We start from the raw sequence: 133,266 nt of genomic DNA, 5'->3' as shown, positions 1-133,266 counted from the left end.
TGGAAAATGAATGGGGATGGGAAGGAAAACGCTGAGCTGTTGTGTCCAAGTGAGATGGGAGACGGGATGCAGCAGGGTTGGACCATGCCATGGGCTGCGAAGCCGGCGCTGGGATGGGCTGGGCTCCAAGCCCTGCCGATGCTGGCCTTTTAAGCTTGCACAAAGCTTATGTGAGTCTTGCCTCAAGCCACTTGGAACATTTGTGTTTGTGCAAATGGCAGCTCCTGATCTCCCTCTGTTCTCAAAGGCATTTCCAACACTGTTATTAAAACACTCTGGGTGTTGTCATGCCAGGGGACTGGTGCTTGGTGAGTGAATGTGTCTGCTGCAGCCCGAGCTGATTGTTTGGGATGGGGCACGGGCCTTTCCCAGCCTTGGGAAGGGCAGCCTGGAGGGAGGAGGATGGGGATGCTCACAGCTGAAGCACTCAGCTCACACATAAAGGGCTGCTGGAGGGAGAGGGCTCTGGTGTGAGGGTCGCTCAGCTGGAGCCAATCCTCTGCCTGATGAGAGCTGCTGAAGAGAGCTCTGATGGGATAGCTGTAGGCTCCTGTGTGTGGTCAGGCTTTGTATCCCTATGGATCTGCTGCCCTTCAGAAGGCCTTTCCCACCGGAGAGCTGGGACAATCACAGTGTGGGGCCGGGAAGAGGATTTTCCCAGAGCAGTGAGTTCACTGAATGTGTATGAAGGATGCTTCTGGTCACCCCAGGCCAGCTCTGGAGGCACAAGGTGGGTCTGGGTTTGGGTTTTCCTGGCTGGGGAGCACTGGTTTGAAGGTCTGGTGGCTTTAATTGCTAACACTGAGCTCTGAAGACTTGGGGGGTTCTTGCCCCCCAGGAAAGAAATGGAGTGAAGAGGAAGGCAGGGCTGCATCCCACGGCTGCTGTGATGCTGCTCTGGGATTCAGGCAGTGCTGAGCTGGTTTATGTGCTGGAAACTGAAGGGATTTGTTCTGTTGGGGACTTTTAAGTGCAGAGGAAAGAGGGATAAATCTCCGTTCTCAGCATCCTTGTGCCATGCTGGCTGGCAGCAAAGTGATGCACATCCACCTAATTAGGAGCAGTGCTTCTGCAGTCAGTTCCTTCCTTGAAGGGATCAGTGGGATTTCTTCCACCGGCGCCTCTTGAGAGCATCTTAAACGCTGCCTGCAAAGGGAGCCCTGGATGCTCCCATGGTGGCTCATGGATGAGGAGCTGGTATACCATCCAAGCTGCTGCTATGCAGGGGTCGGTGTGTTTTTCCATGCCATTCCAGCCAGCCAAGGCCTGGGTCATCCCTGCTCCCACCAGCCAGCAGATCTGGTATTGCCTCTGGTGTCAGGCAAGGAGGAACTTGGCTCTGTGCTCTCCAGTTGTGTTTTAGCTGGGAGAGGGAAGAGCCGTCTAAAGCCAGGCAGCTGCATGACATTTTGCAGCCAGTTTAAGTTCAACATCATTAGACATTCCTCCTACACATCCCGAGGCACAGGAACACGCAGCAAGGTCTTTTCCCTGGCAGGGATGGTTCTGGGAGCTGCTCCCCACCTCCCTCCTGCTCTGCCACCTGCAGCCGCTCAGGTTTGCAATGGGAGTTAGTCAATCCTAAGAACCGAGGTGGTTTTCCTTGCCCCGTGGCCGCTGGCAGCGCGTTCCCAAGCGGATCTGTGCATGTCATTAGATGCAAAGCTTCTGTCGGAGGGAAGTCAATGGTGGCCTGAATCTTGAAGGCAAAAATCAATTGTGACTGTGCTTTCCAAGTGGGGGCTTGTATGGGGACATCGATTGAAGAGGCTCAGGCAGCCCCTAGGTCCAAAGGAACCCTGATGGACGGTGGTGTTGTCATGTTAGGTATGTGCAAGAATAGATGTGAATGCAGAGAAAGCACAGGCTCCTCTCCAGGGTGCAGCTTGTTTAAGGAGCTGCTCCTTGTCAGTGCGGAAGGTACGGTGATGTAGTGTGAAATGCATCAGCTGTGAGGGTTTCCATGGAGAGCTCTGTGGGCATCAAAACCTACCCCGTGCCGATGCGTCCTCAGTGTACCTGTTCAAGTACAGGTACACACCAGAGAGGATGTACCTTTCGGTGTGCTGAATATTTAGTACTTTTAAACTGTGGCTTTGCTTCTGTGCGAGGGAAAATCAATGTCAATAGGATTTTAAGTAAAAAAGTTTCATGTCATTTTGTTGACACCAAAGGGCCGTTTTGCCTTGAGTGCTTCACCCAAACAGGGATACCCATGGCCAGGGTAGAGGGGCCCTCCCCAGCCTCGTGAGGGAGCAGGCGATGCTCTGAGGATAGAGCCATATGTTGTCAAGTTAATAAAAGCCCTTGAAATGCATCAATCCTCAGTGTGCTGGCTGCTTGCCCAGGTGCATCATTTCCTTGCTGTTGGAGGGGAGCAGACAGCAGCTGTACAGCTCCTGTGTTGAGGCTCATTGAAAAGCCCACAGTGAAAGGTTCCATCCCTGGGCACCACAAGGATGCTCCACACTCTCCTTCAGAGCCAGGATTAGTGTTGGAGGGGGTGCTCCACAAAGGCTTCCTCTGCTCCTTATGGAGCACCCAGGGGTACTGGGAGGCTGGGATGGTGAGGGCAGCTCCACAGCGCATCCCTCTGGATGTGTGCTGTGAAACTGATGCTGTCAGTAAAACAAGCTCCCAATAACCAGCCTGAGGCCTGGAAGGAGCACGGAAGCTGCTGCTTGTATGACTCAATGCAAAGTTATTTTCCTCTTCCTTTGCCAACCTGCACATTCAGACATACACAAATTAATGAGTATTATTATGAGCCTCATTAAAAGAGCTGTTCTTTAGGGGAGCCGGCTTCCCCCATACAAGCACCATGTTCTGTTTGCTCGCCTATTAATTGATGGCAAACTGTGAAAGTCTGGGTTGCATTACTTCACTTGTGCTGTCTGGGGCTGCTGCCTGGTCCCATTCCCAGTGTGAGCAATGATGGAGCAGGATGCAGCACATGGCTCTGGAGGCAGAGCTGATCCTGCTCCTCACCAGGACCTGCTGGGATGAATCCCATGTAGCCAAGGCTCCTGCTTTGCTCCTTGTGGTGCTGCTCCAAGCACAGCCCCACATTGCCAAGCAAATTCACTTCACTTCCCACCCCCTGGTGAAGATGCTGGACTTTTGGGGGAATAAACCCCACGCTGATGTTTTTCTTCTCATCCTCGTGTGGATTGATCCAAGACAAGTGTTCCTCCTGCCTTAAGCAGGGAACTGCGGCCGCATCTCAAAGCCTCATTTTGCCTTTTGCCATTAAATTATATTAAAAGGGCTTTCATGTTATCTCTTAAGTAGGTGCTTATCATTCCAGCCACATTCCCTCCCTCACTGCCAGTCCCCTCAAAGCAAGAGCTTTCCTTGTGCCTATAGAAGCAGAAAGCATCACTGCTATTTCTTCCGTGCAGTTTTTTGGGCACCTTCACCATGATGGGGTGTCAGGATGAGTGACAGCCTCTTCCCCATGGGCATGTGAATAGGTGTGATCTGCTCATAGCCCCTTGCTGGGAACTGAAGTGCTGACCCAGCACCTCTGCAGTCCTACTCACTTGCTGAGGTTGAGATGTGTGCTTTCCCTGCGCACCCGTGTCTAATAGAGGTGCTGGACATGGATAATTCTAATTACAAGTAGTCTGTGATTATCCTCCTGGGAAAGGCAGTGCTTCCCTTCCAGGCATGCACAGTGGGATGTGGGGAAGCAGATGTGCTGCAGGAGGGTCTCCTGCCTGCCCACTGCCATGGTTTCCTTCCAATGCATCCATCTCAGATGCCAGCTTCCCCAGAATGCTTCCCACAGCTGATGCCATGCTGCAAGCCTGAACTACATCCCTGTTTCCTGCTGCTCCAAGAGGCCTGTGTCAGCTATGGGAGCAGAAACACCGCAACCATCACTGATGAAGTGGACAATTGAACTGGAGGAGGCATGGCCAGCCCATGAGCTGACAGCAGCGGAACCCTCACATCCATCCATCCCTTGGATATCAGGAACACTGCTGACTAATTAGGAGCGATGCTTGGCCCGAGCCCCATTTGAAGCCTCGAGCAGGTTTTTCTTTTACAATAGAGGAAAAAACTCAATTTTCAAGGAGTGCATCAAGTCCTTAATTGGGATTTTAATTCCTAAATGGCAGCGGGTGCAGCAGACCTGGCTCCCCAGGCTAATGCATCGTGGTTATTAGAGAGCAGGTACCCCTGGAACCAGGCAAGCAGCAGCATTTGCATAGCAATGAGGTGTTCTGGCAGCCCCCAGAGCCGGAGTTGATTTCCTTTTGCATCTAAAAGCAGACCTGAGTGGTACTTAGGAATCTGAGTCCACCTCTGAATGCACTTAACGATTCAAGTCCAATTAGTTTTCAGAGTGCCCAGGTAGGAAGTAATCATTAAAAACATGTAAATTAAGTTACTGGGGAGCTTAATAGATTAGTCATTGACTTTCTAGCTTATGTTGGCTCTTAACCTTCAGCTTGAATTAATCACCACCAATCTCTCTGAACTGGTTACAGTAGGTTAGAGCCTGGGGCTGTGGCACTGCCGGAAGGAGAACCGATGGTGCCAGGGAGCAGAGCTCTCCCTTGGTGTCTCCCCCCTGGACAAGGAGCCATACATGGGGCTGGAGACACCCTCTTGCTGCCACTGCACCCCAACCATTCACTGTGTGAGAAGTGATCCTTTGATTAATTACAGGGGTCCTGGAAATCAGTGCTTTGGGATGAGCTGCTCACAGGACAGGCCTTGGACTAATTCTCTCTTGCTGAGCTGCTTTCCCTCCCTGTATTCCCCATCCTGCAGAATCTCAGTTGCAACTGGGATAACAGCTGATCTGAAATGGTTAGGGATCTCCTAATAGATACCCTAATAGAGCCCTTGTGGTGGCACAAACCTCTCTGTCTGTGATGGGGAGCCCCTCACCAGCCCCCTCCTGCCCTGGACATGCACCACCATAGGCAGCAGCTTTATCATGGGGAAGGAAATGAAGGAAATATCATCTGAACAGATATCAGGCTGTGAGCATTTGCAAAAAAAGCTATTTCTAAACTTGCAATTACCAGGAAAGAGAACAAATTAGCACTTCAGGGACCGTCGCACTCGGAGAATCAGAGCTTTGGGATATAATCAGAAGAATATATTCACAGAAGTGCATTATTTATATTGAAACATTTTAAAGTAAAGGTCACAAGGAGAAGATTAGTAAATAGGAAAACGCAGGGATCACTTTACTGCTGCAATGATTATGGTCCATTCTCATTATGTCTGCATTAGTCGCATAGAGGATGATGGAGGTGATGCATAGGGGATGATGGATCCTCATGTACCCCTCAACAGCAACGTTGCTTGTCCTGCTCCAGACCAACACTTGGCCATTGGCCTCCACATTGTGTCCTTTGGGAAGCTTCACCTTCAAGAAAGGGACTTCCCTGGGGCTCCCATGGTTTATGTACTTGTGGGTAACACACACATGGTAACACCTCACACTGCATCAAGGACTTGGCATTTACTGATAGCACCCAGGCATGGAGAGTTGTTCTCCCCCAGACCCAACAGCCCATACAGGTCTGTGAATCATGTTTCCTCCCATGCCTTTTAGAGGTCACTTCTTGTAAGACAGAGGTCTCTTTTTCTTCCCCTTTTAACATCATCAATCATATTTAATACTGTACCAACCTGTCAAGCTTCCCCTGGCTCCATCTAAGCTATTGCAAAGGACTTCAAACATATAACCTGCATGGGGCAAAAGCCTGTGCAAGGCAGGGGGTAAAGTACTGTGGTGCTGAGCAATGCAGGCAAAATCAGGGGCTTGCAGCCACTGCCTCCCTTCTGCATCCCCCATGGGATGGAAGAGCCAACTGAGCTGGACCACGAGGCTGACCCAGCCCCATCCCTCCTCCTTCCATACTGAAGTAGCCCTGAGAAAATATATCCCTTTTATAAGCAGAGAAAATAGGATTGATTTACTGTAGTGACATCTCCGAGCATGAAGTGGCTTTTTTACACTCACATCACCCATTAGACATCTGAAGGCATCAGCGCAGCCCATTTCATTTTTAAAGACATACAAAATGCTCAGAGGAAACCATTTGACATCCCCATTCTGGAGCTATGATAGCGCGCTGCAAATGATACAAGTGCATCAGGAGTCTTACATCGAGTCATTTCATTCCCTGCTTTCCCTTTGAGTTGTGTCAATGCGCTGCTAAAGAGCGGGATGTGTTGATCTGTAACTTCCCTACGTGCCACAACTGATGAGAAGCTGCCTGTGGATGGTGCATTTAAATCAATGGGGTTGTGGCCACATCTGGTGGGTGCTCCAGCCCCATGCATGGTGCAGCAGCCACATCCTATGGGAGATGCTGGAGCAACTTCTGTGCTTTCTGCCTTTCCTGGGAGCCTTCCTGCTCTTCCCAGCCTCCGCAATCACTGCCCTGCATGGGGTATCCCATCTGTGTTCAAGCATGGGGTGCAGCACCTGAGGGTACCCTAACAGTGTGAGGCCATTTCTCACCCTCCTGCTCCAGGGCTTTTCCCTCTGGACCCAGCAGCTCCATACTGGAAATACTCCCAGCTTTTAATGGCACTAACCTGTCCCTGTGTGCCTGAGGGGAAAGAGCCTGAGTGGGTTTGTGAACTGTAATAGCTGTGTAATGAATAGCACCAGCCCTGATTTATTAACGAGGAGACTTCCCAGGTCCTGGCTATGACAGCCTTTAATAACAGCTTTGTCCTCTCCCATCAATACCTGTTAATCAAATCCAATTGCAAATCCAAATTAAGTGTCCAGAATAACCCCAAAAGTGCCAGGGGTGCCAGTCTGAGCCCAAGCCACACTAATGATGCTGTTCCCCTGGTGTCCAGCTTGGCCCAAGCAAATCCAAGGGGCCACATCCTCCAGCTGTGACACGGAAAGGGACCTCCTGCCTGCTCCCACATGTTTCCTCCCTCCCCACTGAGACCCAGTGCCACTTACAAGAACAATGTTGGAACAGTTTTTGTCGCTGCTCTCGCGCTTCCATCGTGTCTGTGCACTTCCCTCATTGTTCCTTGGGGTCTGCTCTATTTAGCTGCTCACGCTTCCCCTAAGTTCTGGAGCTATTTCTGCGTATGAATTATTCTCTGACATAATTTTGCAGCACTGGTTATATTTAGAGAGCTCGTTCATTGGGTGAGGCTGCCTCATTTTCCGTGCGGTTGGGCGAGCGGCGCTGATTCCTGTATTCCATCTTTCAGGCTCCAGTTGATGCGCGCTAACTAATTACATTGTGGGATGCCAGATGAGGCCGAGCTCGTGCTTCCTCTGTGGGGTTTTTTGCAGTGATATTTATTTGTGATAAGGCAGGATCCAGCCGTGCAGAGACGCATCCCCCCTGCGTGCGTATTACAACTGTATCAGCTCGCGCTAGAGCGGCTGTGAAAGGCATCTTCACCATGGAAAGAGAAAAGCTGCTGCAGTGGGACCCAGATTACTTTATTATGCCTTCTGACTGCTAAGGGCCTGGCTTTCCATTGCTCTGTGTGTGTTCTGTGGCCTCAGCCAAGTGTGGCTCTATGTAGGGCTGTCCCAATGGCTTTGCGGCACAGCCAGAGCCTCCCAGTGGAGTTTGTCCATTCATCCTCACCTGGATGGATGCTTTCCCTTCATCCTACCCTGCTTCTTATCCACCGCTCCTCACACAGGCTCTCATTTCCCCAGTCTCCTCTCTCACCCTGTTACCTTGATCTATTTTTAATGCTGCTCTAAGTTTTCCTCCTCATCCTTCTGCCTTCCATAAAGCACTTGACTTTTCACAGTGTAATTGGCATTTTATGGCTACTTCTTGCACATGCTCTCCCACCATCCACCCATCTGCTCTCAGGAGCATCCCAGCATCCCCATTCCCACCTCCCCATCTCTGGCCACTGCCAATATGCCCCATGGAGCTGTGAAACTGCTCCTGCCCCTGTCCCCTGGTGATGGCTGCAGTGAGCATCCCCTCTCCTGGAGCTCTGCTGTTGCTCCTCATCTGGGCCCAGCATCCCAGCCCATCCCAGAGAGGTGGCTGGAGCCTTGCCAGCCGCACCAGCTGGAGCCTGGCAGATTTAAAGTCTTAATTGCCAGTGATAATTAAAAGTCTGAGGAAGTTTCCCCATAGCACGAAGCTGTGTCCTGGTCCCAGCCATGTGCGCAGATACAGGCAGCGAAGGGTGCCTTGTTTGTGTCTGCAGGTCAGTTTGGGGGTGATTTGGGATGGGTTGGGGATGGTTTGTGTGGAGTTTCTAGACTCCTGCAGCTGACTGAGGTGAAGCTTCCAGAGCCCTTTTCCCTGGGATTTGGTCCAACCTGGACCAGTGATGCCACCGAAGCTTGTGCAAACTGCGTCAGCATCCGGTCCAGTGGGAGGAGCCAGTGATGTTCATCATGAGGGTGCCAGCCTGTGGCTAATTAACATCTCTGTTAATTAACCTGTCTCTGTGGGGGCACAGGTATCCTGGCTGCCCCAGCGGGATCCAGCCCTTTGCCAGCAGTCTGGGATCCACATGCAGTAGGTCCCATGTGCCACAGGGAAGATGCCATCAGGAATGAGTTTAACTGAGGGCTGAGATGGTGCCAGACATCCCAGTGCCGCCTGTGCACACCAGGACAGCTCTTGGCCACCAGCACAGGAGATGATGCAGGGAAGACTTTAATAACCATCTTCATTCCTGTGCATGCAGTTAACCGCAGCTGCAGATTTACGATTCCAATTAATTGTGCGAGTAAATTAGAGGCACCCAGGTGAAACTATAGACAGAAGACAGCTCCTACGTGCTGCTCCTGCCTTGGCGCTTGCACATCCTTACTCGCTCCTTAGAAGGAAGGGCAGGTGGCTGCAGAGTCCTGTTCCACCGAGGAAGGTGTCAGGGATGCTGCAGGATGGCCCCTGTGCTGCAAGCCTTTGCCCACGGCCATACTGGGGGCTTAGGGATCAGACCAGTATGCACAGCACCCTGCAACCTCACAGCTCTCTTCTCTCCATCAATACAAGGCAGAGCATTCCTGCTGCAGAGGATGACCTTGCAGTGCGCACTCCTCCGCTCCCTGTCCTTGCCAGCCCTCAAAGCCACTGCTTCCCGGGAGAGAGTTCCATCATCCCTGTTGACAGAGCATCCCAACTCCCAGTCATCAAGCAAATCTCATCACGCTCCCTCCTAACCTTTGTGCAAAGGTTGTGAGAAATGCCAGGGTTGTATTTCACAAGAAATATGAGTCCAAGAGATCCCAGGCTCATAAAGTCTCCAGCAGGAGATTCAGTGGGACCAGCCCTGCTGTTTGCATTGGGAATCACCAGCCCTGCTACCCAACTGCCACAGCATCCACATGGAGATGGCTCATTTGGAAGAGGCTGACTCTCTGCATCAGGCTGCACCGGATTAGGAGGGCCAGGCTTGCCTGCACTGCTTTATCTGCCCAGTAATTGAAGGGAATAAGCTCTCTTATCTCCCTTGTCCGGCTTTTCCCTGGCAGGGCCCTTATCTCACAGCCCTTGGAGATTGTGAGCAGCCACCGAGCCTCTCACAAGGATGCTGTATCCATCCACTCCTGCTGGGCTTGAGCATCAGTGGGGACACTGCTCCTCCTCTGCTCCTCATCCTGCAGTGGAGATGTACATCCTGCCTAGGGACTATCCGGAAGGATGCTCCAGCAGGAATGAGGATGTTGTGAAGGGAAAGCCAAGGGTGTTGTGGTGCTGGGGACTGCCCAGTGGGGCTGGAGGCCTCTCCACTTGGACAAAGGAGGAATTGGACTCTTGGAAGCACATCCAGAGAAATGGAGCATCCTTTTTGTTACCGAGCACCTTCTTGGATTGTCTTTGATCAGCACTGTTTGGTGCAGGCACCCCTGGTCTGCCAAGCAGCTTCATGCAAAGACTTGGAGGGGGGTGAAATACTGAATACATGGGTCATATATCTTCAGTTAGTATCGATTGCATTAGAAAATAGAGGATAAAAGGCAGCAGTGAGTGATTGCCACTAGATGGCAATGGAAATGTCAGTGTGTGTGGCTCATAGCCCTGGACTATCCCTAGTGACATCCCCTCTGGGCTGGGGTACCCCAGTGCCCTGCAGCCTCATGCACATCCCAAGCCCCTCCAGGAGCAGGACAGCAGCCATCCTCCTCTTGGTTTTCCCACCCAAAGCCTTGAATTGATTCCCATTCCATACATGACGCCAGGGAAGAGCTTTGCCTTGGAAGCAGTCAGTGCAGGGGGTTATTTGCAATGTTCAGAGTCAGCCGCTCGGAGGAGAGCAGTAATTGGGTCTCTCAGGTAAACTGCACCAGCTTGAAGGCGGCTGCAGCTATCGGAGCTGATGGACCACTGAGGAGACATTAGCATTGGAAATGATGACCATTAACTTGATTAAAGGAAGGACACAACACGCATTTTGTTCTTGTATCGGAGCTGCTTCTTCCCATGAATCGTTGGTTGGGGATTTTGATTTCCTTATGCCAGGAGATAAAACACCTCAGAAACGATGGGTAATTGCTTATGGGCTGAGTTTTTCTAGGCTAACCTAATCTTGCCGGGGATTTGCTTTTAGCTTCAATGTGAGGATGGATTTTCTTTAAGATCAGGCTGTCGTGTATTGGAAGCAGAATAAATGACTTCTGAGCACTGGATTTACACAGGCTTTCCTTAAGTGATGGCTAACCTGAAAAAGCCAGCACCAGTCCTACCATGGAATCCTGACCATGACAGGGACCGGCAGTAATGGTTGGGCATCCCATCTGGGGTTACAACACCAGCCAGGGCTCACTGTGTCCCCACATCCCTGGATGTGGGCATGGAGCATCCCTCCCTCCTGGGTCAGCAGGGATGCCATGGGATGTGCTGGTAATGAGGCTGCATCAAATCAGTTAAGCTGAAGACAAAGAAAATTAGAGGAAACGAAGAGGAAATGGAATGACTGATGCAGGAGGAGTATTTTAGTCCTAAATCCACCTTGTGTTGTGTTGTGTTTGAAGAGTCCGCGCTGCATCCTCCTGGGGAATTGCTTCCTTTCAGCTGAGGATGCCGTCCCCCAGCACTGCAATGAGATGTGTCCAACAGCTTCTGTTTAGTGCAACCAAAGCACTTAATTTTCATTAAAAAGACGACTTTGTGAGCAGTTGTGAAGGACAAAGCAGCCGTCGGTGCCTGCGCTCCTGAGGATGGACCCGGAGACAGGGATGTGTAAACTAGCAGGCTCCTTTTCCATGTGTTTTCTGCTGCTGCTCTGCAAAGATTGACTCTACTGCAGGTGCCTCTCCTGAGAGCTCCTTTTAAATCCTATTTACACTTGTGTTTAATAATTCACTATATCCATAGTGTTGAACATCAGTTGGTTTATGGAAGTGCTGTATACACTCCCCGCTCCGTGTGCCTTCACAGCCCATCCCAAGGTCTCCAAGTAACATCCCTGGGCAAACACTGCTGAAAACAACCCCAAAACCCCTCTAAAACGTTCTATTCCTGGCAGTATCTCACACAATCTATGGCTGTGCCCAGAGTGATGCTCGGTGACCCCATGTGTCACTTCCTGCCCTGCACTACAAAGCAGGAGAGCACAAAGCAGCTCTCCACAGGAGGCTGTTGTGGGAACATGTGTCTTTCAAGAGCTAAGTGAAGGAACAGGAACTCATCTTGATGGAGCTGCTGTCTTATTAGCCAGGGCACTGGGTCACCGCATAGAGCTGTAATGGGGACTCCTCTGCTCCCCTCTTGCACCCCTGGCAGGTTGTGCTGTTGGATGTAGTGCTGCAGATGGAAGTGCTGAGCTTCCAGAGTGGGATGCTCCCCCCAGCAGGTCAGGATGAAGGCCCCAGTCCATGCCTCCCAGCTGGACCGCTGCTGGCTCCAGTAGGAGCACAGGGAATGGAGGGGATGAAAAGCTCCTGTGCTGCCCAAACAGAAAACGAATGCTGGTTGCCCTCTCCTCAGCATTAATCTCTGTCCCTCCTGGGAAATTACGCCACAATAAATCTTTATTTCTCATGATGACTTGCCAGCTTTAATAATGGTTTCGCTGGGGATGGGAGAAGCTGGTGAGCCAGAGCTGGAGCATGGGCTGGAGGATGCTCTGCTACCCCTGCAAACACTGATGGGTCAGCACTGATTTATCCTCCTTCCCCAAGCCCTGTTGGTCCATCTGTCGTGTAGGGCCAAGTGAGTTACTGCTTCCCCAATAAATTCAGCCTCTTCTTAATCTTCAGGCATCAGTGCTTCCCTGGAATTTATTTGCTACCCAAGTGGAGCTGGAGAGGGAGGGATGCAGGACTTCAAACCCCCCTTTCCATCAGTGTCCACCTCACTTGCACCCATGACTGTGGGCAGAAGAGCTGGTCCCTGATGGGGTTACTCCTGAGCCCATCCCACCAGCGGCAATGGGATGCTCTGTGCCCAGTGCAGCAGTAACACCCCATTGTGCTGCATGGGGATAGAGGATGCGTCGCACTGCAGCACCTCGAAAGGGCAGCTCGGTTGTGTTCACATGGGAACGTTGAGGTGTTGAGGGTTTGTATTGTTTTCTAACTCAATACAAACCATTTGCAGAACTGCGCTGGAGAGAAATGGAATTTGTTCTGAGTTCCCCCATATCCGATCGGTGAATGTGAATAATTGTGTTTTCCCTTATTTGTGGAAGTAACTGAATGGCCAAATCCAATTACTCCTGGAAACTCTGCTGTGAGCAGAGAGTGGTGTGAGCCCTGAATCAGTTCTCCCTGACCCAGCGTGGCCGGTGCTCGTGCTGAGCCTCCTTTCCCACCTTCCCAATGGCATTTCTCAGGGAAATGCTGCCAAGTGAGCCCCAAAATGATGCTGCTGCCTCTGCAATCGGTTCCCTCCTGCAGCCACCCATATGGTGCTGGTAATGGCTTCAAGTGGGTGCTGTAATGGATGGAGACCATGAGCGCAGGTGCCTCATCCAGCTCTCCAGCCCAAGCTGCCCAGTTCATCCCAGCAATCCAGTGGCAGAACCACTTTAGCCGGGACGAGTGTCAAATGTTTCTGCAGGGAGTTACTATAGAAACTGCCTCAACTCTTGGTTCTGTGCAGCCTTGTTGCTGCTAATAAATAGCCTCATTATGTTGCAAGAAGTGCGTTGGAACCAGCAGCACCACAGCTCGGGCCGGTGCGCAATTAATGGTCGAAAATAGCAGGGCCATTCTTTCCCCCATAGCACAGGGAGCGGGGAGGCCGGGGCTTCCATTAGGGAGAGTTATGGCTCATTTCTCCACTCTTTGCTGTATTGATGGTTTATGTATTCGGAAGTGATTTCAGCCGCGATCACAAATTGCTGATTCCCACATTACATTAAATGTCTGTGAGTGGGAATGACTCCTGCCTATCAAAGTGAACCAGTGATGGTGCTGGCAGGGACCTGGCTCCTCCTCCTGTGCAGCTCCTTTGGGTGATGCTCCTGGTGCTGACGTCCCAGCTGATGCCTGGTACCCAAGGCAATGGCAACCCTAATTCCCAAGATGGATTTCTCCCTTCACCACCATCCCAGCGCTCACAGCCTCCTCCTGGCCACTCAGACCTTGCAGTTTTCATCTCATTTCAGGCATTTTCAATGCTCTTCCCTTTGCCCCAAGCAGCCCAGGAGAGGAGAGTTTAATGACAGAGATCACACAACCCTCCAAAGAGAAGCTAAACCAAGCGTTGCTCTTTGCTAACAGGTCCCATGGTTGATCACTTTTATTGCAGTTCCTCTCCCAACCTGTGCTAGGGATCATATGGACTTCCAGCATTGGTGTTGGGGTCTCAGATGTTTGTGGATATCAGTTTGATGGGTTGTATGTACCCAGGTTTTAGCAAGGCAGGTCCTTGCTGGTCCTTCCAGTGCTGGAGGCTCCCTTTGCTGGAGATTGAAGCTCCTGTGTTCCTCAAGCTCCAAGATCAGCTCCGAAGCTGGATATCAAAAGCTGGAGCATTTTGCCAGGGTTTACTGCGTTGCAAACACCACCAGCTTGCCCTGACCCCATGCACATGCGTGCCCATGTTTCCTCTGATGGATAACCTGTCCTCTGTGCTGCAGGAACACAGCCATTCCAATGGGAAGAGCGGCTTCTGGCTCTTTGCATTCTGCACTGCCCTGCCTGTACCTGAATAAAGCGAATACTCCCATTCCTGCATCCAAGAGGCGAATGTGGCCCAGGAGAAGATGAGTTCAATATTTACCTCAGGGGGAGGATGGAAGCTGATGTTCCCCATAAGGAGCCCTCAGCACTAGCAGCAGGTTGCAGTGTCTGCAGCATCACATCCACGCTGCCAGTTTGCAAACGCTTTCCCAGCCACCGAGGGCTCCTTCCTTCCAGAGGACGTCATTGTTTGCGTTCTCCTGCCGGCTCTCTGTGTGCAGGCATGTTTGTAAAGGTCTGAAAGGAAACCAGAATTGATCGCACTGGTTTGCCCCTGGCACAAATCACCCGTCATACAAATAGGAACTGCTGCTCTTCTTGGAGCTCACGTTAATGACTTTCCGTGGCGCAGACCCAGCATCGCGATGGGAGGCAGCGAGGCATCAGAGAAAATGATGGGGAATATAATGAATCATTTGTCTTCCCTCTAGAAGGAAGAGTGGCAGTGGGAAAACAGACCCTTAACCCTTCACTGCTGCTGATGCCGCTGTTCCCAGGGCAAGCAAAAAGGAAGAGCACAGCATAGAGATGAAAGAGGACTTCACCCTGCTGGCAGGTTTTCCGTGTTCAGAATGGATGCAGCCTTGCTCTCCAGCACAGCCTGCATGTCAGCAATTGCTTTTTTGCTGTTAACAATGTAGGAAAGGATTTTACTTCCTCGATAACGGGAATAAAGTGGATTTGGCTTCTTGTGCAGGCAGCATCCTTTGTGCGAAGGCAGGGATGGGTGAGGGCTGTGATGCTCGGCCCCTCGGATGCAGGCCCTGGGAGGGCACCTGAACTGCTGATGGATGGGAATGATTTGCCAGCTCCCATTTAATCAACTCTGCTCATAGCTTCCCGTTGAGTGCATTAAAAATCCCTCAGCAGCGCACACAGACAGCGGCCCAGGCTCGAGATTGATAAATGTTCCTTTTGAACTGCAGCACAATACGGGACCTGATTAAACTTTAACTTTTTTAATCATATAAATTGTTTAAAATGTATTAACTGAAGGAAAAGGCAGTGGAAGAGTCTTTTCCTCCTCGTGATTTGCTTAAGGGGAGTCAATGTTAGAGATAGATGACAGTGCTGGGAGCTCACCTCTGATGTTACCATTCAGAGTTCCACAATTCGGGCTGAAAACACCAAATTCCAGTGAAATCTGGGGTTTTACCAGGGATTTTCCTGGCAAAGTTTGGCAGCATGTAAGCATTATCCCATGTTTAAATGGACAGGGACCCATGGGGCAGGGCTTGGAACAGAGCATCGATGGCAACGCTGTGCCTTGCAAGGGGAAATGCAACCAGCAGCTCCCCCGTCTCTGTTGATTAAGGGATTAGAGTTGTTTCCCTGATAAACCACTCGAAAGAGACATAATCGATCTAAATCAATTTCATTAATACAGACATGATCATCCTTTTTCCTTCCAATGAAACCTGTCTGCTTGCAAGCCAGTTCTGTGTGTTAACTGGGCTCATGCTGGGGTGAATAAGCCCCAGTCACCCTCCAAGCCTGGCAGCATAACTAATGTTTGCAATTTAAATGGGGTAAGTGCTTGTGGGGCATGGAAGGAGCACTACACAAGGAATTACTGCCCAGCCCCACTCCCAAGCATAAACCCACCATCCCACAGAGCATTCCCGGCCCTATGGATGGGTCTCATTAACCACTACACATCCCAAAGGGAATTTGCCTGTAACAACACAGCCTATGCACGCATCGCAGCACAGTGAGCTTTCTGTGATTATCGTTATTGCCATAATTACCAAAAGCATTAGTAATGATAAATGGTGGGGAGTTAACACACTGGAGGCTAAGGAGCCATCTGACACATTGGGATGCTGGGAAGCACTTTCCTAGTTAAAAGCCATAAAATATTTACCTGGATGACAATTGAGAAGGTGGTGGCTGCACAGGGCACTTGGCATGGGAGTTATTGGTAGGACTCTTGGGTCAGAGGCTCTGGGTTGCTGTTGCACCGGTGGGTGTAAGGGATGTATAGGGCATCTCAATCTGGTTGACAATTTCATCTTTATCTGCTGCTGACAACAGTATTTGGGATTGCATCCTTGGCAGATCAGATGGAAAGAGCATTCCAGACACTGCGTGGAATAAAGGGGACTGCCTGGTTCAAGCCCAGTCACATGCAGGAGGATGATGCTCCTGCTGCAGGCAGACCCTGAGCTGAACATTCCCAGCCACAGATCATTGGCTTTAAATCCAGTGGTCGCACTGGATCCCTGCACATCCCATTAGTTCCGACACAGACTGGCACTCCTGGGGCTTCCATGCCCTTCCATTTTCAGGAATGAGGCCTGGATGTGTGGCAGGATGCTGAGCAATCGCCGCCTCCTGCAGCCTTGTTGCCATCTCATAATCAATACCCCTGCCAACAACAATGCCAATAACTTTAATTCTTGATAAATAGCAGGTGTAAAACTGAGCTATTGTGTTGCTAGAGGAAATTTAATTAAGGGTGAACAGGAGGGATTCATCACTTGGCAGCGGAGCTGTTGGAGCCGCTGCTTGTCCAGCCCCCATTGGTGGCCTTTCAGCTCCTGCTGCAGCTCAAGCAGGTAACAGCAGTCCCTGGGTGCTCCCTGTGTCCATCCCCACTCCTGAAACCAGCCTGTCCCCATCACACAGTCAATGCCTCTCATTGCTGCACAGCCAAGTAGTCTCTAAGACCCCCAGCATCCCCCTGCATCCCTCAGCATCCTCCCTCCTTCACCCCCCTTTTACCTCCTCTTCCCCCCTTCATAAGGACACAGCCAAACACTGGGACTCAGCATCATCCACAGTCACCTGAATCCGCAGGAAGGAATCTTGTCTGTATTAAGGTTTAATCTCAGCCTTTTCCTTGGAATGGCCCCTCAGTTATGTCTGATCATTCTCCTCAACGCATCCTGTGACACGAGCAGGGTTTCCTCTGCACGCACAGGAAGACTTCCTTCATTAGTTATTAGATTTCAGCCCCCGAAGAGCAAATTAGGGGACATGAATATGCAAATCTAATGCTTCTAAACTGATAGCACAGAGCTTCCTCCGGAGGGGATCAAAGCTGTGGTGACATTTGGCTTCCAACTCGGCGCATTTGGAGGGGGCCGGGTGGGTGTTGTGCTTTCTGTAATATGGTTTTTTGCACTGGAAAGAGCTAAGAATAAATCTGCCACCAAAGTTGTTCTTTTTTGCTTGCTTGGATGTGTTTGGATTGGGTTTGCTATGGTAATGCTTGCACCGTGCAGACAGAGCTGGCCAGGGGCTGAGGCTCTGCAGCTGGGTGATGCTGGTCCTCATTTAAAGCCACAGCAGGCACCGTGAGGTGACACAAGGGATGCGGTGACACAAGGGATGCCTTGGGGCTGTGCTGGATGGTGAACCTGGCAGCACCACAGATGGCTTCGGTTTGGGCTGTGGCTTCCCCAAACAAACCAGTTCCCCCCTGCTTTGAGCTTTTCCAGGCGCTCCTATGGGAATGCTGCACCAAAGAGCTGCCGGCTCCACTCTGCCTCCACAGCCACACTGGGTCAGGCACTGTGGGATGCCAGCACTGAACACAGGAGGGTTCACTTTACAGCCAAAGGAACTCTGCCGACTCAAGCTTCCAGACCAAGGTGTTCAACATGGTGCCAGTCAGTGAGGGTTCCATGTCCAGGACATTCCCCCATTGCCCTCCATAGGGTCACAAACCAGGGAACGCTGTCAATGGGGACAGAAAGAGGCAGAACATCACATTCTGCACATGGGGATCGGGTTATTTTTAACAGACCCCATTAACTGCCAGCAGGATTTCATATTTCCTTTCTGTAGCATGCAAACCGCTCGGGGAGCTTCAAATGGTGCTGGCAGCAGCTCGGCTCCTCCATCCCATCTGTGCACGGCTGTGTCCGGATTAACAGCTACACCAAGCATCCCTGGCCCCAGTGGATCTCCCATGTCTTCCCTGAACATCCTGCATCCTCCCACTGCTGGGATGAGGAGCAGTTTCCACCTCCATTTTAGTGCATTGTAAGAGGAAAATCACCCTTTTTGTGTCTCCATAAGAGAAAACCAACCCTCTGCCTCCTGGGAATTTGCATCTTCTCCTAATGAGGACTCAAAAGGGAGCACAAGAAGTGAAATGAATCCCATTGCAATTAATGACCACCATACTGTGCTCATTGGATGAGGAAAGAGGGGAGCTGCACTGGACATCTCACCCTCAACAGCAGAGCAAGACCTGGGAATTGCATTGGGAACTGGTGGCCAGCAGGAACAGTTCCACAGGAGCCCCCAGGTTATCAATCTCCAGGAGGAAAAAGGAGCTCACAGGAGCTGGGGGGGACTTACCAGGATAACTCATTAATAAACATTGGGAAACGCAGCAATAATAAGGAATTCCAAGGAATTCCCTGCCGGAAGCCACTGTTGGTTCAGGTACCACTGCCCAAGGCTGTGAATGCCCTTGGCTGGCTCTAACCCAGAGCTAAGAAGTAATTAGGAGATAATTACCATTTGTAGCATACAGTGGGAAACATGTGGGGCTGATAACGTGTGAGGAGCCTTCCAATGGTGACTGATGGGGTCTGGAGGAAGGAGAGCAGCAGGAGGCTCCGAAGCATTGTGATGATGAGGATAGGCCGGCTCAACCCAGATGGGGATGCCTTGTCCCACCCTCATCCCAAGCAAGGCTGGGAAAGTGACATCATTCCCTCGGGAAGAGGGTTTCTCAGTCAGACCCAGAGGAAAAGCTGGGATTTACTTTGTATGACTCCCAGTTAATCAAGAACTTCATTTGCATAACCTGGTGCAGTAACTCACTCCTGTCACCATGAAACGCAGCCATGTGCAAACAGTTAGCAAAAACAACACACATAACTCAGACTTATGTTGGGTGCAAAATTGGCCTTACATGACGTGGTTAAACGGGCCTGATGTGCAGCTCAGCACCATCCTTCCTTCCCCTTTAAAGAGGGAATAAATCTGCACTGATTTGGGGGGTAGTTACTATAGACTGTGCTCAGCTCCATCACCTCCTCGTCTGATTCCTCTTGCTGATGCTCTGCTGTGAAGCTCTGCCATGGGGGGGGGGAGCTTTTGGGGTCCCCACAACCACTCACACCTTTATTTCCCTGTAAATTAGCTAAACACCAGGCTGAGGAACCCTTAAGGCCTCGTGTAACCTCATTAAACCTTTCCCTTCCTCTTAGATGTGCCCCATAGCCCCAGCAGCACGCGTGTCAAGCAATGAAGCAGCCAAAGCCACACGTGTGCGCACAGGGACCTGTATTCCGAGGGCTGCACTGACCTTCTGCAGCCTGGTGCTGTCCTCCCGTGTGCCAGCAGGAGACAGATCCCTGCTGACACTGCCTGCGAGGGAGCAGCACTGCTGTGGGATGTGCAGCAGACCCAGATGACATTCCCCACTAAGAGAGGTGGGATGGAGCCATGGAGGATGCTCCAGAGGTCCCGCAGGAGGAGACGGAGCTTCCCTGAGGATGGGGGCTCTGGGTCCATCACATCCTGCCTTGGTGCTTTCCTCTCTCACCCGTGATGAAGCCACATCAGCAGCACCCACCATCACATGGGTCAGAAGCTGTGCTCCAGCCTGGCATCTCTAAGGCATCCACTGAGCAGGACTCATTAAGCAGAACCCCCTTCCCCAAGCCCTCATCACCAGGGGTACCCACACTCATTGCTTACGGCAGAGAAGGAAACATGTCTGTATATTGCAAGTGTCTATAAATACCCAGAAGGTAAATGCATTAACCTCATCTTGATCCTGGAGTGTAATTACATAAAGCCAGGCTCCCGAGTAAATTAACACATTAATAACAATTTTGTTCCTGTAATTACTATCATTTCTTACATCTCGCAGCTATTTGCTCATTGAGACACGTGTGAGTGAGGGCATTTCCCATGCTCAACCCCTGTGACAGCCTGGCCTTGGCCAAACAGCTCAGTAAAACTATTACCAGCCCACAATGGATGGAGATGCTGTGAGGAACCAGCCTCATTCAGCACAAGGGCTGATGCTTGTGCTGGATGGAGCCACCGGCTCCTACAGGACCCCATGGCCGATCCCCACGAGGGTCCCTCTCCATCAGCTCGCAGAAGAAGGAGCATCCGCTCGGATCTCCATGGAAACCCACCCCGAGCAGGGGGAAGGCTTTAATTGGAAGTGCTGATTTGGCTGTGGCCCTGGGAGCCATCGGCAGGAGATGAGCTGCATTAGGAAGCAGCAGGGGGGGAATGCTGCTTCGAAAATGGGTGCCAAAAGGGTATCTGATACCATTAGGCTTGAAAACCTGCTTCTGAAAGGCAGGGGGCCGGGCCAGGCTCTGGCAGCACAGGATTGATTTAGTTCATTTGGCTTCTTTGCTGTGAGCAAATTATCCCTGGGAGGACTTTGATTGGGTTTTTTCCCCCTGAATTTGTTCACTAATCCCACATGAGGGGCAGATGGGTCAGAGCATCCCACCAGCATGTACCCTAACCTAAACCAGCCAGAGCCCAGGACCACTGGTGATGCTCAAGCACCCACCACCCAACAGCCCCTCAAGGCTTAGCAGCGGTTCCCTGCTTCAGACATCAGGGTCCTGAGGCAGCCCTGGGGGTGTAGGTGCCCCTATAGCAGTAGAGGAGTACCAGGGCAGAGAGCCCTCACCTGCAGCCGGATGAGGCCTGGCAGCAGCTAATCCTGGCTTTATCCCTCAGGAGCAGCTGTAAATGTCAGCTCCATCCCAAGGGGAGCCTAAACCTGTGCTGACGGCAGAGAACAGCTTTTGTGAGCAGTTCTCATGAACACATTCACAGCCCTTCTCCCCTTGTAGGGCAGGGCTGGTGACACCGCATCCCAAGCACGAGGTGACTCAGTGGACACTGTAAGAGACTTCCAGCCATAAAACCAAATCCCAGCCCACCAGGATGACCTGGTGGAGAACCTGGTGCCCCAGGGATGTGCACAGGGTTGGTGCACAGCAGACTCAGCTCTGGCCTTGAATGAGAAAGGACTCCCCTTCCTGTAGCCCAAAACCAGCAGGCACAGAGGTATAAGGATGCTCCAGACCTATTCTCCCCCACTGGCATCTCCCATCCCCACCTCCTGCTCCATTAATGTTTTGGAGATAAACAGAAGGCCACAGCCTCTGAGGCTTCTACTGCAGGACTTCCATTTACTTCAATCATCGAAGTGTGTTTCCCCCAGATAAGATCAGCGTGACATTTGATAAGCTGTACCTCCGGCATCGTTCATCCTCCTCACGCACCAGCTAGCAAACACCCTTCCAGAGGCAAACAAATGGGTCTCAGCGCAGGAGGCAAAGCCAATGTCCTTGGGAAAGGACAGTCAAAAGAACCATGGAATCATGGAATGGTTTGTGTTGGAACTTAAAGCTCATCCAGTTCCTACCCTTGCCATGGGCAGGGATACCTTCCACTACAGCAGCTTGCTGCAAGGGGCCATGGACCTGCTTTAGAGACCTCCACATGGGACTCCCAACGATGAGCTGAGTGAGTTGGTCCAGCTCCCACTTCATTGGGGTCTGCTGCAGGAACAGGACCCTCCCCAGAGGCACCTTCCATTGCCCACAGAACCCATATGGGTCATTGAAGAGCATCAATGGTATTTGAATTCATGGAAAGCCCTCCCTGCTGCTGACCTTCACTAGGGTGGATGCTGCTTCCCACCTCTGTACCATAAATCAGTTGGTAAACAACACAAAGCCTCAATCCCTCATCAAAGGTCAAGCCTGGACCAGGAAGAAGGGAAATGATTTAACAGCAGTTTACAAACGCTGCAGATTTCTCACCATGTAGCTGTGAATTATTGTTAAGCCCTGCTCTGCACTGAAGCACTGCTCTGCTGGCCCAGAGGCCCCACTCCTTCACCCCAAAGACCCCAAAACCCCTCCGAGCAATGTAAAACCCATTGGACACTAAACCCAGGAGGGAGATGAGCTCCATAGGAAGCCTCCAACCTTCCTCATGGTGGATTCTGGAATGTATTGGTCAGCGTAGACCCCAGGTGAGCATCCTGCAGCACCCTCTGCCCAGGCTGGGGAGTGGGTCCCATTCCCCTCTTCCACCAGGCCCCCACCAGGCATCGAGGACATGTGTTGTAATGCCTTTCACATCCCATCCATTGTGGCTGAATGGGAGCACGGTGAGGATGCTTTTCATCTGCTGCATCCTCCGGAGATGCCGATGAACCGCGCTTCCGACAGCCATTGTTTCACTTACGGAACCTTCAGCCTGGTTTTGATTGAGTGCACTTAATACAGTTGCTCTTGTTGTAGGAAGGATTTTGAGCCTGGTATTTGACAGCCCTGATCTTCAAGCAATCCATTAAGAACAGCCTTATCTCCGGGTTGTGTAGCCGTTAAATCGTTCTTTATCAAGTCGGTGCTGAGCTTTCAGGAAGACGCATGGCAAAAACAGGGAATAAACCCTCCAGCACTGGGATTGCTGCAGTATTTGGGCTACACACTAATAACCAAAAGGGTTTTGTTCTCTGCAGAACAACATCTGACACCACCTCAGAGAAAGAGGGGACAGAGGGGACTGTAACCGGCCATAGGAGCCTGGCTCCTCAATGCACCATCACCTCTGGAGCCATTTGCTGGTCTTAAAGCTGATGTATCATCACTCCTGCTGTACATCTTCAGCATGAAGCCCCATAGCTCCCTGGAGCAAACTGCTCTGAGCTTTCCAACACACTTTAATGAGGAGCAAGCATTTCAAGCCGTGCTGCAGGAAAGGCTGCAAGCACAGCACCCAGAGCTCAATCACTGAATTCAGCTCAGGTGCATTAAAGCGTTTCCTTTGGATTTTGACCTTTTGGAACAAAATGCAAAATGCATTTCAAAATAAAAACCTCATTTCAGGCTCCGGAATTAAAACGCTTCCAGCTGGGAATGGCAGGGTGATGCATTACAGCACCACTGCAGTGGGAGCAGGGCTGGTCCCTAATGAGAGCTGCATCACCCCAACAGGCTCCTTGAGGATAGCCCGGAGGTTTTCCTAATGGCAGACCCCAGCACAGGTTGGTGTGGTTGGCACAGGGTTTGCCCCAGCCCTAAGGCACGGTGATAGGCTTGTCATGCCCATTTGCTCATGTAGGAGCAATTAGGCACTGCAGAAGTTAATCAACTTCAGCAATAGCCAGAGCCTGATCCGCCTCTCCCAGCTGTGATCATCCCATCACTTGGCCAACGCCTGCCCAAAGGTGATGTGTGCTCCATCCATGGAATGCTGTGTCTGCCATCACAAGGTGCTGCATCACACTGGGTGCCAACACTGGGCCCCTTCCCGGCCATATCTGCCACAGCCAAGGCTCATGGGCAGGTTGTAGAAGCCTTTGCTCTACCCTGCAAGTGCCACTTCCAAATGCATCCATCGCCTTTCAATTTGGCAGAGGCTCCATGTACTCATTTCAGCTAATAAAGATACCGGTAATGTCATGTTACAAGGCTGGCTGGCTCCCAGCAAATATTATGTGAGCCTTTGTTTAATTAGAGGCTGCTCAGGCAGTTGCAATTTCATTCTCTTAATAGGAAAAATCAGCTGAGGATAAAGGTTTGGGCTGGAGCCCTCAGCCCCTGCACCTCAGGAGCCTGCAGCCCAGCTGGGGCAGGAGCTCCTGCACCCACCTCCCTTTATCCCCCATCTATTTCCTCATGTCTGGTTGCCATTTACCAGTGGCCCCAGCCTCCTGCTGCCTCCCCAGTGCCAACCACGGCCCCAGAGCTTGTTTGTTCTGAGCATCAGTAAAGTTCAGCTCCTGCAGTAAAGTTCAGCGCAACAACAACAGCTCCTGCCTGGGTAAGTGAATGAATGCTGATGGGTTTCCCATGCCCTGCTCAGGATGGGAAGTGCCAGTGCTGGTTGGTGATGTTCATGGAGAGGAAGTCAGCTGGGGAAGGAGCAGGAGCCATCCCAGTGCATCCACCTCCTCACAACACAGTGGCAGAGCTGCCCGCATCCCTCAAGGTCCCCAGCATCCCAAGACACAGATGCAGGGTGAGGCAAAGCAGGAATGGAAGCATGGAAAGGGTTCCAAGGGTACCTGAAGCACTTGCATGATGCAGAGAGCTCCAATTCAGCAACCCACTCTGACCTCCCCAAGGAGCTCAGTTAAAGAGCCACTTCCCTCTCTTTTCTTCCCTAGGCTGGTGAGGAGATGGGAGCTGAGATGTTCAGGCTGAATTAATTGTATCATTCCAAGAATCCACATGTATTCCTGACATGAATGAAATGGGAAGAGAACAAGGAAGAGCCAGGGCACACCAGCACATCATTTACTGGGGCTGAGGCAGCACCAGCTCCTTCACAAGCCTCAAGCAATATCATTGTATGAAAACAGAATGAGGATTATCCAGTTAATCTACTGCCACAACCCCACTCGGGGCCTCTCCGTGCTGCAGACAGAGCAATCACTTGTAAAAGATCAGCTGTCATTTGCCATCAGGCAGAGGAGCTCTGCAATGACTTCATCAGGGCTCCTCCTGCACCAGCCTTACACCTATGAAGCCCTAATGCGTTCCTAAGGGGCTTAGCCAGGGTGTGATGATAGGGGCACAACAAGGGCCACGGACCCCCCCTCTTTTGGCCTTGGTTCCTTGTTTTTGCACCTCTTGGTGTTTCCTCCACAGCCTGGACTTTATTCCCCCCATCCACCACCATTCCCATCCAACATCCCTGCACTGACCCCCAGGATGCTCCAGGGGATCCCCACCATGGGACTGGTGCCACTGCAGCAGTTGCCTCTGCAGGATGGGGACTCCAAAGGCTTCCACTTCCCACGGAACAAGAGCTGCCACGCTCTGCCGTGCTGCACAGCAAGTTTAATTGAGGAAGGATGAGTAAAATATACCCAAAACTCCCCAAAACAGCCTCAGTGAGTACAAAACCCAGTGCAGAATATAAAATACTTTAAAAATACCTCACAGAATCAGATCTGCAACTTTTTACGTTAAAAAAAGATTCCAAAAATGCCTAAAAATCGTAGTAACACTTGACAAAAATAAAGCCATCCTGTGTGGTAACAAACACATTCACTCTCCCTGCTTTGTGCCGATGGAGCCATGTGGCACCACCAGCGCTCACGGCAATGCCTGGGGATGGCGGTGCCCTGTTGGCTTGAAGAGGGGACCAGGCTCAAACCCCTGCAGAGATCCAAGGCACAGACCCTGCTCACTGGTACAGGACCTTCACACAGAAGGTCTCCTCGTTCTTGTCCTCGTGGTCATTGATGTGAATCAGGATCTCCTCCTCACCCGTGCTCTGGCTGGGGGCGAAGCGCAAGCCGATGGTGTACACCTCCCCACCGGCGACCTGCGGGACACAGGGACCTGCACCACACCATGCACTGGGTGCAGGCAGGGGTCGGGCAAGGGGGATGTACCTCAAAGGAGTCCTCCTTGAACTGCAGCAGGTCAGGCCGGTTGGTGCACAGGAAGTACAGCCTACGCGAGGGGTAGGGGTTGGTGTAGGTGATGCGCTTGTTGCAGCCTCTGCCACCTCCTGCAGGCAGCAAGATCTCAAATGCCTGCGGGACAAGGACAAGTCATGGCAGAAGCAGCATAGGGGGAAGCCCAACACAACCACAGGAGTTGCCTCAGTGCCAACACACCATGGAGAGTGTTGTGGAGCAACATCCCCTCCTCTCCCCTTCCACACCTCACATCTGTCTGCCAGCAGGTACCAAACCACCTCCAAGCAGGAGCATCCTCCTCACGCTGCTACTGGCACCACTGTACTCACAGGAGTAATTACAAGCCCGACTGACCAAGGGCCAGGGAGCAGCTGGGGCCAGGCAGCTCATTCCCTAGCTCATTAATGGGTGTCCATGAGCAGAGCAGTGGAGCTCCTCAGATAACCCCGCAGCACTTGGCCTATGCAGGGGCATCAGTTCAAACTGATCTGAGCTCCCCCTGGTCCCGAGGGCTCCATGAGGTTTTAAAGGAACACATTAGCAGGAATCTGATTTTCCACCATTACAGAAAGCAGCAGGCTGCAGCCTTCATTCACAACCAGAGATACTGACAAGCTGATGGGACTGCCTTCAGAACAGCCCATAACACACTGAACCAGGGATTTGGGGGAGATTATACAGGCATAACGGGGCTAAACACGTCCTCAGGGTGGCAAGCACCAAAACACCCATAATGGAACAAGAGGAAGGAGCCTGTTCTGGTTTACCAGCCAGACTGCAACTGCTGGTCCAGCGCTAGCCCCGTGTTTCCCCATCATGAGACTGGCTGTACCTTGGAGATGAGGGGCTGCCTGCAGGCCAGGCACAGCAGCCAGGAGGACACCAGCTGGTGGGACTCCACATCCACCAGGTTGAGGTAGATGAACCTGCTGCCGGCCCTCCGAGGCCTCACACCAACATACAGGTCCTGGATGCCGTTGGCAGGGAGAAGGAAGGCACCATCCGGATCCACCTGCAGACACCAACATGGAACAAGCATGTTGCACTACATCCAGCTTGGATCATAATGAGATCCCATTGCTCTTAGCCTGCCCGGTGCACTGAATCCCACCTATGTGACTACACCACAACTGGCTCTGTGCTGGGAAGGATGGGAGATGGTCAAGGAAAACCAGCTCCATCCCAGCCTGGGGACTCCCTCCCCTCCCAGGCTTCCCCAGGGAGACTTTCCCTTTTGTTTACAGGGGGGTTTGTGCCTGTTATTATTCCCATCTGCAATTAGGGCCGGAGGAATCCTATGGAAATGGTTAGTCCTGACAGTCTCATTAACACAGATAATGTGCCCTCTGGGGTTTGTGCCGATGATCCTACACATGACAGCCCTAATCAAGAGACAATTATCACACACACTTTGCCGCAGTAGGTTATTCATCATTCTGAGCGGGCTGGCTCCCCCAGCTCCCATAGGGAACCCCATGGCCTGGCTCCAGGGTTACCTCCAGCTCCTGCGGGTGGGAGGTGAAGGCCTGCACCCTGCGCGGTGCTGCCGTGCCCCGGAGCAGCAGCGAGAGGCGGCTGAGCTGCCCCGTGCTGCAGCTGACATCCAGGCGCTGCAGTGAGTGCAGGTAGAACTGCCAGGTCTGGATGGGTGCTGCCAGCCAGGGGTCCCTGTGAGAGACAAACAGAGGCTTGGAGCGAGCAGGGAGCTTCCCATAAGGAAACCAGTTCAGTGCCACCCGCTCCTGAAGCATCACCCAAGGCTGGTGCAAAAGGCACCTGGCTGCATGCTGAGGATGTACTGGCCAGAGTGGTTAGGGGAAAAGAGAACCTGAGCTGCAAACATCCCATCAAACATGCCTCCGGCCCAGGCTCTGCGATCATAGGATCATAGAATCAGGTTGAAGGGACCTTAAAACTTATTCAGTTCCAACCCCTTCCACTGGAGCAGCTGCTCCAAGCCCCTGTGTCCAACCTGGCCTTGAGCACTGCCAGGGATGGGAGGGCAGTGGGAGCATCACGTTCCTCACTGGTTTGGGGTTCTGGTACTTACGTGTAAATAGCAACAAAGAACTTTTTGATCTGTGGGCTTGGTCCTCCAGCTACTTTTAAGAAGATGTCCTGTGGCTCCCCAGGCCCCTGCATGCAGAACACAGAGCATCACCCCAACCTCACCATCACCCCACTAACCAGAGCTCTGGGTTCCTCCCAACAGAGGAACCCGCCACTGAACGCAGATGCTGTCTGCATCTCGTTGAACTAAGTTATCAAGTTATAATGGAGCTTGGCTGAGCTCTTCCAGTGTTTTTAATTACCAAAGAGGACACAAACAACTATCGCATTCCAGGTCTGCATCTGTCATCAAATGTTGGCAACACTTCCCCAAGTTTTCTAACAAGCCATAATCCAATTCCCACCCTAACGCATGTCAGGCAATCAGCACCCCCCCTCCATCACCAGCTGCAAAGCATGTGCCCACATTCAGTTTCCCTTCCTAACCCCCCGATGCAAACCAAGCCCAAGAAGCCCATGCTGCGTGCTCCAAAGCAGGGGCTGCACATCAATGTCACTGCATGGGTGCAAGGCATTCCTCTGCCAACAAAACCAACCCACAGCAGGAGGACACAAAGCACAGGACCAACGCCAAAGCAGAACCAGTACCATGGTTTTGGTTTCACAGATGATGTCTGGGTCGCTGCAGCGAACATACATCTCAGGCTCCCCACTTTGCATCCCCACTGGTGTGCCTGGGGAGAGACCCAGAGATGAAGCCATATTCAGCACTTTGTGCTTGCTACCCTGCCCCTCATGCAGCCATAGACCTGGATCCCTTACACTGTAACCCTACCAGTGCATGGCTGTACTGGTACAGGGAACTGGGTATAAAATGAATGCTGGCAGATGGATAAAGAGCAAGCAAGGAGCCTAAAGAAGCACCCAAGTGCTCTCTGGATGCTCACACACCTCAAAGCCACATCCCCATGAACCACGGGTGGTGGATTAACACCATAAGAGCCACAGGCTCACCGGGGAGAGTGTGCCAGGGTGGCAGCCGAATGGTCTTCTTCAGGAAGGTGAGCTCAGGGTGGTAGAAGCGGAAGGTCTGGTCCACCACATGGGGCTGCGGCTCCACCTTCACCCGCAGCAGTGCAATGGGCTTCCCCCCACTCACCTGGAAGGAAACCTGTCCCAGAGGGCAGGAGAAGGATGGAGCTCTGCAGGAGGGATGCTCCTCCTCCTGCACAGCCCCTCTCCCCCAGCTCCCTCACCTGGATGTGCTTTGTCCGCCCGGCCCCGCTTTTCCCTATGGAATGGATGGCTGTGCCAGCACCAGCACCCAGCCCTGCTGGTCCCTGTGGGGTACAGGAGTGGATTGCCTCAGGATGCAGCACTGCTATGGCTGCACCGTGTTCCCAAAGGCAGAACCACTGCACAGGGAAACACAGCCAAGGGAAACGCTTCCTACCGGGAACAGCTCAAAAGGGGGCTCAGCACCAACCTGTGCTGCCACAACAGCAGGGTCTGCACAGAAGGTCTGGTATTTAAAGGGGATGCGAACAGTCTCGTTGGGGCGCAGGTAGACCTGAGGCCTGAGGTCATCACGGAGGTGGAACATCTCCTCCTCCACCGGTGTAACACTCTTGGTCAGCTCCTTGAAGTGCCGCCATTCCCTTGGGTCCAGTATGACACTGGGGCAGCGAGCGGCAGAGGTGCTGGTGAGGACTGGTGGGGAGCCAGCGTCACCCTGGCATCACCCCACACACACAGAGCAGACCCCACTTCAGCCCCCACCTGAGCTCGGGGTGGTCAACCTCGATGGTCACAGTGTGCTGGATGCCATAGGGGTTCTTCAGGGTGAACTCAAAGAACTCAGCCTTCCCCAGCACGGCGTGCACGGTGCGGGTGACGGTGATGGCCTGGCTGAGCATCTGAGAGATGCTCTCCCCCTTGGTGTGCTCCCGGTAGGCATCGATGATCTGCAGGTCCCGGATGTGCCGGGCGCGCTGCTCTGGCCAACCCTGCTGGGGATAGAGGGAACCATAACCCTGGTGCCACCACAGCATCCCCAGCCCCTGGGGTCCCTCTCACCGTCAGCTGCGGTGTCCTCCCAGCACCAGCACCCTCCTGCTGCCGCACCAGTGCCATGCGCCGCAGCTTGCGCCGGCGAGCGGCCTCGGCCTCGCTGGGTGCCACCGGAGGTGCCAGCCTCGCCTCCGGCCAGCGGCTGCGCAGTGCAGCCGCCAGCTCCCCATCCACATCCACCAGCCTCCGAGCCCGTGACACCCGCGTGCCTGCGGGCAGAGAGCACCATGGCACTGCCAGGGACACCCACGTGCCTGCGGCAGAGAGCACCGTGGCACTGCCAGGGACACCCGCGTGCCTGCAGCAGAGAGCACCGTGGCACTGCCAGGGACACCCGCGTGCCTGCGGCAGAGAGCACCGTGGCACTGCCAGGGACACCCACGTGCCTGCAGGCAGAGAGCACCGTGGCACTGCCAGGGACACCCACGTGCCTGCAGGCAGAGAGCACCGTGGCACTGCCAGGGACACCCATGTGCCTGCGGGCAGAGAGCACCGTGGCACTGCCAGGGACCCCCATGGTGCTGCAGGGGCAGGAAGGGGAGCAAGAGTGGGGCAAAGCGCTGGCACCGACTGTGCCATCCCAAACCCAACCGGGACTCACCGGTGGCAGCGTTGAAGGAGACCCAGCTGCCAGCTGGGACGTTGCCGGCGCCATCCGGCATGGGCACGATGCGGGAGCGGGATAGCAATGGGGATGGCAGCTGTGCTGGGGTGTCCTCGCATGGGTGACCTGGCACAAGCAGAGATGAGGTGAGCAGAAAACCATCCGGTTCTCACTGTAACAGTTTAAAGCAGGAGCAAACCCTGCCTGCCAGCGATGCTCTGTGAGCCCAGCAGTGCTCCCTCCAGAGCAGGTACCACCATGCAGCCCAGAGGCAGCAGCATCAGCACAGTGCCATCCACAAAGGCCATGCCAAGCAGAGCTGGACAAAGCTCTGACAGGTGTTTCCCCAGCCAACAAACCCCATCCCCATCCTTCAGGTGCTTTTCAATGCTGCTTTTAACAACAGCATTTTGAAATGAAAAGAAGATGCAGGGAAAAACAACCAATCACCTAGTGCCCTAGTGCAGCATCTTTGCTTCCTCCCTTTCTTTCACCCGGTGTGAGTTAAACCTCTCCCTGGGTTTGGATCTCAGATTCTCCTTCCCAGGAGCTTATCATCCCTTTGCAGGCAAGTATGGAAATGATGATTTCAGATATCTCCTAATGGAGCTAATCTTTCTTCAGAAGATAAGATTTTAGTCACTGCACATTTACAGGACAGGGAATTAAATATATAAAATAGAAGCAGCCGGCAGGTTCCAGGAAGACTAACACCCTTACAAGCGTGGTTTTCCATCAGGTACAGCCGTGTGCACTGCACACTTCTCCCTCAGCCCCATGCTGTTTGCTAGCACCTGAACACATGGTGTTGTGCCCACACCATCAGCCTCCCACAGCCTTGAGCTGGCACTTGCAGGGACCACAGGCACAACCAGGAGCCTTATGCCCCTGCCTATAGCACCCAGTCAAGCAGCTGATGCTGGGACAGGAGTTACCCAGCAAGGAACACAAGCCACCAGTGCAGCATTCAAGCCTGTGTGAGCAGCAGGCTCTTACCAACATTGGCCAGGCAGAGGTGGAGGTGGCCCCGCACCACCACATGCACACCGAGGGGCCGCAGGGCACCGTGCCGTAGAGCCTCCTGGCCCATCACAGTGGCATCTGGCTCGTACTCGGTCGTGGCCACCTGCAGCTCATGGTGTGTCCTGACTGCTGCTCGGCCCTGGCGCAGGAGGGGCTGAGGACAAGGGGTAATGAGTTACTGGGGGTCTGTGGGGTTGAGGGGTCGGGGTAGGGATGTCTCCATGCCCTAGGTCTGGGGTTTCAGCCCTAGGATACTGCAGGAGTTCCAGAGGAGTCAGAAAATGAATGTTCTGCCATCACTTCCAAGGAAAAGATGACAAATCCTGCAGTCAGGAGCTTGTCAGGCTGACATCAGTCTCAGTTACACAGAGGAGCTGACAGCAACTCCATTACTTAGAGATGTGAGGGAAATGCAAGAGCATCTCAACACAGGACCAAAGGAAAAGTCAGGCTCTTCCTTAACACCCCTGCATGCTAAGGAGAGGGTCTCCATCAGCAGCATCCCTGTAGGCTTATGGGGCAAGAGCTCCAGTTTAACCAATACCTGCAGTTTAACAGCAGCAGAGCCAACGAGGAGCAGGGAGTCTCCATCCCAGATGTCGATCTGGAGGCTGTGCTCAGCCAGGTACCGCAGGAACCAGGGCTGCTCCCCAGCACGCAGGAACGCAGGATCCACCATGTACTTCAGCTGCAAGCCTGGCAGTCCTGTGAGACACAGCATCACCATGGACATGGAGCTTCCTTGGGCCCAGCAGCTGGGACAGAGTTCTTCTGCTCCGGGGAACCTGTGTGTCACACAGCCCATCTCCTCTGCTTGGTCCATCAGCAAGGTCCAAGGGCCCCTGGGATTGGCATCCTCCACTAACACTTGGGCTGTACAGACTCCATTAGCCCCACATGGAGGAGCTTCACCAGCCACAAGTGCTTGTGGTGTCCCTTAGGACCAGGGTTGAACAAGACACAAAGAAAAGCCTTCAGCCAGGAGGATGAGAGCTACTCACTGAGCAGAGCAGAGCTCATGTGGTGCCTTTCTTATCCAAGGCACTCAGTTGCCAGAGCTGGCAGCATCAGGATGCTGACTGTACCCCCAGCACCCACCAGTGCTTTACTTCCAACACAGGACATTGGGAATGCTGGTGTCTCAGCAGAGTTGTGCTGTTAAAGCACGCACCAGCCCATTCCTCAGCCCAGGGGCAAGCCCAAACCTGACTGATGAAGAGGAGCATCCACATGTTCCAACCAGAGCTTACCAGTGCTGGGGGTGCCATCCGTGTTCACCCGCACAAGGAGCTGTGCCGGCACAGCCAGCCTGGAGCCTGGCCCCCCTTCCATGCTGACCAGCTGCAGCCGTGGTGTGGTGACCGGTGGGAAGCGGTAGAACTGGAATGTGAGGAAGATGGTCCTTGGCCACAGCCACTCCACACTGCCCTGAGCATCCCTTGAGGAGAGAATGGGGTTAGGTTAGCTCATGGCATGGCACTGCCTCCCCATCATGTGTTTGGCACACACACAGAGGTAAAGAACAAGAGATGATTGGCAGCATCACAAGTATTTGGACTCCTCTGAAGACAGCGGGCATACGGTTTGCCTTGGCTTCCCAAAAAGCTTTGTAATTCCAGCTGTCTCCTGCCATATGCTATGACAGAGGAGCCCAGCAAAGACAACGCTTTACCTTCACACAGCATGCTGCCATGCACAGGAAAACCACAAGTGCAGCTTTATCCAGCCACAGCCACCCCATCGGTGCCAACTTTCTCAGCTCCATCTGCATGTATGGAGCAGCCCTGCATTAAGCAGCTTTTACATCACATTGTGGCTAACGGACACAATGGAAGGAACTGAGTATGATTTAAGAGAGTCCAGGAAGGACAAGAGCATCGTCAAGGACAAGAGCTCTCCAGGGCTCTGCCTCCATGGCAGCTGCTGGAGGATGCAGCTCCTTTGCAAGGATTCCTCCTGTTCAAGGAGGTAAATGGACTGGGGGGGTTTGGGACAGGACACTTCCCGCTGGGATCTGCCCACCCCACCTGCCAAAGGCCAGGAACTGCAGGGTTATCTCATTCCCTTGCAGAGGGTCAGCTTCCTCTAGCTGCAGGCTGAAGCTCCCCGGCTCCACCGGCTCCGAGATGTCCACGGGCTCCTGGTTGCGGTCCAGGATGTCCGGGAAGCCAGCAGCGTGCAGGCGTGCCAGGGAGGCACGGGACAGCACCGTATGGGAGCTGATGGAGAGACAAGGGTGAGCCGTGCAGCACAGACACAGAGACCCCAATGGGCTGGCAATGGGGGTACAGGAGCACAGGGGACAGCGAGCATCACCTGCCTGCTTGCAGCCCCACGGCAGCCATGGGCACCTGCAGTGGGGTGAAGGGCAGTGCCTGCAGCTGGTCACCAGCACAGTGCTCCGGGTCTGGCAGGCTCAGGTCAGCCTCCAGGTGAGTGATGCCACCATCCTGCCCAGAGCCACGGTCCGGTGGTACCAGGGACCGGCCCCCAGCCCGTGGTGGGGACACCGAGAGCTGGGACACTGAGAGCTGGGGAGGAGAGCAGAGAGAATGAGAGCCCTGCACTGGTAAAGCCCAGCTCAGCTGCCAGAGGGTTTGCACCTCTGCTTCCCCTTCAGCTGCTGCGCTTTCCCTGGTAAATAGATGGGAAAATGCATGAGGAAGGTCAAACTGCTTAAAACAGACTCACGAAGCATTTTATTTCATCAAAAATATTTGTGTGCATTGATCCCTGCATCAAGATACAAGAGAAAAAAGGCCTAAAGAGGGATCTCTGTATTCACAGCTCTCCTTAAATCCCAGCAGCTCCACAAGAAGAAGTCATGCATCACTGTCAGCATGGACCGGGGAGTAAGAATACCCAGCAAATGTGGGCTGACACAAACCAGAACTGCCCTTACAGGTACATCTGGGGTGTGAAAGGAGCTCAGGGATCTTGCCCAGCATGTTATATGTGGGATCTGTTTTGCTGCCCTGGAGGAGGTGGATTTGAGCAGGACGTTTAGTGTCTGTTGGCTACAGGAGGCAGGAAAGAGGATGGGACCGGGAGCACATCCCCTGGGAATGCCATGACCCACTGCCTGTGCCCATGGCACTTACCCCTGGTCCCCGTGGGGAGGTCACCACCGTCGGCAGAGCCACCAGACCTGCAGAGAGGAACAGGATTGATGCTGGAATGAACCCTCTGTCACTGCTGTCCCCTCCACCACCGAGCACCCCCAATCTCCCACCAGCCCATCTGAGTGTTGGGGTGAAGCCAGCTCAGCAAGGCAGCCAGCACCGCTCAGCCACTGCTTTGACTTATCTCTCCAATAACCCCATTACCTGGGGGGGTAAGTAGTGTATTTCCAGATCCATCCATTATTTTGCTGGGAATGAGGCTAACTCTGCTGCAAGAGGCAGGCAGCTGCAGCATCCCCAGACGGTGCCGCAGCTCCCTGCGGCCACACAGCACTGCCTAAGCGGGATGCTTAATGAGACGTGAAACTTTGAGGATCCTTTAAGGTTTTCATCGCTCCTCTGTTATTTCTTGTCACTCTCTTCAGCCTTTTGTGCCCCAGAATGGAACAGGCACCATCGTGTCTGGATTTGCTCAGCTCCTGTGCCAGCACAAGAGCTCGCTCTGCCGCGGGCCCTTCAGAGTGGAGCAGGGGCACAGATGTTCCATCTCTGCATCCATGTGATGCAGAGACCTCATTTTGCTTCCACTACTGTGTGTATTCAAGCTATCTCATGCTGACTGCTGTGCAAAGGAAACCACCCTGATTTCCTTGCATCTACAACAGTGGTTTCCCCCATGAGGATGGCTTGGGTCAGTGTTCAGAGGTGACTGACGCATCCATCATCCAGCACCTGAGCTGATGGATGATGTGCTTGCCCTCCCCTTGTTTCCCAACCATGTTAACCAAACGCTCCTCCAGCAGCTCGGGATGCAGGCTGGCTCTCACGTGTGGCCACTCACCCCATGGGATCGCCACTGCACTTCCCAGTGCCACCAGAGACAGGGAAACACCTCTACAATCACCTCATCAGAGCATCATCCCTCACTGGGCACCCCATCCATGCTCCAACTGGGCTGGAAGCTGGGCTGGAAGCACACTTGTTCCTCACACTGAACTCCCCATCCTGGCTGGAAGGTGTCTTAAACAACCTTTCAAGCAGCACCAGGAAGGCACCAGCAGCATTGCCATAGGGAGCCTAAAGCACAGCCCCAAACCCCTTCTCTTCACCTGAAGCTTTCTGCTCTAAAGCCCCTTACACAGCATACCCGGCTCCTCACCCGTGTGCAGCCAGCACGGGCTGCAGCAATGCTGTGGTACCACTCTGCCACCTCGTGGAAGGCACAGCAGCACCAGGGCTGGCATGGGAACAGACATCCATGTGCCAGCATCACCCTGACCCGCGGGCTGGCACCGACTGCTCACCAGGAGCTGGATAAGCCCATAAACGTGTTGAAACACTGCCAGGTATCTGGAGCATCACAGCAAGACCTGCGTGGGAAGCGGAGCAGGAGCAATGCTGCAGATAGGGAAGCTGCTTTCCCACCGATCACAACAGGCAGGATTACATGGAAACAAGCCAGAGAGGATTTCCAGCAGCCCAGACTCAGCTCCATGCCCAAGCCCACACCAACAGCAGTTTTCTCTCCAGCACAGCCAGTGACCTGGCAACCCTGCACCATGGATAGATGCATTCCTGCACACAAACCCCATCCACTCTTCCCTGGTAAAGCACCAGCAGCACCATGAAAAGGTTTCCTCCCTTCACCCTATAACTGACATTTCTCCTGTCCTCATGCCTGAGGGGACTCAGAGTCCAGAAGGATGAGCAGCAGAAAGCAGTGTGCTACTGCTGCACCCATCCGGCTCTTCCGGGTGCTGGGCACATGAGCCATCGGAGTGACCCAGAACGGGAGCAGGCTGGAAATCCCTGAGGATCCTGCACTTGGAGCAGTGCTACTACCACAGGGACATGTGCAAGTTAAAGTGAGAGCTGAATGTAACTCAATGGGAACTTGGTTCCTCCTGGTACTTCACAAGCTGCTCACTGCACCTCCCTGGAGCCGTGTTCCCCCCCCACCAGCAGACACCAGCACCACACTGTGTTTTAAATGTCAGCAATTGGAAAACACTCACTCGGTGATGGTGTGGGAGGCTTCTCCTGCTCGTCCCTGGCTTTACAAAGGCTCTGTGCAGCAGTTACAGCGTGTTCTTCCGCATCCCTGGAAACATGGAACCGGACAGTCCCGGACTCCATGTGCTTCCCCTGGAACCGGGAGTTAAACACTGTGTGTCTGCAGTGACTGAAATCAAGCAGCACTGGGCACCAAGTGCTCTCTTCCAGTGCAGTGCTCACTGGCAAGGTGGGGGGGACAAGGGTGGCAATCCTCCTTCCATCCCTCTCCATCCATGCCCGGATATGCAGGGAGCCGCCTGGGTGCTTACCGAGGTCTTGGCAAAGAGCCCCCTCACACCAAACCTGCCCAATCCCCATCAGCATCCCCAGCACCATGGCTCACCTTGCGGGAGCTCCTGCCCGGCGGGGTCCGGTACACCAGGGTTTGGCAGGGGCCTCGGTGGGCACCACCACGCAGGGGCAGCACCACATCCGCCTCACCAGCATCCGGGCTCCACAGAGCCCAGCGCACGGAGCGCATGTCGGCTGCCTCGCTGCCAGCCAGCGCCTGCGGAACACAGGGAGAGCAATGGGCATCCCGAATGGCCTGTGGGATGGAGGAAGCAGGGCCTCACCTCCTGCACATCCTCCCATCCCGCAGGACCTGTGTCCCTTCAACCCATCCTGGGGACGTTCTGCTTTCCAGCACCTTATTTCTCTTCTTGCACCCATTTCCACCCCCCACCCCAACCCTAATGCTGCTCCCATCCCTTTCAGGCTCCCAGGAGGACCAGGACTGCTTCTCTGATGGAAAGGGATGTGGATCCAATCCAGGTTTGGTTCTCTCCCCTCTGCCAGCAGAACTGGTGCCCTCCTGTGTGATTTCACCTCTGACACCTGACCACAGACTCAGGGCACACAGGTATGAATCCCAGTTTCTCCCTAAGCCCTATGCCACCCTTCCCACACCAGTGCTCTGGTTTTCCTTGCACTTACCCCCTTTACCAGCCCGCTGCTGATGTTATTCCTTCCCTGCAGAAACCCACAGCCCAAGTAATTCCTATCTCATCCCTGCACCCACCTACACAAGGGACTACACCTCTAGGTTACAGATCACCATCACTCTACTACAAGGTAAAAGCACAATATGATGCTTGTCAAAACGAGCAGGGTTTTCACCCTTGCAGCTATTTAGCACACATAAGCTGAGACAGAGCCACCAGCACCAAAGGGCTCTAATCCCCCACCTCAAGCACACTGCATTAAGGGATATATCTGACCCCCCCATTCCTGGCAGATGGGAAAGGCAGTGTAAAAGCTTCCACTTACCACAGCCTCCCCCCAAAGCAAAGGAGAGGTGGAGAAGAGAACCCAGAGCCTCTGCCAGCGCCTGCAATCGCCCTCACAGCCTGCTAATTATAGCACTGAGGACAAGGGGATCAGCTCCACACCAGCCTTGGGATTAACTGCTCTGCCTACAGCACAGAACTGCAGCTCCAAGTCTCTGTGGGCCTCGGCTCTCAGCATCCTAAAGCAGTTGAGCCCAACACAACTTCCAACAGCAAACCTCGACACCAATCCCTCTGGCCTGATATGTTTCCCACTATAAACACCCATTCCTCCCCAAGGAGAGGTCACTTCCTGCAGGGAGCATATCTGCAGGGACATTAGAGCCTCCTCATGAACCAATGGATTCAGTGGCACCAAGGAGGTGGTGGCTCCAACAGCAAAGGGGCTCTGGTGGGCACACCTAAACAGCTCTTTAAGCCGGGTTTAGCCTCCAGCAAGGTTAAACTGAAATACATGTTAACGATCGCTAAGTAGGCATTAACGAGCCTGGCATCTGCAGTCAATACAAAGGCTTTGTCTGGCTTTAACAACCAGAGAACCTCAGGCTGAAGCTCAGGGGTTAACTTCTCAGCAGAAATGCTACATTCTAAAGAAAAGCCTTTTTTAAATGAAAAAAAGGCTGAAATGTTCTGAATTGGCTTCCCAGAACACGCTGGGACTGCTGCAGGCCACATTTCTCCATGTACACGGTGGAGAAATGGCTCCACAGGTAATTAAAATGATTCAATAGCCCATTTGCAGGATATCTGCTGCAGAAAGCACCTGGACACTCTGCAGGGCAGTTTGTCAGGCAGCAGGAGCTGCAGCATCCTGGGGGTGCAGGATGGCAGAGGCAGAGGATGGGGTTCCTCAACAGGGATCAGTCCCCAGCAGCACATCTCCATGGTTTAATACAGGGTGAAGTGCACACACTCGGCCCTACCTTCCCACCGGTTCTCCCTGCGCTGCACAAGACATATTCCAGCTGGAAGCAGATCCCAAACGCCGGGTGAGGCACCATCTCACTGAGGTGGATGCGGCTCCTCAGCACCAGGGCCTGACCTGCATCCCTGCGCCAGGATGGAGAGGAACTGCAGGCAATGCACAAGGCAGGAGGGAAGCACCACAAGCAGTGCAGGGCTTCCCCCTTACCTGGCTCCGGAGCTGGGCACCCCTATGGAGCCATCCTGCGCTGCCTTGGGCACCAGCACAGCCACCTGTGGTGCCTGGACGAAGCACAGCCCGTTGTGGACACCGACGTGCAGCCGCCGCTCCCGCACCACCATCCCATCACCATCCGGAGCAGCGTTAGCCTGCGACAGGCAGGTTCTCAGCTTGGGTAGTGAGGAGGCACAGCATCCCTTCCCCAGCCCACCCACAGCCAGGAAATACAGGCAATCCAAAGGGAACTCGGAGCAGGATCCACCCCCGTGGTGGCTGATGAATATGGAAATCGTTCATCTTTAGGGCAGAGCTGGTGCAAATCTGGCAAATAAAGGATCTGGCCAATAGTCCTGTTCCTAAAGAGATCTCCTCAGAGTGCTCTGCATCTTGTCTTTGCATTGTCCCAAACTCAGGCTCTGCTTATTAGTGTCTGGATGCTCAAAACAAAGCCTACAGAGAGCACCTATGGCTCAGCCAGCAGTAAAGCAAGGAGAAGGCTTGTACAGCAAAGAAAATCAGGGACTCCATGCAAAACAACTACCATCTGAACCCTTCCACTCCACCCATAACCGAAGCACCAACATCACTGCTCATGCATCAGACCTTCCCCTGCTTAACTGCACCAGCAGTACCTGCAGCAAGCGATCGCTGTTGAGCAAGTCCAGCAGCTCCTCCTCGAACTCCTCCAGGGAAGGGTACAGACAGACAGACAGCCTCTCCAGATAGCAGGTCACCAGCTCCATCAGCTGGGGCTTCTGCAAGCAGCCACCTGAAAACACACCGCGGTGGCCACAGGTCATGCTGTGGGCAAGGAGGTGTCACCAGGACCAGGGGGGCACCAGAGCCAACAGCAGCAGGGAAAGGGAAGGAGCCCTTACTCATGTCTCCGCACACTGGCAGCAAGCCAGGAATGTTGTGCAGCCCGGACACTGGAAGGTTTTCAGGGAGCAGGTGGGATATCGTCTCCAGGGGCTGGTGGGGCCTCAGGGTGTACTGCAGGTGGCTCTTCTCCATCACCGTCAGGTATTTGTTCTCTGGAGAAGAGAAAACATCCCAAAATGATCAAAGGTGCAGAGACAGCCTCACAGCACCACTGCTGAAACTACCATCCATGAATGCACGTGCTGGGAGCAGAGGAAAACCTGGGTTTGCCCAGCCAGGCTTTTCCTATCTGGCAGTAAGGCAAGTCCACTTAGCACTACATAAGGACATCAAAACTCATGTGGGTAAGAGAGGCCACCATCCTGCTGCTGCTGCTTACTTTCCATGGGCTCCTGAAAGAGGGGGTGCAGCAAGGCACGGGGCGTCCCATGGTACAGCTTCAGCCTGAAAGCAAAGAGCACACAGTAAATGCACCCTGAAGCACACCTCCCTCTTCCACAGTGCCTCTGCTCACAGTCAGACACCCCCTGCCTACTGTGCACCCATGCTAAAACCCTGTCCATTAAGGAAAGAGCAGGCATCACTTACAGACCCACTGCTGCTTCTCCATCAGTGCAGAACTCCAGGTTCCTAAATGCTGGCTCTGTTTCTGCAGCCCCAGGACCACCTTTCCTCTCCTCAAAGCAGCCATGTACATTGTCACCCCGATGCCCAGCATCCCCCATCACGCAGCAGCAAGGCAATGACACCTACACTCTGTCCTTGGTGGCCAGGTCCTTCACCTCCGAGGCGCTGCCAAACACAGGGATGACTCCAAAGCCACAGGAGAGATGCTGAGAGCCCCCACCCTCCTTCTTAGCTGTCACCACCACTTCCACAACAGCAGCAATGCCAGGGTGGTTCAAGGAGGTGTGGAAGTAAATGGTCTGCAGTGGGAATGGAGAGAGAAAGGTGGAGCCCATGGCAGAGCAATGCCTGTGGCACTGGGACAGCAAACAGCATAACCAGAACATCCATTAAAACTTCCAGCTAAAAGCTCATGGCAAATGACCCCAGATCTCAACCTCCTTAAACCTCAAACATCATCAGCTTTTGTTTTCCTTCCTTTCTTTGTTGCTAACATCCACTTTCCACAGTAACTCACAGGCTGCAGAGCAAACCCCACACCAGGGCAACCAAAGGAGTCAGAATACCCCAACCCAGTGTGGGGAGCAGAGACAGGGGTGGCCTTGCCCTGCAGGCAGGAGGGCACAGGACACAGGTCACCTCCTCAGGACAAGATTTAAGGCTAGGTTAATCTTTCTATTAAAGACTCATTACTGCAGCATCCCAGGGAAAGCGTTTACGGTAATCGCAGGCTGTCAGGAAAGGATAACGGACAGAGACATTACCCCATCAACCCAGGGAAATAAATCGCTATTCTATTACCTTTTATTGCAAACCACTGCAATAATGACCTCTGGATGCAGAGCCAGGGAGCCTTTGCAGCAGCTCCATTGTAAAACCAAGCTCGCTGTCCCCTATGAGCATCAGCAGTGCCTTGTGACAGCGCAGTCCTCTCCTCTAAACCCCACAAGGGCAATGCAGCACCGGGGTCACCTGGACCTGTCACACATGCAGACCCCATGCCCCTACCTTGGATTTTCTCCATCCCTCCTCAAAAAAGCAGGGCTCGGATGAGAATTAAAGCACTTGGGGAAGAAATGCAGAGGTCAAAGAGTCTCAGATACTGTTACTGACACCAACAAATGAAGGAACACAGCACTAACCATGCTGCACCTCACCGGCAGCGCTGGGCCGATGGGGTCTCCCCAGTAAGGGGCACCCCGGTTTGTGCTATCAGCAGCATCATTGGATGAGGTTGGTTCGCAGGTAAAGGAGAGGGAAGCTGTGCCAGAGGGGGGCTGAGCCTTCCCATTCGTGAGCAAACACTGCTCTCTGCTGCCAGCCCTGTGCGCAGCAGGCAGCACACCGCGGCTGCCAGGCTGCCATGGAAGCATCCCCAGACCTCCCTTCCCCGTTCCAGGGAACGCTTAATAAAGCCTTCCATTAAACAACGCTTAATAAAGCCTTCCATTAAACAACGCTTAATAAAGCTTTGCATTACATAAAGCTTAATAAAGAGTTCCATTAAAACTTAATAGTTGGGCAGAGTCTGGCTGCAGCCTGGGCAAAGGATTGGGTAATGCCAAGAAGGAAAAAGGGTTGGTCCTCTGCCTGCATGCAGCAGAGCAAATCACTGCAGACAAGAATCATAAGCAGACGAGGGAGAGAGCCTGTGCCTGCTTCATGACCTGTGTTCAAAGCCTCCCGGCTACATCGTGCTGACAGTGGGACCCCAGAGCTCCAGACTGATGAAGTAAACCAGCACCAAAGCAGAGCAGCTCAAACCTCAACACCAAAACCAACTTTTCCCTTCATGTATTAAAACCCCCCTCCTCGGACCCTGCTCCTGCAGCTCCATCCATTCCCTGATGGATCGCTGCCCATTCCCAGGTCTGCTGGTGCTCCCCCTGCACCCACCTCATTGAACACCACCTTGGCCGGGCACGATGGGGCAGCACGGGCAACTCGAAGGCTGCTCCTCCAGGTCCTGCCGAAGAAGTGGTGGTAGGTGGCATCGAACAGGGAGAGGCGCAGCTGGTACTCAGCGCCCTGCAAAGGAGAACAGGATCAGCCCCAGTGCAGAACACCCATCTCAGCAGCCGCAATCTGCAGAACGTGCTTTGGTAACGGGGGGAACAGATAATTAACTTTTTAAGTGTTATGCAGAGGTTTTATCTCAAAACCAAGGCTGGTTTGGGTTGGAAGGGACCTTAAAGGGACCCCTTCCACTGGAGCAGCTGCTCCAAGCCCTGTGTCCAACCTGGCCTTGAGCACTGCCAGGGATGGGGCAGCCCCAGATCCCCTGTGCAGAGCACCCACTGATGCTCTAATGAAGGCCAATGACCACAGCTCACACGTACCTGGCTGAGCGCGGCCCCTTCGAGGTGCTTCAGGACGCAGCAGAAGCCGGCGGTGCGCGCCGGGGGTCCCCTCCTGCGCCGGCCGTGCGGGGGCACGGTGAGGCTGTGCCGGAACACCCGCTCCCATTCACTGCACCGCGGGGGGCCCGTCCCGGCCGCCGGCCCCGAGCCTGGGTAAGGGAGAACGGAAGGAACCGGGAGCTGCGGGAGCACCGCAACCGACGGGCACGGCCACGTGCGGGGCCGGGCACACCTTCACACCGCACGAACCGGGCACCGCGGCCGAGCAGGGACCGGGCCGGGACCCGCTGCAGGTAACACGGGAGCGGACACTCGGGTCCGGTCCGGTCCGGTCCGGTCCAGCCCTGCCCGACCCGACCGGACCGGACCGGACCGGACCCGACCGCTCCGCTCCGCTCCGCTCCGCACCACCGGCAGAATAGGGCCCAACGCACTCACCGCGCCCTGACGCCATCTTCTCGGGCGCGCCCATCCCCGCGCCGGTCCGGGGGGGAATCAGAGGGGTCACCGCCGGTCATTACCCCGCCACCCGTGCTCCCGCACCCGTTCTCCGGTGTGCACCGGAGAGGAGCAGCAGCGGTGTGATAGCGGTGTGATGGCGGAGCGGGGCGGAGCTCGGCGGTAGCGGCGGAAAGGCGGCCATAGCGCAGGCCGTCCCCCCCCGCGCGGATGGTCGCGCCCGACTCAGCATCGGGTTACTAGGGCGATGGTGCCGCACCGCGGGGGGCGTGGCCTCGCCGGTGGGCCCGGCCGGGGCTGCAGCCAATGGGAGAAGGTCTGATCCTCCGTCATTTGCATGCGGCGCGAGCGGCGTCCGGCGAAGCCAATCAGCGTCGTGCGGGGCGGGGCGGGGCGGGGCGTGCCCCCCACGAGGGCGCCGCGGCGGAGCGGTGGGAGCGGCGGAGCGGGCAGGTGGGGCCGGGGCCGGACGGGGGGGACCGGACGGGGGTTGCGGGGGGCAGCGGGGATGGGATGGGGATGGGGATGGGGATGGGGCTGCTGGAGCCGGGGGGGCCGCGGCCTGCACTGCCCCGGTAACAGCGCGGCCGGGGGGCGGCCGCAGCATCGCACCCCCCGTTACATGGTCGGGAATGATTCGGTTACGGCGGGGAGCGAACCGTCGGGTTTGGTGTTCCAGCGGCCGTCGGAAGGGGGAGACCCCACTGCTCCCCACGCTGACCCGCAGAGCCCCCAGCAGATCACACATAGCGCCCCCATCCCTTGTCCTCCACGGCCCACCCGCTGCCATGGCACCCATCAAGCAACCATCAGTACTCAGGGGTTTTTGCTCATGATCCCCCTCCAGCCTATAATATGTAGGGCTGGTTCCCATGTGATGGGGAGTCCTGTCAGCCCCATGCCCATTTAGCCGGGACACAGCACACCAGGCTGTGGTAGCTAACACTGGAAGCGCTGGGCCTTCATCCCAGTGAGAATCTCTTGGCAGAAGAGCAGGGCTATCCTCCGCACCACTGGGAATTGAGACCCCATCCCAATGGGCTTTGCAGGGGAAGGGCACCCAGCAAACCTTCCAAAAACTACAGGTTCCTTCCAAAAGCATCACTGGGAATGTTGTGAGTGCCAGAGCTGGGCAATGTCTATCCAGTGTATATTGCCTATAGATAGGCAGGTTGCATATATGCATTGATTCTGGGGCTGGCTAACGAGAGGTGCCTCTGCTTATAGCTGCTAATGGAAGATGTGATAGAGCCTCTTTTCTTATTAGTTGTAATTATTGTTGTTGTAATGAGAAGGGCAGAGGGGCTGGACATTGCTTCGCCACTCTTGGTGCTCTCATCTTGGAGCAAGAGCAGAATGATCTGGCACCAGCTTCCACCATCACTGAGGTGCAATGCTGATGCCAGAGAGCAGTATCCCAATGGGACAGGGTTATAACCTCCTGCCACCATTGAGCTGCTGCAGCATGGAAAGTGGGAAACCTACTGGGATCACCTACATGGGCAGTAATGAGTGGGTCCCAATCAGTGCCTTTGGGGTTCACAGCAGGCAGCATGCCTGCTGGCCCCATCACTGGCAGGATGCTGCTGTGAAGCTGAGCAGGACTCAGCTCATGGCAAGGGACTGGGTTTTCCTAATACCTAAATGACAAAGCACTGCTGTGTGCTCCCAAAACTGACCCCTTTTTACTGTCTTGGCCTCTGGTTTTTGTGCCACCACTGCACTGGTGGTGTTATCACTGCAGGATCCCAGTGCCATGCTACTGCTGGGGACTGGTGTGCTCTCATCACCAGGGTGCCCCCAAACCAGGCGCTCCAGGGCTAGAAAGCTAAAGCCACTGAATAGCTGTGATTGGCACAAGCAGAGGGTGGCCAGCAGCATCCAGTGCCTGGGCTGGAAGCAGCATTGCCCATGGACACCCCTGTTTGAGTTCGTAAGACAAACACCCAGTGATGTACAGCATGGACACATCCTGCCCCAGGCTCCCTATGGGAAACGAGCCTCCCACCAGAGCTGCGCAGGGTCAGGCAGCAGCGGGTGGCAGCCGCTCACTGCCCACGCGTGGTGCTGCCGGTGCCAGGCTGCGGCGCCGACACGGTTAAGGCACCGGTAGGATCCGGGAGCCGGGCTGCACGCCACCGGCAGCCAAACTTGCCGAGTCAGGATGTGAGAGCAGCAGGAAGGGCTCTGCAGCATCCCTGGGTGCTGCCGCATCCCGAGGTGCGGAGGGCTCGGCTTTCCCCTCCTGCACCGGATGCCTCTATCCAGGGACAGAGCGGCAATGGGGTAGGAATCGCCATCCGCTGGGTTTGCCTCCGGCTGCCGCAGCTGCTCCCAACCCCGCAGAGCCGCCAGCTCCGCTTTTATCCATTGTTGGTTTCCCCTCCTGGCCGCGCATCTCCATTCGAGCACCGGAGCCAGGTACGTGCGGTGCCGCGGAGGGGCTCGGCCGTGCCCGGCCGGCAGCCATGGGCACAGTGGGCTCCTGCCCACCGGTGCGCTGGGGAAGGGGCAGGCGCACGTCGGGGACCCTGCTGGACCCCGTTACGTGGGTGCTGCTGGTACGTGACGGCCATGCAGGACGAACCCTCCCGACGTGTCGTGAGGGCTTTTGGGCTGTGTCATCCGCTCGCTCCGGCACACACGGCACCATCCCTGGCGCTGAGCGTTGTCCTGATGCACCGGAGCCCACCGGGCATGGCCAGCGCAGGGCATGAGGAGGGGAGGGAAGAGGCTGCTCTGCAGCAGAGGCTTCGGGCAGAGGGAAGGGGCAGGGCTGCTGCGCTGCGGATCCTGCGGCGCCGGTGCTGCGGGCAGGGAGCACCGGGGGGGTCAGGGCTCCAAGCAGAGCAGGGCACCGTAACTGTGCCAAAGTCACCTTCCCCGAGACATGGGGGGTGAGGGGGGAGCATGTGCTGAGGCTGCTGGTTGGAAACCGGTGAGACAGGGGTAGGAATACAGCGATGGGTACCCAGAGTGGGGAGATGCTCGGCGCCGTCCTCACCTGAGCAGCACTGAAGGACACTGGGGTACCCAGGGCAGGGGTCCCGCTGCTCCCCAGTGCCTCACCCGCAAGGGCTCATCAGAGCTTCATCCCTGTGTTCAGTTTAATTCAATGGGCAGTTTGACCTCCACTCGCTCTACAGCAGTGTGTTTGGGATGCTGCCCAGGCAGATATCCCCTCCGTGTCTCAGCACCCACACTAGGGATGGGGATAGACCCGGGGGGAGCACAGGCCCTTGGGGTACCCTCCACCTGCATCCCTCAGCGGAAAACACTTTTCTTCCCTCTCCATCACCTCCCAGAAACTCCTGCAATTGTGGACTCGCAGCTGAGTTTTGCTGTGAGGAAGCACCAAACTGCTGGCACAAAGGGGTGCTCTGGCTCCTCAGGGTGCTGAGCCCTGCCTGGTGTGCCGGTGGTCCCATGAAAGTTCCTCCAATGCACCCCAGACTTGCCAGCCAGAGCACTTGGGCCCCCCAGCATTGCCCTGAGGTTGTGGATGTGGGGCACTGATCCTGCTGAAAACTGGGGAGAGCTGAGCCTATGGCAGTGCTTGAGCCCATGGCACAGATGAGCCCATGGCAAAGATGAGCCCACGGCAGAGCAGAGCAGAGCCCATGGCAGAGCTAAACCCATGGCAGTGCCGAGACCATGGCAGAGCCAAGCCCATGCCCGAGCTGAGCCCATGTCCAAGCTCACCCCACTCACACCCCCTGCCCTCCTGAGCCCGTCCCGAGCCACACACGAAGTTGCCGTCAGTTTGCGGCAGGGCAAGGACGGAAGCAGCGCGGCTGCACCCGGGGCATGGGGGTCCCCGAGCCTGCTCCAGCCCCACTGCACTGGCACTGACAGTGACCCTGCATGGAGCTGTGGGGCTGGCAGGAGCGCGCACAGCGCCGGGGCCGCGCACCCGTGAAGGTGACACCCGCAGCAGGAGCCGGAGGCTGCGGTGGCTCCGGGGCTCGGTGTGGTCACAGCCGGTACCGCAGGGAGAGCCCCGGAGCCTTCCCGGTCCCATCCCGGCCGAAGGGAGGAGGGAGCCGGGGCTGCGGTGGGGGACGGGCTCGGCTGCCGCAGCCGCTGCCATTGGGCCGCGTGGGCTGCAGGGGCTGCGCCGGGCTGCAGGCACGGCGGCCGGCTGCGGGATGCGGGAGGGATGCGGGATACAGGCAGGCCCTGCTGGGATGCAGGAGGGATGCAGGAGGATGCAGGATACAGGCACACAGTGCTGGGATGCGGGAGGGATGCAGGATACAGGCACACAGTGCTGGGATGCAGGAGGGATGCAGGATACAGGCATGCCCTGCTGGGATGCAGGAGGAATGCAGGATGCTGGCTCTCTGTGCCAGGATGCAGGATGTGGGAGAGAGACAGGATGCAGGCATGCTGTGCCAGGATGCAGGCAGGACGCATGCCAGGGCATGAGCATGCTGTGCTGTGCCATGCTCCCGCTGTGTCCAGCTGGGGAAGGAGCTGGAGGTCTCTCGGTCCCCCCCAGAAAGCTGCTGGTGACCTGAGGTGTAAAGATGAGCCTGAAGGAAGGTGGCTTAAATTGAACAATTTGCCCCATTTCTGCAGGAAAACATTGTGGATTTCTGGGATATGGGAAACTGCAGATGGTGATGGAGGATGGAGAGCAGGAGCAGGAACACAGCTCCTTAGGGAGTCATGCAGGATCATCCTGAGCATGGGGATGGGGATAGGAAGTGTCAGGGTCCCTGCACTAAGCTCCCCCTGCACTGAGCCCCCTGTCCCCCAGGGCTCCTGCAGGGATGGGTTTGGGATCAGTGGGGGCCTGGAGCAGGCAGAGCTGCTCTCCCCTGCCTGGGATGGGTTTGGGATCGGTGGGGGTCTGGAGCAGGCAGTGCTGCTCTCCCCTGCCTGCCGCTGCCTGCACCGGGTGCCCATCCGGCCCCGAGCTGCAACAGGAAGCGCCGTCATGCGCCTGCCCCAAAAAACCCCATTTCTTCCTCGTTTTCTCTCTCCCCGGTGGCAGGGGTGAGGCAGCGAGCGGCTCCGGGGAGCCCAGCCTGGCTCCATGTATCCCGAATCCACCACTGACTCCCCGGCGCGACTCTCGCTGCGGCAGACGGGCTCCCCAGGGATGATTTACAGGTAAGGATATGGGGCAGCGCTGGGGCCCCAAACCCCGGCCCACGGCATCCCATAACCACCTCGTGCCAAAACCTCCTGGACTGCAAAGCCCCTCATGGCAGCAGCGGCGGGTCTGGGTGCCATGGGACCATGGGTGCTTTCAGGGATGCAGCAGGGGTGGGTGACACCGACCCTTCCTGTGGCCACTCGGTCCCACTCCACCTCTAATGGGGTTTGTGGCATCTTTCTTCTTTCTCCCCTTTGCTGTCGGAAGTGCGAGGTACGGGAGCCCCAAGCGCCAGCTCCAGTTCTACAGGTAACCCGGCCCCTTTCCCCCCCTAAAATACCCCCCGGTAACCAGACACGACCAAAACCCTGCCTGTGCCCAGGGCACTGCCGGCACAGGGTGGGCATCACCAGCATCACCAGCACAGGGTGGGCATCACCTGCGTCACCAGCACAGGGTGGGCACCACCAGCGTCACCAGCACAGGGTGGGCATCACCAGCACAGGGTGGGCATCACCAGCGTCACCAGCACAGGGTGGGCATCACCAGCACTGGGTGGGCATCACCGCGTCTTTGCCTGCTCCTGGGTTTGGCACTGCGACGTGGGGACTCTGTGTCTGGCTGGGTTGGAGCTGCCCTCACCGACTCCCCAAGCCATGGAGCGTGGCTGGAGGGCTACTGGGGGTCAGCCGCCATAGGGATGTGAGGCTCGGATGGGCTCTGGAGCATCCTGCACTGATGCTGCTCCTGGAAGAGCTGTTCCCAAGGGCAGCTCCAGGAGCCTGGCCAGCTGCTCCTGCTCCTTCCATTAAGAGCAGCATCATTAAGCGGAACCCAGCAACACTTTCCTGCTCTCCACCCTTTTACTGTCTGAAGTGAAGGCCTCACTGCTCCCTACACACTGTGCCAGCAGCAGCCCCTGTGGTGCTGGGGCTGCGGCAGCCCCAGGACATAACGGGGCTATAACAGGGCAGGGGATGGGGGCTGCCCCTCAAGGTTGCTGCAGCCTCCCTGCTCCATCTCCTCATGTGGCACCAGGAGAGGTTGTCCCACACCAGGGTGGTTTGGTGGCACTGTGAGGGCTCCTGTCCCAGCACTGCCAAGCCACTGGTGTGATTTGGCTGCTGTGAACCAGCACTGAACCACTGCGCCATGGGGAGCAAGGAGAGACCAGCCCCGCTGTGCCATGACCCGTCCATTGCTGCCTCTGTGGGTGCCGGTGGTGCCAGAGCTGTCACCATGGGCTGAGGGTCGGCTGCGGGTGCAGGCAGCGATGCCGATGTTGAGAGAGCAGCGGCACAGCCCTGGCTTTTAGCAAAGAGGCCATGAATAATTTAGGTCCCCTTCGCAGGGAAGAAAATCCCCTAATAGTGCTAATGGAGCGCGGTGAGAAAGCCGGGCTCATGGGGCCGGCACAGCCGCCAATGGCTTTGGATGCTGAGCACCGACACTCCCCTAACGCCAAACCACCGGGCTCTTAAAGCTGCCCGGGGCTGCCCAGAGCGGTGCTGTTGGTGAGCAGCAGCCCTGGTGTGCGGGTGAGTCAGGGCCGGTGGCACGGGGATGGGCACTGCCTATGCGGGCAGCAGGGAGGGAGCTCTGCACCATGTGTTGGTTTGGGGAGGTTGTGGGGTTTGGGGTCTCTGGTTGTAGGCAGGGTGTTGGGTGCCGGTGGATTCCCAGCTTGGGTACAGCCTCTGCGAGCAGCTTCCCTGTGCATCCACTTGTTGTGCGTGTTAATGGTTCCCTGTTCCTGCGCAGAGCCCGTGTCCTGCTCCTAATCCTGCTCCTTTCCTGCTTGGGCTGTGGCAGCTCCTGCTTCTCATCCCTCAGGCAGTGGGTTTCTGCTAACATGGATGAACCTGCTCCCTCTGTGCTCTCCATCACCCATAACCGCTCAGATGAAACCCAAAGAGGTGTTGACATGAGGCAGATCCTGCCCCATTCATTCCTCAAAGCAGCGCAGACGGAACCCGGCTCTGCTCACTGCAGAGCATTGGAGCTCTGGAGCAGCCTTGCAGCCGGCTCAGCCCTTCCCTGGCCGCTGTCAAGGAAAGGGATCCCACTGGAGCCCGATGCTGTACCCATGCTCAGCAGGAGCCACTGGTGCCGCCCCAGTTCAAACCACAGAGAAGGGCTGGTGCCAGTTCTGCTTGGCTTTGCCGCAGGATATGGGTCCTTTCACCCTCTCTTCCCCACATTCCCAAGCCCTGGTTGTGGAGCGGCAGTGCTGGTGTTGCAGGAGCTGCTCAGGGTTTGCTCTCCCATTGCCTTTTATCTTCTTGGGTTTCCTCTCCTCTCGCGGTCACCCCTCAATGGCAGAGAGCTCTTTGCTCTCAGCTCCTGCTGCGGTGAACAGGGAAAGGACACACCACCGGTGGGACCCGGCTGGAGCCTGGCACCGGCGCAGCTCCGGCTCCGAGCGCTCCCTGCTCCAGCACCAGCGCCGCAGCTTTGGCTCCGGTCCCTGCTCCTCTCAGACACTGGGAGATGGATGCTGGTGAGATCCCAACCGGAGCAGCAGTGAGCGCCGCGGGTGCGAGGAGCCCACTCTGCGGCAGCCTATTTTCAGCAGCCTGCACCGGTTGGGAGGTCGCTGCCGCGGCTGTGGGCAAGGTGCTGGATGGTGGCACGAGCTGCGGCATCGTGCTGCAGGCATGGCAGCCATCGGTGAGCCACAGCCCCTCTGCGATGCCCTCCCTGCATAGGAGCCCCTTTTCCATCATGGCCTCTCCCACCTGCTGGGATTCAGTGCCAGATTCTCACCAGATTCTCACCCCACCTCTACCAGCTCCCAATTGCATCCCAACTGGTGTGACTGGGAGGCTGCGCAAGCAGGGCACGTATCAGGCTGCAGCAGCTCACCAGGCCATCCTTTGCCATGCTGCCATGCTCCCCCTTTGTGCTTCAGCTTCCTACCAAGGCTTTACCCTGCTGAAGCGCCTGGCTTTGTAAGGGTCCCTGCGCCGCAGCTCCGGCACCATGGCATGGGCAAGGCTTTGCCCCGAGCATCACTGGACCCCGGTGTCATGGTGGGCGCTGTCCCAGCTCTCTCCATAGCATCACCGAGCGGTCAGCACCGTGCCTGGCACACGGAGCCCGCGCCGCAGCGGTGGGATGCTGTCCATGACGTACAGCGAGAGCCTGCGCAGCGTGGCCAGCCGGCACCATCCGGAGTGGGGGCTGTCCCCGGCACCCCGGCACGCCGATGGGCTGGAGCTGCGGCGGCTGCGGGATGTGCGGGCAGCGGCACGGGCCAAGACCCTGGAGGAGTTCCTGCGGATGCATGGGCTCTCCCTGGCCGACAGCACCGCGTGTGCCACCGGCATGAGGTACAGGTAAGGCAGTGCCGGGGCCGAGCACGTGTGATATGGGATGGAGCAGGGTTTGGCATCCGGCTTCCATCGGTTTCCCGGCACCGTGCAGTGATGGGGACAGGCGATGGCGTCGTGGTGATCCTCATGGTGTGTGTGGGAGAGGTGGGTCAGTGCCGTCACCTCTCGCTTGCTCCGTGATCCTTCAGCTTCTCACTTGACATCCCCTTTTGCTGCTGGGAAGTTTGCAAGTGCAAACACCTCCTGTGCCTGTGAAGAGCAAACAGCTCCAGGGATGCTCCATCAGCATGAGGAGCATGAGGAGCATAAGGAGCATTCCCAGTGCGCCTTTCATTTGCATGTGGGATTCGGGTGCAGCACGAGGTGTATCAGGGGTTCAGCTGACTTTGGTCCTTCTCATCACTGCTGGTGCAGGGAGGATGCCCTGGGCACATGGCTCCAATGAGGGCACATGGATGTTATGCCTGGCACACCCTATCTGCTCTCCCTGTTGTAAGATGGGGTGCAGGGATGGGTGCCCCCATTTAGGTTTGGGCTGGGGACAGAGGCTGATTCCGCAGTGAAAACGCAGGGGCCCTGTGGCTCTGCTGTGCTGTGCCACGGGTCAGGTTCCCCTCTTCTCGCAATGCCAGAGGTAACATTTACACAGTGGCAAGAGCCCATCTAATATTCATGGGCTCATTATTTATTGATGGGAGAGGCTGGCACAGCACCCCCAAAGGTTCTCCTTCGGGCTGCTGCCCCTAAGATCTGTGGTTGCTCCTGCTATGGGGAGCTTGGTGCCAGGTCCCCCCTCAGCGGTGCTGGCGCTAGCACTGGTGGGATTACCCAGCTAAGGAGCTTTGCGGCAGAGGAGATTACCAGACCCCTCATTAGGTCAGGGCTGAACACACATCGCTCCTTCAGCAGGAGATGCTGGGCTGGGCTTTGCCTCAATCCTCTCCACTGATGCTGGGTGAAATGTGGGGGATGCGCTGATCCCGTTTCGGCTGTAACCCCACAGAGCCGCTGGCATCATCTGTGCCTGCGCTCCTGTGTGCCTGGCTCCGTGCTGGTCTGGCATCAGGGATGCTGTGTCCGGAGGGGACCCCCTCACCCCAAACCCCATCCCCGAGCGGTGCCTGCAGGGGATGCCCTCTGTGCCGCAGGGGTTCGGCTCCCCCTCCGGTCCCCCGTGAGCTCCGGTACCGGGGGCAGCAGGGCTGCCGGAGCCCCCCGCTGCCCGCAGGGGTTCAGCTCCCCCGTGAGCTCCGGTATCGGGGGCAGCAGGGCTGCCGGAGCCGCCCGCTGCCCGCAGCCCTCCGCCGTCACGTTGGCGGAGCGTCGGCGAGCGGGAGGAGCTCCTGCCTCACCCGGGGCGCCGGCTAAATTTAGGCATCGGCGGCCGGAGCAGCATGCAGGTCTCCTTCGTGTGCTCCGAGCACAGCATCAAGAGCCGGAGCGCCGAGGACCGCCTGAACCGGCAGAATGCCGGCAGCCCCAGCCTCGGCACCCGCGGCAAGTTCCGGGCCGTGGCCATGGTGGCCCGGAGCCTGGGGCAGCTCTCGGTGCAGAACGCTCCCTCCTCCAGCGAGTCCAGCGTCAAGCAGCCGGGGATGAAGTACCGGTAGGATGCGGGCGCAGTGGGGGGGGCTCCTGCGCGGCTGCTGTTCCTCAATGGGATGTGGGGTGGTTGGGGGGGACCGGGTTGTGCTGCGCTCCCCTCGGTTCTGGTTTGTGTTGTCTCGGTGCTGGAAGTGCTGACCGTGCGCTTTCCTCACTGCTGCTGTCCGCTCTGAGGCAGGGGGATGGAGGGGGCAGCCCTGAAACTGGGGTAGGATTAGGAGCATCCCAGTGCCTGCCGAGCCGGGGGGGTCTGGGAGCCCTGGTGTGCGTTAATCCGTGGATGCTGTGGCATCATTACCGCGCTACTGGAGACTTACCTCCCTGCAAAGCCTGTGTGGAGCCGTAAGCCTGGATCCGGGTCCGGGTCTGGAAGCGAAGGGCAGCTTGTGTGCGTTGTGCCCCATGGCCAGCATCCATTGGGTTAATGTGCTCCATGTCCTCAGTGCTGGAGTGGGGACTCCCTCCAATCTGGATCAGCTTCATGCCATGGTCCAGCTGCAGCCCAGATGTGAACAGCACAAGGCACAAAGTGCCTGGGATGAAGGCAGTGTCCCCACCATCATCATCCACATCAGCCGAGTCCCCTTGCACGGGTGCTGGGGCAGGCAGGAGCACCAACCCCCTGCTGTGGCATCGCTGGGGCTGTGCTGTGGCATCACCCAGGCTCTGTTCTCCTGCCCCATGGTCATGTCCCCATCCCAAAGAGCACACCAAGGCCACCCTTTGCAGGCAGCGGCTGACTGGCAGCTGCAGAGAACAGTGGCACGGGGGATGTTCCATGCAAAGGGATGGGATAGGAAAGTGTTGGCACAGTGCTGGGGGATGCTTGGTTACCCCAGGATCTCTCTTGGGCAGCCGCTCAGCACTCTTGAGCAGGAAAGTGCCCATCACCAGCCCAGGAGGACCCCAGCGATGCTGGGATGGCCGGGATGGGGCTGGTGCCATCCCCACCGTGGTTCCCATCACGGGGACCTGAGCCACCAAACCCCTAAAACCAGCTCAGTGCTGGGGGGAGCTGCTGCACATCCAGATGTTGAGCAGTAACGCGGCGGCGCGGATGGCAGATGCCCTGACCGGTGCTTTGCCAGCATTGGGCCGGGTGTGCCGGGTACCCGGTGCTGGTGGTGCCGGTGGTGGCGGCGGTGGCGGCGGTGGCGGTGCCTCCCGGTTGCTATGCGACACCCGCGGGCGAGCTGCCGCGGCTCACCTACACTTTATTTATTTTAACGCTGGTTTCTGGAGCCTTTGTCATTGTCAGTGAGGAGCTGCCAGCCCAGCCCCTTGCCAGGGATGGGATGCAGGGATGCTCCACTTTGCCAGGGCACCAGAGCATCCCAGCCCTGCACAAGCCCTGTTCTCCGTGCAGAGAACGGGCACAGCTCGGGACACGTGCGGGATGCTCCAGGCATGATCCTCTCCCCATGTCCCATGGCATGCTCACCCTGCTGTGGTTTATCAGTCAGTTGTGGGGGGACCCTCACTGTGGGACCATTGGAGGTGGGAACTGGGATGGGGACCAGGGACCATCCCCTCCCAGCCCCACGCAGATGCATGAGATGGCACTTTGGGGCTTTCTGGTGGTTTTCCTAATGGGTTTCTGCCTTGCAGGAACCTCGGGAAGTCCGGACTGCGCGTGTCCTGCCTGGGCCTGGGTAAGTGCCAGGGATTGCCGCAGCCCCACAGCATCCCCTCGGTCCCATGCCTGCTGCCGGCACTGCTTGGCGGAGGCAAGGAAAGGGTTTTCCCCTGGCCCCAGAGCCTGTCGGGTTCTTTGCTGTTCTCCTCTGACATGATGGGAAGTGACTGGGCGATGCTGGGAGCGCTGTGCTGCACGCGGCGGGGCCAAGTGTGGTCACGGCACACCAGGGCTGAGCCGCAGGAGCTGGGGGGGTGGATGGGGCTGGAGGCAGGGGCAGGCGGTGCTCACCATGCTCACCATACTCACCACACTCACCGCATTCCCTGTGCTCACCATGCAGACTGCATTCACCGTGTCCCTCTCCTCCACAGGAACATGGGTGACATTTGGAGGGCAGATCACAGATGAGGTGAGGATTGTGCCCCTGCAGCCTATCCCTTCCCAAAGGAAGCAGGGAGCGGATGGGGCTGGCACAGCCCCGGTGCTGCTCTCGGTGCACATGGTGTGCACCGGTGCTCAGCATCCCTTCAGCTCCTGCTCCCCCCACAGATGGCAGAGCAGCTGATGACTTTAGCCTATGACAACGGCATTAACCTCTTTGACACAGCAGAAGTCTACGCCGCCGGCAAGTAGGTACCACGCTTTGGTAGTGGCACAAAGAGCCTCACCCTGCACCCGGCACCTCCAAACTGGGACAGTGCTGGGTTTACCGGCACCAAAGTGGCTGCCAGGATGGGGTCACAGGGGATGCTGGCTCTGTGGTCCCACACTGCCTGTGCCATGTGGGTATCACCATGCGGGTATCACCATGTGGGTATCACCATGCACCTCCCGGTGCCGCGGCTGCGCTTGGAGCGCGGTGGCCCCGAGCACCGCACGGAGCCCACACACCCGCTTAAAAATAGCAGCTCACGTGTGGGTCGCAGCTCGGCTCCGGTGCCGCAGCCGGAGGGGAATCGGTGTCCCCACAGCCACCGCGTGCGCTGACATCCCCTTCCCTGCAGGGCCGAGGTGGTGCTGGGGAACATCATCAAGAAGAAAGGATGGAGGTAAGGTGGAGGCCATCCCAAACCATCGCCGCGGTGCCGATGGGCTGGGACAGCTGGTGAGCAGCCGGTGATGACCCTTCTGTCTCCCTGCAGACGGTCCAGCCTGGTCATCACCACCAAGATCTTCTGGGGAGGAAAGTAGGTAACGCGCCCGCGCCGTGGCAATGGAGCCAGGGAGCGCCGGGCTCTCATCACCCTTCCTTTTCCAGGGCTGAGACGGAGAGGGGCCTGTCCCGAAAGCACATCATAGAAGGTAGGGATGCTCACGGTGCTGCCAGTCCCAGCACCAGGCTGTGCCACGCTGGTTGCTTCAGCAGCCGATGGCACAGTGTGTGCTGACCGTGCCCCATCCGTGCTGCAGGACTGAAGGCATCCCTGGAGCGCCTGCAGCTGGAGTACGTGGACGTGGTGTTTGCCAACCGGCCCGACCCCAACACGCCGATGGAAGGTGGGTGCTGCTCCCCGCTGCCTGCCGTCGCCATCGCGGTTGGTTTGCGCCAGGCTTTGTTTCAAGGGCATTTCCCTTCCCGAGCAGAACCCGCTCCTCCGCCGCCACGGTCAGAGCTATGGTGAACCCTCTGCCAGCCCCAGCCCGGTGCCAGGGCAGCCATGGGGACGGGTTGGTGGCGCGGCGCAGGCTGCAGCAGCCGACTCCACTCTGTCTAAATCTCTGTTTTATCACCAGGGGACCCATTTAGTTCCTCCAAGTCCAGGACTTTCATCGTGGAAGGTACTCCCTGCCCGCCGGCCGCTGCCTGCGGCACTCCCGGGGCAGAACCCCCGTTCCTCTTGGTTTCCATCCCTGTCCCCAAGCAAACCCCAGCATAAACCGCACAGGCAGCACCGGCACAACCAGAACCCTTCAGCCGCCCCCAGGACAGGAGCAGAGCAGCTCCCAGCCTCCCCATGGTCCTCACCATGGGGCTCCCTTTGGCACCGTGGCAGGACCGCGGCGGGTCCCTCCTGCCGGGTGGCTCTGAGCATGCCGGGTGCCCGCTCTCCCCGCCTCTGGCTGCAGGAGCGCGCCTTGGCTTGGCCCCAGCCCGCATGGCTCAGGGCCGGCTGCCCCCAGAGCCCCCCTTGCATGGGGTCCAGATCTCCCTCCCGTGCCGCGGGTGATGCTTCAGGTCCCTCTATGGTGGCATCACCAGCGGCACGCCAGGGTCAGCTGTGGGCCCTGGCACATCCCGAGCGGCTGCTCCCTCAGTCCCTGTCCTGCTCCTTGGAAAGCATCCTCCGGACACAACCCAGCTCCAGTCGGCATGGGGAGCGGGATGCTCATGCATGCGGCATCCCCTAACCCCTGCCTGCCGCTCTCCCCTTCCCTCCCGGCAGAGACGGTGCGAGCCATGACCCACGTCATCAACCAGGGGATGGCCATGTACTGGGGGACCTCGCGCTGGAGCTCCATGGAGATCATGGTAGGAGCCGGGGGGGCAGCAGAGCAGCCCCAGTGATGCTGATTTAATTGGGCAGCAGCTGTCGGGAGTCAGGCGCTTGCAGATGTGCTTGAGCCTCAGTTCTCATCCGGATGGCTGCTCGGGGCTGGGCTGGGGGTGCTGAGCTCTATGGGGTGCTGAGGGGTGCTGAGCTCTATGAGGTGCTGAGGTCCCGGCTCTTCGGCAGGAAGCATACTCGGTGGCCCGGCAGTTCAACCTCATCCCCCCCATCTGCGAGCAGGCCGAGTACCACATGTTCCAGCGGGAGAAGGTGGAGGTGCAGCTCCCGGAGCTCTTCCATAAGATAGGTACCGCAGCAGGGGTCCTGCTCCCCCGAAGCCAGGCTGGGGGCAGAGCCCATCGCCATGGGGCCGGACAGCCCCTGTGCCGCAGCACCAGCATCACCCTCACTGTGATCTGCTCGCAGGTGTCGGAGCCATGACCTGGTCCCCGCTGGCCTGTGGCATCGTGTCAGGGAAGTACGATGGGGGCATCCCCCCCTATTCCCGCGCATCACTGAAGGTGAGCCTGGACATGGGGTCACATCAGCACAGGCAGAGCCATAGGAGCATAACCAACCATGACCATGGGGTCTGGAGATGCTGTGCCCATGCGAGGGCTCAGTGCACCCCAACCCCACCATAACCCCCTCCTGCTCCCCAGGGGTACCAGTGGCTGAAGGACAAGATCCTGAGCGAGGAGGGCCGGCGGCAGCAGGCGAAGCTGAAGGAGCTGCAGGCGATCGCCGAGCGCCTGGGCTGCACCCTGCCACAGCTCGCCATCGGTAAGGGGATGGGGGCACCGGGACATGGGGGGACATGGGACCCCACTCACGCTCTGCTCTCCCTCCTGCCCAGCCTGGTGCCTGCGCAACGAGGGAGTCAGCTCCGTCTTGCTGGGAGCCTCCAATGCTGACCAGCTGATGGAGAACATCGGAGCAATACAGGTCAGTGCTCACCGCCGGCATCCCCGGGGGGGCTTTGCTTATGGGGCACAATGGGGCAGCGCTGCTGCTGCAGTGCTGCAATGCACGTCCTGCAACGCGTGTGCCTGCAGCTCAATGCGCAGGGGAAAAGAGGCTGCAAACGTGGCTCCAAACAGTACAGGGCTTGGTTCATCTGAAGCTGAGCGGAAGGGATGAGGCTTTGCTGGGCTGAGCTCGACCCAGGCTCCCTTAACTGGGTCGCTCATCCGGAGAGCCAGGGCTGGAAGCATCGAGGTCAGGGGATGGAGGCGGTGAGCGCGGCTCCCACAGCACCATCCTGACTCCCATCATCCCCGCAGGTCCTTCCGAAGCTGTCGTCTTCCATTGTCCACGAGATCGATAGCATCCTGGGCAACAAACCCTACAGCAAGAAGGACTACCGCTCCTAAGCACCGCGCAGCCCCAGCCGCCCCATCGCTTGCTTACGCATTGTGGGAGCACCGTGGAGAGCGTGGTTCAGACCATGAGCCCCCCGCGCTGCCCCAGCCCATGGCACCGCCGTGCCCGGCGCGGGGGGACAGGCGCCGGTGCTGCCGCGGAACCGGTTGCATGCGGCGCTGCCATCGGTGGCCGCGGCGGTGCGAGCGGGTGCTGTACGCCCGGATGAGGCTGACAACACAGAGCTGTTCCCCAGCCCTGCGTGTGGTGTATCCCGTGGGATCAGGGGTGGGATGGGGGGTGATGGGTGTCCCCATGGGCATAGGCACCCGATGAGCAAGGCAGGGTGCTATACCTACACATCAATACCTATCTATAGCTAAACTGCAATATCAACGTAGATCTTACACATACACACGTTTATGTTGTCCATGTGTCCTGCACATGGAAGAGCCAGAGCTGGGAGAGGACAGCTCCATCGGCTGCCCATGGACCTCACACATGTACATGTGTATGTAGGATGATGCAGGGGCTGGGACCACATCTGGAACCCCCCCACCACATTGCTCCCCCCACAACCACTCACCCCCACAAGGCTCCCACTGCATCCTTCCCAAGGGATTTATTAAAACACAGAGAACAGAAACCAGGACACACGGAGCACAAAGGGAACGCGTGGGCATCGCTCACAGCTGCCGCCAGCCTCGGGCATCGGTGGCCCCATCCCAATTCCAACCATCTCCTCCCATCCACATGCCCCAAGCCTGGCACACGTGGCCCCCGGTGCTGGTTGGGCTCCGGCCACAGGGCTGGCAGCAGGCATGCACTTGCTCAAACACACGAGGACATAGAACTGGACCTGATGGGGAATCTGGGAGCCAGAGCCAGCTGGGATGGGTGCCTCAGCTCCGGCCTCCCCTCTCACACACACACACCACCACAGCCGGCACCGGTGGCACCAGTGGCACTGGCGGCACCGGTGGCACCAGCTCCCCTCGCTCAGCCTGCCCTGCCCAAACTCTTCAAGTCTTCAATCAGAAAGTGCAAGAGGATGTACAGGAAATGAAGGCCGGGCCGGCAGCACGGGGGGCACAGCGCTTGAAGCACACTGGAAGCGGGAGCAGCTCATCCTCACGCAGGCAACTGCCTTCCCCTGCCCTTCCTCCGGGGCTGCTGCAAGGAGAGGGGAGGGAGAGGTGCCCATGTCATAGGATCATAGAATAGGGGAATGATCTGGGATGAAGGGACCTTAAAGCTCATCCAGCTCCAACCCAGTTCCATGGGCAGGGACCCCTTCCACTGGAGCAGCTGCTCCAAGCCCCTGCGTCCAACCCGGCCTTGAGCACTGCCAGGGATGGAGCAGCCACAGCATCTCCTGCATCCCACAGACCCTGGCGCATGGAACACAGAGAGCAGGAGCACATCTTACCTCAGCTGGAAATGGGAGCTGGGGGCAAAATCGTGGGAACACCTAAATATCTGTGGAGAGAAGGGGAAAGAGCCTGATCATACAGCAGCCTCCAGCGATGCTCCTGGCCCTCAAATCCACCCCTGGATGTCTCTGCCAGGGAGCACCTGCTCAACACCCCGACGTACCGGTCACATACGGCCCCAGAGGCATCTGGCTGTAGTTGACAATCCCTCCTGGCCCAGGACCTCGGAAGTTCGGCCCAAAGCTGCTGTTGTAGATCTGGGATGAGCCGAAGGAGCCCTGTGGAGGCAAAGAGGAAGGAGGGACACTGACCCACAGCCCTGGCCCCACTGCTGCCCCCCAGGGGGCTCCAGCCCATCCCCATCCCCACAGACCTGCTGCACAGGGGGCTCCCCACCACGTGTGGCCAAGCGGCTGAGGATGCTCCGCTCCGACATCTGCAGGCGGGCGGCCACGGGTGGGATGCGGGACAGCATGGAGGGCAGGCGTGTGACATCCGCCTTCATGTCGCTCAGCAGCTCCTCGAGCTGGTTCAGCACTGTGAGCACAGCCAGCCAGGCTCAGCCCATGGGGCACCCCCAGGCACAGCCTCCCTGTGTCCCAGCGAGCTCCAGCAGCTTGGAGATGGGAGATGGACACAGCCTCCCGACTGGGTTTCCATCCCCACCCTGCATCCCGCACCTACCCTTGTGCAGGACGGCGTTGGCTGGCTTGTTCCCAGCCAGGGACTCCTTAGAGAGGTGCTGGTGGCTCTCAGCAAGGCACTCCACTTCAGCCAGACGGGCGTTGAGGGCCATGGCCGGGTGACTGGGGTCTTGGGTCATGTTCAGGTATGCTGCTCTCCTCAGCTGCTCCTCGATCACCAGGGCCTGCTCCAGCAACTGGGAGGCACAGGAGGGGAAGATTCGGGCTCAGACCCCACTCTGATGTAAATCAGGGTGCCCCGGGGGTCTAGGCTGCCTCTGCCCCCATGTGCTCCATGCTGGCCCTGCTCCCAAGAACTGCTGGAAGAACAGGCTTAGCCCTTATGTATTCTCATCCCGTTCAGACACTGAGCATCCCAGAACGGGATGCAGGCAGCATTCCACAGCATCACCCGGGCAGAGCCCATTCACAGCGAGGAGCCCACGGCAGCCATCCCCAGCCTATGCACCCCAGTGTCCATGAGCTCCCCAGGACCAAACCCAGCTCTGCTCTGGCAACGACGAGCCCCTGGCAAAGCCTGGTCCCAGCCGGCACTAATGGGCTCCCAATGGCTCTGTGGCACTGCTCTGGTCCCCCCCATTGGTAAGGACTCACCAGCCCTGGACCTGCAACTCGCCTTGAACCGCCGGGCAAGGAACTTGTTCTTCATCTCAAGGTAGTTCCCCTTGTGTATCTCTGACTTGAAGGGCTCGTTCAGGATCACATAGCGTGGGTCGTTCTGGATGTCCTGCCAGCGGGCATAGCCGTGACTGGTGCCAAGGGAGCGTCAAGGGGAGAACTGGCCAGCAAACAGCATCCCCACCTCAGCACCAGACAGCTCCCTGCTCCCCCCTGCCCTCATGGCCCCACCACATCAAAGGGTACGTGACGATCCCTGCCAAGAGCCAGTAGTCGTGCCGGCGGTGCCAGATGTCGTAGATCTTGCCGGAGGAGATGGCAGCTCTCTCCTCGTTCTGCCACAGCGTGTGCAGCTCTGTGGAAGCAGGCAGCAGGGTCAGGACCACTGCAGCCCCTTCACGTCCCTTCTGGCCCCTCTGACCCTCCTGCTCTCACCTGTGAAGCCACCGTCAGCGATGTTGAACATGAATCGGAAGTTCACGTTCCTGTCATCCTTCCTCCCGTCCTCCTCTTCCTCCTTGTCACCGTTCTGCTGAGCCTCACCTTGCTCCTTCTCCTCCGCCTTGGGGTCCTCTGCTTGGCAAACACAAGGAGTGCTGCTGGCTGATCATACTCCACTGGTAAACCAACCAGGGCCCTCCCTTCCCCAGGAACTCCTCACTAACATCACTGTTAGAAAAGCCACTTCTTGCCCCAAAGCCTCCTCACACCTCACCTGCTTTCACTTCCTTGTCCTCCCCTTTCCCTAGGCTGTTGTTTAACTCCGGCTTCTCCAAAGGCTTCTCTTTCTCTTGAATCCCCTCATCTGCAGAAGGGAACAGGACAATGAGGGAAGCTCGATGTGGAACTCAGCCTTTAGGGCAGGGTGATTACACTGCCTGTGTGTTCCACAACTGCTCCAGCACAGATCAGGCCTGGGTACCACAGCCCCACAGAAACCCAGGTCATGGCCAAGAGGGAATTGCTTCATCCTAGCTCCAGAGACCCACCTTTCACCAGGGGCTCAGGAGAAGGCGCAGCCCTTTCACCCTCCTCTTGCTTCTCATCCCTCGGTTTCTCATTGCTGTCGCAGCCTTCTGGGTGCTCTTCACCTTCCACCTTCTCAGCACTCACAGGCACCTTAACATCAAGCACCCACCCAGGTCAGCCCAGCCTTGCCCCCTCCCTGGGGAGCTCTGCCCTTCCCATAGACCACAATAGGGTCTCCCAGGATAAACGCTGAAGGAAGCCACCCCACCTGGCTCTCAGACACCTTCCTGCACTTCTGCTCCACTTGCTCCCTCTCCTCCTGGAACCCGAGCTGTGTTTCTATCTTGTCTGCAGCAACAGCAAAGTGAGGAAGATCCTGAGCAGGCTGCAGAGGGCTCTGCATCATCCACCCCCTTCCCAAGCCAACCCAAAGCCACAACCCCCAGAGGCCCACCGGAACATCTACCAGTGAGGGAGATGGGTCCTGTGTGCGCTGGGCTGGCTGGGATGGGGGTGGTGGGATCTGAAGACACAATCTCACTGGACTTCTTGCTGTCTGGGCCATCGAGAATCACATCTGGAGTGCTGTATTTGCCATTGACGTGCTCGAACTCCTGGACCTGGGGCACACACACACCACTGAGTCAAACCCAGCAGGGACATCACAACTGCTGGAGCAGCAGCATCGCTACCACCAGAGACACTTCACACCCCAGCTCCGCAGCCCAGCAGGTCCCCAGTGTGAGTCCTCTGGTTTGCCAGCCAGACCATTAAACACTCGCTGATGCTGTGCCTGTTGCAGGAGGGCACATTACCCCTGCACCCTACAAAGCTGGATGTGCTCCAAGCCTGAAGCCTCCGTATGGGATCCCTGAGGAGCAGCTCTCAGCAGCCCAGGAACCCCACAGGTCTCCAAGGACGTACCTGAAGCAATGCACCCCAAACCCTCCTCACCCACCTTCTTCCTTACGAGCGACATGACCCCGATGCGAGTGAGCACGTGCTGGCGCGACAGCCCTTCCCTGGGAACACCATCCGCAAAGGTTTCAGCCCCGTCCGCTCCAGGCTCACACAGATGCCTCATGAAGAGGGAGACGTAGGCCCTGTGGAAGGGAAGGACACCTGAGCCCAGCCTGGGGCTCACAGCAGAGCCCACAGCGGGACTGGAGCCAGGACACAGCGGGAGGGGAGCCAGGACACAGCCCCTCTGCCCACACGGCTCCCTGTACCTGAACTCCTTCTCGCTCTTCCCTCGCAGGTCCCGCACCAGCCAGTGGGAGTTGAAGGCATCCTGGGGGGGCATCCCCCAGCGCATGATGGCATTCAGGAACGCCTTGCGCTGCCGGGCGTTGAAGCCAAGGACCTGTGGGGCAGAGGCATCACTGGGATCACAGCACGGCCGCGGTGGCGTGCGGCACATTGGAGCCTCATGGCTGCTACCAGGACTAACTCCAGGGCAGCCCCATGACTGTGCTGCTCATGCTCTGGTTGACGCCAACACTCACCTCGATGTTGCCCCCAACTCTTGCCAGCAAAGGAGGGAGAGGTTTGTCCCGGTCACTCTTCAGCTGTCTCCGGGACTGTCTCCTGCCACCTACAGCCAAGCAGCCCCGGTGATGGACAAGGAAGGATGACCTAAGCTTCCAGTCCCCTCCACCCACCCCGCTGGCTTTCAGTGCTCCCCATTGCTCCACATAAGGACCAGACTCTGGTCCTGCAGCAGCCAGCCAAGGAAACAGCCACTGCCTTCTCTGCCATGGGAATGCCCTCACCTGGCAGCACATGGGGTCACCTCCCTCTGTATGGAGGCCCAGAAGCACAACATCCCCTCCAACCCCGAGTTTCTGCTGCACCTGGTGCCAGCGGCTTCCCACAGAGCAAAACCCCATGGACTATCAAACACATTAACTCACTCTGACCTTCTGGCCTGTCTTCAAAGTCTTCATCCTCATCCTCGGAGCCGATGGAATACTCGGACTGGTTGTCAGAGAGCTCATCCTGCCACTCTGCAGATGCCAAAGCAAGACAGGGTAGGAGATGGTCCCAAGCAACAGGTCCCTGCCTGGGAGGGACACCCCAAGGCAACAACAACAGCCAACAAGTCCCTTGGGCACCGGAGCAGAACAGTGGCTGTACCTTGGTCCTCCTGTGAGGTGTCATTGTAGTTGACCTGCTTGCGGATTCTCTTCCCTTTCCCCAGGTTCCTGGCCAGATCCTCCTGCTGCTGCTCATAGTGGTGCCGCAGCAGCTTCTCCCAGTAGTCGGGGTCCACATTCTCCTCTTGCTTGATGATCTCACGTTCCACCTCCTCCTGCACAGCAAGAGCCAAGAGGCTTGAGATGCAGCCACAGACCTGCAGCATCACCCCCTGCCCCATCCTCTAACGGCTCTGCAGGGAAAGAAGGGGAAAGCTCCAAGCCCCTGCCTGGGATTTGGCTTTGCCCAAGTGTACTGACCTTGGTGCAAGGCTCTCAAAGGGCTGGGAGAAGCTCCCAGCCAGAAACTGCTCCAAACTCTGCCACCCATCCCACCCTGCAGTGTTCACACTCACATCAAGGGAGAAACCACACATCTGCAGAGGCCTCCCCAAGCATCAGCCTGCCATCAGCTCCACAACACAGGAAGGAAACAAGGCAGGAAAACAACTGACAGCAGCACAGTCATAAGCAGCACCATTTGCCAACAGGGACAGAGCCTGGCTTGCACCACGGGTGGCACAGGACCAAGATAACTGTGCTTCCTCACTGCTGTGGCCCCATCAGCCCCAGGACCCCAGGTCTGGAACAACCAGCAGCAGTCACAGGCAGAGCAGGAGGAGCCCTGCCCCACACCGGAACGCTCACAAGGAGGGAAAGGGAACAGAACACAGAGGGATGTATAAAGAGGTGCGATTGTAAGACATGATACTAGTCACATTACCACACCGTCCTCTTCTCTCACAACATACTGGGCCACTTTAAAGGAGCTGAGATACTCGTTCATGTTCTGCAGCTCTGTGTCATCAGTTGCATCCTGATTTCGATCCAGCAGCTTGGAGATGGCAGCATCGTCGTAGTGGATCACGCTGCTGTCATCCACGTCCTTATTGTCACCTGGAGAGCAAAGCAATGGAAGCTCAGATCCCGGCTGGAGACAGCTCAGGTACAGACCAAAGAGGTGATAGGTCACCGAAACACAGGGGGCTACAGACCTGGTGGGGTGCCACCGTGCTTCTTCTTCATGCCAGGAGTCACTGCACCCCCTTTGGTGGACAGCGTGTCGGAGAAAGGGGGGACAGCATCCGGCATGGCGAGGCGCTGTCCCTGCGACACCATGCCTGCGGGGTCAGAGAGTGAGCCCCAGGCCCTGCCATGGGCACAGCATCCCCACTCCTCCCCAGCCTCACCTTCCACATCATCCTTGAAGAGCTCTTCTGTGCCAAACTTGAGGATGTCGTCTAGCTCCTGCTTGGTCATGGAGCCCGACTTGGAGCCGAGCCCCGGGCGGACAACCAGGTGGGTGAGCATCATCTTCCTCTTGGCCACCTGCGTGATGCGCTCCTCCACGGAGGCTCTGGTCACGAAGCGGTAGATCATCACCTTCTTGTTCTGCCCGATGCGGTGAGCACGGCTGAACGCCTGTATGGGAGGGATACACATTGCTCTTGGCTTTGCCATGACCTGTGCGGGCACGGGCTGCGTGCCCACTCCTGCTGACATGCAATCCTTAGCCAGGGTCTGCCCCAGGCTTTGGGAAACACAAGTGGAAGCTCCCCGGACAAAGAGAGGGCACCTGGTTGGGAAGAACCAGGAGGAGAAAGCAAGAAGCCCTTGGAACAGAGCCGGGTTTAGTGCCAGCCCATGACATGGGTGCAAGACCGGGGCTGCTGAGCAGAAACATGCCCCCCAACCAGAGCTGTGGAGGGAAGAGACCGACTGCCCTGCGAACAGAGCAGAGCCCTGGAGGTACTTACGATATGGGAAGGAAAAGGAAAAGTCAGAAACCTGGATGTCATTGTGGGGATTCCAGTCAGAATCATAAATAATGACTGTGTCGGCCGTAGCAAGGTTAATGCCCAGACCACCAGCACGGGTAGAGAGCAGAAAGCAGAACTGCTGAGCCCCAGGAGCTGAGAAAGACAAACCCACAGGTGGCAATGGGTGAGACAGGAAGGAGCGTGGTGTGCGGGCCGAGGTGCAGAACTGTGCTTTGGGGATGGAACCACTGGGAAGGGAAGGCAAGGAGTGACCCCATGGCTTCCCCACATGCTGTGAACACACCCCATGTCCTCCCCTCAGACAGGCAGAAGCACAAGTACCATTAAACCTGTCTATGGCCTCCTGGCGCAGGCCGCCGGTGATGCCCCCATCGATCCGCTCGTACTTGTAGCCTTCATACTCCAGGAAGTCCTCCAACAGGTCCAGCATCTTGGTCATCTGCAGGGCAAGGAGACCCTGGCATGAGCAGCTCCACGTGGCCTGGCTCCCTGCCACCCCCAGCAGCCCAGAGGCCAAGGTGATGGTGCCACCACCACCACCAGAGTACAGCCAACAGGAGCTGCCCATGGAGTGGCACTGAGGTCTCATCCTTTACAAGCAGCTTTGCCAGCAGGAGGGAATTGGGTCTGAACTGCCCTCCCCAAAGGCAGCACTGTTACTGTTATCTCCTATTGATCCATAGGTGACAGGGGTTTGAAACATCCCTGTTGTCACCAGCTCTTCCCACCATCTCCATCCACTCCAAATCCTCATACAGAACAAAAAAAAAACCCTTTAAATATGTATTTATGGTTATTCTTTCCCTACACTCACCTGGGAGAAGATCAGGACTCTGTGACCCCCATCCCGTAACTTCTTCAGCATCTTCTGGAGCAGCATCAGTTTGCCAGAAGATTTGACCAAAGAATTCCCATCGTAGGATCCATTGGGCAGAACTGGGGCTTCCTAAAAGGCATCCTGGTCAGGCTCTCACAGGACAACCCGCAGAGATGCATTCCAAAGACACATTCCTGGGCTTGCAGCCCCACACCATGGACACAAGGCTCAGAACCACATCCAGGGTGCACACAGAGCTGACGTACCACTGCTGCCACAGGGAAGAGGTAGGGGTGATTACAGCACTTCTTCAGGTCCATCATGATGTTGAGCAGCGAGACCTGGTTCCCACCACCCTTGGAATTCAGGGCTTCAAAATTCCTCGTCAGGATGAACTTGTAGTACTTCCTGCAGGAGCAGGGAGGGGAGGGACATCCCTGTAACCCAGCCAGGCCTGGCACTGCCAGCAACAGGGCAGCTCCAAGCTAAAATCCACTGGAGCAGCTGCCCCAGGCCCTTGTGTCCAACCTGGCCTTGAGCACTGCCAGGGATGGGGCAGCCACAGCTTCTCTGGGCACCCTGTGCCAGCGCCTCAGCACCCTCATAGGGAAGAGCTTCTGCCTCAGAGCTCAGCTCAGTCTCCCCTCGGGCAGGTTCAAGCCATTCCCCTTGGCCTGTCCCTACATCCCTTGTCCCAAGCCCCTCTCCAGGTTTCCTGCAGCCCCTTTAGGCACTGGAGCTGCTCTCAGGTCTCCCCTTCAGGAGCCTTCTCTTGTCCAGGCTGCCCCAGCCCAGCTCTCTCAGCCTGGCTCCAGAGCTGCTCCAGCCCTCGCAGCACCTTCATTCCATGCAGCAGCCCCAGGAGCTGCACTGGGGGTACTCACTTCTGCATCTGGCTCAGCTCCACTCTCACGATGAGCTCTGTCTTGGCCGGCATGTTCTTGAAGACATCTGCCTTGAGGCGCCGCAGCATGTGGGGCCCCAGCAGGTCATGGAGCTTCTTGATCTGGTCCTCCTTGGAGATGTCTGCAAACTCCTCCAGGAAGCCCTCCAGGTTACTGTGAAAGCAGCCAGAACCACAGCGCTGAGTGGTAATGGGACACGGGACAGCACAGGCATCTCTTCATGACTTAGGAACAAGGGCAGAGCTCTCATGGCAAAGAACAGCACTCTGGTGACAGGATGCAAGCAGGGTAAAAGCCAAGGCAAGGAGCTGCGCTGCTGGCCAAGGGGAAAGCCAAACTATATGCAGTAATATGAGGTCTGATAAGTTCCCCAGAGCACCTCTGCCTGCTCAGAAAGGGAAGAAAAGGCAGGGTTCAGCCCCTCACCCATAAAGCTCCTGATGATGCAAGGCAACAGCCAACAACAGGACCCAAAAGCAGAAGAACACAGGACTAACTTTGGGGTCACATCAAACATGTGCAGCAGCTTCACCACCTGCTTGTCAGTGCAGGTTGGGAACGCTGGCACATCAGGAACGGGATCCAGCTCCTCTGTCCCAAACAGGAGTCCTGGGAGACCTCTGCTGAGCAACCCCAACAGGAGATTGGGTCCCACCACTGACCCTCTTTGGAGCAGGGAACTAAAGCAACTCACTTAAACCTCTCGGGAGTCAGGAAATTGAGCAGATGGAAGAGCTCCTCCAAGTTGTTCTGGAGCGGGGTCCCAGTGAGCAGCAGCTTGTAATCGATCTTGTAGCTGTTTAATACCCTGAAGAACTGGGAAAAGAAAGAAGGGAGCTCTGAGGAGCAGGTTACTCATGTGGGGGCTCTGCAGACTGTGCACATGGGGACTCAGGAGCCAGACCACAGCTCCCATGTCCTGCTCCAAGCCACCCCCAGAGAGCACAGGCAGCAGTCCTGAATTTCCCTGATCACCCCATCTGCCTCCTGCCCTGGGAACTGAGTGATGGTCCCAGGGGCTGGAGCCTGCATTAACCCCAGGTAAAGGGAAAGGAAGGAGAAGGATCAATTCCCTTCCATGACAGCCCATTAAAGCCCTGTCATGAAGACACCCAGGCTGCTGTCCCTTCTCAGCTGAAGGATATTTAATGCCAGGGGATGTTAAAGGGAGCAAATCCACCAAAAGGCAGCTCCAAGTGCCTGTTACCTACTTTGGACTGGTTGTTCTTCAGCCTGTGTGCTTCATCCACCACTAGACAGGCCCACTCTATGGAGCCCAGCACTGCTTGGTCAATAGTGATCAGCTCGTAGGAGGTGAGCAGGACATGGAACTTGATCTGTGCTTCCTTCTGGAGGAGCAAAGGGAGAGAAGAGCCAGGATAAGCGAGGAGGGGATGGGATAGCCCTCACCTTCACTGCATGGGATCCAAGGAGAAACAGGTCAAGGCATGAGCTGTGCCAGCAGAAAATCAACACCCACGAGAACATTAGAACCGAGCAGAGAGCTACAGGCACAAAGAAGGGTCGGGGAGAATCTTTACAGCTCAGCACAAATCTCCTGCATGGGTAACAGCACCAGCTTCCCTCTTGGGGAAAGGGCTGGGTCAGGATCAAGCCAGTCTCCCTCTCTGGGTCTAATTCCACTCCATCCCCTTCTTACTGCTGCCGAAAGCTGCGGGGTAGGGCACAGCCTTGGCTCCCACCTTCATCCGGAAGACCTTCTTCCCACTGCGGATGGCATTGTCCTCAAAGGAAAACTCATTCTCCCGGATGACCGACCGGCTTTCCTTGTCCCCCGTGTAAGTCACAACGTAGAAGTCGGGTGCCCACATCTCAAACTCACGCTCCCAGTTGATGATGGTGGAGAGAGGGGCACTCACCAGATACGGCCCTTTCGAGTGGCCCTGCTCGGGAACACAAAGTCCAAGCTGTTCTCCCCATACGAAGCAGCTCTCGGCCTCCTTGGGGACCCATTTGATGCTCCACTCACCTCCTTGTACAGGGAGTACAAGAACACAATAGTCTGCACAGTCTTCCCCAGCCCCATCTCATCAGCCAGGATTGTATCTGTCCCTTGGGCCCAGGAAAACCTCAGCCAGTTGAGCCCTTCCAGCTGGTAAGGATGGAGCGTGCCACCTGTGCTGTCGATGTACCACGGCTGCTTGTCGAACTTCACTGTAGGCTGGAAGGGACAGGACAGGACACAAAGCAGTGAGAATCAGTTCCCTCTCCTCCCTCAGTGGCCACCACATCCCTCTTCAGCCTTGTGTCACCCAACAGCCCCACAGGAGATGCAGACCCGGTCCCAGCACAGCACAGCCCTCAGGCTCCTCACAGCAAAGCTACCCCAGAGCTTTGGATGACAGAAACCAGGAGCTAGAGGAGACCAACATTAACAGGATAGGGCCCAGGCTGACCTCCCTCTCATGTGCCATTGTGCTGCCCTTGCCACCCTCACTCACATCCACAAGAGGTGTTTCTGGAGGCTTTTCCAGCTTCTCCTCTTTCAGCTTTTTCCCTTTCTTGTTCAGCTTCTTCAGAGGGCGCATGTCCTCCCCCAGCATCAACTCCCTGCAACGGGAAGGGGCAGGCAGGTTTCCTCTCCCAGCTCCCAAACACAGGGATAGAAATGCCTCAAACTACACTGCCTCTCTCCCCACAGGAGCTGCCCTGGCCCAGCTCGCACAGGCACGTATGGCCTCTACTCCTTCTCCTTGCAACATTATCCAAAATGAAGAACAGCAATTGCATCAGATTACTGTAGTTTTCCCCCAAAACAGAGGCAGAAGCACCTTGGAGCTGCTCCCAAGTGCAGTGAGACCATGGGGAGCACAGGCTGGAGAACAGCAGCCCTGGAAAGGCCTTCCAGGAGCACTGGCTTCCCAAAAGCACTCGGACACTGCAGAGGGGTCCCTGTGAGTGATGCCAGCACATTCCAAACCATCCCTCACCCCTCACAGGCTGCCCTGGCTCTGCCCTGCTCACCCAGGCTGTGGACCCACCCCAGTACCTGTGGTTCCAGTAGAGGTGTTTGAGGTTCTCATAGTAGGGGATGTCGATCTCATCAATCTCCCACGTGCACTGGTCGTAGGGCAGGTCCTTCCACTTGATCAGGTAATGGACATCTCCCTTTTTATCGAAGCTGTAACACAGGGCACAGGACATCCATCAGTGAACTGAGAGCCCTGGGAAGCAGCCATCCATAGGCTGCTGCCACAGAACCCCTCTGCCTCCACCTGCAGCCCATGGCATCCAAGCACAGGCAGGAAAACATGAAGCAAGTATCCACCTCTCCATCACAAATGCCTGTTCATCTGCTGCAGGTGTTAACTGCTGAGCTTTAAAGGCTGCTCATCCCTTCCACTGACCAACCCCATGTTCCGGCATTACCAGGATGGATGGATGCCAGCACTCACCCTCTTCTTCCTGCAGCATTCACTGCTATGGCAAGTTTTGCTTTGAGAATAAACACCCAGCCGAGCCTGACTACATGCCCACAGGGAAAAGAGCCTTTGAGTGCTGAGCAGACAATGCAAAGCTCACATGAACATTACCCAGCAGCTTTATTTATTCTCTGCCAAGCTGCCTTCGAGCCACTTGAAATTTCAAGTTGCCACTTGAAATGGAGAACTCCAACAAAAAGGTGTCTCTAGCTGCTCCATGGAAAACCAACCCATCTGCAGGGCACATTTCACATGCAGGAAACTCCTTCCACAGAAAAGAAATGCAAATGTCAATGCTCCATAAGGGAGTCAGGCACCTGCTCGAGCTCCTTTATCCTGAGCACTATCAGGGGGAGAAGTGGGAATAATGTTCCCTTCTGGTAAGTGTTGTAGCCAAATCCCTCATCCTTGATGGGAGTGCAGAGGAGCTGTGTGGTTTCTGAGAGGAACAAATCACATACATGGAAGCAGCTGCTGGTCCAAAGCACTGTCAGGGAGCAGCAGCAGCCACAGGGCACGACTGATGGAAGCCAACCCATCACTGGGCTGCAGCAGAAAGTTACAGAGGGATTGAGCTGTAACAGGGACTCAATAACCTGGGAAGAGTGGAACAACTCCATGCATCCACCTTTGGGATAATTCACTGTATTTTGTAACATGCAACACAGCAGAAATGAAAATAGCAGGCACTGATCCACTTCTGGTCTTGACTTCACCTTGGGAACAAACCTCTGAGGCAACAGAGACCTCAGAACATGCCAGCAGCTGAAATTCCACCAGTGAGAGCTTTTGGCTTTGGTGAAGGACAATCTGACCCCCCCAGCCCCAGGGGAGAACACAAACCCTGCAGGAGGCAGTCCCAATGGCTCAGCCAACCATGCAAACCATCAGCACGAGTGCTGAGAAGGAAGAGAAACCCACAGAGAGGACAAACACACTGCTCCAAGCTTCACCTGCACAACTGCAGGCACTCACCCTTGTGGCCCCCTCCTGGCTTGCACCAGCATCACTGAGTGCCGGCACCACCAGGGGCTCTGGCACCCTGGCACACACCTCCCCATGGCCCATCCACACAGCCCCTCACCTGTGGTTCAGGATGCGGTGGATCATCATCCACTCGGGCTTGATGCCGTAGCGGTAGAACCGCTCCTCCATCTTGGCATAATGGGGGTCTTTGTTCTTCCTCTTCTCCCTCTGGCTGTCCTCGTCCCCAGAGCCGTAGTCGAAGGCTGGCGGCTCGTCCATGTCGTTCTTGCGCTGGTAGTTGCGGTACATGACGGTGTGGTACAGCTCCAGCTGCAGAGGAGGGAGCCACGCTCAGCCTGTGGGGCAGGGAGCAGGGCAGGGGCACCACACTGACACCAACGCTCTCACCTGCAACTCCTTGACCCAGGAGCAGTGCCAATAGGAGAGTCCTGCCCACTTCACAAAGAACTCACGCTCCGGGATCCCCCCCAGCACCTTTGGCACAGGCAGAGGCAGCTCCGTGCCCGGGGCAGGCAGCACGGGCGGCAGTGGCACTGCCGGTGGCTCCTTCCAGGCCCAGTGCAGGATGCGTTGGACTTTGCCCTTCAAGGGAGGGCACTGGGGATACAGAAAGCAAAGGGGCAAGAGCACAGTTTGAGGTGAGTCCCTGGTGCACGGCAGTGGTGGGTTTGGGAGCAGGGATGCTGTGACACTCACCGTGCAGCGCGGGCAGAGCCATTCACCGTTTGGTATCTCCGGCAGCGGTGGGTTCAGGCAGTGGAGGTGGTAGGAGGACGGGCAGGTATCACAGCACAGCAGCTCCCCTCCATCCTTGCACACCCGGCAGAACTCCATGTGGTCATCCTCCTCCTCCTCACCACCTTCCTCTTCCTCCTCATCCTCCTCCTTGGGCTCCCACTGGATGCCCTCCTTCTCCTGGGGAGCACAACCAGTGTAACGCTGAGGGCTCCCCCAACCTGCCCACCCGCACCCACGGGCCCGACCCCACTCACACAATGGGGGCAGCTCCACTTGCCCTCGGGAGCCTTCTCCAGCTCCGGATCCAGGCACACGAGGTGGTAGGCACGGGGACACGTGTCACACAGGATGATCTCCCCTCCCTGCTGGCACACCTCGCAGTAGTCCTGGTGGTCTGTCTCATAGCCGTCCCCTTCTTCCACTGCAAGCAAGGACAGGCACACGGTCAGAAGGATCGGGAGCTGCCGGCTATCCCAGAGGGAATGGGACACTTGCTCCTCTACGGTACAGGCAAGGAAATAAGGAAAGCGCTTCACCTCAGACCCCTCCTGTTACGTCCCCCTACCTCTCTGTCCCTCAGCACCACAGTTCACCTTTGCACACAGCATCATCTCACCTCTGTCTCTCTTTCTCTCTCCACACTGTATCATCCTTTGGTTCCTTCAGGCTCTCAATGGAGAATGCCAGAACCTGGAGAGGTTGCAAGGGAGGCCAGTCAGAGAAACCTCCCCAGGTACCAGCGCCACCAACTGCAAACGCACCATGCAAGGGTGACACGGCCGAGGAGGACAATCCTCTCCCGGGACTACTCTGCTCTGCCTTGGTGCTCACTGCCAGAGGCAGGAGCTCTCTCAGCTCAGCACGGATGGCTAAAGGGGGGAACAAGGCCTTGCAGTGCCACCAAAGCTCATCTGAATGCTGGCTCTGACACAGACTCCAGGCACTGATCTCCAACCTTCCATTCCACCGACACACAGCGGGGCTGCCGGGCTCCGGCACAAGGGCAACGAGCCAGAAGAAGCAGCAATGCTCTTCACAAGAGCCATGGAGCCAGCCCGGCCTCACCACCTGATGGGGACCCTGGCCAGCATCACACCCTGACCGTGCACCAGCCCAGGAGCTGCCTGTCCACTGCTCAGAAACAAGAACCCATCGGCAAAGCCAAGAGGCCACAGGACACGCCTGGATCCGAAGCACCTCATCCCGAACAAGGACGTGAGGCAGAAAGGCAGCTCATATCCTCTGCAGGGAGCCAGGAAGAGCAGCACCAGGCCCGGCAGCACTTGGAGCAGGGCTCAGGGCAGCACAGCACAAGGGAGCTGCTCCCAACAGCAGCACAGAGATGGAGGTGCCAGGGCACAGAATCCACCCGCAGCCTTCCCAAGGGAAGGGAGGAAGGAAGACAGACACAGACGTGGCCACGCAGCCGCTGTGAAACCCGACAGATGCTTTCCACCACTGTCCATGTGCCTCTACTCCTACATCCACACCACAGATCCACCGAAGCCGCCTGCCCAGCTGCACATCTCACACAGACAAGAAGTGCCCTGATTGCTTCTTCACCCACAGCCCGTCCTGCTCCACCGGGAGCTTGCCACAAGCCACGTCCCTGCAGGGGCTGCTCCCTGGAAGCCCTATAAATCACTGCTAGAGAACAGATCCTGGGGGGGTCACACATGCAGGCAGGTACCTGCTGCCTGGGAGGCAGCCCTGGTGCCCAGAGCGCAGGCAGGGGCTAAGCTGTGAGCAGGCAGCGAGACGGGGCAGGGCAGCGGATCCTTTCCAGAGGGAAAGATGACTAGATCAATGGAAAAGCCCTGCCACCAGGCAGCTCCAGCAGCACCAGCACTGCAGGGAGAGCCAGCAGCCCATGGCAGGATCTGCTCACTGCCTCCTGGCAGGCACAAGCCACGGACACCAGGGAAGCGCCTCACACACCGCACACAGAGACAAGCACAAGCACATGGAGCCGGTGCCAGACACAGCCCGGGGCTGCAGAGGCCAGGAAAGCAGCAGCTGAAGAGGGGAGCCCAGACAGAAAGAACAGAGTACAAAGGATGGCCTACTCCTCTTTTTCTTTCTCCTCCTCTTCCCCTTCTTCCCCAGGCCAGCCGAGCACTCGGAGCGCACTGAGGAGCTGTTGATGCTGGCACTGTCGAAGTCGGATTCCTCCCGTTCCTCCTCTTCGCTCTGCAGAGGGAAAAGCAAAGCATGGGCAGCCCAAGTGCACCCCAGGAACACTGCTCCACAGCCCAACAAACCCAGGACCCACATAAACCCCGTGTGATCACCGAGCAGTGGCCAACCCCTTGGGGCAACCACTCTTCCTCAGGAACAGACCAGCCAGAGCAGCAGGGTAGTGGCAGGTGAGTGCCACCCCAACAGGCTGGGCTCATAGCAATGGTCCATGAGGCATTAGGAAGCAGGGAAGGCTCCTCTGTCAGTTCGCAGGCAGTCAACAAATGGAGGTCTGGACTATCTTTACATCCTGAAGGCACAGCACAGGGACAGCGCATGCAGTTCACAGCATCAAGGTGCAATCACCCAGAGCACATTTAAAATACATAAATCAATGTGCCAAGTGCCTGCTCAGCCCCCTTAACAAGAGATGGGTTCCAGGCCACCATCCCCTCCCACGGTGCAGTCAGGCAGGCACGTTGGGAAAGGCTCAGCATCTCCCAGGCATTGCTGTGCTGCAAGAGCTCTCTGCTGCGACCACCCAAAACAGGCATGGAGGGGACAACCCCTACTCCCAGCCTTGTACAGTCGGGGTAGAACTCCTCTCCCTCTCTCAACACTCATTTCAGCTTGTGTCAGCCTGTTTGTGCATGTGCACAAGGGGAGTCACGCTTGCACTTCCTTCTAATGTGGAAGTTGTTAGGGAGCCCAGCATCCAACAGCATCAGAACACAACAACACATCTGGACTCTCATTCTGGAGATTCAGGCATGCAAATCCCTGCTGTGCACACTGTTAAAACGGGTACTCAGTGCTGCAGCTACAGCAGCAAGCCCAGCTCTTTGTAGCTCTCAGAAAGGCAAATGCACTGATCAAGAGTGTACCCAGAGACAGGATGAACTTTCCATGCTGGGTGACTGAACACCTGCAGCAGCAAGTGGCTGCCTCTCACTGCTCCTCTGGCTTCAGCCTCTCATGCACAAAACGACTTACGGGCAGACTGTGTTACATGAAACGCAGCTATAGAGCCAGGGATATCCATTAACAATGAGCTAATGGGCTTTTGATCAATACCATTATCAAGACCTACGAGAGTCCCACCCCAGTCAATAGTTATGAGATTTAGTCCTTCAAAAGCTCTGCTATTTAAAGCACACCCGACAGTGGGGTGCTGACAGGAGCACAGCACCCAAACTGCAGCACAGGCTGCACTCAGTGAGCAGCTCGGGCAGCCCTGGGCTGTGCTGTTGGACAGAGATGCCCAGAGGCAGCTTCACTCAGGAATAAAAGCATCTGATAATTCTCCTTAATACAGGGCTCATCTGCAGAGCACACCCTGAAGAATCCTCTTGCAAACCAGCTCTGAGATGGTGGCAGCACCAACCTCACCACTGGAAGCAAATGTGGTGATTGGGTTGAGCAGAAACTGTGCCTGGACACAACCTCTTTACAGATCTGAGCCCGGACACAGCTCCCTACCAAATGAGTGAAACCAAGGTGCTGTGATACCCCTATGCAAGGGAAGCTTCCACAGCAAGGCTTGTCCTGGCATTCCCTGCCATATCCCCACCCCAGGACCCCGCACACTTACAGAGGAGCCCTTTTTCCTTTTGCTGGGGATTCCTCCAAACCGGAATTTCAAGCCTGACATCTTTTTCCCCTTCCCCTTTTTCTTTCCATCTTTGGAGCCTTTGATTTTCTTCTTCACACCCGGACCTGGAGAAGCAGAAGACTCTTTTGGTACCCTGCAAACCCCCACATCACCCCCACCCCAACCCACCCTCCACAGCCGGCACCTACCCTTGCCCTCCTTGGTCTTTGCCTTCCTGATGACGGGGGGCAAGGCTGGTGGGGGGCTGGCAGGGAGCGGTGGGGCCACGGTGACTGTCTCCACAGCTGCAGCAATGGCCGCGGCGGCCGCGGCTGCCGAGCTGCCTTTGAACGGGTTGTTGGCGCTGAACTCACGCCACTTGGCACCCAGCACCGTCATCATCTTGGACATGGGGATCTTGGGGTTCTTCTTGGCAATCAGAGGCCTGGAGGGCAGAGGGAGAACCATGCAGTAAAGAAATGCTTTGCTTTGTGTCTGCTCCTGTTTGTGGTGTGCTGGTGCTGCAGCCCAAGAACCCAGCATGTCCATAGAGCGTGCTGATGTGACCCACTGGGAGCAGCAGAAACCAGAGCACATACACAAAAGGGGGCACACCTCAACTTCTTCAGAGACCCCAAAATACCTGTGGTGGTCTGAACAGCTCACTGTCCCCACACAAACCCATCACTGATGCTCAGGTTTAATGATGCTCATTAAACGTTTCCAACAGGCACACACAACAAAAGGGGTTTGGAGAGGGGGAGAGACAAAGATTTCAGCCGTTTTCCAGTCAATCCTGCAACTAAAACAGGACCCTAAGGACTGAGTCAAGTGGGGAGAAGCAACAAGGAGCTTGTAGTGCAGAGCTGACTTCAGAACCTCACCCACACGGCTGAGCAACACCCAAACCTCAGCTGGGACACACGAGGCCCCATCCGGTTCCCTACCTGAGGAACTGGCTGAAAGCCTTGTAGTTAGTCAGGGTATGGTAGTCATCTTCTGAGAACATGTAATCTACATCGTCGAGGCCCCATTCTTCCATCAGCTGAGCTGAGCTCTTGGGCTCCTGCAGATTTAGAGAAGATCATTAACTAAATGACTGCAGATGAGCAATACGAGGCCGGGTCTGGCACATGCTGTGTATCAAACGCTCTCCCCAGTCACTCACACGCAGGGATTGGTTTCTGTGATTGAACAATTTGCCAAACCCAGGGCAAACACACCAGGGCCACGCTTTATGCCAAGAGAACCTATCCAGCAGCACAGGGAGACTGGACAGAAACCATGGCTCTGAGCCTGGTAACTCGCAGGGATCTGGCTGCACCCTGAGGTCTCACGCTCTAGCACCAGCCTGAAGGAAGTACCTTTAGACTTCCATCCTCATCATCCTCCTCCTCATCCTTCTTCTTCCGTTTTGGCTTTTTCTCCTTCTTGTCCTTCAGCTTTTTCTTCTTCTTTTTGTTGGGGGAATAATCACTCCCTTCGCTCTCGGATTTCTCCTCAATCTCCTCTTCATTGTCTGACATTTCATCATTGCTCCCCTAAAAAGAAAAGTGACACTGGAGAAAGAGCAGGCCCTGTCCCCCTCTCCATTAATGCACAGCACAAAGCAAGGGCTGTCACCAGCTAAAGCCAATGTTCCCTCGAATACCCCTGCATTACACTGGGCAAAACAGCACAACAATCACATTTGGGAACAGGAAGAAGCACCCGCCCATGGGAGACACAGGCAGAAGGAAACCTTTGGATCATATGGACCATTTCTCCAGGGCCATTGAGTGAAGCCCTATCCTCTGCCCCAGGTCCCCTCCTGCAAATACAGCCACATTCCCACTCTTTATCCTAGGAGCACTATAAACACATGTGCTCACACCATGCAAGCCATGCTTTAGGGAAGCACCAGGAACAAGAGACAGTCATGTCACACAGATAGAACTGTGTTGTGGAAAAGCTCATCTAAGCCAAAGGATATGGGAATGGAGCCTTTATGCTTTTGCCTTAAGACTTGTTCACTGAGGGGGACAAGAAAGGCAATGCTGAGTCACAGCCATGTTGCTGGATGCCAGCTCTGCCTCCACACTGTAACATGCTCCTCTGGAAGTGCCCAGTCACTGCGATACCACAGGGCCCCAGTACTGCACTGCTGAGTGGCTGTAGGAACAGAAAACCAGAGGAGAGCAGGCCAAGGAAGAGGATGTGTGTTAAAAATAGCTGTGTAGCAAACCAAATCTGTTAAACACTCAGACAGGCAACACTTTAGCAACACTTTTGATTGATATAACACAGCTAACACATAATGTTCTGTCCTGTGTTTTATGTGAATAAGGCTGCAGACTTCAAGTACAGCATGAAAAGGTGAGAACCTAAGGCAAGGGAGAGAACATCCCTTTGCTCACGGGTAATCTCTAAGCTCACAGGCAGATGTGGAGCTCAGGTTCTGCTTCCCCTCCCAGCTGGACACTCCATGCAGAGCTGTGTGACCACAGAGGATTCCAGCTGCCACACAAGCCAAACAGCTTCGGTGGATGCACCGAGAGGCTGGAGATGGGAACTGAAGCAGAGCAAGGTGACAGGAGCCCATGGGGAACCCCCGGTCCCAGCAGCCTCAGCAGGGGGGTGAGGAGGTGCTGGAAGCCTGCTCAGTGCTCCTGCTGCCTGCGGACGGGAGGCACCGCGCTCAGACACCGGCGGAGCCGGGGCAGGACCACGGACAGCGCCCGCTCAGCACCGCGGACAGCGCCCGCTCAGCCCCATCCATCTGCACCCCTCTGCTGGGCACAGCCCCAGCCCCGGGCTCGGCACGGCTGTAATTTGGCAGGGTAATCGGTTGCCATGGTAACTGCTGCAGTACCGGCTGAAATCCCCCCCCCCGCTCCCTCATCGCCCCACACCGAGGTTCAAACCGCAGCTTCACACGGGTCTCACTGGGGTTTAGCACCAGCTCCCATCAGCATCACCACAAACCCAGTCCCAACGCCGCTGGCACAGAGGGATTCCCACTCCCACCCGTCATACCAATGGCCGTGCCCATGGGAACACAGGGCATCAGCCCATCGTGATGCAGGCACTGGCACAGCACCGCAGCTCACACCTCACTGCCACCCTCCTCCAGCACAGGGCAAGGGCACTGACCCCACAGACCTCCTGAGGAGGAGCTCAGGAAAAGGAAACCCCACTCGAGGTCCCTTTTATCCCCTTGCCTGGGTGCTGCTGGGTGCCTCCCAACTGCCTCCCACTGGCTTTGCTGGACAAGGGAACACTCTGCTATAGGCAGGGCCAAGCTCAGTTAACGCTGCCCACACAAGGCAATTAAAACACACTCAGCATTCACCCCTTGGTTCCTCCCCACCCCAGGAAGGCAGCAGTCAGACTCTGCACCAGCTACACAGGCTGCAGGGCTCCGGCAGGCTGGCACTGCCAGGAAAGGAGCAGAGGGGAAATTACCATAGGGGGTATTTTCTTCCCCCCACCTTGCAGAAAAGCAGCATAGAGAAACACATCCAATGCTGGAGGCAGCCCAGGGAGGCAGAGGGGCTGAGCCAGCTTTGTGTGCTTCTGCAGAAACACAACATCATCACCCATCACCATGGCCACCAAGGGAAAAAGCTTCCTGGGGCCAGGACTCCGGGAAGCAGCTGCAGGTAATGCCACAATGACGGCAGCAAAAGCACCTCAAGTCACTGCCTCATCCAATCTGCTTTCACAGAGCCCTCGGCTGGAGATGAGCATCCCTGAGCCCTGCTTTGGGAAGGGAAGGGTGGGGGCACCTCTTGTTGTGTGAGGAGCGACTCCTCCCCAAGCACAGATCACAGGGAAGGGGCTGGGAGGCCTCCCTCCCCACACAGCAGCAGCCAGCCCTGCTCTGGGACCACACTGATCCCAGCTTCCAACCAGCCAGCGAGCCCTGCACAGCCTCAGGAAGGATCCTCCAGGACACACTGCTTGGCTTTGTTTTCCCATGGAAGACCCAGCAGCCCTTCCACATGCCAAAGCCTCCCTTGCCAAACGCCCTGGATGGAGGTGGCCAACACCAACCTCTGCAGAAGCTCCAGCCCCTGCCTCAGCTGCCCCCCAGTGATGGGGTTTGCATCCCACCTCCTTACAACACCAGACCCAGGCACTACATCGGCACAGGATGTGCCAGGATTGACTGCTCATCCCCAGAGATGACAACAAGGAGGTGCCACTGCAGTGCGTGCCCAAGGGCCTCAGCAGGGATGGATGGTACCATTGCTCATGGAGCAGCCTCCAGCCCACAGCCAGGGCATCTCCCCATTGCAGCGTTACCTCCTTCTTCCGCCGCTTGATTTTGGCAGCTTTGCCATCCTTCAGCTTCTTGGGTTTCTTTTTCTTCTGCACCACTTGCTCTTCTGCAAAGAACTGCTCCAGTCCTTCCAGCACCCCATCATCTTCTTCTGGGGACAAAAGGGACAGCTCACACTGCTGGACAGCATGGGGAGACCACGCTCATCTTCCCACTGGGACAGCAGCTTCAGGCCGTGACGTGGAGCTCCACGGCCTCTCCTGGAGACCCGCACACCAGGAGCTGGCCCAGTGCTGGGCTTTTACGCTCCAGGTCTCCAAGCCCATTAAGGTGGATACAACGGGAGGTGAATGGAGCAGAGGAAGAGCTCACAGGGGAGGGGTGGCCATGGTCACACACTGCTCTGCTGCGGCTCCAGGCTCAGGAGCACCATGGGCACCCGGCCAGGGCAGAGGTGCCTATTCCAATGTGTGCTCCCCCTCCCCATCACCTCCAGACCCAGTGTGCCCATTCCCCACGGCTGCCTGCGGTGCCAACACCAATGGTTCCATTGGGTACTCCCACCCTTACACACGAGCAGCACCCACAGGTGCTTGCAGATGCCCCTGCTCCGTTCTTCACCCCCAGCCATGCCCTGGGGCTCCAGCAACGAGCTCGGTCCCTCCGGGGAAGCGGCTCCGGACGAGGCCCCACAGCACCTCAGGGGGAGCCGCATTGGAACGCACCGCGACCACCGCCCGCTCGGCAGGCGGGGGGACTCCATGGCCAACCCGGAGCTCCCGGACCGGACACCCCCGCTCCCCCCCCCCCGCATACCGGAGACCTCGTCCTCGTTCTCCGCCTCCTCCGGCAGCTCCCGGCCGGGCGCCGGGCCCCGCATGGCGGGCGGCGGCACCGGCCCCGCGGCCCCTCCGCGTCAAGATGGCGGCGCCGCGCCACGCCCTCCCGTGACGCACCCACCCTGGCCACGCCCCCCTTGGCCACACCCCCCGTCTCCGAACAGCCCCGAAGGGTCCCGAGTCCGCCCGAAGGGTCCCGAAGGAGCCGCCGCCATCGCGGGCAGCGCCGTTTATTGCAGTAACTGTACAACACGGCCCCAAGCGGCTCAATCCTCCTCCTCCTCCTCCTCCTCGTCCTGGTTGATCTGGAAGTAGCGCAGCTCATAGCTCTCCTTGCTGTTGGCCACCACGCGCAGCCAGTCACGGAGGTTGTTCTTCTTCAGGTACTTCTTGGTCAGGTATTTCAGGTACCTGTGGGGAGATGGGTGAACACTGCTGTGTGAACACCACTGTGTGACCCCCACACCTGCACAAAGCAGTTGGTTTTAGGACAGCTTCCCACCAACACTGCTTTTAGGAACACCGATCCCTTCTCCCATGGCATCCACTGGAGCAATGTGTCCCATTGGGCACAGCAAGGCTGCAGCCAGGAAACAACACAGGCAATGGTGCCTCTGCCATATGTGGCCTCAATCCTCAGAGGCTCTGACGGCAGCGCCATACCCTGACCCCACAGGCTCCACACACCACAGTGAATCAGAGCTGAGGGTTGCCAGGACATGTGTGCAGCACTGACACAGGTGAAACGTGGATGCTTACAGAGCTCCGGCTGCCTCACCGTGCCTCCACAGATGTGGCACAAACCACGTTTGCCAAGGCCAACCAAAGGAATGGCAGCCATAAGAAGCTGGTGGAGGGCAGGAGCCCAGCGAGGGCACTGACACAGGAGTGAAGAGCTCAGCTGCAGATCAACCTGAACCCCAAACTCTTCACCTTTCCACAGCACCACTGCCAGCTCAAAGAGGAACCACCAAACCAAGCATCACACAGCATTTAATGAGGCCTGGCACGACTCCTGCACAGGACACCTCATACCTACAAGCCCTGCTGCCAGCCAGGCTCCCCTCCCCACACCGGCAGAGCCAGGACGTGGGGCAGCCCCATAACCTCACCTCTTGGAGAACGGGACCTCTGACGTGACCGTGATCTTGCTCTTGCTCCTCTCGATGGTCACCACGCCCCCGCCCAGGTTCCCTGCTTTGCCATTCACCTTGATCCTCTCCTGCAGGAACTGCTCCTGCAAGAGGCACACACCACTGAGCCAGGGACAACCAGCTCCATTGGACAAGGCTGCCCCTGTTGCCTTGTGCCTGAGCTTTAGCCTTTCCTTAGAGCTGGGGAAGAGACCCACGTTATGCCCAGGAAGCTGCAAGCCCCTCAGTGCCCCCACACCTAACCCAGCAGCCCACTCAAACCATGGCGTTCTCAAGTCCAAATGCACCAGATGAAAGGGGCAGGGACGTGTTTTGTGCCTTACACGGGGAGAGCCAGCCAAGCAGCAGCTGGGCTGGGATCCTCTGAGGACACCTCAGCCACAGCTTGAATGAAACCAGGCTAAAACAGCCTCACCATTCCCCACGGTGGAACGGAACACTGGCCCCATAGGAGAGGAGCAGCCACAGGTAGGGACGGCACTGCCATTTTAACCACAAAGTGTTTAAACACAACAATGACCCCAGACCCCCCCCGCTCTGCCAGGCACAGGCTCTGATGCTGCACCGTAGGCAGGAGCAGAGCCGGGGGGCAGCGCTGGCAGCACAGATGGGAGCAGAGCCCCACACTCACGAAGTTGGCAGCGTCCATGATGCCATCCTCCACCGGGTGTGTGCAGTCCAGGGTGAACTTCAGCACCTGCTTCTTTTTTTTGCCACCTTTCGCTGCCGGCTTCTTCTGCAGCGGAGGAGAGAGAGGTGTGAGGGCAATGGGGAACGGTCCGAGGACAATGGGAACGGGCAGGGGGCCGGGCCAGGGGCCACAAGCCCAGGCTATGGGAAACAGGAACGGGCAGGGGAGCAGGCAACGAGAATGGGACGAGGGCCGGATGAGGGACAACGGGAACGGACAGGGGCCACACCGGGGCCAACAGGGACAGACCTAGCTCCGGGTTGGTAGCAACAGGGCTGAGGTATGAGCCAGGCTGGGGACAACGGGAAGGGGTCAAGGAGCCGAGCAGGGGCAACGGGGACGGGCCGAGGGGAACGGGAAGGGGCCAGGGAACCGAGCAGGGGCAACGGGGACGGGACGAAGGAACGGGCCAAGGAGCCGAGCAGGGGCAAGGGAGACGGACCGAGGGGAACAGGAACGGGGCAGGGAGCCGAGCAGGGGCAACGGGAACGGGCCGAGCTCCGGGTCGGTAGCAACAACGCCGAAGTGGGAGCCAGGCTGGGGACAACGGGAACGGGCCGAGGGGAACTGGAAGGGGCCATGGAGCCGAGCAGGGACAACGGGAACGGGCTGAGGGGAACGGGACAAGGAGCCGAGCAGGGGCAACGGGAACGGGACAAGGAGCCGAGCAGGGGCAACGGGAACGGGACAAGGAGCCGAGCAGGGGCAACGGGAACGGGCCGAGCTCCGGGTCGGTAGCAACAGAGCCGAAGTGGGAGCCAGGCTGGGGACAACGGGAACGGGCCATGGAGCCGAGCATGGACAACGGGACCGGGCCGAGCTCCGGGTTGGCGTCAACGGGACCGGGCCGAGGGGAACGGGAACGGGGCAGGGAGCCGAGCAGGGGTAACGGGGCCGGGCCGAGCTCCGGGCCGGGGGCAGCGGGCCCGGCCGTACCGGAGCAGGCCGCAGGCAGGCCCGGCGGCCGCAGGCACTCACCACAGGCGCCATGGCGGCTGCAGCGCAGGGGCAGAAAGGGAGCGCCGCGCCGCGCGCACGCGCGGAAACACCCGCGGGCCCGCAAAGAGCATGCGCCGGCAGCCGGGCCGCGCGCCCAGCCCCCCCAGCCGAGCGCTGAGAGCGTCGAGGGCACTTCCGGCCCAGCCCACGCGCTCCGCTCTGCTGCTCGGCGCAGCGGCTGGTGATGCCTGAGAGTAGGGTGGTGCTTAAGGGGGCGGGGCTTATGGAAAGGGGCGTGTTCATTGGTGAGCGTCACGGCTGAGGGGCGGGGTTTGTGGATAAGGGGCGGGGCTTGGGGAAAGGCGCGCCTTGGGCAGGGACCGATACTGACCGGAGCATGGGGTGCACGGGGGGGGGTCCCCATCAGCCTGCGGGGACCGGAGCCCTGAGCACTGCCCATGGGAGCACCGCAGGGCGCTGTGCTGCTGGTTGGGTGCCCAGTGCCCATGGAGTGCCCCAGTGACCATGGGGTGCCCGTGGGGTGCCCAGTGCCCATGGGGTGCCCCAGTGTCCATGGGGTGCCCCAGTGCCCATGGGGTGCCCAGTGTCCATGGGGTGCCCCAGTGCCCATGGGGTGCCCGTGGGGTGCCCAGTGCCCGTGGGGTGCACGTGTAACCCGACGGGTGCTGCCCAGCGCAGAGTGCACCGGCCCCACTTAGAGTCCTCACCAGGCCGCAGGGGTGCCCACGTCACCATAGGTGCCCATGTCGCCATAGGTGCCCATGTCCCCCCAGCCCTGGTGCCGCTCAGTGCCGTGTCCCCCATCCCTGCACCCACTGACAGCCGCTGCCGCAGGCACCAAGGAGCACACAGGGGCTATTTTTGGGCCGTGGCGGTGCCAGGGGCCCCACGTCATGGGGCCAGCGAGGCCCCACTGCCCCTGCAGCGCTCCCATTGCAGCCGGAGCACGGGAGCAGCAGCACGGCCGATCCCAGGGAAGCACACGGGGAGAGGTAAAGCCATTGCCCAGCCACGGTGCCCCAGTGCTGGGACAGGGACACCCCAAGGTGTGGGGCTGGGCTGCGAGGGCAGGGGATGCCCCATTGTAGGGGATGCTCCCTCCTGGGGTATGGTCTGCTGCAGGGGACACCCCATCCCACAGGATGCTTCTGCTATGGAGACACCCTATCCTAGGGACACCCATCCCAGGGGATGCTCCTGGCATGGGGACACCCACATTTGGGTCACCCCACTGTAGGTGCCGGTGCAATGGGTGCATTCGGAGCAGCCTCGTGCCATACAGCTCATAACCTAAAAATAGGCACCAGCTCCCAGGCCCCGCAGGGAAGGCTTTGCCTTTGCCGCTGTGCCATATGGGGCTTGGGGGGTGACTCGGGGCCCTCTCTCTGCCCCACAGATGTCCGGAGGCATTTTCTCCCCCCTGGGGAGCTGCTCGGAGCTGGAGAAGGCCAATTGCCACCCGCTGGTGTGCCTGCTGTGCCATGAGCCCTACCAGCACCCCTGCCTGCTCGACTGCTACCACAACTTCTGTGCCAGCTGCCTGCGGGGCCGTGCCAGCGACGGCCGCTTGTGCTGCCCCCTCTGTGGGTATGGAATGGACCCTGCCACGGGGGGACAGCGGGACCCCATTGCTGCCCCTGCCCTGCATGGGTGTCCCCATTGCCATCCCCACAGGCACCCGTCGGTGGTGAGGGGGGGCACGGGGCTGCCCCCCGTGGACCGGCTGCTGCAGTTCCTGGTGGACAGCTCTGCCGACGGTGACGAGGATGTGCAATGTGCCAACTGCGACCGGCGCTGCGCCAAGGCGGTGAGGGCACAGGGGTGGGAATGGGGACCCCGATGGGGCCGTGTGTGCCACCGGCATCCGCTCCCATAGGAGATGGACACCATGTACTTCTGCAACACGTGCGGGCAGCCGCTGTGCGCGCCGTGCCGCGAGGAGACGCATCGGGCCAAGATGTTCGCTCGCCATGAGATCGTCTCCCTCTCCAAGCGCACCAAAGACATCCACAAGAAGTGCCGTGAGTGCCACGCCACGCTGTGCCACACTGTGCCATGCTGTGCCACACTGCACTGTGCCATACCAGCCTGACCGATGGCCCCATCCCTCGCAGCGCTGCACGAGGAGCCCTACATCATGTTCTCCACCGAGAAGAAGTCCATGCTCTGCATCAACTGCTTCAGGGACATGCAGGGGTGAGCGGCCCCATCCCATGCCCACCCTTGTGCCCCATCCCATGCCCACCCTTGTGCCCCATCCTGGTCCATACCCTGACTCCTGTGCCCGCAGGGAGAGCCGTGCGCACTGCATTGACATAGAGACAGCGTACATGCAGGGCTGCCAGCGCCTGGACCAGGCGGTGATGGTGAGCACCGCCGGCAGGGCCGGGGGGTGAGGCAGGGGGCACGGTGCTGCCGGCAGTGCCACACACACCCCATTGCCCCCCGGCAGACCGTGAAGGAGCTGCAGACATCCACGCGTGAGGCCATCGTCCTCCTCAAGGCCATGATCGAGGAGGTGCACAACAGTGCCAGCGAGGAGGAGGCTGCCATCAACTCCCTCTTCGGCCGCATGCAGGTGTGGGGCCAGGCACCCATGGGTGCCCCATGCACACGGGCAGGGTGGAAGGCAGTGGGATATGGGGTGTCCGTGGGACATGGGGTGTCTATGGGACATGAGGTGTCTATGGGGGGTGTCCATGGGACATGGGGTGTCCATGGGACATGGGGTGTCCGTGGGACATAGGGTGTCTGTGGGACATGGGGTGTCCGTGGGACATGGGGTGTCTATGGGGGAGTGTCCATGGGACATGGGGTGTCTATGGGGGGTGTCTATGGGACATGGGGTGTCTATGGGACATGGGGTGTCCATGCCGTTCGCAGGAGCAGCTCTCCGAGAGGAAGAAGGCTCTCCTGAAGGCCGTGCAGAGGTGAGGGGCCATGGGCTGAGCACCCTCCTATGGGGTCCCTCACCCCAGTGTGTGCTGGGGTGCCCTAGGGCTGGGTGCTCCCTGGTCCCCCCTAAAGGCTGGGCCATGCCCTGCTCTGCAGCCAGCACGAGGAGAAGGAGAAGGCGTTCAAGGAGCAGCTCGCCCACCTCGCCTCACTGCTGCCCACCCTGCAGGTAGGGCCCTGGGGTTAGGGTTAGGGGCCCCCCTGCCCCATAGATCACCGTGATCACCCCTCCCTTCGCACAGGTCCATCTGGTGACCTGCTCCGCATTCCTGAGCTCTGCCAACAAAGCCGAGTTCCTGGACCTGGGCTATGTGAGTGTTGGCATCACCACGGGGTGGGCAGAGCTCCCTATGGCAGCGCCAGGCTCACCATCCCACTGCCTTCCAGCAACTGATGGAGAGGCTGCAGAGGATCGTGAAGCTGCCGCACCGCCTGCGCCCGGCACAGACCAGCAAGGTAGAGCCGTGCCATAGCCGAGGCCCTGCCCGCGGGCACCACAGCCCCACTCACCCCATCCCACCCCCAGATCAACAGCGAGTACCGCGCCGAGTTCGCCCGCTGCCTGGAGCCGCTGCTGATGCTCAGCCCTCGCCGCTCCGTGGTGGGCAGCGCCAGCGCCATCGGCCCCGGCATCGCCGGCACCAACATGTGAGGCGCTGCCCCCATTGCCGTGCCCTTGAGCCGGTGACCGGGGTGCGATGGGGACACCGCAGCTGTGCTGATGAACAACAGTGACACTTCTGGGAAGGGGGCACGGGGGGGGCTCCCGGAGCGGCTCCGGCGCCGCCGCGGCCTCGGTGCCCACCACTATTTATAATCAGAATTCCAGGGAAGCGCCCGCCCGTTCCTCACCAGGGATATATTTAGGCCCCGTTGATGTCACGGCAGCACCGGCGCTGCCAGGCACAACCGGCCCGAGGGACAAACAGGCGCTGGCACCCCATGGGGACCGCTGCTTGTCCCCGGCCGGGCTCGGTGCTGTGGGGTGGCTGAGCTCCTGGGGGCTGCACGGTAGGAGCGGGGGTGTGGGGCAGCAGGGATGGGGCAGGGGGAGCATGGGGAGGCTGTGGGATGGGGGAGAGAGGGGCCAGGAGATACCTGCAATGCCAGAGCGAGCTGCATCCTTCCCTTTAGGAACCAGAGCGTGCCGAGCTCTGTTGCCTTCTGGTCCCGCAGCCGTGGGCACTGGGACAGCAGCCATGGGAAGCTGCCGTTAGGGTGGTCTAAGGCAACCCTGTGTGCTCAGGGGGGATGTGTGGGGCTGCTGTGTCCCCAGGCTCACTGCGGGCGAGGGGCTATGGGCTGAGCTGATGACACAGCCCCAGCACCCTGCCCTGGCTGCTGCTCGCCCTCAGCACCCACTGCCACCGTCTCCATGCAGGCTCCCCGGCAGCCAATGCTCCAAGACCCTCATGGTGCCCTCCTGCCCCCCCGACGGCGATAAGATGTCCACGGGCCCCCTGGTGCGGAAGCCGACGATGCACCGGTACATCAGCACCAAGGTGCTGCTGGCCGAGGGGAGCCAGACCCCCTTCACCGAGCACTGCCGCAACTACGAGAACACCTACCGGGTATGGGGTGTGGGGTGGGCACAGTGGGGCGGGCCGGGATGGTGCTGGTGATGCCGAGGTGATGTCATGGTGATGCCGGCCCCGCAGATGCTGCAGACGGAGATCCAGGGCCTGAAGGACCAGGTTCAGGAGCTGCACCGTGACCTCACCAAGCACCACTCGCTCATCAGGACAGAGATCATGGCTGAGATCCTGCAGAAGTCAATGCAGATGGATGTGCAGATTGCTGCTCACTACTCCGCGGTGGAGATGATGCGCAGTGTCTTCGAGGAGGTACAACCGGTGCACCCGGAGCAGGGTCCCTCTGGGGTGTACCACAGGCTTCCCCCGGCTCCCTCTGCTTCCAGGTCTGGGAGGAGACCTACCAACGGGTGGCCAACGAGCAGGAGATCTATGAAGGTACCGGTGATGCCACAACCCTTGTGCCCGTGCCAGGCCGGGGCCGTGGGCACAGCAGCTCCTCTCCTCCCAGCCCAGCTCCATGACCTGCTGCAGCTGCGGCAGGAGAACAGCTGCCTGACCACCATCACCAAGCAGATCGCGCCCTACGTGCGCTCCATTGCCAGGGTGAAGGAGCGGCTGGAGCCCAGGTGAGGAGCAGGGGGGGGACTGCAGGGCTGGGGACACACACATGGGGCTCACCCCATCCCACCGCAGGCTGCAGGACCCCCGGGAGCCCAGGGAGGAAGCAGCTCAGATGCTGCTCAGGATGTGTGATGACAGTGAAGCAGCACCAAGGTGGGTGATGGGAAGCAGTCGGGTGTTGGATCCCCCCCATCCCTCTCCCAGCCGGACCCTGCCGAGGAGCATTCCCCTCCGCAGGGACCCCTCACCAGGCAGCAGGGAGGGGGCTCCGGCCGGCGCCGAGGGGGGGGCCCCGGAGAGCAAAGATTGCCATAGGGGCCAGAGGAGAAGTGGGGCTGAGAGCGGTGCCCAGACGGAGCCTGTGCCATAGAGCCCAGCATGGAGCTGCTGTGTGCCGTGAGCAAGGGAAGCACAGCCCTGGCACAGCGGCTGCAGCGCACCAGGAGCCTGCCCTGGAGACTGTGTGGGCCTGAAGACATCAATGTCCTGATGCTGCCCCTCTTGTGTGGTACCAGGGAAATAAAAGGGCACAAAGTGCAGGGTCTGCTTGATTCTGTGGCTCCAGGCACGGCTGCCATGCAACCCCAACCCTGGTGCAGGACAGAGGCAGGAGCTTGGCCCAGGCTTGGAGCATCCCATCACCCAGCATGGGAGCACAACAGTCCTGTGCTCTGTGCATCAGTGCTACTGACAGCATCCCAATGGTGCAGGGGTAGGAGGTGATGTCTTCCTGCAGCTTGTCCCGTAGCTTTGGCCACCGTCCCTCTGCCTGCTGAGCTCCTGAGCTTCACCCTAAAGTGTTCTGCAAACCCACGGGGGTATAAGCCAGGAAGGGTTCCCCATTTGATGGCCCCCGGCCCCTCCATGGACCCCCAAATAAGCACCAGACAGAGCTTGACAAGATCTTCTCTTGGTTTTTATATAAAAAGAAGTCAAAATCAAACCAAAGCCATTTCCATCAGCACCCCCCTTTCCTGAGCCATTCCACAGCACCTCCACCAAGGCACCCTGCAAGCCCCAAGCGTGAACCGATGAGCAGCTCGTTTCCATTCCAGCTAGGAAGAATTAACACAAAACTCAAGAAAACAGTGATCCTCTTTGGTATATAAGGACAGGGTAAGTTATACCACAAAGCTCGAGTAGGAACCATTTCCAAAATGGCAATGTCTAAAATAGCATTAGCTAGCCAGGCTTTATCCCCCTTTGGAGAAGTCCCCTAGAAGCAGCTCCTGCCGGTGCCGACATCCCAGCTATGGCCCATAGAAGCAGGCAAGGATCTGGAGCTCTAAAGCCCTGGGTGAGCCCAGCAGCCGCTGTCCTCTCCCAACCCAACCCCTGGGATCCCTGCAGGATGGCAGGAGAGGAAGCAGCCGATTTGGAAGCAGGGAGAGGGAACGGAGGCAGTGGGAACAGCAGCTCCCAAACCCGCAGCAGAGGGAGGAGGGAGCAGGACCCCATTGCCACGTGTCAGACGTGCTTGGAAGGGTTCTCCCTGTGAGATGCCTGGGATGGAGCCGGCCGGTGCCAGGGTCCCCAGCAGGCAGAGGGCAGCTCCCTGTGCCCGCAGAGCCAGAGCCGGCTCCTGCACTCACCCCAGCAACAGCTTGTGGAATGGGGCCTATAGGGATTAACGCTGTGCCACCGGCTTGCGAGGTCAGAAAGCTCTAGAATGGGATTATGCCACAGGAAGGACCTGCTGCCAGGGGCCTTTCCTGCATGGGGAGGGCAGAGCTGTGCCCGGAGGCGTTCCAGTACCATTCAGCAGGCAGGAGGGCTCTGTTCTCTTTAGGGTCGCTACAGGCTAAGTTATCTGGAAGATCCCTGAATGTGCAACAAAGGACTGATCTCGAGGAGAGCGAAGGAGCTTGTGATCATGTATTGACCCACAGCCCCTCGCCAGCTCCTCCTGGGCAGCCGGGATGTGCCATCCCGGTGCCGGTGCCACGCATCCTCCCTCGCCCCGCGGCGCCTGGAGCCCAGCGTCCGCTCTGCCAGGCTGGTTTGCACCTGCATTACAGCTCCACTTTGACTCCTTTAATAAAAGGCAGACCCGATGGCACCTTCCTTTTGTACTCCAGGTACTCTTCTCCAAAGAAGTGAATGAGGGTGATCTCCTCCTCCTCGATCCGCTCCCGGAAGAAGCGCCAGGATGCCAGGGCATAGCCCACCACGCAGATGGGGTTGCAGAGCAGCACCTGCCAACAGACAGCACCACTGTCACCACCAGAGGAACCAGGGCTGCCCCCGTCCCCACACACTGAGCAGTTCACCCTCTGGCCAGGACTCGGAGATGGAGTTTCCTTTGCTGTCCACAGAAACGGTGTTTGGCAGGAATACGGTTGAGCCTCACCGCTCACAGGAGGCATTTTGTCCCTGGGGGTGCAAGGGAACTGTGGACACCAGCTACAGGCAAGCAGATCACACCCTGAGCGTTCAGTGGTGCTCTGCCTCCAACCCTGGCCTTACCACCCCTGCATATTCCACACATACAGTCAAGGTGATGGGGTCCTCCCAAAGATCACTGCTATGTGCTGGTGGGAGCCAGATCACCCCTACTGCTGACCACCAGCAGGCTGCATCCCTTTAGGGGTGTGGGGCAGCATTAAGAAGGAAACCTCAGGTTATGAGAGTATCCGAGTGCGCAGTATACAGTACCTGTGTTCCAATACTCCAGTAAAACCATCCCACATAGGATGGGTGCCGGAACCACCCGTAGACCCCGCTGGTCACCAGAGTGTGAGTATCTGACTTCTCATTCTGCACTATGTGGTTGAAGTTGGAGCCGGCTGTGAGCATGGCTGCTTTCCTCAGGCAGTCCCCAAAGATCACCATCAGCAGCCCCACGGTGCTCAGCCAGGTGATCTGCTTCAGCTCTGCAAGGCAAAAAGGACGGGTCACAACACAGCTGCACTGGTTGTGGTTGTGATGCACAGGGTTGGGTGGGCTCTTCCCCACATCCCAAAGCATGACAATGGGTAAAACACAGCCAGGGCTCTGTGTGCTGCCATCCCAACACCAACACAAAGAGAAGCAGGAGCTCCTGGCACGGAATCACCCCAACACAGAGTCTGTATGACCTAAAGGGAGCATGGCTCTAGAGTGTGGAGTCAGGATGTGCTCAGTCTGGATACAGGGAGCTGCACAGCTGTTATGAAGCAGGGAAGGAGAACATCTCCCCTCTCCCAGGCACAAAAGGAAGCACTGCAGATTGACCAAGGTTCTGTTGATCTGAATGTATTCCAGGTCAAAAGAAGACACCCAGATGTAACTGGAGCATCATTCTTTGTACCACTGAAGCAGCTCAAAGCGTGCCGGTGGCAAACATGGCAAAGACAACCTTACATGTGAGAGCACAGGGGTGCTCCTTTCACCCCCAGGCCCAACACCGGTTTCAAACACAGAGAGCTCAAGGCCGCAGTACATCCCTGCCCTGCAGTCAGCACGGCCCAGCTAAGCCGGGCTCCGGTTGTTACCGGATGGGGGCTCGCAGGGACACAGGGACCCACCTGGGAACAGGATCTTCTCCAGCGTGAACTCCACCCAGGAGGAGAGCGCGGCCAGGTTGTACTCGAAGCTGTGGTTGAGCAGGAAGGAGTCCAGCGACAGGCTGCGGGGGTTGTTGATGGCCGTCACCAGGTACTCGGAGTAGTGGAACAGCGACAGGGAGCACATGTACCTGCGGCGAGCAGGGAGCAGCGCTGTGCCGAGCCCCGCACGGCCCCGGGCCAAGGCCGCTCCGCCCGTTCCTTACCAGCCGAAGTGCCGCCATGCGGAGCGGCCGGCGCTCAGCAGCAGCCCGCAGCCGAAGGCGAAGCCCAGGAAGCAGGCCCGGACGGCGACCTGCGGGTAACGGAGGGGGAGAGGGAGGAACCGGCGGAGGGGGAGCCCCGGTACCCCCGGTACCCCCGGTACCTCCGGTGCCCCCCGCTCCCCGTACCTTGTAGAGCGGCCGCGGGTAGAGCAGCAGCAGCGCAGCGTTGACGCCCGCTCCGTGCAGCGCTATGGCCATGCGGCCCCGCAGCCCGGGCGAGCCCATGGCGGCCGCGGGGGAGCCCAGCGCCGCCGGCAGCGCCGCCACGGACGCGCCCAGCAGGAAAGCGGCCAGGCTGGCTCGGGCCTCCCGGCCCAGCCGGCGCCGCCACCCCTCCGCCGCCGCCATCATGGCGGCGCCCGCTCCGCCCCGCGTCGCCTGGGAAACGGGGCTCCGCCCCGCGCATGCGCGGTGGGAACAGGAGGCGGGGCTGCGTGCGGGAGGGGGTGGCCGCCCGTTAACACCGGACAGCGGCTGCTCGGCCCCGGTGAGGGCACAGCCCCATAGCATCAGTGAGTGTGATCCCCGTTAAAACAGGCGGATTTCCTCCGGTCCGTGAGGAACCGGCTTAGGGACAACCGGGGAAGCAGCACAATGCTTGGGGATAAAGCTCCTAAACCCAATTGCTGCTTCCCAACCCCAAAGGAGCACCCGTTTCATCCCAGTCAGCAACAACAGACTTTATTTATGCCACAGGATTCCTTAAATAAGTTAGATGTGCACAGAGAATCTACCTACAGATGTCAACGGGACGGTCCCAGACATTCCATACGACCCAAGGATCGTACGTGAGAAGCTTTGGTTCGGGATGTACCAGCACATATAACACAGCATCACACAGACTCTTGGCCTCGCGCGTCCCTTGTGCCACCATCCGCATCCATCTCGCTCCGGCACAGGATAAGGGACCTCCTCCATTGGGATTCAACAGTGGGAACAGCTCCAGAGGCCAATGGCTGAAGCCACCTAAAGCACGAGGTCTATGGCGCTGAACCGATGAGCAGTGAAGCAGCGGCACGGCCGCGGCGGCTCCGGCGGCAGGCGAAGGGCACGGACACGACACGAACAGGAACCATGGCTGCGGTGTGGGACGGGTCAGTGCAGGGCAGCCTGCTGCAGCTGCGCCTGCCGCTTGGCCTTGGTCTGCAGGTACCGGCCCTTGCCTTCCTCGAAGCGCCGCTTCTCGTCCTCCGTCTCTGTCTGAGGGGATAGAAAGGGAGCAATGAACCCATGTGAGCTGCCTTGTGGCTATGTGGTAACCCCACGGTCATGGGAACCCCCCATGCTCTGCACAGTGTGTGTTGTGACCGGTACCGCACTCCTGCATGGGATCGGGAGAGTTAAAGTAGGCTGGAGTGGGGACACCATGGGGAGAGGAACCCCATTGCTGCACAGGGTCCCCTCCTGTGTGTGGCATGGGAAGCTGCAGAGCCCACACGGTGCCTGTCCTCGCCCATGGGAAAGGAACAGAATCTGGCAAGTTTCATAGGAAATGGGTGTAAAAATAGCAAAGCAAACCCAGGCAACCCTAAGGCTCCTCACACATATTTGTGTGCTGAATAATGGAAGGGAGGAGGGTTTGTTGGGCAGGACTGGCTGGGCTCTGCCCCACTGGCTCCCAGCCCAGTTAGAGCTCTTACCAGCAGCTGTGGGACGGGCAGGGGCTTCCCCTCCTTGCTCAAGGAGACGTAGGTGAAGAAGGCGCTGACGGCTCGGTACCGCTCCCGACCCTCGTCCACGAACGGGTCTGCATCCACAAACACCTCGATTTCCATGGATTTATTGCTTGTGAAGGTCATGCGCCCCGAAATGGTGATGACGCTGCCTGCGAAGCATGGAGGGGATGGTGATGACCCTGCTTCTGTCAGGGGAAGGGGGCAAGGGGCCCCTGGGCTTTATGCTTAAGCCTTGAGCTGAGCTTTGCCACATAAGGACAAGTCTAACAGGGAATAACTTCTCTGCCAGTGTGAGCACCCAATGGAGCCAGGATGTGGCACCACAGAGCACCCACTGCCACCCTGGTACCTTTCTTGATCTTCTCATGGAAGTTGATGGCATCCACGGAGGCAGTGACGATGTTGGTCTTGCAGTGACGGGCGGCCACAATCCCAGCGACCTCATCCATGAGCTTCATGGTGACCCCTGGGGGAACAGAGGGTTCAGAGACCCAGGTTTGTAACTTGAGAGATGGAGGCAACACTGTGGGATCTGTGTTTTGAGCATCCATTTTCAGGGCCTTTTCCAAGCGTTAAGAAAGACAAAGCTTTTATCTCAGCTGAAGCAAACTGAACTTCACGGATGGTGCATGTACCTTCCTGCCCCCCGAACACAGAGACAACAGCATCACCCCCAGACCATGCTTCTGCTCAGGGCACGAGCCAGGGCAGCCATTGGAGGGGCAGTGCTCACTCACCTCCATGCACAAAGCCCAGCAGTGTGCAGTCAGATGGTCCCACCAGATGGATCAGGCTGGACTGGCTGTAGCCAACGGTGTGAGGCTCTGGTGGGGGGAAGAGAGCAAAGCAGAGGTCAGAGCTGCCTGGTCAGCACCTGCATGGCCCCATCTTCAACCATCTGAAGGAAGAAAACATGGAGCTATTGTGTGCAAAGCTGGAGAGTGTTTAAACCAGTGTTTAAATGGGAGCTGGCACGTTCCAGAAGCAGACTATTCACCACTTGATGGCTGCCACCTCCCTCCAATGCCCACCCACCAACCTTATTGCAGCTTAGTTTGTTTCTGCTTTCAAACAGCCCATGGCTGTCCCCTTTCCCTCCTCCCCAAACCTGCTGCTTAGTGACACCTCCAAAGAGCCATGTTTGCCCCTTGGCATAGCCCCCCAGCCCTAGCACACACGGCTGACATCTGACTTGCCACTAAGTCCATCCGACAGAGCTCACACTGACTGCCACAGAGGAACACTGCTCTCAGTGCCTGCATCTTCTGCCTAGCGAGGGATGCTGCAGGTGCTTAGTGCAGGGAAACCAGCGGCGCCGGCAGAGCCTTACCTTTCGTCTGCCTGTCTGTGAGCAGGGAAACAGAGGGGAAAAAGCATTTGAGCATCTTTCATCCCACATCACCCCCCGATGATCCCCACACACCCCCTCTGCCCAAGGACCCGTGCTCTGGAAGAGGGCATCCCCCCACCAACCAGCAGGGTCACAGCCCATGCGGCTCCCCCTCCACACTCCCATCCCTGATGCACTGTTTCAGAGCACACGCGTGCCCAGGGATGCCTGGACTTGCCTCAGGGACCAGCTCATCCTCCCAGCACAGCCTGTGGTACCTGGATTGATGATGGGGAAGATCACATCTCCGTTTCTCTGCTTCGTTTCCAGCCGATCCAGCTTCTGCTCCTCATAACGCTTCTTCCCCTCCTCCTCCTGCTCTTTTCTTGCATACTGGAAGGAAAAGCTGGTAAGAACCCACATCCTGGGGCTGGAAAAGCCACTGGCACTGCTGGCAGTGCTGATGGGGGCAGGTAACACAAACTGTCCTACCTGGATGGGGGGAACCTCAACAACCTTGTTCACGTTCTTCAGGGACAGTGGCACATACCACAGCGTCGCCTTGTTCGTCACCTTCTTTGCCCCTGGAGGAGAGGTGGCAAAGGGTGACTGTGCCAATACCAGCAGTGCTTCTACCACCGGCACTGCCATGGTATGGACCTGGCCATACCCTGGTGATGCTACTGGCACAGGGCAGGCCCCTGCCCTGGAGCAGATGTGACAATGCACTTTTGGGAAGGCAATTTGAGCCGGTTGCCTCAGCAACAGCAGGAAAAGGGTTTGTTCAGACCAAAGGCCTCCACAAGCTGCAAATGAGGCAGGAGGAGCCCACAGGGATTCACTGTTCCTCCCTACAAGCCATCAATGGAGCTGCAGTCCCCAGGAACCAGCCTGGCTGCCTCTGCCCAACCACAGCCCTCTCAGTAAGCACACAGCATCTCCCTCTGCCGATGCTGCCGGAGGACGGGATCAGCACCACGAGCTCCGGGCTCATCACCGGTATTCCTGGTGCTTTGGCACAGAGCTCCCGGCAGCCCCTCACCTGTCAGAATGTTTTCGGACATGACATTGACCTGGACCTCCACCGAGTGCCGGGAGGTGTAGGTGATCTCGGCGCTGACATTGGCCACCTCACCGATGCACACCGGGGAGAGGAAGTCCGTCCGCTCCACCCGCGCCAGCGCGGCCACGCAGGGCTCCTGTGGATGTGGGACAGTGAGGGTAGGACTGCAGCCGTGGCGCTGGGGCCGGCACGCACCACATGTGGCTCCGGTGTTTCAACCTCCACCTTATCAGCCCATGGCCATGCTTCCTTCCCCACCCATAACTGACACCAGGCTGCTTCGGACTTGCCCTTCATGGCAGTTAAAGTATTACCAGCAGCATCGTTTCTGCTTGTAAAACAATGTCAGTGGGATAACCCTCAAACCAGGCCCATGCTCCAGCGGCAGCTGTGGTTTGCACTCAGGAGCAAGTGCTTCCAGTGCAGGACAAATGGGAAGCCCCCCAGACCCCTGAGGCACAGCAGGGGGGTCAGTCACTGAGCCAGAGGCTGGTACCAACTCACCCCATCCTGGGAGTTGCAGTGGCGGGTGCTGATGATGGCTCCTGCCTCCTCAATCATCTTCAGGATGATTCCCCCATGGACATTCCCAGCAAAGTTGGCATCATCCGGTCGCATGATCCTGCCAGGGGAGGAACATGGGAGCTCACACCGTGCTGCCGTGCCCCTGACCAGGGTCAGCCACCCATAGTACTGCTGTGGCCCTACCGGATGAGCTGCTGGGCCATCTCACCACACTGGTGCCAGCAACGTCACCGGCACTGCCTGCACGTGGCTTCCTGCGAGCGGCAGCGGAAACTGCCCTAAATTACTGCTGGGAGGGGAAGGAGGCATCGCTCCTGTGCCAGGGGCAGCCAGCTCGGCCAGGATAACAGCATCCCAGCAGCGTCTGCCAGCATCAAGTAAACAAAGGAGGAAATGAGAGACACGATGATTATGGGGCAATGGCTGCATGTGGGCCTGGACAGGACCCAGCTTTGGCAAGAGCGAGCCAGAGCAGGAAAAGGCAGAAGAACCGGGACACACCCTGCCCAGCTCACACGCAATGGGGCGAGAGCAGCACTGCTCTGCTGTGTCTGATGCGGGCAGCAGTGATGCTGGTGCCGGCAGCGTGCACCAGTGCGGGCAGTGATGCTGGTGCCGGCAGCGTCCACCAGCGCAGGCAGTGATGCTGGTGCCGGCAGCGTGGACCAGCGCAGGCCGGATGCAGGCAGCAGTGATGCTGGTACCGGCAGCGTGCACCAGCGCAGGCAGTGATGCTGGTGCCGGCAGCGTGGACCAGCGCAGGCCGGATGCAGGCAGCAGTGATGCTGGTGCCGGCAGCGTGCACCAGTGCAGGCCGGACGCAGGCAGCACCGCCGGTATCTCCCCGGTTACAGAGCCCGGCCCCGCCCGCATCCCCCCCCCCCCATCCCTGCCCCCCTCCCGGTGCCCCGGGGCCGTACCTGGACACCTGGATGGCGGCCGGGCCCGGGCCCGTGGCCCCCCGCTCCGACATGGCGGCACCGGCGCCCCGCCCGCACCGGCGCTGCGGCAGCACCGCGCCCGGCTGGGGACACGCCCACCTCGAACCCCATTGGCTGGCAGCGCCTGGGAACGCCCCCGAGCCGGCGGGGTGGGCGGGGCCAGGGGCCCTGCGCGGGGCGGGGCGCCGGTGGTGACCGGACGGGGGTGTCCGTGGGGCTGTGGCCCCGGTGCATGGATGGGAACGGACGGAGCTGCGGGGACGGGGGGAAGGGGGTTCCGGGGGGGAAGGGGGTGTCCCGGAGCTGTCAGCCTATGGAACAGGGCAGCGGCAGCGCCGACGGGGACATGGCGCTCCACTGCCCCGGTACCGGTTCCGCCTTTATGGGCCGACGGGGCGGGACGGGACGGGACGGGAGGGGGGGGCTCGTCGCTGTCCGCGGTGCTGAACGTGCGGCGCTGTCCCTGTCCGTGGTGCTGATGCGGGGCACTCCCGACCCGTCCACACTGCTCGTAACCGGTAATCACCACCGCTGCCCGCCGTCGGTGCCCGCGATGCCGGCTCCCCCGCGGCACGACGAGGCGGCTCATGCCGGCCAGGGGCCTTCCGTTCCCCTCAGTGCTGCCGGGGCAGCAGGCACACGTCGGGGCGGTGATGGAGGCACTCACAGGGCAAGAGGGGAGCAGCTCCCCAGGCCCGTGGGGGGCAGCGGCGACAACCGGACACGGGCCGCTCGTGAGGTCCCCGAGCAGACCCCGATCCCCGCTGCAGCGCAGCAAACCGCGACCGCCCCGGGCCGCGGGCACTGAGCTCCGGCAGCCGTCGGGCGGGGCGGGCGGAGGGGCGGCCCCGGGCGAGGAGGAGGAGGAGGTGGAGCCGGCGGGGCCGGGGGGCGGCGGGGCCGGAGCTCCGCGCAGTGCCAAGCGGCGGCCGGGGCCGGCGGGGCCCGGGGCCGGTGCCGTCGGGGCCGGGATGGCGCTGGAACGGGCGCTGCTGGCGGCGCGGCAGGGGGACGTGGAGGCCCTGCGGGGGCTGCGGGCGGCAGGGCTGCTGCGGCCGGGGCTGCGGGACGCGCTGGGCGCCTCCCCCGCGCACCACGCCGCCCGCAACGGCCGCCTCGCCTGCCTCCGCTTCCTGGCGGCCGAGGCCGCTCTGCGCGGGGACGCGCGGGCGCGGAACGGGGCCACACCGGCCCACGACGCCGCCGCCACCGGTAACCTGGGCTGTCTGCAGTGGCTGCTCACGCAGGGCGGCTGCGGCGTGCAGGTGCGAGCGGGGCGCGGGGGGGGCGGGGGGACACCGGCGGAGAGGGGACCCCGGACAGCGATCCTCGGCCGCTCCGGGGCGGGGCGGAGGGGGGGGCACGGCCGGCACCGGGACCGGAGAGCACCCGGTGCCCCGGAGGGGCTGAGCCCCGAGGGGCGCACTGAGCCTCCCTCCCGGGTTACACAACGGCAGGACCGGGGCCGTAAGCGGCTTGTCCGGGGCCGGCCGGAGCTGAGGACATGTGATGGGGAGGAGGAAGAGGAGGTGGCAGAGGGGCCGGGGATTAACCGGGACGGACGGGGTCAGCGCGGTGGGGCAGGCTCCAGTGACGGCACAACGGGGTTCTGCAGTGCGCTCCCACAGACCAGGGCTGCCCCACACCGGCGGAACAAGGGGGCTTTACTCACCCCTCGCTGGTTGCGGGTGCAGGCCCCACTCTTGCCCCATGGTCCTTCCCATGAGCTTGTCCCTACGTGGCCGGGACTTCCATCCCAGCCAGCCCACCCTGCTGGGGCCAGCTCCTCTGGCTGGTGCCCTGCGGCCCCTCACACGCTGCTCTGCCGTGGGGCTCAGGTGCCGGGTGCCAAAAGCCACCCCGCTTCCTCCCGTAGGATACAGACAACTCCGGTGCCACCATCCTACACCTGGCAGCCCGCTTCGGTCACCACGAGGTGATCGAGTGGCTCCTCCGTTTCGGAGGCAGCGACCCCACAGCAGCCACCAACACGGGAGCGCTGCCCGTCCACTACGCCGCGGCCAAAGGGGATTTCCCTTCCCTGCGACTCCTCTTGGGACACTGCCCCAGGTAACGGCCCCGCTGCCAGCAGAGAGGGGCAGCCGGGGCTCGGGTCCCCACTGCTGCCCCATCCCTCCCCCGGCCGCCGGGCAAGGAGCCAGCCCCGGGGACGAGCACATCGGCAGCTCCAAGGGCAACGCAGCGTTATCAGCGCAGGCAGCCTCACCTGCTTTATGGCCCTGAAAGGGCGAGGAGGAGAGCGGGGAGCGCTGGCAGGAACCCCGCTGCCGGCCGCGGGGCCGCTGCCTCGGGGCGATAACACAGCCGCCTTTGTCCGTGTGTTATGTAAATGGTTGGGCTGCCCGGCGGGGAGAGGCCGCTCCCCGCTCCGGACCCGACCCTTCCGCCCGCTGGACGCGGTTCGTGCTCCCCGTTCGCCTCCCGACAGTGCCCCCGGGGCCGCGGCTCAGCACCCCCCGGGCACAGGGGCCAGGCCTGGCCTCGGGGCCGCGCAGGGATTAGGTGGCCCCTAATCCAGTTTGCTGCTGCGGTGGGCAGAGGCCGATAGAAAGAACCCCAGCCCCGGGGCCGCTGCCCCACACCATGCCCGGCAGGCTGAACGGATGCAGATGCAAGGGGGGCACACGGCATCCGCAGGGTCCCAAGTATGCAAGAGATGAACTGGGGCTCAAGACCCCTCTGTCCCTGGGGTCCACGTTGTCAGCCCCCCCTCCTTCCCACCAGGCAGAGCCCATTGCAAGGGCCCTGTATCCCCAGGCACTCACCGGCACCACCACAGCCTCCCCAGCCCCAGCCCCGGCTCTTTATCCCCTTCCCCAGGTGTGTCAGCTCAGTCCCGTGGGGGGTGAGGAGGGGGAGTTAACCCTCCATGACCCCCAGCCCAGCCCCAGCCCAACCACAGCTCCTGCTCTGTGCCCGCTGCATTGGCCCCGGTGAGCGCGGTGCTGGCGTTGGCTTTCACGCTTCTTGCCGGGGCTGCTGTGCTGCCGTTGACGCCTTCCCCCTGAATTATTCAGGGCTGGCCCCGCTCCCGGCCCCGCAGGCTCCGTTACAGCCACGAAACCCAATCCCCATATCCGCGGTGGGATGTTGGCACTTCCAGCCCACCTCAGCCCCGGCCTGTGGGGTCCCAGCAGCCGGGGCCTCAGTGTGCGGCCGAGGCCATCTGGCAAAGCAGTTTACCCACGTTTCCCAAGAGGCTTAGCCCCTTCTCTATTAGTGGGAAACGGCAACCAGGGACTGGATGTGTGCCTGTGCCCCCAGAGCTCCCTGTACCCCAGCCCAGCCTCTGTCACCCCAGCACCGGCCCTTGCTTGTGCCAGCCCGGTGTGTGCCATGGGAAGGCAGAGCTGACCACGGGCCCGTCTCACAGTTACAGGGATCAATTATTAAGGGCCCACGATCACTGCGATAACAGAGCAGAGTATTTATTGCTCTTCCTCTTTTAAATATTCAACAGGGGTTTTTATGGGGCGCTTAACAAAACAGCTTCCTGCACAGCAGGGATGCGGGATGGGGGATGCAGAACATGGGGGTTGTGGGGTGCAGGGCTGCAGGATACAGGCTGTGCCATTTGGGATGTGCAGTTCAGGACCGGGAGCAGAGGGGGGATGCTGGTGCCGGTCAGCATGGTTTGGGTCAGTGTGGTGTGGGTCAGCATGGTGTGGGTCAGAGTGGTGTGGGTCAGCGTGGTGTGGGTCAGCCTTTCCCTGCCCTGCAGCCGGTGCTGCCTAAGCTGCTTATTTAAGAACAGGGCTAAATTGCAGTGTCCAAAAAGAGCCGGAGGAAGGAGCTTAGCCTAAGCAGGCTGATTAACTTAGTGACCTCCCGCCGCAGTGGCCACCACTGTGCGGGGACTCAGTGGGGAGCTGTGGGGTGGGTTGTTCCCAATCCACACTGCCTGGACCCAGCCAGCATCCCCTCTGTGCTCCTGCGTGTCCCCATGTCCCACATATCCCTGTGTCCCACATGGCCCCTGCACCCTGTACCCTGGTCCCAGTGCAGTGGCCATGGGTGATGAGCCCTGTGCCCCACTTGCAGCACACTGAGTGCCCAGACCAAGACCGGGGCCACCCCACTGTACCTCGCCTGCCAGGAGGGCCACCTGGAGATCATCCAGTACCTGGTGCAGGACTGCGGTGCCGATCCCCATGCCCGTGCCCATGACGGCATGACCCCGCTGCACGCTGCGGCACAGATGGGCCATAACACCGTCATCGTCTGGCTGGTAAGAGCCATTAGGGTCTTAATGGCACCCCTAATGCGATGGGGTGACACAGCACAAGGGCACGGCCTGCGGTGCTCAGCACCGGCGCTCAACCCATAACCACACAGATGAGCTTCACGACGGTGAGCCTGTCGGAGCGCGATGCCGAGGGTGCCACAGCCATGCACTTCGCTGCCAGCCGCGGCCATGCCAAAGTGCTGAGCTGGCTGCTGCTGCACGGAGGGGAGATCACCGCGGACGGCTGGGGCGGCACACCGCTGCATGATGCTGCCGAGAACGGGGAGCTGGAGGTGGGTGCTGGGGACCGGCAAGGAGCCGGAGCAGGTGGAGGGTGTGGGAGCCAAGCTCCAGCCCCACCATGTGCCCACACTCTCCCCAGTGCTGCCAGATCCTGGTGGTGAACGGCGCCGACCTCAGCATCCGTGACCAGGATGGTTACACCGCGGCCGACCTCGCCGACTACAATGGCCACAGCCATTGCGCGCAGTACCTGCGCACTGTGGAGAACATGGTACGGGGGTGCCGTGGGGCTCAGCACATGGCAGCACCATCGCTCCCACCCTGTGCCTGACCCCACGGCTGTGCCGGCAGAGCGTGGAGCACCGCGTGCTGTCGCGGGACCCCTCGGCCGATGGGGAGTGCCGGCAGCCAGACTCGGGCATGTCCTCACCCAACACCACGGCCTCGGCACCGCAGGCACGATTCGAGGTGGGCTCCCCCACCAGCACCCTGTCCAACTACGACTCCTGCCACTCCAGCCAGTCCAGCACCGGCGACAAGAGGGGCTGCCCCCCGGGGGCTCCAGCCTCCCGTGAGTGTGGGGCCGTGGGGTGTGGGGCAGGGGCCATGGGGCCGGCCCCCCCTGACCCCCTGCCCTGCGCAGGGGTGCCCGAGCCGGCGCTGGTGGACATGCAGGCGTACATGGACATGCTGGACCCTGAGACGCGGCCGCGGGGACGGGGGTCTGCAGGGGAGGGTGTCCCCCCACCGCCGCCCCCCACATTTCCCCCCCCACCGCCACCACCCCCTGGGTACCCTGCTCCCGCACCCCCCACCGCACCCCACACCGCAGACATCTACGTGCGGGCCAAGAACAACCTGCGGCACGTGGAGAGCCAGAAGCTGCGCCGAGAGGTACGGGCACTGCTGCCCACACTGCACAGGGATGTGCCATGGGCACCCATCCCTATGGAGCCATCGGCTCTCCATGGCACCGGGAGGGGACATTGGCCATTGAGGCCACGTGCCCACCATGCTGGCACACACTGGGGTGCAGTGAGCAGTGCCCAGCGATGCCCCAGCACAGCACTGGGGCCCTGCTCGGCTGTGGTGCCAGGCTGGCGGCACCGTGAGCCGCACCCATGTGTCCCGGGCGATGCCGCCGGCACCGTGCTGGGTGTGCGCAGCCGCGCAGGCTGCAACCCGAGCGGCCGGCTCCGGTGTCCCGGTGCTGCCGGTGTCGGGTGGCACAGCCGGAGCTGCCAGCAGCTGAGAGCGCTCAGCCGGGTGGGCACAGGTAAGAGGGGTGCAGCCCCCAGGGCTGGGGGGGCAGTGGGGTGTGGGGGGCTTGGGGGTGTCCTGACCCCCAGACAGAGCTATGGGCACCACACTGGTGGCAGGAACCTGGTGCGTGGCCATGGCCAGGGTGCTGGCATAGCCCAGTGCTATAGGGGACAGGGGTATATGGGGCAGGGGGTTGGCAGAGCGCTGTGTAGGCTCAGGACCCCTTTGTACCCCCTGTGCATGGCCCTGGCTCAGCACTAAAGGAGTGGCCCTGACCACAGCTGCCCTGAGGAGATGCCAGCCCCGCGCTGGAGCAGCACAGGCACCCATGCAATGGGGCAGGGCAGTGCAGACCCCACACCAAACAGGGGCTGCCACAGCCGGAGCCGTGCTTGGCACCGTGCCCGCGGCACCCAGAGCAGGAAGCACTGAGATGGCGCCTGTTGACTTGGTGCTGGTGGCGAGCGCCGTGCGGGTGCCACGGGTGGGGATGGCACATGGGGAAATGCAAACAGCAGGGCCCCTGGCATGGGGCACGGGGCGCGGGGTTGTGCTGCCGCAGCACCATAAACCATGGAGCGGGCACAGCCCTGCAGTAAAGCCGCTGTGGTATGTGCCGGGGTGAGCCGGGGCTGCGCTGCCTCAGAGCCCTGTTCAGAGGGAGGTTTGGCACCAGGCCCTGGCCCCACAAGGGATTAGCTCCCAGTAATCCACAGGGTTGGGGCTTGGCACTCCCATTCCCACGGGGTTATCCCAGGGGAGGCTCCTGGGCACAGCCTGGGGTGGGGGTCACAGTGCCAGGCACTGACAGTGCATGCTGCCAGCCTGGCACACAGCCCCTACTGCAGCCGTGTGCCAAGGGGACCCCTGGGGCATGTCCCTGCCGTTCCCCCATGCTGGCATCTGCCCAAGGCCCTGCTGTGCTGTGGCTCTGGCCCATGGCCGTGCCGTGTAAGCCACGCTCCCCATTGCAGTTGGCATCACGCGAGAGCAGCCCCGAGGGCCTGCGCAGGGTGGACTCCAGCCGGCGGTCGAGGAGCTTTGGCAAGCAGCCGAGCACCGGTGACTACTACAAGCACCTGGGGCACGGTGCAGCCGAGCAGCCCGGCCCCCGGTGGATGGCACACAGTGAGGAGGTGAGGCTGGGGCCTGTGCCATGAGCTCGCATGTGGCTCAGCACCACCGGCACCGTGTGATGCCTATCCCTGCTCTCCTCCAGTCGTCACCCATCTCAGCGGACACCATGCGCAATGGGGAGAGCAAACCCGGTGCTGAGCTGCCGCCACCACCACCACCGCCACCACTGCCCGATGCCACCAGCGCCACGGCCCCACCACCACCGATGACGGCCGAGACCCCCTCTGGTGCACGCCGCTCGTCATCCTCCACTGGAAGTAAGTGGCAAGGATCCGGGAGCGATCCCGGGCACTGTCCCGTTGGCTGCCGCGCAGCACCGGCACATCTCCTGCGGTACCATGGCCTGCAGCTCCTGACGGCCTCTCTGTCCTTCTCTCCTCCGGTGTCGGTGTGGGGGCTCCCCTGCCCGCCCGCCCCTGCCTGCTCTCACTGCTGCCTGCTTCTCTTCTCTCTTGTCTGGCGGTGGCCAAATCCTTCCTCTGCCGCGCGCCCTGTGCCGCCTCTCTGCTTGTCCCCATAGGAGGAAAGGCGCTCAGGCAGATGAAGAGTAAGTACCGCAGCCCTAAGCACCCCCCTGCTCAGGGCTGCCAGAGGGGCCAACCTGGCCCCGTCCCATGCCGGAGCCATGGGACATCCATGACCAATGGGGCCCACTGAGGCCTCGCCGCGGCATCGCCAGGAGATGCCACGCGGCTCCCAAGTGCTGCTGTGGGGCTGCCGAGGCCACCGGGCAGGGCTGGCAGTGGTGAGGCCCTGCACACAGAGAGCCTTTGTTCCGGCTCAGCCATCCGGCGTGACCCTGCCATGTGAGCACCGGCTGCTCCCCCCATGCTTTATTAGCACCGGCTCCCCGGCCGCGGGGTCTAGGCAGTGCCGGATGGCAGTGCCCACAGCACACACAGTGCTCTGAGCCGTGGGCAGCAGGGAGGGGGCTCTGCATTGGCACAGCACCATGGGCCGCTAGGGACCCGCTCATGGCTGGCACGGACGGTGGGTGCTCGTGGGGTGTGGGCATTGCCGGTGGTGCTGCTGTGCTCCGGTGCTGTGCAGACCATGGGGATGGTGTGGGACTGGTGCAGGATGCTGGTGCATTCGTGCTGGGGGCTGTAGGGTGTCCAGCTCCCCAGTGAGGCAGCATGGCTCTGTTCTACCCTGCTGGACCAGGCATGGACCGGTCCCTCCACAGGCTCTTGCAGTGGGGGGGATGAAGTATGCTGCTCTGATGGGGCTCCCAGTTGGGGGGGCAATAAACCAACCACCCCTGTGCCCTGCCAGCCTGCAGGGCACCCAGGGCAACAGGGGCTGCTGGCAGCAGGGCTCTTATTGCCCACCCTGCGTCCCACCAGGCACCAAGTCCTTCAACATGATGTCCCCCACCGGTGACAACTCGGAGCTGCTGGCCGAGATCAAGGCTGGGAAGAGCCTCAAGCCGACGCCACAGAGTAAAGGCTTCACCACCGTCTTCTCCGGCAGCGGCCAGGCAGGGGCCAACGTAGGTGGTGGTGATGACAGGGGTGCCGTTGGCACAGTGCGGTGTGGCTGGGTGGGCACCTACCCCTGTGCTCTGTTTCTCCACAGGCAGAGTCGCCGGTGTCCTCCCCATCACCCACCAGGACACCCACCCCACCGGCCACCCCTGAGGCCACTGGGCCACCGCGCTGCCTGGCAGGCAGCTCACCGGAGCCGGTGCTCAACGGGAGCTCGCCGGTGCCGGTGGCCGGCGCCGGGGCAGCGGTGGAGGCGGAGGCGCTGGTGCCGAGCCACGACGAGCAGGGCCGGCCCATTCCCGAGTGGAAGCGGCAGGTGATGGTGCGCAAGCTGCAGCTCCGCATGCAGGAGGAAGAGGAGCAGCGCCGCAAGGTAAGGGGGCTCTGAGTGATGAGTGGTGGTGAGCATGCCAGCCCTGGTGTCATGGTGTGTGTGGCATCACCTCCAGCTGCAAGGCAGGGACCCCTCACACGCACACACCGCGGTGCCGGTGGCACGAGGCGCACATGGCACAGCCTCAGGAGCCCCTTTGCCCTCTCTCCCACCCCAGCCCCGGAGCCGCTCGCCCCCCCCGGTCCGGCCCGGGCCGCCGGGAGCCGCCGGGCGGCGGATGCGGGAGGAGGAGGAGGATGTGCGGTACGTGGAGCGGCGGATGGGGACCCTGCGGGTGCTGCCGCTCCGCACGGCCCCGGGGCCCCGTCCGGATGTGCCCTCCCGGGGGCTGGGGCCCGGGAGCAGCCCCGGTGCCCGGCACGATGCCCAGCGCGAGATCCGCGGCTGCGGAGTGTCCGTCCGCAGCCTCAAAGCCACCTACGAGGGGCCGGGCAGAGCCCCCGTGCCCAGGGTCCCCAAGCGCAAGCGCTCGCACCCCCCGGGCAGCCCCCGCCGGCCCGTGCTGGAGGAGGAGTACGGGGCATGGGCACCGCGGCCGAGCAGCCCTCGGGAGCGCGCAGAGGCGCGCAAGGAGCGCGCAGTCTGCCTCTTCCTGGAGCACTGGAGGGAGCGGGTGCTGGCACCGGTGCCCGGCGAGGAGCGGCGGCCGCGGCCGGGGGGGGGGCGGCGGGCGGGGGGGCGGCTGCTCGCCCGCTGGAGGAGCATCGCCCGCCGGGTACCAGGCCGGCAGCTCCGGCGGCTCAGCCGCACCGCGGGGCTGTACTGGCCCCAGCACTTCCTGCCCCACGTCGGCGGCTCCCCCGTGCCCCACGACAGCCTCCCCCTCGACCTCTTCATGCTGGGCTACTTCCAGCTGCTGGAGATGCCGCTGAGCCCCGAGGAGCGGCGCTTCCGCCACCTCCTCTGCTACGAGATGTTTGACCGGCTGGGCAGCCACAGCTGGCACCGGGTGCGCCGCTTCCACCGCGCCGCGCTGGAGCGGGTCGAGGCCGGTCAGCGCTGCTGGTGCGACGGCTTTGAGGACCTGGTGCTCGAGTTCTTTGGGGACAGCCCCCCCACGGCGGCACCGAGCCCGCCCGAGCCCCCCGCCCTGCCCGCACCCCGACGGGAAGCGGCCGCAGCGCCGGCACCGGTGCCGGAGCTGGGCGAGCTCAGCGAGGAGGATGTTTGTCGCTTCATCGACCGCAGCTTCTCCTTCTGGAAGGAGAAGGAGGTGGAGATGTTCGACACCTGAGCCCGGCAGGATGCGGAGGGCCGTGGGGCACGGGGCTGGCTGCGAGCGGGTGCCGGTGGTGGCAGGACCCGGTGCTCGGGTTCAGCCCAGCGGAGGGCTCGGTGCTGGTTTGCGCTGGGCGCAGGCTGAGGTTGCGGTGTGCCGCTTGCTGTGGTGTGTGTTGTGCGGGGACGCAGCCTCCCCTCGGGTGTTTGCGGTGCCGGGGCGGTGTGAGCCCCCGCGTGTCAGTGAATAAAGCTGTGGTGTGCTGCGAAGGGCTGGCCACGCCGCGCACTCCTTCCTCCTCCCCTGGCTAAGGCCGGTAGCGACGGGCAGCGTCGATGAGCGGTGCCGGGGATGCCGCTGCCCCGTGGGGCCGGTGGTGCGGGTGGGCTGCCGGCGGTGCCGGTAACACGGTGTCTGTTGCAGGAGCAGGAGGAGGAGGCGCGCCTGGCCAGCATGCCGGCCTGGAGGAGGGACATCCTGCGCAAGAAGCTGGAGGAGGAGAGGTGAGCCGGGGCCGGGGCACGCAGCACGGGGCGGCTGCGGCCGTGGCTCCGCTAACCCTGCTCTTGCCTTTGCCTTCGCAGGGAGCAGAAACGGTGAGTGCCACAAGCCCCTTCCCTGGGCGGGCAGGTGGGCACGGTGGCTGCGGCAGCGCTGGTGACCGTGGCACCCCGTGCCCTCCGCTGCCGAGCAGGAAAGAGCAGGAGAAGCTGAAGCGGGAGGAGGAGGAGAAGGAGAAGGAGCAGTCGGAAAAGCTAAGGACTCTCGGGTACGATGAGACAAAGCTGGCACCCTGGCAGCGGCAGATCATCCTCAAGAAGGGGGACATAGCCAAGCACTAGCCACGCCATGCCGTGCCCTGGCTCTTCGTGGTGGGAGGAGGCCAGCAGGTCCCACCATGGACCAGGACGCGCCTCGGCACCCTCCTCCCTCCGCGGACGGCTCCATAGCCCGACCCAGAGGAGCCCCTGCTGCCATCCATAGCCCCGTCCCGCTGCCACCAGCCCACAGCCACCCCGTGCTGCTCTGTGCACAGCGAGCTCCCTGTGTGCTGCCCGGCATCACCATAGCGCCTGGGTTGGCTGCGCTGCCGGCTCCTCGCTGGCACCGCTCTCCGCTGCGGCTGCAGCATCTTCGGCTCCAGTCCTGCCCCGTCCGGCTCCGGAGCTGCTCCAGGCCGGCTCCCGGCTCCCCTCGCCCCGGCCCGCCTGCCTTCCCTGCCATTAAACCGATAAACCCCCCAGCAGTGCCCCGCGCCTTCCTGGGGCTGCCCACGCCACCCCCTGCCCATGGCCCCCAGCACCAGCATCACCAGCATCACCCGTGGTGATGACCCTGACCGGCGGATGGAGAACGTGCCACTTTATTGGGGTGGGGGCACGTGCCGCCGGCTGCGGGCGGCCTCGAGAACTATCCCATGGGTTCAAAGGGGCTCGGTGCCCCCTCATCCTGCGAGGGGCTGGGCAGCCGCTATGCGGGGTCCCCTCTGGCCCCGGGAGCAGGGGGATATAAATAGGGGGGGCCGGCAGGCAGGAAGGGGACGTAAAACTGACATAAAATGTCTACACGGCATAAGTAACAATACTTAGGGGTACGGCTCGGCTGAGGCTCCTCCCTCTGATGGGGCGCAGCACCAGAGGTCAGGGTCCCATTGACAGGCTCCGGTGCAGCACCTCGGCACAGCCGGCCAGCTCCATGCGCTCCAGCGTGGTGAAGATGCGGTCGAGGGTAGCGCTGGTCTGCTGGCACCAGCGCTTCAGCATCTCGTACTGCTGGTCGCGGATGTGGGTCACCTCCAGCTCCACCAGCTCGATCTCTGCCTCCCGCAGCTCCAGCATCCGCATGAACTCCTTCCAGCGCCGCACCGGCACAGCATCGATGACGGCGTAGAGCTGGCTGCCCTGCAGCAGGGTGCCGCGGGGCTCCGGGGGCACAGAGGGCTCCAGCTCGCAGGGCTGGCCCCGCAGTAGTGCCTCATGTACGGGGCTCTGCCTTGCCACGCTGCTGTCATGCTGCTGCAATAGTGGGGAGAGTGGCTGGGTCCAGCACTGGTTGTCCCACCCCTGGGCACTGACCTGGCACTGTGGTATGGCCACAGGGCTGGATATCGGGGTGAGGGGGCTGCCTGCTGGGGTTCTGTGCTGGAGACGCTTCCTCTTGTGGTAGATACCGAGGGCACCCAGAAAGAGGGGCCCAGTGAGCGCCAGCAGGATGTATTCCAGCCCTGAGCCTGCAAGGAAGAGCAGGAGCATCACCATCAGCCATCCGGTGCAGTGTCCCCCGCACCATCACCACTGCCAAACCCGCACCTTGGCCACCGCTGACACCGCACACCCGCTGGCACTCTTTGCCGCACGTCTCCGGGATGCTCCTGCAAGAAGAGGGGAGCCATAGGTACCATGCTGTGCCATGCGTGCCATGGGAGGGTCAGCACTTACGTGTGGCACGGCCGGCATTCCGTGCCCTCGGAGTAGAAGTTGGGTTTGCAGCCACCACAGACTGTGTCCTGTGCCTCTGAGCCTGGGGAGAGGGTGGGTGTCAGGGCCAGGGGCAGCAGTGCCAGCAGGAGCATGGCACAGCCTCAGAGCACTCACAGGGCCGCAGGATGAGCCGCCCGGCGCAGGGGTCACACTGTTGGCATGAGAACTCGGTGCAGGCGCTGTTGTGGCACTGGCGGAAGCGGCCGGGCTCGCAGCCGCAGACCACGTTGCTGGTGGCTGTGCAGTTGGTCAGCACGGTCTGGAAAGCTGTGGGAAACAGGCGGTGAGTGGTACAGTGTGGTACGGTGCCATGCAGCATGGCACAGCCTGGCACAGACAGCACCGGCTCACTTTGGTGGTCGCACTCGTAGCAAGCCTGGCACTCAGTGAGGGTGTTGGGCTGGGTGAGGAAGGTGCCGGCGGAGCAGGAGGTGCAGTTGGTGTCGTTGCCACGGCTGGAGCAGGGGCTGCTCAGGAACATCCCTGTGGGGACAATAGGGTGACAAGGATGTGACCGCACACACATCCCGGTGTGCCACAGCCGCTGGCCAGGCAGCTCTCACCTGCAGGACACTGGGAGCAGCACCGGCGCACCGCCTCCACCCAGTTCATGCCGAGGGGGCAGCGGGGTTTGGTGATGTGCCTCTGCAGCCGCACCGGCACCCGCTGCCCCCGGGGCACGGCGCAGTCCCGGCGGTCTGGGGGCTGCGATTCACCCGCTGCGAACCACAGCACTGCTAGGATCACCTGCGGGCAGGGAGAGGACGGGAGTCAGGGAAACGGGGCACGTTGGATGATAGAGCCAGGACCGAGCCTGCCTGGTGCTGTTCTGTGCCGGGAGGGGGCGGCTGCAGCCCCGTGCCATGGGGCAGCGCGGATGTGGGGCCGGGAATGCCCCACAGTGCCCCCTGCACTGAGCTTTCCCCCTGTTCCTGACGGCTCCGAGGGGCACACGCACTGCAGGGGCCATGGCACCATCCCTGTGCATGGGGCTGCCGTCGGGTGCCCCCCGGGTGCTGGGGCAGGATGCTCCGCACGGGGGTTAACGCTGACGCTCCTGGGGTTTATCTCCCCACAGAGGAGGTGATTTCCTCCCCCGGAGGAAGCCGTGCCCGGCTCACGCTCACCCCGATGCTATCGCACCTCGTACGTGCGTCCAAAGTAGGTCACGGCTCCCCCGCTCCGGGCACCGGCGCTGCAGGAGGGGGAGCCCCGTCTGGGGCCGGGGGTGTCCGCGCCCGCACCCCCGGGGCTGCGGCCAGGGAATTCCTCGCCGGGGGCTGGATTTCCCAGCGCCGATGGCACCGATTGCGGCGGCTGAATCATCCCAGCAGAGGGGCAGGAGGGCTGCTGGTTACAGTAAATATCTGGGTCATTGCCCGTGGCCTCTGCTCGTTCTCTGGTGAGATTTGATGGTGGGAGACGTCAAGCACAAGAAAGATGGGCAGAAAACCAGCGCTGAGCTGCCCCAGGCAGATGCTGCTTTCTCAATGGAGCTGGAGAAGAGCTGCTCCTGTTGTGTTTTCCATGCCCAGATGGTGCCTGGGAGGTGGGTGACACTCCTCTGGCCAAGCTGCCAGCAACCACAGACCAGTTTGTGTTGGAAGGGACCTTGAAGCTCCTCCAGCTCCAACCCCTACCACGGGCAGGGACCCCTTCCACTGGAGCAGCTGCTCCAAGCCCCTGTGTCCAACCTGGCCTTGAGCACTGCCAGGGATGGGGCAGCCACAGCTCCTCTGGGTACCCTGTGCCAGCGCCTCACCCCTTTTCAGCTTCACACTCCCCTGCCCTGGGGCACCATTGCTGCACCCATGGGAGCCGCAGTGAGGGTGACAAAGGGGTGCCTGTGCCGGCACCCCCAGTGCTGGGGGTGAGGGATGGGCTGGTGGGCAGGGGATTCCTCGCCGGGGGCAGGATTTCCCAGTGCCGATGGCCCCGATAGCAGTGACTGAATCATTTTCCATTAACCCCAGTGGCAGACTGGAACCTGCGCACGCTGCAGCGGTGCTGGCACGTCCAGGCGGCAGCCGCGGCCCCGGCTGCCATCGGCAACTCTGAGTCACCACCGGAGCTGCGACGCTGCCATGGGGGCCCTGCCGAGTGCAGCTGCTGCCGCATTCCCAGGCACGGGAGCGGGTGCCTGGAGGCAGGAGCCGTTGCAGGCACAGGAGCCATCACCACATCCTGTGCCGCGCAAACACCATCCCTGCCAATGCAGCCCTGGTGCAGCCTCGGCTCCTGTGCCCGTGTGCCAGCATCAGCCCTGGCTCTCGGCACCGGCAGCCCCTATGGCTGTGCCCTCCCTGCAGCCCCGTGTCCGAAGCCACAGCTCCCATGGCTGTGCCTGCCATCCCCATGGCCAAGGCAGACCCCAGTGCCAGGCCATGCAGCAAACACATGGCACACTCAGCACTGTGCTCATCCCATACCCACCCTGCTCTCCATCACCCCCACCAGTGCCATGTGCCGGGCACAGCCGCACTCACCCATCCTGCGCCCGGGCAGCAGCGCTTCATCCTTGCAGGTGCCGCGGTTGGGTCATGCCGGGCAGTGAGCGCGGTGCAGTGTGGTGTGGGATAGCTCAGCACCCATGCAGGGGGCCCCAGCACCCCATGGCCGCCGCCGGCAGCGCAGTGAGTGAGCCCCAGCCCTCCCCACGGAGGCTTTTACCACTGCCGCGCAGGAGGAAATGCTTTTTGGAACCAGGGCCAAGGGGTGCGAAACCACCTGACGGGAGCGCCGGGGTGGGAGGGACCTGCCTGCCCTGGCACAGGCTGAGCCTCCCTTCCTGCTGCCACAGACCAGGGTACCGGTGCTGATCCCCACCGTGAGGCTGGAGCTGTGCCGTGTACCCACCATGGTGCTGCAGGGTCTCATGATGCCACCGGGGCCAAGGGAGAGGTGAGGCAGAGCGAGCGTGCACCAGCTGGTTTATTGCTTGGCCGGCACACGGGACAGCAGCCGGTGCTCCAGCTACCGCCGCGGCTCCCACGCTCCGGTCCCAGGCGCTGCCACCCACTGCCATCATCCCAACCCCATAGGGCAAACCTTACCCCAGTCCACCACCATCCCCTCCTGCCCCAGTCTCCTCCATATGTGCCCTCAGCACCGTGCCCCCCACGCCACAACCCTCTCAGCACCTTCCCCACTCACCACCACCAACGTTGTCACCCCCTCCTTGCCCCCCACGTCTGATGCACCATGGGGCAGCTGGGCCCCGACCAACAACCCTCATCCCTGCAGATGAGGGTTTGGCATGAGCCATGTCCCTGCCCCTAGGAGGTGCGGGCAGCCCCGTGCCACCATGCCCAGGCTATGTCCTCGCTGAGGGGACTGATCTGCATCCCCATCCGTGTCCCCACTGCTGTGACATCCCATCACCCGGCCTCGGTGGTACGCTCCGGTTGGAAGCAGGAGCAGCTCCTTGGTGCAGCCATACATCCATCCCCACCACTCCGGCGGCTCTCAGACCTCCCTGCAACACAGGGAGAGATGCCCTCAGTGCTGGGACCCTGGCACCCGGGAGGCACCGAGCATCCTCCAGCAGCCACGTACGAGGCTGTCAGCGTGGAGTTGAGCAGCAGCGTGGTCCGAATCCGGTAGAGCTGTGCCAGGGTCAGCTTGCGGTGCTGTGCTGACTGTGGGTCCGACAGGGTCCGGCGGGCGGCGGGCAGGGGGCTGCGACCCAGCTCCCTTGGAAGGGACATGGGGCGCTCGGCCGGCTCCTCCGGCTCTGACAGCTCTGAGGTGGAGCTGCCGCTGCTGCCGGGGGCAGCCGGGGGGCCGGGGGCTTGGTGTGGGGTAGTCCGAGCAGGGCACAGGGCAGAGAGGCTGCGGCTCTGGTTGAGGGGGGCCGGGGGGGCTGGGGCGCAGGAGCTGGGGCAGGTTGGCCTCCGACTTGGACTTGAGCACCCTGGTGGGGCAGGGCAGGAGCTGCACGGGGGTCTGGCGGCGCAGCCGGGGTGAGGGGGGCCGTGGGGCTGGGGGGGGCAGCGTGGGGCTCACGCCCTTCCTCGGGCTGCTGGCCGAAGTCCTGCAGGGAGGTGGGTGACAGTGTGCCATAGGCACTGTCGATGGAGGATGAGCGACAGGCACTGGCTGGGGAGGCTGTGCCATGGGGCAGGGGGACAGGCAGGGCACCCGCAGGCAGCTCCCGGGGGGGGGTCTCGGAGGAGGTGGGGGTCCCGGCGCCGATGGAGGTGCTGGTGCCAATGGAGGAGCCGTCTGAGGCTGAGCTGAAGGGCCCTGGGTCCCAGTCCGGGGAGGAGAGCTCATCACCACCATCTGTGGCCACCACGGCGAGGGTCTCGGTGGAGCCGTCGGATGGGCTGTAAGGGAGAGGGTGGTGAGGAGGGGGCTGTGCTAGGCTGGGGGCTGTGCTGGGCTGGGGGTCGTGGGGTCCCCCTCCTGCCTCCTACCAGCGCTGTGAGTCGGGGCTGGTGCTGCCGCGGCGCAGGATGGTTGGGGAGCTGGCGGCCGAGGCGTCACTGTCACCATCCTCCTCCTGCTGCTGCTCCAGGCGCCGGCGCTGCCGCAGCCGCTGCAGCAGGTTCTGGGGACAAGGAGGTATCAACGGGGGGACAAGGAGGCATCAACGGGGGGCTCAGGCAGCCACAGGACCCCCCCTGTCCCCCCTCTGTGCCCCTCACCTGGGCGTTGCGCACTGCCTCCACCCAGCTGCGGCACAGTGACTGCCCGCTGGCCTGGAATGTGTAGGCAGCCACGGCGCTGCCCAGCTCGTTCAGGTAGATGAGGAGGAAGGAGCCTGTGGGCAAGGGACATGAGCAGTGCCCAGAGACCCCCCCTTGCTGCCCCCATCACCCCCAGTGCTGCTCACCCGGGTCCCGGAGCTCACGGCACACCACCTTGTCCACCAGCAAGGGCTGCCGGACCACCTTAGTGCGCTCAGCCTTCTTGAGGGGCTTGGTGATGAGGAAGAGGTCGGTGAAGAGGAAGCAGTAGACATCCATCTGCGGAGGGGAGAACGGGGCTGTGGTGCTGGCCGGGTGATCAGGCAGGGGCTGGGGCTCCCCATTGCCTTGTCCTCACCTTGCTGTCTTTACCTTCCCGCATGCGCAGGCTGCCCTCGAGCAGGAGCTGCCGTGTGTCCTCCGGGGACGTGCCGGGGATGGGGGCGGTCAGGTCCAGCCGCAGGAACTCCTTCAGCAGCTGCCGGGATCCCCGGTGTCAGTGGGGGCATACGGTAGCATGGCATGGCACAGGGTGGCATGACAAGGGATGGTGCAGGGTAGCACAGCAAAGTATAGCATAGGTCGCAGGGGGTTACAAGATACCGGGTGACACATTATGGTGTGGCAGCTCTGCCATACCCAACCTACCTTGTCCACCTCATCCGTGCTGCCCTCCACCACCTCATAGGCATCAATGCGGCTGAGGATGGCAGCCAGGCGCTGCCGCTCCTGCCGCTGCCGCATCCGCGAGTTGACATCGTTGATGAAGTGCTCCACGGAGCCGATCTGTGCCAGGGCGGTAGTAGGTTCAAAGGGGGGGACACCCCACAGCACCCCACACAGCACCCGTGTCTGCACCCCCTTACCATGGCAGTGATGGCGTCACGGGCACGTGGGTCATCCGTCTTCTTCAGCACAGACTTGAGGAGCAGCGGGTACTTGGTGAGGCGCTGGTGTGGTTTCACCAGCATGTCACTCAGCTTCAGGCGGCTGCACTGCTCGTGCTTCTCGGCCCACTGTGGCACACAGGAGTCAGACCCACACCGGTACCCCACACCGGTGCCCCACACTGGCCCCTGCCCTCTCCCCTTACCGTCACATAGGAGCGGAACAGCTCGCTATCCCTCAGCAGCATCCGCATGTACTCCATGCAGCCCTCCTCCTCCATGCAGTACCGCACATAGGGCTTGAAGAGGGACCCGAACTGGGGAGCACAATGGGGTCACCACAGGGCACAGCATGGCACAGCCCCACTGCAGCACAGTGTGCCCCCACTCACCGTCTTGAAGCCATCAAGGAAGTCCACAGGGTCAAGCAGTGCCCCGGTCCTGCGTGCCTTGGCCAGCACCGGGGCCATGACCCCGCGCCACAGCTCCCGGTGCAGCCGGATGATCTCCCCGATGTTGCTGAAGAGCCGCTCGGCATCCACCTGCAGTGAGGCCGCGGCTGCATGGGGATGGCACCTCACCCTGCCGCGGACAACCGCGGTCCCAGCCCCGACCGGGGGTCCCCATCCCTGCAGCCCCATCCCTCACCTCACACAGCAGCCCTGACTCCTGCAGGTTCAGCAGGCAGCAGAGGAAGAGCTGCAGGGACAGAGAGGGAGCCAGTGTGGTGCAGCCCCAGCGCCGGCCCCCACCGCGGCACAGCCGTCACCATCACTCACGTCGGTGATGACTTTGAGCTTGCGGATGTAGGTGGCCTCGGTGTGCAGCAGCTCCCAGATGGCTTCCTGCTGGTGGCACTGCCGGCGCGACAGGGCCTGCGGGGCTGAGCGTCAGCGCCATGTCGGTGGTGGGGCAGCAGTGCCTTGGCCCCCGGTGCCCCCGGCCCTACCTCTGCCCCATGGATGATCTGCTGCCAGCTGTCCTCCAGTGCCAGCCCGGCCTCGTCCCCATCCTCCTCCCAGGAGTCACGGTCGAAGCGGAGCTGCGGCGGCAGCTTGGGCAGCCCGAAGGTGCCGTAGGCGTGCAGCCGGCTCACCAGCTGCTCCAGCTTCTCACTCTCCTGGCAGTGGCACAGGGGGCACAGCAACCAGTGCCGAGTGCCACAGACCCCTCACCCTGCATCACATCCCCTGCAGGGACCCATCCCAGTGCTCCCTCCCCATGCCCATGTCCCACATACCCTCCCGAAGGAGCCGGTGCTGGTGCCGGAGCCGAAGAAGCCGCTGAAGCGGCTGGCAGCGCGGTTCTTCCAGGTGTCGGTGCCATTGGCAGGCAGGGAGGCCGCGGCGTGCGGGGACAGCTCGGGGCTGGGGATGCTGCTGTCCCCCAGGAACTCCGTCATGTTCTTCCTCCGCCGGCCCGGAGCCTGCGGTGGGGACACAGCCGGTGTCCCGGTGCTCAGCACCCGGCACCGGTGCCTCGAGCAGGGCTGACCGGGAGCACCATGGGGCAGGCAGGCACACCGCGGTCCCCTGCCCGCACTGACCTGCCTACCTGCATCCCGGGGGCGCAGGGCCCCGGGGGCTGCCCCGCAGAGCCCACTGCTCACGGGTGAGTGGGGCAGGGGCTCAGGGCATCCCACGGGCCGCAGGAGCCCCTCCAAGGCGCCCAGCCCTGCTCCCAGCTCGGATGGTGGAGCCGAACCCGGGCAGGCTCCTCCGAAACAAAAGGAGGTGGGGCCAGGGCCGAAAAACCGATTTCCCCCTCGGCAGATAAGCTAACCCGAGCCAAACAATTCACCGCGGACATCAAAGCCCCGGCTGGCTGCGGGAGCTGGGTCATGGCCAAGCGGCTCCTGCCGCGCCGGGCACCGCTGCACCGGCATCCTCCTCTAGCCCCGTTGCCATCATCCCGGCACAAAGGGCACAAAGTGGGGCTCCCTGCCTGCCGCCAAGCCAAGGTCATGGCCATGCTGCTGCCACTGCCGCCGGCACAGCCCCATGCCCTGCCACATCCACCATGGCCCCATCCCCGTCACTCACCGTGCTGCCGTGTCCCCAGAAGCCCTGGCTGCTGCCTGCCCCACGGCCCCGGTGGGGCTCAGCTCCTGGGTGCCCCCAGGAAGGCTGAGAGCCCTGCATCCATGCCTGGTTGCCCACCGGTCCCCTCGCCCCACTGGGGTCGTGCTGCCTCCACAGCCAGGCATTGTAGTAATGGACACGGGAGGCCACCAGCCCTGGCCACACGGCCAGTGTGCCACGCTCTGGGGCTGCTGGTGTGGGGCCGAGCACCGCGTCCCCACTGCAGCCTGTTCCCACGGGGAGTGGCAGCCAGCCCAGCCCCACGCCTTATCTGGGGCCAGGGTCCATGGGGCAGGACTGAGCTGTGCTCAGCAGTTGCCAGAGGCCATGATGAGAGCAGGACCAGCAGCCAGGGTGAGCCATGGAACCAGGGTGGCACAGAGTGGCTGTCATTGCCAAGGGGCTCCTATTTGCTCCAGTGCCAGCCTGCACATGGCACAGCCACAGGGTTGGTGCTGCCGGCTGAGCTGCCACACATAGCACAGAGCACTGCCCATGCACAGCCACCATGGCACAGCCAGGAGCCAAACTGGCTTCTGAGGGCTCCAGGGAGGCCTTCAGTGACACCAAGCAAGGCTATGCAGCAGATACCATCCCTATGTAATCCCATGTATCCTATCTTCCCAGCAAGGATGGCTATACAGGGATCACACACTCTGCCACCCCCTCCCCAAGTCCTCCCCTCTGTGGCTGTCACCAGCGCTCACCAGGCTGTCAGTGCCCTCCCGTTGTCCTGGCACCGTGCCGGCAGGGTGCACGATGGGCAGAGCGGCCAACCTGGCTTCCTGCACTGCCTGCTCCACCTTCAGCTCATCCCCGGGCTTGGCTGTGGGAGCAGGGGGGGGTCAGAGCCCCGCGGCACAGCCGAGCCCCCCGCCGGGCCCCGGCGCACCTCTCACACACAGGTAGTGCCCCCCGAAGCGGAACGCCTCAAACTGGAGTGAGAGCGGAGTCTGAGACTGCTCCAGGTACACATCCACCCTGCCCGGCTCGATGGCCTTCCTCTCCAGGACCGGCAGCAGCACCTCCCTGCAGGGACAGGAGCCCGTGTACATCTGTCCCCACACTGCTCCCTGCATCCCCATCCCTGCATCCCTGTATCCCCATCCCCGCTCCCTGCATCCCCATCCCTGCATCCCCATCCCCACATCCCTGCATCCCCATCCCCGCATCCCCATCCCCGCTCCCTGCATCCCCATCCCCACATCCCTGCATCCCCATCCCCGCATCCCTGCATCCCCATCCCTGCATCCCCATCCCCACTCCCTGCATCCCCATCCCTGCATCCCTGCATCCCCATCCCCACTCCCTGCAGCCCCATCCCCACTCCCTGCAGCCCCATCCCCTCATCCCCACATCCCCATCCCCGACGCGCTCACCCCAGGGATTTCTTCTTTGAGGCCGGCACAATCTCTGCCTCGACGTTGGTGCTGAGGTCAAACTTGAGGGTGAAGCACTCCTTGCTGGGGTCCTGGGGAGGCAGCATCACTCACCCATGGGACCCCTGCCCGCTGAGCACCCAGGGAGAGGGGCCGGTGCCTTACGTCTGTGTGCCGGCGCCGAGCCTTCTTCTTGGGCAGCTTCAGTGCTGAGCTCCTCCGCTCCCTGTGGGCACAGGGCAGACGGGGTGACAGGGACAGCAGGGGTTGGGGACATGGAGGGGACACGCAGGGCCGGGGGCTCACCCTCTGCCATCGGCCAGTCCCTCCTCTTCCTCATCCACATCAGAGGCAGGGCTGGTGCGGGGTGGGCATGAGCGCGTTGACATGTTGCGGGCCAGGATGGAGCCTGCAAACGGGCATTGGGATGGGCTGTGCCAGCACCGCAGCCCTGTGCTGGCCCCGGCTGCTTCCCCCTCGGATCCCTGCACTGCACCAGCCCCAAGCACATCCCGCTGGGATGCGGAGCCGGTACCCGGCTCACCTGGCGGGGGCAGGTCAAAGCGGATGCGTCCATCGCAGTGCATGGCGCCATGCAGGCGGCTGTCCCCGAGCTCACACAGGCTGAGGGGGCTGCTGCAGCTTAGCCGGTGGCACTCGCCATGGTCACACACCTGCGGGCACACACAGCGCTCAGGCACAGCCTCTGGCTACCGCACATTGGCAGCACCATGGGCAGTGGGGTGTGCTGGGGTGTGCCCCCAACTGGGGCAGCACCGAGGCCAGCACAGGCACCATGGATAGGACAGGACTGGTTCTGCACCATGGGGCTCCCTCCCTGCCCCACCACACGGAGCAGGGCGCTGGGGAAGGCGGCTGGTGCTCACGCACGGAGGTGACGGGGGGGGGACAGCACCTGCGCCTCCCGCACCCCCGGTGCCCGCAGCCGGCGCTCGGCGCTGCCGGGACGGAGGAAGCAGTGTCTGCAGCAGAACAATGCTCGAGCCCGGCTCGTTTCCTCCCATTGTGTGCCGGCCACGGCCGCGGCCCCGGCCCCGCCGCCCATTCACTGCCGTTATTTATAACCCCGGCAGGGCCCCCAGCGCCGGGCAGGGCCCGGGACCCCCCGAGCAGCGCCCGCTCCGGTCCCTGCGGTGCCCGGGGCCTCGGCAGCACCGCCGGGTGCTGCAGTGTCACCGGGACCCCATGGGTGTGCGGGGGGCAGCGGGAGGAGCCGGCCCCGGCCCCGGCTCTGCTGCAGTGCTCCTGCGGGGAGGAAGCGCCGGGAGCTGCGGCCACCCCCGTTTCCTGCCCCCCCTGCTGCTGAGGTCAGAGCTGCAGCGCTCCCCGAGGGGCCACCGGCTCCTGTGTGCACCCAGCACCAACAGCACCCAGCACCAACAGCACCCACACCAACACCACCCAGCACCAACAGCACCCAGCACCAACAGCACCCAGCGCCCGGCACCAACAGCGCCCGGCACCAACAGCGCCCGGCACCATCCTACCATGGGCCAGCTGCCCCCATCAGGCCTGCCCAAGGTGCCCCATACTCCTGGCCCCGCAATACTTCTCTCCCCCCCAAGTGCCCCAGGCCATCCCTATCGTGGCCATTGTGGCACCTGCAAAGTGGAGAACAAGGCCATGGGCTCCAGGCAGTGACCACTTGCTTGGTGGGCACTCCCAGGACCTTCAGCAGCTGCCCCATAGTGAGGAGGATGTGATGCAGGACAGGCCCCCACCCCAGCCAGGACCACTCGCCCCACACTACCTGCTGCTCACCATCAGGGGGTCTCTGATAACAGTGTTGGGGAGTTCCTGGTGTGCCCCAAGGCAGCCACAGCCCAGTGCCACGTGTGCCCCATGGCTCTGCCACCGCAGCCATGCAAACAAAGCACCGCGGCACACCTCCGGCACAGCTGGGCTGCTGCTGTGCCAGAAAGACACCGCCCGTGGCATAGGAGCACTGGGAGCCAGTGGGAACCGGAATGTGCATCCAGCCAGCCCAGGGGGGAGAGAAGGGACCCGAAATCCACTCTGGCATCATGTTAGTGAGTGGTGGAACAGACAGGCTGGAGCGGATTAGCCCCAGTCACACCAGGCACAGGAAACAGGCCGGGGGCACACTGCCTGTGCTAGGGGGCTATGGGTTGGGCACAGCCACCCACTACCCCTCTGCATCCATCAGACCAACACCATTGAGCACTGCTCGGTGCTACCCAGCAGCCCACGGCACCCACCTTGGCCGCCCTCCTCTCGCTGGAGCAGTCGGGGTTCTGGCAGCACAGCACTGGTTCCTCCGGTGGGCACGGCTCGGCTGTGGGAGAGAGCAGGGTCAGTGCCAGGGTGAGCCCCCTCCAGCCCCACTCCTGGCCATGGCCAAGCCAAATCAAAACACACAGGCTTGAAACAGGGCTGAAGGGGAGGAAACCCCTGCCCTAAAGCCAGCGCTGTATCCCCGCACTGTGCATCCCATGGCATCAGGACCTGGCATCCGCTGCCCAGCACCCCAAGTAGCAGGATGAGGACTCAGACCTGCCCCAGCTCCCCTGGGGGTGGCACAGACGGGGCTGCAGCAGCAGCACTGAATCAGCCACTTGCCAGCCCCCAAGGGGGCTTAGGAGCCACATTAAGCTTTGACAGTTAAATCGGCCTTAGGGACAAATCCTATTTTGAAGGCTTTTGCTATGTGTCGGTCCTAATCGTTTAAAAATAACAGACTCCATGGTGCTTGCAGCAAGGGAAGAGCAGGAACAGCCACGGGATGCTCCTGTGGGAGCCAATACAGAAGCCGGGCTGCACGGCCAGCACAGGGGCTTCCCCCACCGCGCTACTCCCCTCTCCCGCATCCCTCCTGCCAACACAAACAGCATCCACACTGGCACAAGCGGGAGCGTGGCCAAGGCTGGGGCTGGACTCGGCCTGCGGGAAAACCACTTTATGGGGCAGGAGCGGGGCCGGTAACCGGGGCAGTGCGGACAGCCCGGAGCGGGGCCGGTAACCGGGGCAGTGCACACAGCCCGGAGCAGGGCCGGTAACCGGGGCAGTGCACACAGCCCGGAGCGGGACCGGTAACTGGGGCCGGTAACCGGGGCAGTGCACACAGCCCGGAGCGGGGCCGGTAACCGGGGCAGTGCACACAGCCCGGAGCGGGGCCGGTAACCGGGGCAGTGCACACAGCCCGGAGCGGGGCCGGTAACCGGGGCAGTGCGGACAGCCCAGAGCGGGGCCGGTAACCGGGGCAGTGCACACAGCCAGGAGCAGGATGGGGGCGCAGGAGCAGCGGCTGCAGCGGCCCCCACGCCCGGAGCACAATGAGGGCTCTGTGGCCGCGGCCGCCCCCCGGGCTGGGCCGGCCCCTGCCGCCGTTTCACTTGACCTACCGGGAATAATAACGGGATAAACGAATTCCTCCGTGCACCCAAGGGGAAGTTCTCCCGACTCACCAGAAAGCCGAGGCCAGGCAGGGCAGGAGGCAGCGCCAGGGACAGCCCCACACTGCAGCCACCGGCACGGCCACAGGCATGGGGCTCTTCCCCAGGGGCTTGGAGCAGGAGGGGCTCTGGGTCCCCACCAGGCACTTGGGCTGGAGGAGGGATCCTTTCCCCATCACCTCCCCTATGAGACAGCCACCTCCTGCTGCCAGCTCTGTTATCGCACCCGGCTCTCCTGGTGATGGCAAATGAGTTTGGAACTGGACTATCCTTGCTCCAGCTTAGTTTCAGGTGCCTTTGTCAGTCGGAAGGGAGCAATACCAGTGGTATGAGGTGGTGTGCAGAGCACTCCCTGCTGCACCTGCAGCATCCTCACAGCATTCCCTGCAGGAACCCTACTGCATCATCCTCAAAGCATTCCTTACAGCAACCCCACTGCATTATCCTCACAGCATTTCCTACAGCAACCCCACTGCATCATCCTCACAGCATTCCCTACAGCAACCCCACTGCATCATCCTCACAGCATTCCTTACAACAACCCCACTGCATCATCCTTACAGCATTCCCTACAGGAACCCCACCGCATTCCTGCTCCAGCTACAACTTCTCCCAGCCCCTCACATTGATGTCAGCAGGATTTAGGCCAAGCACCCCACGGGTCCCCAGACACCTACCCCCCAGCTCCTCACTGATGTCCAGGCTGGAGCTCCATGAGAAGCGCTCCACTGCCCCATACTGCAGCCCCGCCAGCCCGGGGGGCACAGCCTCCAGCTCGTAGGCACCGCGCTTCTTCCAGTACAGAAACATCCCGGCTGGCAGCGGGGGAACCCCCGGCGGCACTACCGGGGGGAGCCCGGCTCCGGCTTTAAGAGCGGATGCCGGTGTCCGGACAAGTGGCGCATTGAGGCCGGGGCGGCGGAGGGTGCTGCTGGAGGCTGCCCAGCGCCCGCGCGGGGGGCACACAAAGGGCCTTTCTTCAGCCTCCTACAGACATTGCACGAATTGCACTTTCCGCCGTCTCTGAAAGGCATGGGGCGCGGGACAAGACGTGCTTGTGAGGAGAGTATGCACCCAGAGGGGGCTGTGCAGCGGCTGCGCTGCCCCACGGATCCTGGGGGGGGGGGCAGGAATGTGCCGCCCCGAGGCCTGGATGCACCCCCACAGCCGTGGGCATGGGACAGGGTCCTCCCTGCTAATGCCAAGCAAACCTGAAAGCACCAGAATGGGCTCAAAAAAACCCATAAAGGACCAATCGTTGTCCTGCCCCAAGCAAAACTCCATGAACATGGAAAACCAAAACCATCAGCCAGGCTGGGACCATCCCAGCCCCAAGTTATCAGCACTGACAGTGGCTTCTTGGATGCTCTAAGTGCCCTTCCATAGATAACATAGCCAGACACTAAGTGGGATGCTGCAGCTCTAAAGCCCCCTGGACATCCCATCCCGTTGGCCCTCGGGGCAGAGCCATGGTGAGGGCCAGCAGCCAGCATGGTCCTCTATGCATGAGGCTGGATCTGGGAGCCACCAGTGTGTTTCCTCCCCTGGAAAGGTCCAGAACTGGGCACCGGAGGCTTGGCACAAGCACATGGGGGTTCCTCAGGTGTCCCCCAGCTCAGGCAGTGCAGGGTCCATCACCCTCATAGGAGGGTCCTGGGGACACCCAGCCCGGGAGGGTTTTGGCACTGAGCACCATCACCTCTCGCCCACCTCACCTCTCCTGGTGCCTCTTCCACCCGCGGCTCCAGCTCCTGCCTCGCTGGGGATCCTCCTGCACAGCTCCTGTATTTGTTTTAGGCACTGCTCAGGTCGCCAGCCAAGTCCTTCCTGCACCAGACCCAGCCAGATGGGGATAATTAGGCCTAGATTAAGTTAAAGCTTTAACTCTTTAAAAGGCAGCAGCCGCGCAGAGCCTGGCGCAGCTCTGTCCCCTTCCTGCTGCTTACCCCGTTCACTTGTCCACTTACAGGTACCAGGAGCGCTATGGAAGAGTCCTCAAAACCCAGACATAGGCATCTTTTGGGGATCACTCACACCCGTAGCAGCCAGTAGCAGCCAATACTCAGCACAAGCACAGTGCATCCCTTCTTCCTCTGCAGGGGAGGCTGCCACTGGCCTCAGGTCACTCAGGAGCACATCACTGCCCAACAGCACTGGAAAAGAGTAAAATGAAGAGCAAAATGAATGAATGAAACTCCAGTTTCAGCAGGGCACAGCACAGGTCAAGAGCCAGGCAAGACCAAGCACCCCAGAGGGAACCAGCTCCTCCTGCTCCTTCCAGCCTCTTCCCCTAGGGCAGAGCTGGCCAAGGCAGCAGAGCTCTCCCCACACCTGTGCTGGAGGGCCTGAGCTGCGGCTGCAGCAGCAGGGCCATGGCCACAGCAAGCGGCTGACTCCCTCCAGCGGCTCCACCCAGAGAGGGTTTTCCAGTTCACTCTTTCCTTCCCAAGCACTCAGAGGTGCTACAGGGACAGAAGGACGAGCACAGGCTCTGTCCAACCCACTCCTGTCCCCATGGATTGCTCCTGACAGCAGAGCTGGCTGAGGCTGAGCTGCAGCCAGAGACCCGCAGCACTTCCCAGTCACTACAGCCCCTTAACCAGCACAGGCTGCAGAAGGAGTTCAAACCAGACCCATGTTTAAATAGATATTTATTACAAAACACCGAAATACAAATGGAAAATATAAAACATTATAAAAGCAGCTGTGCTGTGCATCCACAGCCAGAGCCCGGTGGCACCCAGCACTTCTGCCACTGCTCCGGGCTCCACACAGAGCAGAATGAATCCCGCAGTCCGAGCCCATGAGGCTCTAGGCATAATCACACTCGAATGCGTACTCCCTCCTCTTGAAATGCTTCTTCTTTTTCAGTTTTCCAGAGCCCAGGATGCTGTAGTTATAATCGGATGTCACATAGGGGATATCGCCCTCGACTCCTTGCTGGGGAGAGGGGAAACCAAACCAGAAACGATTTAAGAACTCAAATCTTAACAGGATACTTGTATCTTAACGTTCTCATTCTGGAATGGGATGCACTGTCCTCTGTATAGACTGACAGAGCTGGCTGGTGGAAAGCAACAAGCTGTCACCAAATAAAGCCTGCTCTGGTATCTGAAACACGAGAGGAATGCTCTCCTCTCCCTTGTTTCTATGCCTTAAGGACAGTTTCCTATAGAGATAACCATCTGCTGATGCCCAGACACGTCAGGAAGCCTGCCAGCCAGCACTCAGCCACTCTTCCCTCTTCCCATGCAGCCCCTACCTGGCCCACAAGGACACAGTTGGGAACAGCAACATTGCCAAGGAGCAGACAGTTCACTAGTCTCAGGCTGTGCGGAGGCACCGGCGTCAGGATGTAGTACAGCTTCTTCTCCATGTCAACCCCTCGGACAATTCCTGAGGGAAAACCACACATTACTCTCTTACCTCACCCCTCTCCTTCAGCTGCTTGTGAAAACACAGCAGCTCCATCACCCCAACCCAGCTGTCAAAACATGCCCACGTTTGGCTGGGACAGCTGATTTTCTTCCTAGCTGCTGGTGCAGTGCTGTGCTGTGGCTGTAGCTGAGAACACGCTGCTGGTGTGTTGCTCAGTAGCACTTACCCTGATAAAGGACTTCTGGAAGTCACCCAGAAGGGACTGATCACTGCTTGGGTCGGGCTGGGTATCACTCAGCAGGTGTTGAGCAATGGTATTGTGCATCACTTGTGTTTATTGGTTTTTCTTTTCCCCTTTTAATTTTATACTCTCTAATTTCCCTTATCATCATCATTAGTAGTATTATATCGTACCTTAGTTACTGAACTGTTCTTATCTCAACCTGTGGCTTTCACATGCTCCACTTCTCCCCATCCTGCCCGTGTGTTGCTGGGCATTTAGGCTGGGGCTAAATCACACCACCATGACAGGCACACACACAACCCAGGGTTCCCCATGCTGGCTCACCGAAGCCAAGGCAATCACAGACTGGTGTCTGTACCAGCAGCACTGGTCCATCAGTTTGGCATCTGATCTCCTCTGGTATCCTGCAGAGCCCGACCCAGCTGGCGTTCACAGCATACATGATGTTGGTAGGAGCAACGTCAGTGTGAATAACCCTGAGGGCAACAGCACTGAAAGGTACCTGAGTGGGTTAAAAAGAAGGCAAACCCAGTCAGTGTCTCATCATCTCAGCATCAGTTTAGTTCAGTTCCCAGGTAAGACAGTGGCAGGCACACAAACCCTGGGAGCTCCCAGCCCACTCCTCCAGCAGTCACCTCTGTGGCAGACACCAACAACCGAGCACACAGAGAACATGTGCAGCACAAGCAGAGCTGCCAGACACCCCCAAGCAACACCCCCAGCCCTTCACAGCCACCCGTGTACCTGGTACGGCACAAGGCTGTGCAGTGGAAGCACGGAGCCGATGTCCGGGGCCTGCAGCTGGCCCAGGTAGCCCAGCATGGACATGTCCCGCAGGATGCCGCTGTGCACTCGCCTGGAAAAGCACCACAGCACATCAAGGCAAGGCAGCTTCACACCACAGTTTCCCACCGGATCCCCCGGGCAGCCATGCACTACTAGCTGCTGCTTCACCAAGTTTAGCTCTTAAAGCTTCTAGTGTTGAAGGAAACACAGAGCTATGTTTTAATTACCTCTATGAAATCACAGGGTTTAGGGCATTGTTTCAACCTTAAGGAGGCATTAATTAGCTAAGGAGGTGGTTTGTTTTCCTTTAAACAGTCTGTTATTAGGTAATGGCTTCCTTCTCCAGCACTGATGCCCACACACCTTTTAGTCAGTCAGTTGGGCACCGAGTAATGCATTTGTTCTCTTAAACAGCTCATTAGAGAAGGCAGAGTCAAAAAAGGCACTTGAAATTGGCAAGAGAGAGCCAAGGTTCAGGAAAGGAAACATTTCAGTGCTGTTCAAAGCACCAAAGGAATCACAAAATGATGTGATCATCATGCCGGTCTGTAAAAAATGGGTAAGGACCCTCCCAATTAGAAGTAACATCCTATTCAATGGTTCCAAGTGGAAACACCAAACACAACCCCCCCAGTGAGCTCTGACCAGCCTAACAGACCAAAGCCCTTCAGGTTTTGTGAAGCCCAATTCCCACCACCACCCAGCACCAAACTTCCTACTTACGCTTCACCTGCAACCCCTGCTCGAGGGAACTCCGGATGGACATACAGCAGCTTGTACTCGGGAACCGAGGCATCTCCCTCCCCTTCCAAGGCCTTCCAGCTCTCCCCTCCATGCTTGCACTTGGCCAGCTGCTTGCCCTTGGTGTAGAGGCCAGGAGTGAGGTGCACGTACTCCGGGGTGAGCGGAGCCATGGCCTTCCAGTCGTACACATCCATCTGCACGATGTGACTGGGTAACAACAGCCGGATGATATCAATGAGAAGCAGCAACCCCTCACCTTTAGGGAGCAGAGAAAACACGATTGCTGCTGCCACATAAACAGGTCACGACCCTGCTATGGAAGAGCAGCACTAGCTCCAAGGGGAAGCTGTACTTTCTGGTTCCACACTCTACAGAAAGCATGCTAATGCAGCACTGTGACCATCACCTTCCTCTGCACCACTTCTTGTGAGCACATTCATCCTGGTTACCTTTCACCCAGCCCATGGTGTTGATGACTAAAGGCACTTCCTTCTTGTAGGAGCTGAACACGTACTTCACCACATCGAGGTACCTCTCTGTGTCCTGCTCACAACTGGTCTGCCCATAATACACCATCTTGCGTGGGGTATGTTGATGGGTGAATGGTGGACCTGGAAAGGCAAGCAGCAAACCTCTGGTAGTTACCATAAGGCAAATCAGAAACTCCCATCCCTGTAGCACCTACACACAATCCCTTCCACAATAAATCTGTCCTCTTTCCACATGCAAACAGCCCTGCTTGTGCAGCTTCTTGAGTGTTAACAACCCATCCAAAAAGCAAACCCCTTCCTGGTCACATTTGTGATCCAAATGCACCAGACCACAAACACCAGTGATCCCTCTGGCTCTAGGGGTGTTTGCTGCCCCTCATCTACATGGATCTGCTTTGTATTCCACAAGCTGGTTTTATTTATGGATCCTAACACCTGGGAAACGTTTTCCCAGAGACATTTTGAAAGGGAAAGGCTGCAAATCCACTTTGCCACACCAGGGCCTCTTCTACCACCTCCTAAACAATCCCTTTCAAACAGGAAAGACAAGCAGGGAGAACAGCTCCATGCTACCCAGTGAGACTTTCACCTGGAGTTAGCTGCCCCAGGCAAGAGAGCTTTAACAGCCTTTGGTTTATCCTCTACCGCAGCCTGTGACAGAGGCAGCACTTCCCCTAACGCAAGGCTCTGCTCAGAAAGCACCTGTGGCAACGAAACAGCTTTGTGGGAACTGCAGAGAACAGCAAAACCCTTACCCAGAATTGGCTCCGTTACACTGCTCAGTGACACACATCCCGGTGGTGTAAACTCGGTCTGCCCTATGTCACATTCCATGTATTCAACCGCAGGGAGGCTGCAGGGAAAGAAGCCCACACGGTAACATCCACAACCTGATCAGCACCATGAAGTTATTGACTACCATCAAACCACCACCTGCCTCCCTCCCTTCATCTAGTAAGGACACAAAGGGCTCACTTATGGCTCGGTATTACACTACAATAGCTCCAAACCCAGCCAGCTTTAAGGGAGGCAGCTACAGCAATAACCAGAGATGCTCATAACCAGTGTCCCCCCTCTCCCACACTAACTGAGACCAGCCATTGAATGACAAACTTCATAAGCTTTATTTTAAGCATGCAAGAGGGCAGCAGCAGAAGCTTCTACACCTTGTTCTGCCAAGAACCTTTAGGTACCAACAGATTAGAACTGAATGCATGTTTCCCAGTGTTAACACTGCCTGTTCCCTACAGCACCCTAACTGCTTGGTGTCAGGTTAGCTCACACAGCCCATGACAACCATGCAGCAATGCCTCTCCTCCACCCCATGCAGGACTGTTTTACACGTGCACTCACCGATTCAGTAACAGGTTGATCAGGTATCTGTTGAACGTCGATTTCCCAGTGTTTTTAGGGCCACACACCAGAACCACAGGAACTCCTTCATCTTCCTCTGCAAGAACAAGCACACTGTGAGCCACCCCGATGCTGTTGGTTACCCCAATGGTTGCCTTCCCAGTAAGAGAAGCCCTACCAGACCTACAGGCTCTGCTGTGCGATGTGTTTTAGTTACATGAGGAGCATGTCAAGTGTAGCAGTGTGCAAAGAAAAGGCTGCTGAAGCGACAAGCAAGCCCTGGCACTACAACCCAGCCTGTACTAGCTCCAGCTGCCCATGCTCCTTCAGATGTGCCTGGGTAAGGGGATGCTTTTGCTGCCTACACAAGAGCCAAACGAGTGTTTTGATGCCAGACCAGGAAGTGCCATTACACCGGTGAGCTGCTGATGCCAATGAGAGGCAGAACCCATGGAGAGGATGCACAGCCTCGAGCCTCCCAAGGAGGAAACCATGACCCCAACCGCTGCCTGTCACCAAGAGCCTCACCACAGCACGCCTGGATCAGCTCCTCCAGAGCCAGCCCCATGCTCTCGGACACCAGCAGCCCGTGCTCGGGGCTGCACTTCACGATGCCAACCGACGCCAGAACCGCATCCTCGGACGTGAAGATGGAGTCTTCGTTTTTCTATGGGAGAGGGGAAACGCTCAGGGCCTCGTGTACAAGAGGCAGGTGTGCAAGGGGCTCGTACCGGTGCGCTGGGCACTGAGGGGTGGCATGGCGACCCTCGGGGTCTCACCTGCGGCTCAAAGAGCCGGGACAGCGGCGGGTGGCTCAGCAGGAACCGTGTCACCGGCGTGTCCAGGTGCTCCAGCAGCACCACGGCACACTCGGGGGAGAACCGGGACATCACCTTCACCCGAGCCTCTGCAACGGGGCAGAGCGCGGCGCTCAGACCGCGAAATGGCGGCCGCCCCGCACGAAATGGCGGACACCCCGCACCGCACGCAAAATGGCGGCCGCCCCGCACCGCGTGCGAAATGGCGGCCCGCACTCACGGCGGCGAACGCGGTGGGCCCGCATGGCTCCGCGGGCCGCGGCCCGCAGCTGCCGGAGCTCGGCGGACGGCGGCCGCTCGGCGGGCAGCGCCTCCAGCGTGAGCGAGCAGTGGGTGGCCGGGGAGAAGACCGGCAGCGCCGGCTGGTGCGAGCCCACGGCGAAGCCCAGCAGGCGGACGGCGCCGTACAGGCAGCGCAGGCGGCACTTCCCGGTGAACGTCAGCGCCTGCGGAGGGAGGGAGGGACACGATGCGGCTGCGGCCGAACCGGAGCGCGGGGCCGCGGGGCCGGTGCCCGCTCACCTGCCGCGGCGCCAGGAGCAGGACAGCAGCGCCCTCCGCCGCCTCCACGGCCGCCAAGCCCGGCTCCGCCGGCGGCACCATACCGGCACGGGCGAAGGAGGCGGCGAACTCCCTCCAGGCCTCCTCCGTGCGGCTCCTGCCGCGGGCCGAGGCCCGGCGGACTCTGCGGGCCGCAGCGCTCCGCCGCGCGGCCATGGCCACCGCAGATCCCTCCGCCTCCTCCGGTATCACCCACCCCATTAAGAGGCGTGGCCATGGCGGCCGCAGATCCCTCCGCCCCATTAAGAGGCGTGGCCATGGCGCCGCAGATCCCTCCACCTCCCCCGGCACCGCCCGTCCCGTTAAGAGGCGTGGCCATGGTCCCCGAAAATCCCTCCGCCTCCTCCGGTACTGCCCGCCCCGTTAAGAGACGTGGCCATGATCGCCGTGGATCTCTCCGCCCCGTGAAGAGGCGCGGCCATGGCCCCCGCAGATCCCTCCGCCTCCGCCCGCCCCGTTAGGGAGGCGCGGCCATGGCTACCGCAGATCCCTCCGCCTCCCCCGGCACCGCCCGCCCCGTCAAGAAG

The 133,266-nt window shown here is 59.4% G+C and overlaps 11 protein-coding genes across 16 annotated transcripts; 3 read left to right on the top strand and 8 right to left on the bottom strand.

Moving 5' to 3' along the window:
- Positions 1–24,682: 24,682 nt before the first annotated feature.
- Positions 24,683–43,190, bottom strand: NPHP4 (nephrocystin 4). The gene is made up of 29 exons (XM_034068541.1): positions 43,145–43,190; positions 42,686–42,855; positions 42,243–42,374; positions 40,473–40,645; positions 40,099–40,163; positions 39,716–39,871; positions 39,470–39,606; positions 38,826–38,986; positions 38,617–38,743; positions 36,748–36,912; positions 36,365–36,494; positions 34,329–34,375; positions 33,544–33,758; positions 33,255–33,446; positions 32,484–32,665; positions 31,772–31,932; positions 31,201–31,381; positions 30,202–30,330; positions 29,607–29,809; positions 29,310–29,539; positions 29,017–29,206; positions 28,787–28,870; positions 28,545–28,701; positions 28,179–28,264; positions 27,571–27,656; positions 27,017–27,188; positions 26,353–26,532; positions 25,491–25,634; positions 24,683–25,420 (listed from the first exon to the last, which is right to left on the bottom strand). Exons 1-29 carry the CDS (start codon positions 43,176–43,178, stop codon positions 25,280–25,282), a joined length of 4,230 nt encoding a protein of 1,409 aa, XP_033924432.1. The 5' UTR covers positions 43,179–43,190; the 3' UTR covers positions 24,683–25,279.
- A 371-nt stretch (positions 43,191–43,561) lies between these two features.
- KCNAB2 (potassium voltage-gated channel subfamily A regulatory beta subunit 2) lies at positions 43,562–58,954 on the top strand. Of its 2 annotated transcripts, XM_034068226.1 has the most exons (16): positions 43,562–43,618; positions 48,165–48,283; positions 48,537–48,578; positions 54,818–54,861; positions 55,220–55,257; positions 55,398–55,477; positions 55,853–55,897; positions 55,991–56,035; positions 56,107–56,150; positions 56,259–56,345; positions 57,233–57,318; positions 57,524–57,644; positions 57,764–57,858; positions 58,000–58,120; positions 58,194–58,282; positions 58,621–58,954. In XM_034068226.1, exons 2-16 carry the CDS (start codon positions 48,207–48,209, stop codon positions 58,708–58,710), a joined length of 1,104 nt encoding a protein of 367 aa, XP_033924117.1. In that variant the 5' UTR covers positions 43,562–43,618; positions 48,165–48,206; the 3' UTR covers positions 58,711–58,954. The 2 variants fall into 2 exon arrangements, with proteins under 2 accessions (XP_033924117.1, XP_033924118.1); XM_034068227.1 differs by lacking the exon at positions 48,537–48,578.
- Positions 58,955–59,306: 352 nt separating this feature from the next.
- On the bottom strand, positions 59,307–82,230 carry CHD5 (chromodomain helicase DNA binding protein 5). The gene is made up of 42 exons (XM_034068378.1): positions 82,139–82,230; positions 81,346–81,473; positions 78,423–78,599; positions 78,006–78,124; positions 77,268–77,503; positions 77,059–77,183; positions 75,356–75,479; positions 73,544–73,710; positions 73,248–73,466; positions 72,939–73,148; positions 72,649–72,860; positions 71,132–71,263; positions 70,584–70,692; positions 70,112–70,303; positions 69,825–70,025; positions 69,333–69,470; positions 68,816–68,937; positions 68,101–68,274; positions 67,483–67,624; positions 67,214–67,345; positions 66,721–66,838; positions 66,407–66,531; positions 65,809–66,040; positions 65,614–65,739; positions 65,343–65,515; positions 64,560–64,734; positions 64,343–64,429; positions 63,929–64,017; positions 63,653–63,786; positions 63,382–63,526; positions 62,890–63,043; positions 62,692–62,771; positions 62,444–62,573; positions 62,170–62,259; positions 61,890–62,027; positions 61,701–61,809; positions 61,453–61,585; positions 60,817–61,012; positions 60,506–60,669; positions 60,296–60,410; positions 60,129–60,178; positions 59,307–59,872 (listed from the first exon to the last, which is right to left on the bottom strand). The coding sequence occupies exons 1-41, from the start codon at positions 82,200–82,202 to the stop codon at positions 60,171–60,173; spliced, it is 5,844 nt and encodes a 1,947-aa protein (XP_033924269.1). The 5' UTR covers positions 82,203–82,230; the 3' UTR covers positions 59,307–59,872; positions 60,129–60,170.
- A 120-nt stretch (positions 82,231–82,350) lies between these two features.
- Positions 82,351–85,097, bottom strand: RPL22 (ribosomal protein L22). The gene is made up of 4 exons (XM_034068245.1): positions 84,985–85,097; positions 83,947–84,051; positions 83,274–83,398; positions 82,351–82,572 (listed from the first exon to the last, which is right to left on the bottom strand). Exons 1-4 carry the CDS (start codon positions 84,994–84,996, stop codon positions 82,428–82,430), a joined length of 387 nt encoding a protein of 128 aa, XP_033924136.1. The 5' UTR covers positions 84,997–85,097; the 3' UTR covers positions 82,351–82,427.
- A 1,265-nt stretch (positions 85,098–86,362) lies between these two features.
- Positions 86,363–90,447, top strand: RNF207 (ring finger protein 207). The gene is made up of 17 exons (XM_034068416.1): positions 86,363–86,553; positions 86,641–86,773; positions 86,843–86,987; positions 87,081–87,162; positions 87,257–87,332; positions 87,419–87,544; positions 87,850–87,896; positions 88,018–88,090; positions 88,164–88,232; positions 88,309–88,377; positions 88,448–88,569; positions 89,303–89,492; positions 89,580–89,765; positions 89,840–89,891; positions 89,965–90,082; positions 90,150–90,230; positions 90,315–90,447. The coding sequence occupies exons 1-17, from the start codon at positions 86,363–86,365 to the stop codon at positions 90,445–90,447; spliced, it is 1,893 nt and encodes a 630-aa protein (XP_033924307.1).
- Positions 90,448–90,977: 530 nt separating this feature from the next.
- On the bottom strand, positions 90,978–94,253 carry ICMT (isoprenylcysteine carboxyl methyltransferase). The gene is made up of 5 exons (XM_034068654.1): positions 94,015–94,253; positions 93,829–93,917; positions 93,584–93,753; positions 92,733–92,950; positions 90,978–92,272 (listed from the first exon to the last, which is right to left on the bottom strand). Exons 1-5 carry the CDS (start codon positions 94,237–94,239, stop codon positions 92,090–92,092), a joined length of 885 nt encoding a protein of 294 aa, XP_033924545.1. The 5' UTR covers positions 94,240–94,253; the 3' UTR covers positions 90,978–92,089.
- A 294-nt stretch (positions 94,254–94,547) lies between these two features.
- Positions 94,548–99,511, bottom strand: ACOT7 (acyl-CoA thioesterase 7). Of its 4 annotated transcripts, none has more exons than XM_034068613.1 (10): positions 99,403–99,511; positions 98,462–98,579; positions 97,937–98,093; positions 97,387–97,478; positions 97,173–97,287; positions 96,895–96,909; positions 96,302–96,388; positions 95,914–96,030; positions 95,529–95,713; positions 94,548–95,088 (listed from the first exon to the last, which is right to left on the bottom strand). In XM_034068613.1, the coding sequence occupies exons 1-10, from the start codon at positions 99,453–99,455 to the stop codon at positions 94,984–94,986; spliced, it is 1,044 nt and encodes a 347-aa protein (XP_033924504.1). In that variant the 5' UTR covers positions 99,456–99,511; the 3' UTR covers positions 94,548–94,983. The 4 variants fall into 4 exon arrangements, with proteins under 4 accessions (XP_033924504.1, XP_033924506.1, XP_033924505.1 ...); XM_034068615.1 differs by lacking the exon at positions 99,403–99,511 and adding an exon at positions 98,666–98,804; XM_034068614.1 differs by lacking the exon at positions 96,895–96,909.
- An 883-nt stretch (positions 99,512–100,394) lies between these two features.
- On the top strand, positions 100,395–110,653 carry ESPN (espin). Of its 2 annotated transcripts, XM_034068396.1 has the most exons (15): positions 100,395–100,688; positions 101,300–101,493; positions 103,486–103,672; positions 103,780–103,962; positions 104,052–104,183; positions 104,264–104,438; positions 104,514–104,806; positions 106,150–106,311; positions 106,395–106,569; positions 106,833–106,859; positions 107,659–107,804; positions 107,891–108,172; positions 109,836–109,915; positions 109,997–110,008; positions 110,107–110,653. In XM_034068396.1, the coding sequence occupies exons 1-15, from the start codon at positions 100,395–100,397 to the stop codon at positions 110,252–110,254; spliced, it is 2,490 nt and encodes an 829-aa protein (XP_033924287.1). In that variant the 3' UTR covers positions 110,255–110,653. The 2 variants fall into 2 exon arrangements, with proteins under 2 accessions (XP_033924287.1, XP_033924286.1); XM_034068395.1 differs by lacking the exon at positions 106,833–106,859.
- Positions 110,654–110,775: 122 nt separating this feature from the next.
- Positions 110,776–114,976, bottom strand: TNFRSF25 (TNF receptor superfamily member 25). Its single transcript, XM_031044285.2, has 7 exons — positions 114,379–114,976; positions 112,456–112,639; positions 112,244–112,375; positions 112,007–112,159; positions 111,851–111,932; positions 111,722–111,783; positions 110,776–111,642 (listed from the first exon to the last, which is right to left on the bottom strand). The coding sequence occupies exons 1-7, from the start codon at positions 114,406–114,408 to the stop codon at positions 111,053–111,055; spliced, it is 1,233 nt and encodes a 410-aa protein (XP_030900145.2). The 5' UTR covers positions 114,409–114,976; the 3' UTR covers positions 110,776–111,052.
- Positions 114,977–115,068: 92 nt separating this feature from the next.
- PLEKHG5 (pleckstrin homology and RhoGEF domain containing G5) lies at positions 115,069–126,388 on the bottom strand. Its single transcript, XM_034068587.1, is given in 24 exon segments — positions 115,069–115,367; positions 115,448–115,919; positions 115,921–116,220; positions 116,311–116,444; positions 116,542–116,657; positions 116,730–116,862; positions 116,942–117,061; positions 117,232–117,369; positions 117,450–117,599; positions 117,677–117,787; positions 117,863–118,012; positions 118,119–118,169; positions 118,250–118,345; positions 118,420–118,590; positions 118,711–118,896; positions 120,259–120,377; positions 120,444–120,580; positions 120,931–121,022; positions 121,096–121,156; positions 121,237–121,339; positions 121,475–121,604; positions 123,171–123,247; positions 126,080–126,191; positions 126,311–126,388. Coding segments are annotated over 21 exon segments (3,045 nt in total). The 5' UTR covers positions 121,518–121,604; positions 123,171–123,247; positions 126,080–126,191; positions 126,311–126,388; the 3' UTR covers positions 115,069–115,205.
- A 610-nt stretch (positions 126,389–126,998) lies between these two features.
- Positions 126,999–132,929, bottom strand: NOL9 (nucleolar protein 9). The gene is made up of 12 exons (XM_034068164.1): positions 132,701–132,929; positions 132,399–132,624; positions 132,140–132,267; positions 131,889–132,027; positions 131,361–131,457; positions 130,763–130,860; positions 129,966–130,127; positions 129,496–129,772; positions 128,731–128,842; positions 128,311–128,488; positions 127,627–127,760; positions 126,999–127,304 (listed from the first exon to the last, which is right to left on the bottom strand). The coding sequence occupies exons 1-12, from the start codon at positions 132,893–132,895 to the stop codon at positions 127,176–127,178; spliced, it is 1,875 nt and encodes a 624-aa protein (XP_033924055.1). The 5' UTR covers positions 132,896–132,929; the 3' UTR covers positions 126,999–127,175.
- Positions 132,930–133,266: the final 337 nt, after the last annotated feature.

The sequence above is a fragment of the Melopsittacus undulatus genome, chromosome 12 (genome assembly GCF_012275295.1).
Source record: "Melopsittacus undulatus isolate bMelUnd1 chromosome 12, bMelUnd1.mat.Z, whole genome shotgun sequence".
Classification (NCBI taxonomy): Eukaryota; Metazoa; Chordata; class Aves; order Psittaciformes; family Psittaculidae; genus Melopsittacus; species Melopsittacus undulatus.
The sequence above is the reverse complement of the archived record's forward strand: the minus strand, read 5'-3'. Positions and strand labels throughout refer to the sequence as shown.

What these genes read in the sequence shown, in the direction of transcription:
- NPHP4 (XM_034068541.1), bottom strand. Translation starts at nt 43,178, where the DNA reads ATGGGCGCGCCCGAGAAGATGGCGTCAGGGCGCG. An exon ending in GTGGGGCTGCAAGCAGGCAG is followed by an intron (nt 33,447 to 33,543) that starts GTGATGCTCGCT and finishes TCTCTCCATCAG; the next exon opens with CTCCCATACGGTGCTGTCCC. An exon ending in GAACACGGATGGCACCCCCA is followed by an intron (nt 31,933 to 32,483) that starts GCACTGGTAAGC and finishes TGTGTCTCACAG; the next exon opens with GACTGCCAGGCTTGCAGCTG.
- KCNAB2 (XM_034068226.1), top strand. Translation starts at nt 48,207, where the DNA reads ATGTATCCCGAATCCACCACTGACTCCCCGGCGCGACTCTCGCTGCGG. An exon ending in CGCCAGCTCCAGTTCTACAG is followed by an intron (nt 48,579 to 54,817) that starts GTAACCCGGCCC and finishes TCTGCCTTGCAG; the next exon opens with GAACCTCGGGAAGTCCGGAC. An exon ending in AAGATCTTCTGGGGAGGAAA is followed by an intron (nt 56,036 to 56,106) that starts GTAGGTAACGCG and finishes TTCCTTTTCCAG; the next exon opens with GGCTGAGACGGAGAGGGGCC.
- CHD5 (XM_034068378.1), bottom strand. Translation starts at nt 82,202, where the DNA reads ATGCGGGGCCCGGCGCCCGGCCGGGAGCTGCCGGAGGAGGCGGAGAAC. An exon ending in GAGCTGAGCCAGATGCAGAA is followed by an intron (nt 67,625 to 68,100) that starts GTGAGTACCCCC and finishes CTGCTCCTGCAG; the next exon opens with GAAGTACTACAAGTTCATCC. An exon ending in CACCTCACAGGAGGACCAAG is followed by an intron (nt 64,430 to 64,559) that starts GTACAGCCACTG and finishes TGGCATCTGCAG; the next exon opens with AGTGGCAGGATGAGCTCTCT.
- RPL22 (XM_034068245.1), bottom strand. An exon ending in TCATGGACGCTGCCAACTTC is followed by an intron (nt 83,399 to 83,946) that starts GTGAGTGTGGGG and finishes TGCCTCTTGCAG; the next exon opens with GAGCAGTTCCTGCAGGAGAG. An exon ending in GAGGTCCCGTTCTCCAAGAG is followed by an intron (nt 82,573 to 83,273) that starts GTGAGGTTATGG and finishes ATCTCCCCACAG; the next exon opens with GTACCTGAAATACCTGACCA.
- RNF207 (XM_034068416.1), top strand. Translation starts at nt 86,363, where the DNA reads ATGTCCGGAGGCATTTTCTCCCCCCTGGGGAGCTGCTCGGAGCTGGAG. An exon ending in AGACATCCACAAGAAGTGCC is followed by an intron (nt 86,988 to 87,080) that starts GTGAGTGCCACG and finishes CATCCCTCGCAG; the next exon opens with CGCTGCACGAGGAGCCCTAC. An exon ending in CCCTCTTCGGCCGCATGCAG is followed by an intron (nt 87,545 to 87,849) that starts GTGTGGGGCCAG and finishes TGCCGTTCGCAG; the next exon opens with GAGCAGCTCTCCGAGAGGAA.
- ICMT (XM_034068654.1), bottom strand. Translation starts at nt 94,239, where the DNA reads ATGATGGCGGCGGCGGAGGGGTGGCGGCGCCGGCTGGGCCGGGAGGCC. An exon ending in ACCCGCGGCCGCTCTACAAG is followed by an intron (nt 93,918 to 94,014) that starts GTACGGGGAGCG and finishes CGTTACCCGCAG; the next exon opens with GTCGCCGTCCGGGCCTGCTT. An exon ending in GGAGAAGATCCTGTTCCCAG is followed by an intron (nt 92,951 to 93,583) that starts GTGGGTCCCTGT and finishes TTTGCCTTGCAG; the next exon opens with AGCTGAAGCAGATCACCTGG.
- ACOT7 (XM_034068613.1), bottom strand. Translation starts at nt 99,455, where the DNA reads ATGTCGGAGCGGGGGGCCACGGGCCCGGGCCCGGCCGCCATCCAGGTG. An exon ending in GCCGCCATCCAGGTGTCCAG is followed by an intron (nt 98,580 to 99,402) that starts GTACGGCCCCGG and finishes CTCCCCTGGCAG; the next exon opens with GATCATGCGACCGGATGATG. An exon ending in CCATGAGAAGATCAAGAAAG is followed by an intron (nt 95,714 to 95,913) that starts GTACCAGGGTGG and finishes CATGCTTCGCAG; the next exon opens with GCAGCGTCATCACCATTTCG.
- ESPN (XM_034068396.1), top strand. Translation starts at nt 100,395, where the DNA reads ATGGCGCTGGAACGGGCGCTGCTGGCGGCGCGGCAGGGGGACGTGGAG. An exon ending in ACACCGTCATCGTCTGGCTG is followed by an intron (nt 103,673 to 103,779) that starts GTAAGAGCCATT and finishes ATAACCACACAG; the next exon opens with ATGAGCTTCACGACGGTGAG. An exon ending in GCGGCCAGGCAGGGGCCAAC is followed by an intron (nt 107,805 to 107,890) that starts GTAGGTGGTGGT and finishes GTTTCTCCACAG; the next exon opens with GCAGAGTCGCCGGTGTCCTC.
- TNFRSF25 (XM_031044285.2), bottom strand. Translation starts at nt 114,408, where the DNA reads ATGAAGCGCTGCTGCCCGGGCGCAGGATGG. An exon ending in GCGGCTCATCCTGCGGCCCT is followed by an intron (nt 111,933 to 112,006) that starts GTGAGTGCTCTG and finishes CCCTCTCCCCAG; the next exon opens with GCTCAGAGGCACAGGACACA. An exon ending in CGGTGTCAGCGGTGGCCAAG is followed by an intron (nt 111,643 to 111,721) that starts GTGCGGGTTTGG and finishes TCTTCCTTGCAG; the next exon opens with GCTCAGGGCTGGAATACATC.
- NOL9 (XM_034068164.1), bottom strand. Translation starts at nt 132,895, where the DNA reads ATGGCCGCGCGGCGGAGCGCTGCGGCCCGCAGAGTCCGCCGGGCCTCG. An exon ending in GCTGATCCAGGCGTGCTGTG is followed by an intron (nt 131,458 to 131,888) that starts GTGAGGCTCTTG and finishes TTGTTCTTGCAG; the next exon opens with AGGAAGATGAAGGAGTTCCT. An exon ending in TGTAACGGAGCCAATTCTGG is followed by an intron (nt 130,128 to 130,762) that starts GTAAGGGTTTTG and finishes TTGCCTTTCCAG; the next exon opens with GTCCACCATTCACCCATCAA.